The sequence below is a fragment of the Hyperolius riggenbachi genome, chromosome 7 (assembly GCF_040937935.1).
Source record: "Hyperolius riggenbachi isolate aHypRig1 chromosome 7, aHypRig1.pri, whole genome shotgun sequence".
Lineage (NCBI taxonomy): Eukaryota > Metazoa > Chordata > Amphibia > Anura > Hyperoliidae > Hyperolius > Hyperolius riggenbachi.
Genome location: NC_090652.1, coordinates 46,176,583 through 46,320,761, shown reverse-complemented (window position 1 = coordinate 46,320,761; position 144,179 = coordinate 46,176,583). Strand labels below are relative to the sequence as shown.

At 45.8% G+C, this 144,179-nt stretch overlaps 1 protein-coding gene across 2 annotated transcripts; it reads left to right on the top strand.

The window, feature by feature from the left end:
• The first annotated feature begins 90,519 nt into the window (after positions 1 to 90,519).
• On the top strand, positions 90,520 to 135,754 carry LOC137524291 (RING finger protein 112-like). Of its 2 annotated transcripts, XM_068243987.1 has the most exons (13): positions 90,521 to 90,790; positions 93,608 to 93,887; positions 95,560 to 95,772; positions 97,319 to 97,456; positions 97,538 to 97,642; positions 103,254 to 103,304; positions 106,391 to 106,435; positions 109,806 to 109,892; positions 121,392 to 121,515; positions 124,246 to 124,376; positions 127,792 to 127,845; positions 130,228 to 130,302; positions 132,562 to 135,754. In XM_068243987.1, exons 1-13 carry the CDS (start codon positions 90,648 to 90,650, stop codon positions 132,961 to 132,963), a joined length of 1,848 nt encoding a protein of 615 aa, XP_068100088.1. In that variant the 5' UTR covers positions 90,521 to 90,647; the 3' UTR covers positions 132,964 to 135,754. The 2 variants fall into 2 exon arrangements, with proteins under 2 accessions (XP_068100089.1, XP_068100088.1); XM_068243988.1 differs by lacking the exons at positions 97,319 to 97,456; positions 97,538 to 97,642 and having other exon boundaries at positions 90,520 to 90,790.
• Positions 135,755 to 144,179: the final 8,425 nt, after the last annotated feature.

The following is a 144,179-nucleotide window of genomic DNA, read 5'->3' as shown; positions in this document are numbered from 1 at the left end:
AGCCCTCCTACTAAAAAAAAGCAAAGCTTGGTGTAATTTGCCTTCTTAAAACAGAAGCAAATCTGCAATAATTCAGCTATAAGTGAACATTTGTGGTTACCCACAATGCACCGCTACTAAATATGCAAATTATTCCTTTTCACCCTTGGTAAGTCAAGCAAGCCTATGGGCCTGATTCACAAAGCGGTGCAAACTGCTAAACAGTTAGCACGTGAAGTGCCGTTCGCAGACTTTTGCGGGTGCAAAGTGCCGCGATTTGCGCGATCGCGGTCTTTTGCGGGCGCAAAAGTCCGCGATCGCACAAATCGCGGCAAATTGCACACGCAAAAGACCGCAATAGCGCAAATCACGGCACTTTGCGCGCACAAAAGTCCACAAACGGCACTTCACGTGCTAAACAGTTTGCACCTCTTTGTGAATCAAGCTCTATATCTTTAAATTTTATATAGTTATATCAAACCCACATGTGACAGCCTGTTTCAGACTTTTGGTTCTCATCAGTACATAGCAGAAATTAATATGGCTGTATGAGATAGGGCTTGGACCAGTACAACAGAGTAACCAAGCAGCTCAGGGTGACCCAAACCACTCAGAATGTGTATAGGAGGATAAAGGAGACCAAAAAGCCCTCCTACTAAAAAAAAGCAAAGCTTGGTGTAATTTTTCTTCTTAAAGAGGAACTGTAACATAAAAATATCCCCTGGGGGGTACTCACCTCGGGTGGGGGAAGCCTCCGGATCCTAATGAGGCTTCCCACGCCGTCCTCCATCCGTCAGGGGTCTCGCTGCAGCCCTCCGTGGAGTCCGGGCAGCGGTGACGTCATTATTTACCTTCCTGGCTCCTGCGCAGGCGCTCTGACGGCTGTCGGCTCCGAACTACACGGAAATACCCGATCGCCGTCGGGTCCGCTCTACTGCGCAGGCGCAAGTTTCCTGCGCCTGCGCAGTAGAGCGGACCCGAATGAGATCGGGTATTTCCGTGTAGTTCGGAATGGAAAGCCGCCACAGCGCCCCCGCTGGAGCCAGCAAAGGTAAATATTGAAATGACAGTCGGCACAGTCGCCGGCTGTTCGGAGGGCTGCGGAGAGACCCCCGTGGGACAGAGGACGGCGTGGGAAGCCTCATTAGGATCCGGAGGCTTCCCCCACCCGAGGTGAGTACCCCCCAGGGGATGTTTTGAATGTTACAGAGTCTCTTTAAAACAGAAGCAAATCTGCAATAATTCAGCTATAAGTGAACATTTGTGGTTACCCACAATGCACTGCTACTGAATATGCAAATTATCCCTCTTTGCCCTTGGTTTGATATGACACTACTTCTTCTTCTTGCTTGGACCAGCCCCTTCTTCTTGCTTGGACCGGCCCTGGGGGCAGGGCGCTACTTCTTCTTCTTGTTTGAAGGTTGAGGCACTTAGTCTATTATATATATAGATGTTGCAATAACCGGGGCAAATGGCCAAATACAATTTGTGGGTTTTATCCACAGTACAACATTTTATTTTAAAACTATAATGGCTGAAAACTGAGAAATAATATTTTTTTTTCATTTTTTTTTTATTATTCCCATTAAAATGCAGTTAGAATAAAACAATTCTTAGCAAAATGTGCCACAAAAGAAAGCCTAGTTTGTGGTGAAAAAAAATGTATAGATTATTTCAGTGTGCTATGTATTGATAGTTATTGGCAGATGAATGGATGCAGCACTGAAATGTGAAAATTGCTCTGGTGTTTAAGGGGGAAAACCCTTAGAGGTTAAGTGGTTAAATTGTCCCCATAAAAGGAGGAAAGCCTTCCTAGATTATCAAAAATGTTCTCTTGATATTATCTGTTTACAAGAAACCTATTTTTCCCAAACCTCTACACCTCTATATTTCCACAAAAACTACCATAGATGCTTTACATTCTCTGTGACAAAAAAACATACAGGTGTTCTGATGCTCTTGCCTTTGCCTTACCCATGACAGTGGATAAATGTATTTTGGATTACGAAGGTCATTTTATTATCCTCCTGGGTTCTATCCAATCCACAAAACTCTGCATATTAAATATCTACACTCCACTGGATTCTCCCTTATACCCCATGAGGAAGGTAGTGAATGTCCTTGCAGATCTATCCAATGTGAAGGTCACTTGGACAGGCGATTTTAACATCGCCACCGACCCTCCCCTGACAAGTACCACTCTGCAATCTCTTGGAAACCATGCAGGAATCTAAATCCTTGGCCAAGCTTCTGACCTGCTCAGCATGTTGACTCTTGGAGAGAATTTAACCTCTCTTCTAGAGGCTATTCCTTTTATTCTCTCCTTTTATTCTCATCAGACATGTTTAGGATTGATGTAATCCTGCTGTCCGCATCTCTAATACCTAACTTAACATTTACCAGACATGTTATTAGCTCCTGCTCAGACCATCGTCTGGATGGCATGTGGCTCCCTCAGCACCTCCCTAACCTGCCCTCCCTGGAGACTTGGAGGGAACCTGCATGCTCCCGCTGCATTTACGGGGAGTGCATTTGGCCAGACTACACCTGTACCCATTGGTCCTGACTTGAGGATTTTATTTCCCCCGAACAGAGATGCAGGCGAACAGAGAGGAAGAAGAAGACTGTGTGGGGGCTGGGCAGAGGCAAGAGAGGCTCCAGCCTCAGGGTGCAGTGTAGGAGGGGGTACACAACTCACTCAACTATCACTTCCCTATGGTGCTTGAAGCAAAGAGAAATAAGAAAAGGGGATACATGGCAGTGACTGCAAGCCAGATTACCAGAGATTAAGGGGTTGGGGGACCTGGGGCACCTCTTAGTCTAATAGCAATCAGTGTGTGATGGCTGGGGTGGGAGGGATGGAGGGGTGCACTCTGGTGTCTCTGCCTTCTGTTCTGTTTACAAAAACGCCTCCCTGGGGATCTAATTAACAGTTTAACCACTTAATGACATGCTGACTTATAAAAACATCCTGCTAGAGCCTCTTAACTACTTTGGCCTCCTGGACGTACTAGGTACGCCCAGGAGGCCATGTGCGCGTCCGCGCGCTCCCGCGGCCGATCGCGCGCATGCACGCGCGCTCCCGGCCGCGGATCGTTAGCCCACGAATCAGTGCATCGGGCTATGGTGCCCGATCACTGATTCCTCTCCCCCGCAGAAAAAGCGACAGCTTCTCTCAGAAGCTCCGCTTTTTCTGGCTGTTGCGTCCCCCATGCGTCCCTCTAAGCGTATGTTACGCTTAGAGTGACGTCATGTAAACAAACTCATGGCCGCCATCTTGTGGCCAAAAAGTAAAACTACAACTAAAAGTAAAAATAATTAAATTCAACACACATTTACATTATAAAAATTACTGTTTCCATCCCACCCTCCCAAAAATACCCAAATAAAATGTTTAATACAAAAAATAAAAAAAAACCATGTAAATAAAAAAAAAAAACATGTAAATATTTACTTAAGGGTCTAAACTTTTTAAATATCAATGTAAAGATGAAATATTTCTATATTTTTTTTATTTTAAACTTGTAATTAGTGATAGATGCAAAACGGAAAAAATGCACCTTTATTTCCAAATAAAATATTGTCGCCATACATTGTGATAGGGACATAATTTTAACGGTGTAATAACCGGGACATATGGGCAAATACAATACGTGAGTTTTAATTATGGAGGCATATATTATTTTAAAACTATAATGGCTGAAAACTGAGAAATAATGATTTTTTTCCGTTTTTTTCTTATTCTTCCTGTTAAAATGCATTTACAGTAAAGTGCCTCGTAGCAAAATGTGCCCCCCAAAGAAAGCCTGATTGGTGGCGGAAAAAACAAGATATAGATCAGTTCATTGTGATAAGTAGTGATAAAGTTATAGGCTAATGAATGGGAGGTGAAAATTGCTCGGATGCATAAAGTGAAAACGACTGAAGGCTGAAGTGGTTAATGGCTCCAGGACATTTTTATAAATCAGACAGTGCTGCTGCCGCGGTGCGCATGCACGTGAAAATAGTGAGAAAAAAAAAACACCAAAGAAAAAATACACCTTTATTTCCAAATGATATATTGTCACTATACTTTGTACTAGGGACATAATTCAAATCTTCTGATAACCAGGACAAATAGGCAGATAAAATGTGGGTTTTATGTACAGTAGCAGTGTTTATATTAAAACCATAGGGGATGAAATTGGAGAAACAGTGTGTTTTTTTTTTTTTCATTTTTTCCTTGTATTTCTCTTTAAAATGCATAGAAAATAAAGTAATTACTGAAAATAAATATCAACCCCAAAAAGCCCAATTGGTGGTGAAAAAAATCAAGATATAGATCATTTCATTGTGATTAGTAGTGATTAAGCTATTGGCAAATGAAAGGGATGAGCACGGAAAGGTGAAAATAGGTCTTGTCCATTAGGGTAAAAACCGCCTTGGAGTGAAGTGGTTAAAAACAACCCTGAGGAGCATTTTCGAACATGCTCTCAAAAGTGGCGTCATTGCAAGAGATCTTTATGACTATTTATATGTCCAATACCCTATCACTCGGGTATTGTACGTATTACCAAAAATTTACAAACATCCTACACAGCCCTCTGGACGCCACACAGTGGCCGAGATAGGGTCTGTTTTTTCCTCTGTGGCCACCTTTCTGGATGAGGTTTTGGCACCTTTGATTAAATCGACACCTTCTTATTTGAAGGATACTAGTGAATTTCTGGATAGGATTGGTCGATTGACCTTTGACCCTCTCAAAGAATATTGGCTAGTTAGTTCAAGACGTTCAGTCCCTGTGCACTTCCATCCCCCAAGTAGAGGGGATATGTGCTTCATTGAAACTGATTGCCAATAGTGATATGTATGATATCAATTAACTTTTTTTGAAAAAATTTTTTTTGTTCTGGAGAATAATTATTTTCTATTCAAGGATGCCTTCTTTTTACAGAAACGGGGAACAGCAATGTGATCAAATGTCACCCCATCTTTCGCGGGCGCATTCATGCAGGACTTCAAAGGTCACTATGTGTATTCCAATGCAGTGTTCACAGACCATTGCAAGTTATGGTGGCACTTCATTGATGACATCTTCTCCATATGGTAGGGTGACACTGGATCCCTACTGTCCTTCCAAGAGGAACTGAATCAGTTCCACCCAAATATTGGGTTTGACATAGTGTATGAGAAGGAACAATTGTCCTTTTTGGACACCTTGGTAAAAAGGGTGAGCACTACTCTCATCACAGATATTTATCACAAGCCCACAGACTGCAATCAGTTATTGAAGGGACTCTGAGCTCTAAATAACACAAAAATGGTACTCACCTGGGGCTTTTTGCAGCACAGTGTATGTCGGGAGGTCCCACGGCGTCCATCCGGCTCTTCTCCCATGGCCTGGCCAGAAATGGCTCCCCGGCGGCTCCCAGCGACACTGGGCCCGAGTGTCGGGCTCCTTCTTCCGCAAACGTCACGTCTGTCGTCACCACGCCGGCCGCCTCGCTTCATCACGGCGGCCGGCGTGACAGTACGGCGCATGCGCGATTAAACCGGTGACGACAAACGTGATGTTTGCGGAAGAAAGAGCCCGATGTTGTGGATCAACAGAATTGTTACTGAGCCAGAGGTGGCCACTGAGCATAGAAAGCAGTTGGTGGAAAAGATCAGTGACAGGGGTTACCCTTCAGATCTACTGTCTTAGGTGGAACAACTGACAGATTCCCTGTCATCATCCACCTTGCCACAGTCTTCTGGAGTGGATAGAAGAATACCCTTTGTATGTCAATATCACGGCCAGTCTTGAAAAATACAGGCATGTATACGTAAGCACTGGCATATTTTAAGTAGCACCTATCCTGAAATTCTGGAGCTTGCCTCCCCCCTGTCACTGCATACAGAAAAAATACCACCATTAGGAACAAATTGATTCGATCTGATACTATACCAGAGATTAAGCAACATATGACTACATTTTTGGGTGCCCTCCGTCTTGGCAGCTTCCCTTGCTTATCTTGTAGCAAGTGTTCAAATGTGATTACGGGCCAGTGGTTTGAGGATAGCCGGAGAAACAAGAAATTTAAAACTACCCATTTCCTTACATGTCTGAGCTCTTATGTTTATCTCTTGCGGTGCCCTTGCGGGCTCTTTTACATTGGCGAAACGACGCAGAAAGTACGCAATCGTATTGGACAACATAGGAGCTTTGTACATGGCAGAAGTTGTGAGCTTCCGGTTGCCAGACATTGTGTAGATAAGGGTCACAAGGATAAATTCATGATCATAGATCATGTACCTAAATTATAGGAGAGGTGGTGATTGCATCACAAAATTAAAACTGTAACTACTGAAGTGTTTTGGATAGAAAAGTTGGGGACTTTATTCCCCATTGGCTTAAATAGGAATTACGATTTGCATCTGTTTTTGTGATTTTCACAGGTCACCATGGAAACATCCATACCAACATGGAATCACTGGACATTTTGGATATGGACTTGAAATTATAATCTGCAGTCAGATAAGTGTGATTTTATAACATGCATCTTGTTGTTATATATACTTTTCACATTCAATTTTGCATTCATATTTGCACTCAATTTGCATTTAATTATGGTTTTGAGCTTGGTTTGTCACCCAGGCCTGTATGAGTTCATTTCTTGTGTGGGCGTGTATATAATTGTTTCAATCTCTGTGTGTGATTAGCTTGACAAAGGGTGGGACGCTTGAAACTGTTGCTTGCATCATTTAGGCCCGGTGCACACCAAAAACCGCTAGCAGATCCGCAAAATGCTAGCAGATTTTGAAACGCTTTTTGTTATTTTTCTGTAGCGTTTCAGCTAGCGTTTTGCGGTTTTGTGTAGCGTTTTTGGTGTAGTAGATTTCATGTATTGTTACAGTAAAGCTGTTACTGAACAGCTACTGTAACAAAAAACGCCTGGCAAACCGCTCTGAAGTGCCGTTTTTCAGAGCGGTTTGTGTTTTTCCTATACTTAACATTGAGGCAGAAACGCATCCGCAATCCAAAATCTGCAGCAGCCCGGGAGTATGCGTTTCTGCAAAACGCCTCCCGCTCTGGTGTGCACCACCCCATTGAAATACATTACCCAAGCGGATCCGCACCCGCAAGCGGATCGCAAACCGCAGCGGAAACGCTCTGGTGTGCACTAGGCCTTACTGTTTGGCTCCAATAAAGAGCATTCATGTGCTGCAGACCCTTGTGGACTTTATATTCCTTTGAGGATTTGGGGAATCCTCTGTTCTGCCTGCATACACATCCCTGAGTGGAATTACATGTAGTGCTGCTGATCCACTGATCTACTATTAGGCCCAGTGCACACCAAAACCGCTAGCAGATCCACAAAACGCTAGCGGTTTTTGGTACGGATTGCAGAGATTTGGCCCAGTGCACACTGAGCAGATTAGGATGCGATCCGCCGGCCGCATCTGCCTGTAAAGCCGCTTGGCTATTGTATTTCAATGGGCTGGTGCACACCGGCGGTTTGTTTTTAGCAAACCGCAAACGTGCCTCCTGCTGCACGTTTGCGGTTTGCTAAAAAACTCAAACCGCCGGTGTGCACCAGCCCATTGAAATACAATAGCCAAGCAGCTTTACAGGCAGATGCGGCCATGTAATTCCACTCAGGGATATGTATGCAGGCAGATTAGTCAGTGCCGGTAGGGATGCTCATTTGAGTTCTGTGTAATTAAAATTTCCGCATTTCCGATCAGAAATGTGTATTTCTGATCGGTAAAGAAACTTGGAAATTGAATTTCTGTCAAAAATACCACATTACAGCAATTCTATGATTTTAGCACAATCACATAACTCTGAAGCATTGGACCAATCGGAGAATGCACAGTCAACTCAGAAGTGTTTGGCCAAAGAGAAAAAAATGACCAAAAAAACCCCTCCAATCGGAAAATGATCGGAAATCTGCAGAATAAGTAATCGACATTAGTGCAAATCGGAATTTCAGCAGAATCAGAAAATGTACATTTCCGACGTGGAAAGCTTTAAACTGGACTATTAATATACATAGGTTTTTACTTTAGTTATTAACCACTTAAGCCTATCTGGACAAACATTCTTGTCCAGATAGGCTGTGCGCACTCCTGTGGGCCGCGCGCGCTCCCGCGGCCGTTAGCCCAGCGATCAATGAATGGGATTATAGATCCCATTTATTGATCGAAGCCCCCTGCAGAAAACCCAACAGCCTCTTATCAGAGGCTGCTGTTTTTTCTGATTCACAAAAAAAATCCCGTCCTCCTAATGCATCCTGGAAGCGTGATTGTACGCTTCCAGGACTTTTTGACTGAGGCCATCTTGTGGCCAAATAGTAAAACTACACCCACATCTATTTTTTATCAAGCAAATGCCTTATTTTACATTTAAAATTAGCTGTTTACCTCCCACACCACAAATAACCTTAACAAATTTTTTTTTTATAAAAAAAAGACAATTAAAAAAACAAACAAATAAACAACATAAATAGTTACCTAAGGGTCTGAACTTTTTAAATAAGCATGTCAAAGGAGTATATTAATATATTTTGTTTAAATGATGGGCTTGTAAATAGTGATGGACGCAAATTGAAAAAATTTACCTTTATTTCCAAATAAAATATCGGCGCCATACATTGTGATAGGGACATAATTTAAATGGTGTAATAAACAGGACAAATGGGCAAATAAATTACATGAGTTTTAATTATGGTAGCATGTATTAATTTCAAACTATAATGGCCAAAAACTGAGAAATAATGATTTTTTTATATTTCTATCTTAATATTCCTGTTAAAATGGATTTATAATAAATTCTTAGCAAAATGTATCACTCAAAGAAAGCCTAATTGGTGGTGGAAAAAAACAAGATATAAATCAATGCATTGTGATGAGTAGTGATAAAGTTATTGGCAAATGAATGGGAGGTGAAAAAATAAACAACCCTGTGGGCTTAAGTGGTTAAAGGGACCACGCTTAGAAAAGGGGCTGTTGTGTATCTTTCAGTGAAGATGTTTAAAGGGGACATTGGTTACTTATGACACTTAAAACCAATATACTGAGTCAATAAATTGAACATAAAGAGTGAGGCAAACATTGGAAATTTTTCACGATACCATTTCAGTATAAAAAAAACTTTCAGCTTGAGTAAAAGAGAAAAAAAAATTAACAGCAATGTTGTTACTATACCTTTTTCACTTGTCCAGTGGGTTCTCAAGCCGTTGGGGCCATTGATGGTTGGAGCCAAAAACTGGAACTGCATGATCTGACTGTTTAGTCTGTGCAGAGGAGGCTGCTTGGACCGGCTGTCATCTTTGTGTAGTGCAGGCTGGGCTGTTGGCTCTGGGAGGTGAAGGCTGGTCTTGCATGACCCCAAGGCATGTGTTCAGCTTGAGCCAGTTAAGTAGCTGAAGAAAGGTGGAAGTGTATGGAGGCCATGGGGATCGGAGGACCTGGAGCTGTACATTGGCAGGCTGCCATTGCATACAGCTATGTTGGAAGACGCCAGGGAGAAGAGGAACCCTTGGAGAAGCTGGAGCGAAGTCGGAGAGGAGCATGAGGAGTGCGGCGCTAGATGGGTAAAACATGATTGCAGTATAGCTTGGGAGGGTAGCTGGGGGTTAGTGAAGTGTGTAGCCTAGTGTAGTGTATAGTCTAGTGTGCAGTGTAGTGTACACTCTAGTGTGTAGTGTGTAGTCTAGTGTAGTGTAGTATAGTGTAACTGGTAAGGGCAGCAGGGGGTTAGTGTAGTGTAGTGTGTAGTCTACTGTAGTGAGTAGTCTAGTTTTGTGTAGTGTATAGTCTAGGGTGCAGTGTAGTGTGTAGTCTAGGGTAGTGTAACTGGTAAGGGCAGCAGGGGTTAGTGTAGTGTAGCTGATCAGTGTAGCTCATGCTAGGTAGTGATGGGCGAACACTTACCGAACACTTACTGTTCGGGTTCGGGTGACGTCATTCAGCGCGCCTGCCCCCTCCCGCCACCAGGGGGTGCCGGTCCTCCCGAGAGCCGGCCGGCCCCTCCACAAGCCCCCCCCGCACCCGCTGTATCATGGCTCTCGGGAGGACCGGCACCCCCTGGTGGCGGGAGGGGGCAGGCGCGCTGAATGACGTCACCCGAACCCGAACAGTAAGTGTTCGGTAAGTGTTCGCCCATCACTAATGCTAGGTACACACGATACAATTTTTTGACAGATTTACCTGCCAGATCGATTTTTTTTCCAACATGTCCGATCTGAATTTTGATTGATTTTCTATAAAAGTGAACGGAAATCAATCGGAAAATCAATTGAAATTCAGATCGGACATGTTGGAAAAAAATTGATCTGGCAGGTAAATCTGCCAGAAAATTGTATCGTGTGTGCCTAGCATAAGGTAGACTAGCTTAGAGACAGGTTTTTGGGGGAAGAAAGGGTCCATAGGATGAACCTGCACCATAGACAACAAAGGAACAAGATGGTCCTAAGAACCGCACCAAAACGAATTAATGTAATCAAAAGATAGCGTTTACTGGTATAATTAGTAAACAGAATAAAAACAATTAAAAACAGACACACCTGGGTGGTATCAATAAATACATGCTACCCAAAAATACATAAGGAATTCATAACACCAATGCTTCATGCTCAATGTAATATAACTATTTATCACATAATGAATGCAAAACACTCCCACCATGGGGTGCAAAAATAAAGTGCTTAGTGCAATAAGTAAGGCTCCAGAGGGAACAGTAAAGTGACTAGTGTATGTGTAAAATGATATAGAAAGCGACAGGCAGGTAAGAGTAAGAAGAAGCAAGCCAACAAAGCGAAGGAGACACCTAAAAAAGTGATAACAGCAACGCTAGAATGGTGGAAGTGAAAGCGGTAGGACCGCTAAGAAAAAGTCAGATCGCACTTACCAAATGAACGGGAGAGGAGCTTGGGCCACCCATGTGTGACGCCATCACGATTCGCCGCTATCTGCTGTTTCATCCGGGCATGTGACAGCAAGGCTGTGATGTACATGTATAGGCAGCAGTGAGCGGAGCGATGGTAGGCAGTTCAGGGCCAGCCTCTTAATGGGATGCAGAGTGTGCGTGGCCACGCATGAGGGACTGGGCCCCACGTACCATGTGTCGTGGAAACCCATCCCCATCAAGGAAGATAAACCAGCCACGTGTCCCACTGCCATGGGAACTAATACAAAGCCAGAGGAGTAAACATTTATACTGATACCAATCTCAGGGTAGATATCAAATACAACTAAAGACACACCAGGTTTAGTATTTTTCTTTTGTTTCCATGATTTTTTTTACCTCTAAACCTAGGTGCATCTTATATTCCGGAGCATCTTAAATTCAGAAAAATGGGGTATATACAGAAAGAAAATCTATAATATGCATCCTCAAATAATTGACATTGTCTAATGAATGCTGATAGCTACGGTTAGTTATGGAATAGGCCTACACTGCTGTAAAGGAAACTGAAAGTGAAATAAAGGTAACCTAAAGTGAAATAAAGGTGGGTAGTTTAACTTACCTGGGGCCTCTTCTAGTCTCCAGTTGTAATCCTGGCCCCTCACCGTCTTTTTGCACTGTTCCATTCAGTAGCTGTGCCATTCTGAAAGCTGCATACACTACCTCAGGTCACACACCTCTAGATCAAGCTTCCATGGATGGAAGCGCTCTGCGTCATCACAGTTTGTAAAAATTGCTGCTGTGCATGTGTTGAATGCACCCAGCTGCCGGAGCGTGATTGAGGAGGCACGCAGCTGGGGCTGTGCATGCCTAGTAGCCTTTGACTGTCTCAGCCCAGCTTTGCAGGGGTTCCCCCACCGCTACCCGGAGGGGATCAGGAGGACGCCATGGGCACAATAGGAGTCCAGGGAGCTCGAAGAAGCCCCAGGTAAGTTAAAATCTTTTTTTCTTTGGACTTAAGGATCCCATTTAATTATCAGAAACAGTCATTTAGTGCACCAAGTACCACGGTGAGTTGTATACCTGGGAATTGGTTTTGGCTCATAAAGGTTCTGGAAGGATGGGGGGATAATGTCTAAAAGCCAAGAGCTGAGGCTGCCATACTACGGTGCCACCAGTCGCACTTTGCATCATCTGTTATCCCTAAGGAGACTTGAGGGGCTGAGGGAGGCGAAGGTTCAGTAGTAATGGCATTATGAAAACGGAGTCATAAACAGATGCTCGGTCCACACTTGAGGGAAAAGTGCTACACTTTTCAGGATCAGAGGAGAAATGGACATGCAAAGGATCCTGTGTTAAAGAGACACTGAAGCGAAAAAAAATATATGATATAATGAATTGGTTGTGTACTATGAATAATTACTAGAAGATTAGCAGCAAAGAAAATATTCTCATATTTTTATTTTCAGGTATATAGTGTTTTTTCTAACATTGCATCATTCTATAATATGTGCAGATTACACAACACTTAGCATTCAAAATGATTCTTTCAGAGCTGTCTGTGAACTAATGACCTCTCCTCTGCCAGAGGAAAAGTAAATAGTTCAGGTACAGTTGAGATAATAAAAGTCAGAAAACAGCCCTCTCCAGGACTTTGAAAGTCGCAGAGCTTAAAGTGAACCGAGCACCTTTTTTTCACTCAGAACATTTCTATAGCACATGAAAAATATATGCCGACTATCTGTTTCATTATTAAAATAAACTTTAATTTTACCTTGTATTTTACATTCAAAGTTGTTAAATTGGCCTGTTTGAGCAGACCTGCCGACCGTCCCCATCCGCAGAAAGTTCAGTAACCTCTAATTGTTTTATTGCGCTAATTACCAAGAGGTAAACCATGCCTTTCATCAGCAAAGAGGGTGAATAATTAGGAGTGTGTTTTCAAAGCATGCTGTATATGTAGTGACACCTCTAGTGTGTCTACAGATAGTATCAGATCAAATTGGTTTAATAAAGATTTTAAAATTAGGCAATTCATGACATGTGCAACCACCTATGTTGTGTATGTGCTAACATGTGGGTGTGACAAGCAATATGTAGGCAGGACTACGCAGCCATTAAAGAAAAGGTTGTATCAACACATATAGGAAGGGGTATAAATCACATAGTGTGTCTGCCCACTATTTGGAAGCACATGCAAAGAATCCAGGATGTCTCAGAGCTGTTGCAATCGAGCACGTACGATCACATTGGCGCGGGTCAAACCGATTGCAGCAGTTGTGCAAAAAAGAGACGGAATGGATCCATAGGTTGGGGACCCTCAGTCCGAGGGGACTCAACATTGAGTTGGATATTAATTGTTTTATCTCTAATGAGTAGGGACATAAGATTATGATCAGGCAGAGGAGGGATACTGTATATGAACTCCATTATAATGAGAGTATGTGTATTTGGGGTATGTGAGATAATATGTTTATTTACGGGGGGGGGGGGGATTTATCTGATTATGGAGTAATTGGGCACTGAATTAAGGTTGTCAAAATGTTGTGGTTATTAATTTATTAAGTTACAGGTCACGTATTTCACGTTTGTTAGTATAATGTATACACATATGAAGGAGGAAGTTCTGTGGTATTCTGGGTAGGTAGGATATTGTGATATGGTATATAATGTTATGAGCACGTATATAATTAATAATGGGCAGCATTATGTCCTCTAAAGGGATAGATTAGGGATATTAAAATCAACATAATAGTGATGGGTGTATGCATAACCGTATGCACTATGCAATGCACAAAAGGGGGGATAGGATCATTCACTCGTAATTTGCATAATAGCATGGAAGGCATAATAGTGTGTTTTTTTCACTTTTAAATATATTGGTGGGGGTTGTCCTTTATATGTCCCTTAAAGGGATAGCTATTAGGGGTATTATAAATCTAATATAATATTGATGGGTGTATACATAATTGTATGCATTATGTAATGCACAAAGGGTAGATATAATCCTTTCACTCGTATTTCGTATAAAGTATGGGAAGCATAATAAATTATATTGGTGGGGGATAGCATAAAAATATAACTTGGGGTAGGGTGAGAATTAAAGATTTAGGGTCACTGTACATAATAATGTAGATGGTTTAATTTTATATACACTCGTAGTAGTATATGGATTTGTGCAGTAATCATGTCCTTATAAGGGAGAATGGTGGGAAGTAGTGTTAATTCTTCCATGAAGGGTTTTTTAAAAATGTTTAACATGTAATTTTATGTATACCGCATGATATCATAGCCAGCACGCTTCTGGGGCTGCCTAGCAACATTGAGAGGACGGAGTGGCGGGCGGCACTCGTAGCAGAGGAGGTGCGGTGTGCGTGTATGAATCCGACGTCTGATGCGATCTCCAGCCCCTGAATGAGTCACGGTGTGTGACGAAACGCGTAGGGCGGAGTCGGAGGCGTGCTGACGTCATTGAGGAAGTAGAGGCAGGATCAGGTATTCGTGCTGCTCTATGATATCCGCGGACGGAGTGGTAATGAAATAACCTGTAAGCCTGCATTTTAAAGTTTTAAATAAATGACTTTCATTGGCATACACTGATCCTACTCCTTGGCTGGCTGGATTCACTTACGGATGTGGATGTGATATGCAATAGAGAAAGACGCGCTTCTGGTGAGTGCACCCACAAAGGGGGAGCTGAACGTTGTTTTTTTCCCTTATTCTGGTGGTGGCACTACCCCCTGGAGTGCGGCACGAGGTGCTTACTGTAGTCAGTAGTAGACTGTACTTGGCACTATGTGCATCTTCTGATTTTTATTACAGGGCAATTGAGCGCGGTGATCTAGTGTGATTAAAGGTTGTATTGAGGGTGGAGTGACCCTATTCATTACTGCGATCCCCTGTTATCTGTGACTGGTCCATTGGAGCGCAGTATTCCCTATTTTGTTTAATAATCTTTCTGTAGCAAAGCTAGACTGAGCTCAGTCAGGGATTCTTATCAGAGGTGCTAACAGTCAGATTAAACAGAGAACAATGAAACAAAGAGCAGATTAGGTGTTTACTGTCATGTTCCCACTGATTTATAAGGTAAAATACAAGAGGGTGCTTCCTCTCTGGTTCTCCCGTTTAAGTATAGGAACCGTTTACATTTTATTGCTTTAGTGGATTTATTCATTTTGGTATGGCTACCACAGCACAAAGTCCTGTCCTACACAATCTGTCTAGATAAGGGGATGCATTTCCTTTAGAAGACTATGATGGATGCATCTGCTCCAGACAGGGCAGTTTCTTGGGCAGTGTGGGCAGGGAGACCACCCTGGGCACAGACTGGCAAGTAGAAGAAGGGGGGCGCAGGCAGAAAGACATAATCGCTAGGGAGCTGGTGACGTGAGGTGCAGCTAAATGGAAGAAGAAAGAAGATTACCAACGCGATCATCTTCCTTGACTCCTCCTAGGCTGCCTGCGTTAGACATCGTCATTATCATGTCACCACCGTGTGATGACACCTGATGTTCTGTAGCGGTACTGCAGGCTGCCAGTGCGCGGCATCCATGGAAGAATAAGCTTTCCGGGCTCTCTGCGTCTGTGTGTTTTCCTGGTCCCTGCTTGCTCTTGGATGAGCAGCTGGTCACTAGTAAGTAGGCAGATCTTCTTGTGACCTGTGGCTGTGTAACTGTCCTTAAAGGGAACCTTAACTGCCGGTGAAAAATAAATTCACTTACCTGGGGGCTTTCCCAAGCCTCCTGCAGCCGTCCTGTGCCCGCGCCGGTCCTTCGGTGCCCTCTGGTCTCCTTCCGCCGCTAAGTTTCGTTTTCGGACGACTGCCAGTCGTCCTCGGGCCTCTTCCGCATTCCTCGTCGTAAACAGCAGTAAAGCGCGTCCGCATGACGCGTTTGGCGTCATGCGCATGACGCGTTTGGCGTCATGCGGACGCGCTTTACTGCTGTTTTACTGCCGACTTTAATGGTTAATAGCAAATCCACCTTAAATGCTAGAAACCCTAAATTTGCAGGATATGTTAAGGGGATCATTGGGAATAGGAGGAAAAAAACAATTTTTCAAAAAGACCTTATAGTTTTTGAGAAAATCGATTTTAAAATTTCGAAGGAAAAAAGTATACTTTTGAATGCGGTAAATGTCACTTTTAGTAGCAAACCTAACGGTAGTGTAATTTTACATGCATCAAAAGAAAGAGCAATAAATTTCCTGACGGGGTTTCCTGGGGGTCCATACGCAGCCGCAGCACTTTGGCCATGGATGGCTATACAGCCGCAATATGGCTGTATGAAGATCCCTGGCATTTTTTCCTATTTTCCCAATTTATTTTTTTATTTTTTTTTTATATTTAGAGTGTGGGAATTTAAAAAAAAAATTACGTGGGGTCCCCCTCCTGAAACCTTTTAACCCCTTGTCCCCCATGCAGGCTGGGGTAGCCAGAATGTGGAGCTCCGACTGATTGGGGCTTCACACCCTGACTATACCAGCTGCAAAAAAGGTCCCTTAATGCCGATTTTTGTTCCGGGGTATCTGTTGGGGGGGCCCCCAGGTTTATTTTGCCCTGGGGCCCCATTGTTGCTTAAACCGGCCCTGGGATGGAGTGAGAGAGGCAACTCCTCCCAGCTGAGCTCACTGAGGGATCAGGTTACAGGCACCACAGGCAGCAGCTCTTGGTTACAAAGTTAACTCCTTGTCTCACACGCCAAATATCACTGCTGGCAATGTGTACTACTACTCACACACCAAATATCACTGCTGGCAATGTGTACTACTACTCACACACCAAATATCACTGCTGGCAATGTGAACTACTACTCACACACCAAATATCACTGCTGGCAATGTGTACTACTATTCACACACCAAATATCATTGCTGGCAATGTGTACTACTACTCACACACCCACTATCAGGCCCAGTGCACACCAAAAACGCTAGCAGATCTGCAAAATGCTAGCGTTTTTTGGAGCAGATTTTCAGAGCAATTCTAGGCATGTTTAGAGACGTTTTCTAAACATGCCTAGCGGTTTTAGGAGCGTTTTCGGGTAGCAGATTACACATATTGTTACGGGCCCGTTCACACCTATAATCGCAAACCGCCAGTGATTTTGCAGGAGTGATTTTCCCGTGATTAACGCGGAAAAATCACTGGACACTGTGGCGGTTTTGGAGCGATCACGATTAGTGTGCTTTGCACACTAATCACAATTGCTAAATGCAAATCGCCGGCAAACTGCTGCATGAAATGTGTTTGCGGTTATCGCTAACCGCAAATGCGGCAGTGAGAACACTGCCATTTGCAACAATGTGTAGCGGTTTTTACTAAACCGCTAGCGGTTTGCCATGAGTGGGAATCGCGCGATTCCCACTCAGGTGTGAATGGGCCCTAAAAGCTGTTACTGAACAGCTTCTGTAACAAAAGCGCCTGGCAAACCGTTCTGATGTAGCGTTTTCCAGAGCGGTTTGCGTTTTTCCTATACTTTACTTTGAGGCAGAAACGCTTCTGCAAACCGCAAACGTGCTGCAGGACCCACGTTTGCGGTTTGCTAAAAACCTCAAACCGATGCTGTGCATCATCCCATTGAAATACATTAGCCAAGCGGTTTCACTGGCGGATGCGGTCGGCGGATCACTCCTAAAAATAAATAAAGCTCTGATTTACAGAATTCCCAGCATGCTCAGGGAGAATCACATGGGCAGGCCATAAAATGTTGACTTAAAGGATTTCCGAGGCCAAAATGACGAAAACACTTTACCTTTTTATCTGCAGAATCCACGGAAGATGCCCTCCGCTCCGTACTGCCGTCAATCTAGTCCTTTTAGTTCCCCCAGGGCTTGTCCCGACCCCACCGAACAGGTCGCATCCATTCCACCCCTAAGATGGGCGCCGCCTTGATCCGCAGCTGCACAGCCTTTAGCCCGTCTCCAGCCGCATAGTCGTTCCCGGCATCCTCTTCAGTACACAGCAGGGATTGATATGGTTGTATGAGATAGGGCTTGGACCAATACAACAGAGTAACCAAGCAGCTCGGGGTGACCCAAACTACTAAGAATGTATAGGGGGATAAAAGGGACCAAAAAGCCCTCCTACTAAAAAAAAAGCAAAGCTTGGTGTAATTTACCTTCTTAAAACAGAAGCAAATCTGCAATAATTCAGCTATAAGTGAACATTTGTGGTTACCCACAATGCACTGCTACTAAATATGCAAATTATCCCTTTTCACCCTTGATTTGATATGGCACTACTTCTTCTTCTTGCTTGGACCAGCCCCTTCTTCTTGCTTGGACCGGCCCTGGGGGCAGGGCGCTACTTCTTCTTCTTGCTTGAAGGTTGAGGCACCTACTCTATTATATATATAGATGCTTAATGTTTTAGAGCAAAAATGTATTTTTGCGTTTTATACCATTGTAAAGAGGGACTGTAACCAAGGATTGAACTTCATCCCAATAAGTAGCTTATACCCCCTTCCCCATGAGAAATCTTTACCTTTTCTCAAATAGATCTTTGGGTGGGGGGAGGGGGTCTGTATGGCTGATACTGTGGTGAAACCCCTCCTACAGTGTGATATCAGCTGTGTGTGTGAACCTGGTTGCACTGTGGGAAATAATGGTTTCCAACTGCCAAGCAACCAGTATCTCCCTCTACTGCATATGTATATCTATAAAAAAAAAAAACCTTTTAGCCTATTGCAACATTAGTGGGTGTGACTATAAATGACATTTGGTGTTTAGTTTTTGTCATGTCTGCCAGTAGTAAGGTTTGATGATGTGCAGGCCTATTGTGGATCAAACAACATGAACAAATTACATGGCGAATATCAATAATTTCTTGATCTCTCTTCTATTTTTTTACTTCTCACTTTGCAAAGTATTGATTCAGTTTGTTCCCCTTTTCGCTAAAGTTCCTCTTTCAATTGTAATAGTCTTGTTTGTTTTGTACTTGTTATGAAGCAGTTTCCTGTGGTTTTGTGGTACACGAACACTCAGAAAGGCTTGAAGAGTAGGTTTCCTCTTATTCAACCTGCAAAGATGAACAATTTAACCTCCCTGGCAGTCAATTAACACCGCCAGGGGGCAGCGCAGCACTATTTTTTTTTTAAATCATGTAGCTAGCAAATCGGCCCAGCAGGGCCTGAGAAATCCTCCTGCGCGGCGTAGCCCGTGCTCTGCACAGGCTTACCGCCAGGGAGGTTAAGGGCTCGTACTTCAACATATGAAATTAATATTATTCAAATGTTTTTTAATTTAATAAATTATAGTGTGTAATAATAAATTGTATGTGTAGTATGGATAATGAATAGAACATTAGTAGCAAAGAAAAGAGTCTCGTATTTTTATTTTTGGCTACATAGCTTTTTTTCTATAACATTGCATCATTCTCTAATATTTGCAATTTACAAATTACACTCTGTATTTTAAATAATGAAACCGAGCCGAGCTAATGAACCTTTGAACTTCCTGCCAGAAATCCTTAAATAAACAAGACACAGTGAGAGATAGTGAACTGAAAGAGACTCTGTAACAAAATGTTCAGCCTTATTTCTTCTATCCTATAAGTTCCTGTTCTAATGTGGTCTGTCTTACTGCAGCCTTTCCTAGTTGCACAGTGGCTGTATTATCTCTGTTATATAATCTAATCTTCTTTCCTCTGACTGCTTTGTCGGGCTCAGGCAGAAATGTGCTGTCTGCTGTTATAGGCAGAAGCTATACACACCCTCTCCACTCCCCCTCCAGGCTCTGTATGAGTCAAAGACTGAGCTCCTCTGAGCCTATCACAAGCTGGTTAGCAGCCATGTATTTTGTTTGTAAACACTGCCTAAAAGTGGCAATTACAAGCCAGGATTGCAGCAGGGAGCAGGCATGCTTTTTATTGTAAGAATTTTAAAGTACAGATTCTCTACGTTTTTTAACTCTTCCTGTACCGGAAAACATGAGACTTTTTTCCTATGCTATTAATGTTCTATTTCTTAGCTGTACTGCACATACAATTCATTATCTCAGTAAAGTTTATTTTCGCTTCAGGTGTGCTTTAAAGTGAACCCAAGGTGAAAATAAACTGATGAGATAAATAAAAAATTACATTTATCCTCCTTCTAAAAATGACTTTTTTAAAGTGAATGTGTACAGTTTCAAAAAAGAAAAAGTCAGATACTCACCTAAGGAGAGGGAAGGCTCGGTCCTAATGAGCCTTCCCTCTCCTCTCCCGGTGCCCGGTCCCACGCAGGATCCCCCGTGGCAGTATTCAACCAGTTCGGTCAAATACTGCCACTTCCGCATGCCGAAGGGAGCTTTCGGAAGCCTAGTATGGAGCGGCCCGTCTTCGGAAGCCCGAGTGCTCCAGAAGACCTCCGAAGTCCCTGCGGCAGCGGACGCGAACGGGGTAGCCAGCACAGCACCGAGGGCCACGGGTGAGGAGAGGGAAGGCTCATTAGGACCGAGCCTTCCCTCTCCTTAGGTGAGTATCTGACTTTTTCTTTTTTGAAACGGTACCCATTGGCTTTAAGTGTGAGGGTTTAAATATAAAAAGAAACCCTGAGATAAAGTAGGCTGCGTGTTTTACTGTCTCTAATCAGTGGCAGTCTATTAAGTGTCACGGAGTGAGAGTACATGAACTATTGACCTTGTCCTACCTCTCCCCTGTGCTCAGAAGTTGTATTCTGCCAGGAAAACTTTTATGGCTGTAATTAGCTTATCAGTGATGTTTACTATATTCTGGCCAAAGTACAGACAACACAGAAGCTGTCACTTCCATGCCTAGAAATTAACTCTTTCAGGCAGCAAAATAAAGCAAGTAAAACAGCCGGGTTATTAATGTTTTGTTCTGTACATACAAATGTTTATCCCATTATGTTACACATCGCCTCAAGTACACTTTAAGTGTAGCAGCCATGAGGCTAATTCCCTCTTCTTATTGGAAGTATAGACACTCTGTTACAGTGATCTTTTCTTTCCCTATTAAAAGTAAAACATCTTTTTTCCTCCCCTTTCAACTGCATTTGTTGCAATAGTCTCTTAGTTAACTTGAATCCTTCCTTCCTACCTTTCATTATAAGTCTATAAGCAGTGGCTAAGGAGCTATGGGCCCTGGTGCAAGTTTTGCTCCCCCCCCCCCAATCCAGCACTCTATACATAACAATTGACAGAGCCGGTTCAAGTAACAATTGGGCCCTAGGGCAAAATTAGCCCAGGGGCCCCACAACAGACACCCCTGACCAAAAAGCATCACTAGAGGCCCTTTGTTGCAGCCAAATTTCCCTCCTGGGCCCCTGAGTAGTGTTGGGCGAACAGTGTTCGCCACTGTTCGGGTTCTGCAGAACATCACCCTGTTCGGGTGATGTTCGAGTTCGGCCGAACACCTGACGGTGCTCGGCCAAACCGTTCGGCCATATGGCCGAACTAAGAGCGCATGGCCGAACGTTCCCCGAACGTTCGGCTAGCGCTGTGATTGGCCGAACGGGTCACGTGGTTCGGACCCGAACGCGCTCTGATTGGCCGAACTGTCACGTGGTTCGGGTAAATAAATACCCGAACCACGTCATATCTCCGCCATTTGTCTGTGGGTTTAGCTTTGGGTAGGCAGGCAGGGTAGTTCGCGCTCCAGCCACGCTAGCCAGGGTCCCCCCCAGTCATTGTGTGTCACTGCTGGGAACAGTAGTACACCGCTCGTTCAGCCACACTATATAGCATTCTGTGTACTGTTCTGTGTCTGCTGGGAACAGTGGTACACCGCTCGTTCAGCCACACTATATAGCATTCTGTGTACTGTTCTGTGTCTGCTGGGAACAGTGGTACACCGCTCGTTCAGCCACACTATATAGCATTCTGTGTACTGTTCTGTGTCTGCTGGGAACAGTAGTACACCGCTCGTTCAGCCACACTATATAGCATTCTGTGTACTGTTCTGTGTCTGCTGGGAACAGTAGTACACCGCTCGTTCAGCCACACTATATAGCATTCTGTGTACTGTTCTGTGTCTGCTGGGAACAGTAGTACACCGCTCGTTCAGCCACACTATATAGCATTCTGTGTACTGTTCTGTGTCTGCTGGGAATAGTGGTACACCGCTCGTTCAGCCACACTATATAGCATTCTGTGTACTGTTCTGTGTCTGCTGGGAACAGTAGTACACCGCTCGTTCAGCCACACTATATAGCATTCTGTGTACTGTTCTGTGTCTGCTGGGAACAGTAGTACACCGCTCGTTCAGCCACACTATATAGCATTCTGTGTACTGTTCTGTGTCTGCTGGAAACAGTAGTACACCGCTCGTTCAGCCACACTATATAGCATTCTGTGTACTGTTCTGTGTCTGCTGGGAACAGTAGTACACCGCTCGTTCAGCCACACTATATAGCATTCTGTGTACTGTTCTGTGTCTGCTGGGAATAGTGGTACACCGCTCGTTCAGCCACACTATATAGCATTCTGTGTACTGTTCTGTGTCTGCTGGGAACAGTAGTACACCGCTCGTTCAGCCACACTATATAGCATTCTGTGTACTGTTCTGTGTCTGCTGGGAACAGTAGTACACCGCTCGTTCAGCCACACTATATAGCATTCTGTGTACTGTTCTGTGTCTGCTGGGAATAGTGGTACACCGCTCGTTCAGCCACACTATATAGCATTCTGTGTACTGTTCTGTGTCTGCTGGGAACAGTGGTACACCGCTCGTTCAGCCACACTATATAGCATTCTGTGTACTGTTCTGTGTCTGCTGGGAACAGTGGTACACCGCTCGTTCAGCCACACTATATAGCATTCTGTGTACTGTTCTGTGTCTGCTGGGAACAGTAGTACACCGCTCGTTCAGCCACACTATATAGCATTCTGTGTACTGTTCTGTGTCTGCTGGGAACAGTAGTACACCGCTCGTTCAGCCACACTATATAGCATTCTGTGTACTGTTCTGTGTCTGCTGGGAACAGTAGTACACCGCTCGTTCAGCCACACTATATAGCATTCTGTGTACTGTTCTGTGTCTGCTGGGAATAGTGGTACACCGCTCGTTCAGCCACACTATATAGCATTCTGTGTACTGTTCTGTGTCTGCTGGGAATAGTGGTACACCGCTCGTTCGCCACTGTATAGCATTGTGCTCTGTGTCGCTGCTGGGAATAGTGGTACACCGCTCACCCGTCACTGTATAGCATTGTGCTCTGTGTCGCTGCTGGGAATAGTGGTACACCGCTCACCCGTCACTGTATAGCATTGTGCTCTGTGTCGCTGCTGGGAATAGTGGTACTGTATAGCATTTCTGTACTGCCACTGTACTGCTGCCAGTCAGCGTGTACTGTAAGGATAAGTGAAATGAGGAAGAAATCCGGTGAAAGAGGGAGGGGCAAGGGAAGAGGTGTTTCCCCTGACGGTTCACGTACAGGCCACAGGGGAGCACCCAAGAAAACCCACTCAATACCGCCCATGTTGTCCAGGACAACAACCCTCACAAATCCAAAAGAACAGGACCAGATAATTACTTGGATGACCTCTCAAGCGTCCAGCAGTGGGTTAAGCAGCACCAGCACATCACGCACGAGGTCCGAGTCCTCAGCCAGTTACAAGGAGCCAGTGGGCACAAAGCTGACACAACCGGCAGCGACACCACGCACACAACTGCCAGATAACCAGTCCGATGAATTACCTCAGGACACAATGGGGTATTCGCAGGAGCTATTCCCAGCCCAACAAACTTCCACCTTTCAAAGGTCAATGGAGGAACAGCCAGAAATGTTGTGCCTGGATTCACAACCGTTAACTGTGGGAAATGCACCGCGCACTGAAATACAAGGCGAGTCCGAAGAGGACTCGGAAACCCAAATCCCAGAGCAATTTGGGCAGGAGGGGTTGCAATTGCAGGAGGTCGGCCGACAAGATCTGGAAGACGACGTTGGAGTGTGCTGCGCAGAGGTTGTTGTGGGGAGCTCTACTCCACGGCGGTGGCCCACAATGACATATGACGAGTTTGAGGAGATGGAAGAGGAGGGTATGGACAATGTGGACAGAGACCCAGATTTTGTTTGTGAACGAGAACATCGCCGTCGTAGCAGCAGCACAGATGAGTCTGTTGAAGAACACACTGCTGCACGAGTTCGCCTTGTGCCACAAGGTAGGCGGCGCGCAATTTCAGGCACCACAAGCGTGGAAGTTCAAGTGAGAGGCAAAAGAGGAGCAAACAGAAATCGCCAGCAAGGAGGCAGGTGCTCCAAAGTCTGGGCTTTCTTTGAAGACTGCACTGAGGATGTTACCATGGCGATTTGCAAGGTGTGCAAGACCCGCCTGAGCAGGGGGAAAAATATTAACAACCTCTCCACCACCAGCATGAGCCGTCACATGCTATCCAAACATCCCACTCTTTGGGCAAACGCGTCAGGACAGGGTACCAGAAACAACACTGCCTCCCTTGGGTTCACCAGACTCACCACCAGACCCGCCTCAGCAGCAGCAGTAGCCCAGCCATTGCGTGGTTCACAACATTCACAAACATCAGACGACGCTGACACTGTCACTTTCCGGAGTAGTGCTCTTGAGGTCTCCCAGTGTTCATCAAACACAACAACCAACAGCCCTTCCGTGTGCAGCGCTACGGTTCAGTTGTCTGTGTCGGAGATGTTTGAGCGCAAGAGGAAATTGCCAGCAAATGACCCCCGGGCCGTGGCAGTAACAGCCAGCATAGCCAAGCTTCTGGCCTGCGAAATGCTGCCATATCGATTGGTGGAGACAAACAGCTTCAAGGGCATGATGTCAGTGGCCATCCCACGTTACGTGGTTCCCAGCCGCTACCACTTTGCACGCTCTGCAGTGCCTGAGTTGCATGAGCACGTGGTCAGCAAAATAACCCGAAGCTTGAAGAATGCCGTTGCCTGCAAGGTTCACCTCACCACTGACACCTGGACGAGTGCGTTCGGCCAGGGTCGATACATCTCCCTTACCGCGCACTGGGTGAACCTTGTGGAGCCTGGCAGCGATTCCTCACCTGCTACGGCACGGGTGTTGCCCACGCCACAAACAGCTGCACCGCCGTCCCTCCCACTGGATAACAGCAGCACCTACCTCTCTGACTCCTTCTCCTCCAACGCATCTCAAAGCTGTACCTCATCCGGAAACGCTAACCCAGCAGCAGTAGGATCGTGGAAGCAGTGCAGCACAGCTGTTGGCATGCGTCAGCAAGCGTTGCTGAAGCTAATCTGCCTTGGGGATAAGCAGCACACAGGGGAGGAAATTTGGAGGGGAATAAAGGAACAGACGGATTTGTGGCTGGCACCGCTGGACCTGAAACCGGGCATGGTTGTGTGTGATAATGGGAGTAATCTCATTCGCGCTTTAAGGTTGGCTAAGCTGACACACATCCCTTGCCTGGCGCACGTGATGAACCTAGTAGTTCAGCGGTTCCTGAGGACATACCCAGGCGTGCCCGATCTGCTGTTGAAGGTGCGTCGAGTATCCAAACATTGTAGAAATTCCAGTACTGCTTCGGGGGCACTCGCCAAGATGCAGGAGCGCTTCAATCTCCCCCACCATCGCTTGCTGTGTGATGTCCCTACGCGCTGGAATTCTACGCTGCACATGCTAGCCCGCTTTTGCGAGCAGAAGAGTGCAGTGGTCCAGTACATGACGGCGCAGTACCGAGGCGCATCCGGCCAGCTGCCAAGCTTCTGTGGATCCGATTGGGCCAACATGTTGGACCTCTGCCAAGTCCTCCAAAATTTTGAGCAATCCACGTTGCTTGTGAGCAGTGACAACTCTTCAGTCAGCATTACCATACCACTGCTGTGTTTACTGAAGAGGTCGATGTTAAAAATCAAGGAAACAGCTGTCATGATGCAACTGGGGGAATCTGAAGGAGAAAACGATCAGCGTGATGGTACCAACATCAGGCCATCCGCCTCAGGGAACGCTGGCCCCAGCAGCTATGACGAAGAAGAGGAGGAGGAACAGCTGGAGTTGGAGCAGGAATTTCATGCCACCACTGACGAGGGCCAGAGCGGTGCACGTTGGACTTCCACAATTCAACGCGAATGGTCAGCAGAAGCAGACCAGGAGGAAGGTGACGACTATGATGCATCACAACAACTATCACAACGCTCACAAGAGGATGATGAGGATTCTGGTAGGACTCTGGCACACATGGCTCAATTCATGCTAGACTGCATTGAACGTGACCCACGCATTGTGCGCATTCTGGACAACACCAATTACTGGGTTTATACCCTTCTGGATCCACGGTACAAACACAATGTTCCAAAACTGCTTGAAGAAAGAGTCAGACAGGTCAAAATGGAAGAATACCAGCAGGCCCTTGTGGAGACTTTAGAGAGGAGATTGACATCCTCCCCCTCCTCTAGCCAGTTGTACGCAGACAGACTGACTTCCGCAAACCCAGGACGACCAGGAGGGCAGCAAACAACGCAAGCCGCAGCTAGTACCCAAAAGGGAATGGTATCGGCAGTGTCCTTGGAGTGGGAAAATTTTCTGACACCCATGCAGCCGCAGCCCACTGAACAGCAAGCGTGCAGATCCACCTCCAACACCGATCGCCTGGAGAAGATGGTCAAGGACTACATGTCAGATGGCGTAGCTGTGTCGAACCATCCATCTGCACCCTTCAACTATTGGGTATCGAAGCTAGACACCTGGCACGAACTGGCAATGTACGCAATAGAGGTGCTGGCTTGCCCGGCAGCCAGCGTTATGTCGGAACGCTGTTTCAGTGCTGCCGGAGGCATCGTCACAGATCGGCGTATCCGCCTCTCTACAGAAAATGCAGACCGTCTGACTCAAATTAAAATGAATCAATCCTGGATTGGAAATGACTACGCAACACTCCAGGACCCCAACCAAGTAACATGACCAATGAACATCTGGGATGGTGTTGCGTTTCCGGGCCCTGTTTATTGAACCTCTCATCTGTATTACATTTATGACTGCATGGCGGCAAAAAGCATTGCTGCTATATCCGCACGCTTTTTGTCCACATGCAAGGCCTGGGTTGTTGTGTCTCACAAAGCGTGGCCTTCTCCTCCTGCGCCTGCTCCTGTTCCATCACGTCTGCTGCTGCTGGGTTAGCGTTGCCGCGTGGTCCCTGTTTATTGAACCACTTATCTTTATTACATTTATGACTGCATGGCGGTACAAAGCATGCTATCCGCACGCTTCTTGCCCTCATGCAAGGCCTGGGTTGTTGTGTCTCACAAAGCGTGGCCTTCTCCTCCTGCGCCTGCTCCTGTTCCATCACGTCTGCTGCTGCTGGGTTAGCGTTGCCGCGTGGTCCCTGTTTATTGAACCACTTATCTTTATTACATTTATGACTGCATGGCGGTACAAAGCATGCTATCCGCACGCTTCTTGCCCTCATGCAAGGCCGGGGTTGTTGTGTCTCACAAAGCGTGGCCTTCTCCTCCTGCGCCTCCTCCTGTTCCATCACGTCTGCTGCTGCTGGGTTAGCGTTGCCGCGTGGTCCCTGTTTATTGAACCACTTATCTTTATTACATTTATGACTGCATGGCGGTACAAAGCATGCTATCCGCACGCTTCTTGCCCTCATGCAAGGCCTGGGTTGTTGTGTCTCACAAAGCGTGGCCTTCTCCTCCTGCGCCTGCTCCTGTTCCATCACGTCTGCTGCTGCTGGGTTAGCGTTGCCGCGTGGTCCCTGTTTATTGAACCACTTATCTTTATTACATTTATGACTGCATGGCGGTACAAAGCCTGCTATCCGCACGCTTCTTGCCCTCATGCAAGGCCGGGGTTGTTGTGTCTCACAAAGCGTGGCCTTCTTCTCCTCCTGCGCCACCCTCCTCCTGTTCCATCACGTGTGCTGCTGCTGGGTTAGCGTTACCGGTCCCTTTTCCTGGAACCTCTTATATGTATTACATTTATGACTGCATGCCGACAAAAAACATGTTACCTGTGCAAAGAAAACAGACATTTCCCGCATTTAAAAGACAGTTTTCCCTTTGAAACTTTAAAATCGATTTTCTCAAAAACTATAAGCTCTTTTTGCTAATTTTTTTTTCCTCTTGTACCCACTCCCAAGGTGCACATACCCTGTAAATTTGGGGTATGTAGCATGCAAGGAGGCTTTACAAACCACAAAAGTTCGGGTCCCCATTGACTTCCATTATGTTCGGAGTTCGGGTCGAACACCCGAACATCGCGGCCATGTTCGGCCTGTTCGGCCCGAACCCGAACATCTAGATGTTCGCCCAACACTACCCCTGAGCTGGCTGCTGACCCTCCCCCATCACCTCCCAACTTAACAGACTTTGCAGAGTCCCTGGGGAGCAACAGTTAAGATGGGGGAGGGACACCTTGGGGGCCCCTACAGGCTCAGGGGCCCTTGGGCAATTGCCCATTTTTTCCTATGGTTGCTCCGGCCCTGACAATTGATATGGCGCACCAAAACCTACCAAGGACATCCACGGTGTTAGAGGTGCAAGAAGGGGATGGGGAACAGCTTGTTAGTGATCACTACCAATTCAAAGCAGTGAATATACTCATCACAGGACCAATGAAGAGCTAATACTGCTATTGAGGGAGGGCCCTGTGGTCCAAGGGTCCCGGTAGAGACCTCTGCAACCCCTATTGCTACACCACTGTCTATCATGCTGGGTACTCACGATACGTTTTTCTGCTGGATTTTCCACCCGTTCGACTTTTCCACCCGATTCTCCACTCAATTCTCTTATCTTCTGAACGTTTTTCTTATCTTTTTTTCTTTCACTTCTATAAGAAATTGAGTGCAGAAACGATTGGAAGGAATATCGGACATGTCAGAAATTATCTATCAAATCCATCTATCGAGAGGAAAAACTTATGGTGTGTACCCTGCATAAGTCTAGATCTTTCCTCAGCTCCCACCAGTATAGATGCAACCAGCACCATTAGAAATGTAGCCACCATGAAAACTTTCCTTCCCTCCATAATCACCAGTGCAGCTACTATGAGATATCTCATCCCCACCCCCATTACATTATAAGAGCCTCTGTGGTGTTGATCCATCCTAGCTTGTTAGCATGACGTAGGCATCAGCTTGCTAGGCCCACATTAACTTTGCACAAGCACAGTTGAACTTTTCAGATGAACAGCTGTTTTCAAAGACATGCACAGTAGGGATCAAGCAATGATCTTGTGCTGCTCGAAAAACTCAGAGCTTTCTGGGCATGCGCACTGTGCTTGGTTACATTTGAGGCCAGAGATCTCCGCGACCATGCAGCCTGACCCCCAATTTCAGAGGGTAGACAGTAAACTCCCTGTGCCAAATCGAGATGGCTCGAACCTCAGATTTTGGGTTTGCGAACCGTGAACGTGAACTTCCGCAAAAGTTAACCGCAATAGACTTCAATCGGTAGGCGAACTTGAAAGACTACAAACACTGTTTCTGGCCACAAAAGTCGTGGAAAAGATGTTTAAGGGGTCTAACACCTGGAGGGGGGCATGGCGGAGTAGAATACACGCCATAAGTCCCGGGGAAAATTACTGATTTGCCGCAGAGCGGGTTTATAATCCCTAAAGGGCAGAAATCGCATTGCATTCCTAAATTGGAGGCATAAAGTGCTTGAAAACATCTTGCGTGTGTATACATGGATCAGCAGGTAGTGTAAGTAGTGTACTGCTTCACACTGACAGACCAAAATCGCTGTGTAACGCACCACAAACAACTGTTTGTGTAGTGATGGCCGTGCTGGACTGGTGCACACCATGGCGAAAGTGCAGGCGATATCGGTGTTCAAGCCCATATGGTCGGGCTGAGGTAGCTCAATGACAGAACAGTGACTGTCCAGCTGATCGAATTTGGTCTGTCTTCAATGAAGCAACAACCTTATTATCTTGAGTGTGCCCCCCAACACACTTATATAGGTCATTGTTTCATTGTGATACGCAAGCCCCTTCACTGCGGCAAGGTAATGATCATGAAGGGGAATTGACACATGTACATGCCTTTTGTTTTGTTGCAGCCGCAGTGCAGCCAGAGAAATTAGGCATGTACACACACCAGAAACATTATTACACTTTTTGTAAGCGGCCGCTGCTAGGAGCGGCCTTAAAAATTCAGGAATGGTGGTGGCAGAGAAGGTAGTCAAGCGGCCTGCAGGCAGAGATGCTGTGTGTGAGGACTGACTTAGTCTTTGGGCAGGGAGTAGCTCTCCGGGATCCATGCCTTCTTCATTTTAATAAAGGTGAGGTACTGAATACTAGTGTTGATCGAACACCCAGGTATTCAGGCTCGGGTCGGCTCGGCCGAACATGGTCCAGATGTTCGGGATATTCGGCCGAACACCAAACCTAATTGAAGTCAACGGGGACCCCAGCATGCCTGAACAGGCCTGAAAAAACTTGCAAAATGAGGGAAACTTCTGCAAAATTGGTTGGAAATAGTGGGGGGGCATTTACACATCAATCTTAGGCTCAGAATAAAAGCAAGGACTCATGTTTGCAGAGCAGTGCGCCAATTATACTTGACTGCCAATAAAACAAATAAAACTCCCCAAAAAAGGCATATGTGTATGGGGAAAAACTGCACGCTTAAGGCCAATGCAGTTTATCGCCATGCATTTATAAATTTTATACAAATGATATCCTGAAAAGCACCAATGGGACCGGCAACGCTAACCCAGCACACAGGATGGAAGAGGAGGTACAGGAGAACAAGGCCACTCTTTGTGACACAACCCAGGCCTTGCATGAGGACAAAATGCATGCTTAAAGCAATGCATTTTGTCACCATGCATTGATAAATATAATACAAATGAGATATTCCTGAAAAGCAGTCCTACTAATGGGACCGGCAACGCTAACCCAGCACACAGGATGGAGGAGGAGGTAGAGGAGAACAAGGTCACGCTTTGTGACACAACCCAGGCCTTGCATGAGGACAAAATGCATGCTTAAAGTGAACCCGAGGTGAGAGTGACATGGAGGCTACCATATTTATTTCCTTTTAAGCAACACCAGTTGCCTGGTTGTCCTGCAGATCCTCTGCCTCTAATACGTTCAGGCATAGACCCTGAACAAGCAGGCAGCAGATCAGGTGTTTCTGACAATAATGTCCGACCTGGCAAGATTACCTGCATACTTCTTTCTGGTTGAATTCACACACCACTGCGTCCAAATAGATCATTATAGCTGCCAGGTAACTGGTATAGTTTAAAAGGAAATAAATATGGCAACCTCCATCTCATTCTCACCTCAGTTCACTTTAAACCAATGCATTTGCCGCCATGCATTGATAATTATACAAAGGAGATATTCCTGAAAAGCAGTCCTATTCCTATCTGGGACCGGCAACGCTAACCCAGCACAGATGTTCATGGTGGTTGGTCGGGGGGTGTTGCGAAGTCGGTTCCAATCCACGATTTATTCATTTTTATTTGTGTCAGACGGTCTGCATTTGCTGTGGAAAGGCGGATATGCCTATCTGTAACGATGCCTCCGGCAGCACTGAAACAACATGCGGACATAACGCTGGCGGCAGGGCAAGCCAGCATCTATATTGCGTAAATTGCCAGTTCGTGCCAGGTGTCTGGCTTAGAGACCTAATAATTAAAGGGGACTGATGGATCGTTGAACACGGCTACGCCATCTGACATGTAGTCCTTGACCATCCTCTGCAGGCGAGCGGTGTTGGAGGTGGAACTGCGCAAACTGACCGTCCGTGAAGGCAGACTTTAGCAGCAAATGAGTCAGGAGGACAAAGTGGACGGTCAGTGCGGCAGCACAGAAGGACCATGGCAACTCACTGATAGTACCACAGTTTGATAGTACTGCCCAAAAAATTATATGCATCCGTGGACCCGGGCAGTGGGAACGCAGATTTTAGTACCTAAACACACGATGCAACATGTTTTCCGGGGTCAATACAGATACAGATGGTCCCGATCATCATCATCATAGAACTCTTCTCCTCCTGACCCCCCACCACCTCTGCCACCCCAACATCCCCAGACACAGACCCCTCATCGTCCTCAACATTAACTTGGGATGCTGGCCCGAGCCCAACCTCCTCCTCCACATCAGGCCCCATCATCTCCTCAACGGCAGCCCTCAACTGCCCAGACGCTGGACCGAGGGACACAACGCTCTCGTCCGGGGAGGGCTGCTGACCACTGGCTGCTGGGGTGGATGTTATAACTTGCATGGGGCGTTGGCTGTTGCTGCTTTTGGGAGTGCTGCTCACAGCGGAGGTCTCTGAGAAACTCATGATGGGCTCACGAAGCTGCTGGTGAACGAACTTCAGTCGCAGTCTGACTGTCTGTAAATAGTAACTGAAGCAAATCACTGGCTAACGAGCTGAATAATACCAGTGAGCAGTGAGCACAGTACACAATGTCACTCTCGAAACTTAATGAATGACTGGCAGTGGCAGTGTGACAGTCTGTAAGTAGTAGCTGAAGTGTATGACTGGCTAGCTGAATACAAGTGAGCACTCTGAACCTGCCTGCCTGCACTAAACACAGTAATCACGTACTGCTTTTTTTATACTATACTAAGCAAGAGTAAAATGCAATAAAGTGTTTTTTTTTTATGGGCACAACTGATCCCAGCTGGCACTCACAGTACTGTTTTTTTTTTCAACAATAAGCAACAGTAGAATGCAATAAACTGTGTTTTTTATGGGCACAACTGTTCCCAGCTGGCACTGAAAGTACTGCTTTTTTGGCAACAATAAGCAACAGTAAAATTCAATAAACTGTGTTTTTTTATGGGTACAAGTTTTCCCAGCTAGCCCTGAAAGTACTGCTTTTTTATACAACACTAAGCAAGAGTAAAATGCAATAAAGTGTGTTTTTTACATGCACAACTGATCCCAGCTGGCACTCACAGTATTGTTTTTTTTCCAACAATAAGCAACAGTAAAATGCAATAAACTGTTTTTTTTTCAACCTAACTGAAGGGTATCACTGCCAAATGAGATGAACACAGTAATACCAGTGAGCACAGTACACACTGTCACCCACAAACTTAATGAATGACCAGCACTGGCATTGAGACTGTAAGTAGTAGCTGAAGTGTATGACTGGCTAGCTGAATACAAGTGAGCACTCTGAACCTGCCTGCCTGCACTAAACACACTAATCACGTACTGCTTTTTTATACAACACTAACCAAGAGTAAAATGCAATAAACTGTGTTTTTTTATGGGCACAACTGATCCCAGCTGGCACTGAAAGTAGTTTTTTTTTTTCAACACAAAGCAACAGTAAAATGCAATAAACTGTGTTTTTTATGGGCACAACTGATCCCAGCTAGCACTCACAGTACTGTTTTTTTCCCAATAATAAGCAACAGTAAAATGCAATAAAGTGTGTTTATTTTATGGGCACAACTGATCCCAGCTGGCACTGAAAGTCGTTTTTTTTCAACAATAAGCAACAGTAAAATTCAATAAACTGTGTTTTTTTATGGGCACAATTGTTCCCAGCTGGCACTGAAAGTACACTGTTTTTTTATACAACACTAAGAAAGAGTAAAATGCAATAAAGTGTGTTTATTTTATGGGCACAACTGATCCCAGCTGGAACTCACAGTACTGTTTTTTTTCCAACAATAAGCAACAGTAAAATGCAATAAAGTGTGTTTTTTACGGGCACAACTGATCCCAGCTGGCACTCACAGCACTTTTTTTTTCAACAATAAGCAACAGTAAAATGCAATAAACTGTTTTATTTTCAACCTAACTGAAGGGTATCACTGCCAAATGAGATGAATACAGTAATACCAGTGAGCACAGTACGCACTGTCACTGTCAATAAAGTGTGTTTATTTTATGGGCACAACTGATCCCAGCTGGAACTCACAGTACTGTTTTTTTTTCAACAATAAGCAACAGTAAAATGCAATAAAGTGTTTTTTTTATGGGCACAACTGATCCCAGCTGGCACTGAAAGTAATTTTTTTTTTCAACAACAAGCAACAGTAAAATGCAATAAAGTGTGTTTATTTTATGGGCACAACTGATCCCAGCTGGCACTCACAGTACTGTTTTTTTCCAACAATAAGCAACAGTAAAATGCAATAAAGTGTGTTTATTTTATGGGCACAACTGATCCCAGCTGGCACTCACAGTACTGTTTTTTTTTTTTTTCAACAATAAGCGACAGTAAAATGCAATAAACTGTGTTTTTTTTTTTTTTTATGGGCACAACTGGAAGGTTTTTTTTACAACACTAAGCAAGAGTAAAATGCAATAAAGTGTGTTTATTTTATGTGCACAACTGTTCCCAGCTGGCACTGAAAGTACTTTTTTTTTTATACAACACGAAGCAAAAGTAAAATGCAATAAACTGTGTTTTGTATGGGAACAAGTTTTCCCAGCTGGCACTGAAAGTTCTGAGAGCACAGTGGCTGCTGGCACTAAGCATGAGTAAAATGCAATAAACTTTTTTTTTATGGGCCCAAGTTTTCCCAGCTGGCACTGAAAGTACTGAGAGCACAGTGGCTGCTGGCACTAAGCAAGAGTAAAATGTAATAAACTGTTTTTTTTTATTGGTACAAGTTTTCCCAGCTGGCACTGAAAGTACTGAGAGCACGGTGGCTGCTGGCACTAAGCAAGAGTAAAATGCAATAAACTGTTTTTTTATTGGAACAAGTTTTCCCAGCTGGCACTGAAAGTACTGAGAGCACAGTGGCTGCTGGTACTAAGCAAGAGTAAAATGTAATAAACAGTTTTTTTTATGGGCACAAGCTTTCCCAGCTGGCACTGAAAGTACTGAGAGCACAGTGGCTGCTGGCACTAAGCAAGAGTAAAATGCAATAAACTGTTTTTTTTATGGGCACAAGTTTTCCCAGCTGACACTGAAAGTACTGAGAGCGCAGTGGCTGCTGGCAGTGGGCTGGCAGTGCCTGCTGGCAGTGGTGAGGCAGGGGCACTGTGGCTGCTGCCTGAAGGCGCCAATAAGCGAGGGGAGGAGACCGAACAGTGCGGCCGAGCTCGGCTGTGCTCTACCCGAACCCCAAACACCCTAATGTTCGGGGAGTAACGAACAGTGTCGAGCACTGTTCGATCAACACTACTGAACACTTTTTTGACCTAGGCGACTTCTCTTCTCACTGACAATGCCTCTCGCTGCGCTGAAGGTCCTTTCTGACAGGATGCTTGAGGCAGGGCAAGCCAGAAGTTGGATGGCAAATTGTGACAGCTCTGGCCACAGGTCAAGCCTGCGCACCCAGTAGTCCAGGGGTTCATTGCTGCTCAGAGTGTCTATATCCGCACTTAAGGCCAGGTAGTCTGCTACGGAATTTTAATTTAACTACTTTGGCCTCCTGGACGTACTAGCTATGCCCAGGAGGCCATGTGCGCGTCCCGCGGATCATTAGCCCACGAATCAGTGTATCGGGCTATGGTGCCCGATCACTGATTCCTCTCCCCCGCAGAAAAAGCGACAGCTTCTCTCAGAAGCTCCGCTTTTTCTGGCTGTTGCGTCCCCCGTGCGTCCCTCTAAGCGTATGCTACGCTTAGAGTGACGTCATGTAAACAAACTCATGCCCGCCATCTTGTGGCCAAAAAGTAATACTACATCTAAAAGTTAAAAAAAAATAAAAATTAACACACATTTACATTATAAACACGTTGTTTACCTCCCACCCTCCCAAAACTACCCAAATAAAATGTTTAATATAAAAAAAAAAAACCATTACAATAAAAAAAAAAATGTAATTATTTACCTAAAGGTCTAAACTTTTTAAATATCAATGTATAGATGAAATATTTCTATTTTTTTTTTTATTCTAAACTTGTAAATAGTGATAGATGCAAAACGGAAAAAATGCACCTTTATTTCCAAATAAAATATTGTCGCCATACATTGTTATAGGGACATAATTTTAACGGTGTAATAACCGGGACATATGGGCAAATACAATACGTGAGTTTTAATTATGGAGGCATGTATTATTTTAAAACTATAATGACTGAAAACTGAGAAATAATGCATTTTTTCAGTTTTTTTCTTATTCTTCCTGTTAAAATGCATTTACAGTAAAGTGGCTCTTAGCAAAATGTACCCCCCAAAGAAAGCCTAATTGGTGGCGGAAAAAACAAGATATAGATCAGTTCATTGTGATAAGTAGTGATAAAGTTATAGGCTAATTAATGGGAGGTGAACATTGCTCGGATGCATAAAGTGAAAACGTCTGAAGGCTGAAGTGGTTAAAGAAAACCTGTAATAAAAAAAAACGCCCCTGGGGGGTATTCACCTCAGGAGGGAGAAGCCTCAGGATCCTAATGAGGCTTCCCCCGTCATCCTCCGTGCCTCCGTTAGCCTGCCCGGGTGCCCCGAAGTGCAGTGATGTAAATATTTACCTCCTAGGATTCAGCGCAGATGTACTAGCGGCTTTTCATTTGAGTAAGGTGGAAATAGCCGAACCCGATCGCGAGTCCTTTTGTGCCTGTGCAGTAGAGCGGATACGATTGGGTTCGGCTATTTCCACCTTACCCAGAGGAAGAGCCGCTACTGCATTGGATCCCGGAGAGGTAAATATTTACATCGCCGCACTTCGGGGGACCCGGGCATCCTAACGGAGGCACGGACTCAGGCTTGTCTGGGGAGGATCGCGGGGAGCTCCGGGGGAGCCTGCACTGGATTGCCTGCATCTACAAGGATAGAGGAAGCCTCATTGGGACCCTGAGGCTTCCCCCTCCCGAGGTAAGTACCCCCAGGGGACTTTTTTTAGTACAGGTTTTTTTTGAAAAAAAAAAACCCTTTATCTTCCTGGCCACTCTCCTGCTAAGCATCCTGTATGCCCCCGGGCACGTACACAACTACAAAGGGCTCTCACACAGTAGCTCCAATGACCCTAAGCCGCCTGTATCCCTGGGCACCTACACAACTATACCGGGCTTTCACGCAGTGGCTCCATTGCTCATGTGTGGCGCATGTGTGCTCGTCAGGTCCCGCAGTGAGGGGGTGCCAGCGAGGTTGTTGGCATGAGAGGACACAAGATGGAGGATCGCGCCAGCTGGATCAGGTAAAGCTTCTGCTGTAACGCTTAACTCTGCAAAAGCCCGTGGGAATACAGGCGGCATAGCGGCACTGGAGCTGCTGCTGGAAAAGCCCTTTGTAGTTGTGTAGGTGCATACAGGATGCTTAGCGGCTACAATGAAAAAGGGGTTTTAACTGTGACAGGAGGCTTGGCGGGGGGTGATGTGATCATCACGCTGTTTGTGTTTGGGCGGGGGGGGGGGGGGGACACCTGGCACAGTCAAAAATTTAGTATTCGGAACATAAGTCTGAAAAGTATGGTATATCCTGTTTTTTTTCACCACCAGTTAAGGCTTTCTTTGGGTGGTACTTTTTTGCATGCATTATTTTTTGTATGCATTATAAAAGGAACAAGGACAAAAACATGAAAAAAGTTATAATTTGTCAGTTTTCAGCCATTATAGTTTGAAAAGGAAAAAGAGTCAGAAAATCATATTAATGCAGAGAAATAATCCCCATCTTACTTTAACCACTTGAGGACCACAGTCTTTCTACCCCTTAAGGACCAGAGCCTTTTTCTCCATTCAGACCACTGCAGCTTTCACGGTTTATTGCTCGGTCATACAACCTACCACCTAAATGGATTTTACCTCCTTTTCTTGTCACTAATACAGCTTTCTTTTGGTGCTATTTGATTGTTGCTGCGAGTTTTACTTTTTATTATATTCATCAAAAAATACATGAATTTTGTCAAAAAAATGACTTTTTTAACTTTCTGTGCTGACATTTTTCAAATAAAGTAAAATTTCCTATACATTTGAGCGCAAAAGTTATTCTGCTACATGTCTTTGATAAAAAAAAAAACATTCAGTGTATATTTATTGGATTGGGTAAAAGTTATAGCGTTTACAAACTATGGTGCCAAAAGTGAATTTTCCCATTTTCAAGCATCTCTGACTTTTCTGCCCACCTGTCATGTTTCATGAGGGGCTAAAATTCCAGGATAGTATAAATACCCCCCAAATGACCCCATTTTGGAAAGAAGACATCCCAAAGTATTCACTGAGAGGCATGGTGAGTTCATAGAAGATTTTATTTTTTTGTCACAAGTTAGCGGAAAATGACACTTTGTGACAAAAAAAAAAACAAAAAAAAAAAGTTTCCATTTCTTCTAACTTGCGACAAAAAAAAATGAAATCTGCCACGGACTCACCATGCCCCTCTCTGAATACCTTGAAGGGTCTACTTTCCAAAATGGGGTCATTTGTGGGGTGTGTTTACTGTCCTGGCATTTTGGGGGGTGCCTAATTGTAAGCACCCCTGTAAAGCCTAAAGGTGCTCATTGGACTTTGGGCCCCTTAGCGCAGTTAGGCTGCAAAAAAGTGCCACACATGTGGTATTGCCGTACTTAGGAGAAGTAGTATAATGTGTTTTGGGGTGTATTTTTACACATACCCATGCTGGGTGGGAGAAATATCTCTGTAAATGACAATTTTTTTATTTTTTTTACACACAATTGTCCATTTACAGAGATATTTCTCCCACTCAGCATGGGTATGTGTAAAAATACACCCCAAAACACATTATACTACTACTCCTGAGTACGGCGATACCACATGTGTGGCACTTTTTTGCACCCTAACTGCGCTAAGGGGCCCAAAGTCCAATGAGTACCTTTAGGATTTCACAGGTCATTTTGAGACATTTGTTTTTAAGACTACTCCTCACAGTTTAGGGCCCCTAAAATGCCAGGGCAGTATAGGAACCCCACAAATGACCCCATTTTAGAAAGAAGACACCCCAAGGTATTCCGTTAGGAGTATGGTGAGTTCATAGAAGATTTTATTTTTTGTCACAAGTTAGCGGAAATTGATTTGAAGTGATTTTTTTCACAAAGTGTCATATTCCGCTAACTTGTGACAAAAAATAAAATCTTCTATGAACTCACCATACTCCTAACGGAATACCTTTGGGTGTCTTCTTTCTAGAATGGGGTCATTTGTGGTGTTCCTATACTGCCCTGGCATTTTAGGGGACCTAAACTGTGAGGAGTAGTCTTAAAAACAAATGTCTCAAAATGACCCTTGAAATCCTAAAGGTCTTTGGGCCCCTTAGCGCACTTAGGGTGCAAAAAAGTGCCACACATGTGGTACCGCCGTACTCAGGAGAAGTAGTATAATGTGTTTTGGGGTGTATTTTTACATATACCCATGCTGGGTGGGAGAAATATCTCTGTAAATGACAATTGTTTGATTATTTTTACACACAATTGTCCATTTACAGAGAGATTTCTCCCACTCAGCATGGGTATGTGTAAAAATACACCCCAAAACACATTATACTACTTCTCCTGAGTACGGCGATACCACATGTGTGGCACTTTTTTGCACCCTAACTGCGCTAAGGGGCCCAAAGTCCAATGAGTACCTTTAGGATTTCACAGGTCATTTTTGTTTCAAGACTACTCCTCACGGTTTAGGGCCCCTAAAATGCCAGGGCAGTATAGGAACCCCACTAATGACCCCATTTTATAAAGAAGACACCCCAAGGTATTCCGTTAGGAGTATGGTGAGTTCATAGAAGATTTTATTTTTTCACAAGTTAGCGGAAATTGATTTTAATTGTTTTTCTTCACAAAGTGTCATATTCCGCTAACTTGTGACAAAAAATAAAATCTTCTATGAACTCACCATACTCCTAACGGAATACCTTTGGGTGTCTTCTTTCTAGAATGGGGTCATTTGTGGTGTTCCTATACTGCCCTGGCATTTTAGGGGCCCTAAACCGTGAGGAGTAGTCTTGAAACCAAATGTCGCAAAATGACCTGTGAAATCCTAAAGGTACTCATTGGACTTTGGGCCCCTTAGCGCACTTAGGGTGTAAAAAAGTGCCACACATGTGGTACCGCCGTACTCAGGAGAAGTAGTATAATGTGTTTTGTGGTGTATTTTTACACATACCCATGCTGGGTGGTAGAAATATCTCTGTACATGACAATTGTTTGATTTTTTTTACACACAATTGTCCATTTACAGAGAGATTTCTCCCACCCAGCATGGGTATGTGTAAAAATACACCCCAAAACACATTATACTACTTCTCCCGAGTACGGCGATACCACATGTGTGACACTTTTTTTGCAGCCTAGGTGCGCTAAGGGGCCCAACGTCCTATTCACAGGTCATTTTGAGGCATTTGTTTTCTAGACTACTCCTCACGGTTTAGGGCCCCTAAAATGCCAGGGCAGTATAGGAACATAGGAAATGACACTTTGTGAAAAAAAACAATAAAAATCAATTTCCGCTAACTTTTGACAAAAAATAAAATCTTCTATGAACTCGTCATACACCTAACAGAATACCTTGGGGTGTCTTTTTTCTAAAATGGGGTCACTTGTGGGGTTCCTATACCGCCCTGGCATTTTACGAGCCCAAAACCGTGAGTAGTCTGGAAACCAAATGTCTCAAAATGACTGTTCAGGGGTATAAGCATCTGCAAATTTTGATGACAGGTGGTCTATGAGGGGGCGAATTTTGTGGAACCGGTCATAAGCAGGGTGGCCTTTTAGATGACAGGTTGTATTGGGCCTGATCTGATGGATAGGAGTGCTAGGGGGGTGACAGGAGGTGATTGATGGGTGTCTCAGGGGGTGATTAGAGGGGAAAATAGATGCACTCAATGCACTGGGGAGGTGAACGGAAGGGGGTCTGAGGGGGATCTGAGGGTTTGGCCGAGTGATCAGGAGCCCACACGGGGCAAATTAGGGCCTGATCTGATGGGTAGGTGTGCTAGGGGGTGACAGGTGGTGACAGGAGGTGATTGATGGGTGTCTCAAGGTGTGATTAGTGGGGGGAATAGATGCAAGTAATGCACTGGCGAGGTGATCAGGGCTGGGGTCTGAGGGTGTGGGTGGGTGATTGGGTGCCCTAGGGGCAGATAGGGGTCTAATCTGATGGGTAGCAGTGACAGGGGGTGATTGATGGGTAATTAGTGGGTGTTTAGAGGAGAGAACAGGTGCAATGCACTTGGGAGGTGATCTGACTGCGGGTCTGCAGGCGATCGGATGGTGTGGGTGGGTGATCAGATTGCCCGCAAGGGGCAGGTTAGGGACTGATTGATGGGTGGCAGTGACAGGGGGTGACAGGGGGTGATTGATGGGTGATAGGTGATTGGCAGGTGATTGACAGGTGATCAGTGGGTTATTACAGGGAAGAACAGATGTAATTAATGCACTGGCGAATTGATAAGGGGGGGGGGGGGGGTCTGAGGGCAATCTGAGCGTGTGGGCGGGTGATTGGGTGCCCGCAAGGGGCAGATTAGGGTCTGATCTGATAGGTAACAGTGACAGGTGGTGATAGGGGGTGATTGATGGGTAATTAGTGGGTGTTTAGAGAAGATAACAGATGTAAACAATACATTTGAGAGGTAAACTGACGGCGGGTTTGCGGGTGATCTAATGGTGTGGGTGGGTGATCAGATTGCCCGCAAGGGGCAGGTTAGGGGCTGATTGATGGGTGGCAGTGACAGGGGGTGATTGATGGGTGGCAGTGACAGGGGGTGATTGATGGATGATTGATAGGTGATTGACAGGTGATCAGTGGGTTATTACAGGGAAGAACAGATGTAACTAATGCACTGGCGAATTGATAAGGGGGGGGTCTGAGGGCAATCTGAGCGTGTGGGCGGGTGATTGGGTGCCCGCAAGGGGCAGATTAGGGTCTGATCTGTTAGGTAAAAGTGACAGGTGGTGATAGGGGGTGATTGATGGGTGATTGATGGGTAATTAGTGGGTGTTTAGAGAAGATAACAGATGTAAACAATACATTTGGGAGGTAATCTGACGGCGTGTTTGCGGGTGATCTAATGGTGTGGGTGGGTGATCAGATTGCCCGCAAGGGGCAGGTTAGGGGCTGATTGATGGGTGGCAGTGACAGGGGGTGATTGATGGGTGATTGGCAGGTGATTGACAGGTGATCAGTGGGTTATTACAGGGAAGAACAGATGTAATTAATGCACTGGTGAATTGATAAGGGGGGGTCAGAGGGCAATCTGAGCATGTGGGCGGGTGATTGGGTGCCCGCAAGGGGAAGATTAGGGTCTGATCTGATAGGTAAAAGTGACAGGTGGTGATAGGGGGTGATTGATGGGTGATTGATGGGTAATTAGTGGGTGTTTAGAGGAGAGAATAGATGTAAACAATGGATTTGGGAGGTGATCTGATGTCGGATCTGCGGGCGAACTATTGGTGTGGGGGGGTGATCAGATTGCCCGCAAGGGGCAGGTTAGGGCCTGATTGTTGGGTGGCAGTGACAGGGGGTGATTGATGGGTGATTGATGGGTGATTGACAGGTGATTGACAGGTGATCAGGGGGGACAGATGCATACAGTACACAGGGGGGAGGGTCTGGGGGGGGGGGTCTGGGGAGAATCTGAGGGGTGGGGGGTGATCAGGAGGGGGCAGGGGGCAGGGGGGGGGATAAAAAAAAAATAGCGTTGACAGATAGTGACAGGGAGTGATTGATGGGTTATTAGGGGGGTGATTGGGTGCAAACAGTGGTCTGGGGGGTGGGCAGGGGGGGGTCTGAGGGGTGCTGTGGGCGATCAGGGGGCGGGGGGGGCAGATCAGTGTGTTTGGGTGCAGACTAGGGTGGCTGCAGCCTGCCCTGGTGGTCCCTCGGACACTGGGACCACCAGGGCAGGAGGCAGCTTGTATAATACACTTTGTATACATTACAAAGTGTATTATACACTTTGTAGCGGCGATCGCGGGGTTAACATCCCGCCGGCGCTTCCGTATGGCCGGCGGGATGTTACGGCGGGTGGGCGGAGCCAGTTGCCGGGGGAAGCGCGCGTCATCAATGACGCGATCACTCCCCCGGCATGTAAATAGGACGCAACGCCCTAAGGCGTATTGCGGTCCTTTAGCTATGCACTTTGCCGCCGCCCATGGGCTGTGGGCGGTCGGCAAGTGGTTAAACTGATTATATATGTGTTAAAATGTTTTGCAGATCAGTTGAGTTAATTTCATGATTTTATAGTTATAAGCGGAGTTCTTCTTTAATCAGTTAGACTGTTGATTAGAGTAACCCTTGATGTCATTTTCTGCAGTAAATTGTTTTGTTCCCTGTACAAGGTTATGTTTATATTAAGATAGCGCTGGAGAAATGTTCTGACTATATTCAGTTTTTGCTGCAATGCAATGTGCTTATGCAAGGGCAACCACACACGCACACTGCAGAAGCTAAGCCTGCTATATGCTGAAACTAATCCTGAATAGAGATCATGTATAGTGATCATAGATTTATTAATTAATGAGTTGATCAATCATAGACTTATATAATAAGGTGAATAAGTTTGTTTTCTATATATTTTGTGTGTATTAAAGCAGATGATTGTTTGTTATGATGAATACTAAGCCAAACCAATAAGCCATGTGAACAAGACAGTACAACCTGTGACCACAGGGGGCGTTCAGGAAATCCCTGTTAATAAATTATGTACCATAGAACATGCCAAGTTCCTAAGAATAGGTTAAAGAGAACCAGAGACGAAGCACCCTCATGTATTTTATTACATTTATCAGTGGGAACATGACAGTAAACACCTACCCTGCTTTTAGTTTAAATCTTCTCTGCTTAATCTGTCTATAATCAGCTGTGATAAGAGTCCCTGACTGAGTCAGTGGAGGTTTGACCTGGAATCATTATAGCTGAGTCACTCTTTTGAGGAGTGTTTTCAAGCCCAAGCCTTCCCCCTCCTGGATCAGATTTCCTGCTTTACATACTGAGAGCTGTGATGACATTGGAGGGCCTGCTGCTGCAGGAAAAATCTCTGTCTAACAGACAAGTGTGGCTGTGTGATCTGTGTGCTCTGTCTGTGCAGCCAGTCATCATTATTATCTACTGTATGCAGTTTCATTACTATGAGAGACACTTCCTACAGGCAGCCACACAGCATACCAGAATATGAAGTTGAAAGCACACAGATGAAATGCTGCAGCAGCAGCCCTGCTTGTCTATAGTCTCATAGAGGCTAGACAGCACATCCAGAACACCTTATAACCTGGAAGCAGAATGGGATATGAGCCGGTGGCCATATTGGATATTTCCTGGAGCAATAATGGATAAAAAGCACTCAAAAAGGCACACCAGAGCGGCAAAATTATCGGGTAGAGCATTTATTCTTTACAAGCTATCAACTGATATGTTTATTTTGTGTGAATCGTTCATCTCTGGTTCCCTTTAATCAGAATCAGAATCAGAATCAGAGAATTTATTATTTCGCCAAGTACAACGGTGGATTGTACCCGGAATTGGTTTTGGCGCATACAGGGTCGTTGGTGAAAAACAAGAAAATAGCACGGTTAAGCATGGTACATACATAGACGTGGGACAAGCATACATAGGACAACATTACAGTTTGTGCGTACATTTAAGCAGAGCGTCGTATACAATTAAGCATGGTACATACGTATAAACAAAAGCAAAATCAAAGCAAAGACAGAGCATTACAGCATACACATACAGTTAACATAATACAAACAGAGCATTACAGCATACACGTACAATTAACATAATACATACATAGCAAGACATACACTAATAGCAGGAACAGAAAAAGAGTGGGACTGGAGGAACAGCCTGAGAGCTGATATGAGCGCTGCCATTTTCGGCACTGGACGCTACACAGCGACGCGCTCCCAACTAGACAGGTGCTACCGATTGTACCGAAAAGTAGAGAGGATGCTGGGGGGGATCATGATGGAGGCGGCCAGCAGGAATCACTTGAGCCAGGTTGCTCGAGGAGAATCGCTCCTAAATTCAGGGTCCGCACGGCTGGTTGATGAGGGTGCAGACCCAGTGGGGCCCTGTGGTGCCAGGGGGCACCTTTGCTGGGCAGCAGTGGTGGACAGCAGTGGTGAACGTGGGGCCACCCAGGCTGGGCAGCAGTGGTAGACATGAGGCCGGGGGGCACCCCGGCTGGGCCGCAGGAAAGGCCTCCTGCCGCAGGTAAGGCCTCCTGCACACATGGAGTGGCGGTGGCTGAGGGGGCTGGCTCAGGGCAGCAGCAGAAAAAGCCCGAACAGCTGATCAGCTGTCGGCCCTCAGGCGGTTTGTGCAGCCGGGCGCACCGCTGGAGGCCTGCATGGCATTGTCCCCTGTGTGTGCGGAGGACGGCGGCCTATCCCCAGGAGCCAAACCTGGTCGTCGGGCCCCAAATGCAGTGTGGGGCTGGTGGCTCGGCGCGGATGGTGTCCCCGATGGTCCGGGGGCAGCGGCGGCAGACCAGCGGAGCTCCGCCATCTATCCACTTTTCCCTCCACCCAGGCAGCGGTGCCGAAACTGCAGCAGTGCGGGGCAGGCAGTCCCCGGGTCCCCGGATAGCAGCTGCAATCCCTCTGGCCGCCCCGGCAGCAGTGCTGCGGCTGCCCCACGTGGTGTCCAGCGGGACTCTGCACTGAGGCGATGTGCGGCCAGCAGGGGTAGAGATGTGCGGTGGCAGAGGGGCTGGCTCGAGAGTCGCACGGCGAGCAGCGAGGGTCAGGCAGCGAGCAGTGAGAACGAGTGCCCGCTGTCGGCCCGCTGCTAGCAGGCTCCCCGGACCAGTGGGGTGGCCTGCATGGTGACATCCTCCGTGGCCGGATGAAGGACTGGAGCCTCTCCGTTGGGAGCCGTCCCGGCTCCCGAGCTGCGGTGCTGTGGTGGGACCAGCGTGGGTCGCGGCGCTGATGGTCTGGAGGCAGCGGCGGAGGATCGGCAGGTCCAAGTCCCCTCTCCATGCCTGCGCTCTGCACGTGGCCCCAAGCAGCTGATTCCCTCGCCGACCCGCACACAGCGACGCGTGGCCGGAGCAGCGCCAGACCAGCGTGCCCATGTCCTCCGCATCCCTCCCCAGCGTGGAGAGAAGCCCAGAGGTGAGTGGAGGGAGGGAGAGATTACATCAAAAAAGTAAAAAAGACCGGAGCCCAGTGGCCGAGGCGTCCGAGTCCGGCGCCATCTTTTTGATTTTGGGGAACTGAAGTAAGAGGTATACGGAGGCTGCCATATTTATTTCCTTTTAATCAATACCAGTTGCCTGGCAGCCCTGATGGTCTATTTCTCTGCAGTAGTATCTGAATAACACCAGAAACAAGCATGCCGCTAGTCTTGTCAGATCTGACTTTAAATTCTGAAACACCTGATCTGCTGCATGCTTGTTCAGGGGCTATGGCTAATAGTATTAGAGACAGAGGATCAGCAGGTCAGCCAGGCAACTGGTATTGATTAAAAGGAAATAAATATGGCAGCCTCCATATACCTCTTACTTCAGTTCCCCTTTAAGAACATACGCATATATCTTGGCATCCATCAGACTCAGGAAGATGTAAAAGAACACCATTTGTGTCAACAATTGTAAAAAATTGTAAAAAAAATTGTTAAAATATGATTGATGTAATCCTGATTAGAAAAGGTGTGGATTACTTATGTTAATAAACCAAGTAGCGTCATATATGTACGCACCTGCTCAGATAACCCGCTACTTCAAATGTCACAAAATGTCAGAATGTATCAGCTAAAAATAAGTTTGAGTTTTATGCCTCCATGTAAAATCCCCTAACAGACGCCATTTTAGAAAAAATTATAATAAAAAGGCCTGGCAGGCTAGCATATATCATCATCAAGCCTGAAACTCTACTGAGATCGATTGAGGCCTAAAAGACTACCTTCCACTGTGATTCTAGAACCCAAGAGAGGTATTATTCTTGGTGAATTTATTGACAGTAGCTTATATAAACGTTAAAGACTTGTCATTTCAAACGTCAGCAGTTTTTTACGTTTTTTAGATAACTTTTGTATGCTATACTTCCTATACAATCTGTAAGCATTACTATTTAAATGCAATTGCAAGCTTAGGGACAACCACCAAACTTCATTGATTAATATATATCTACTTTAAGTTCTTTATACAAGAATAGAACTTCATATATCATTTTTTGAGGATAAAGCTATATTTGTGTGTACCATACACTGTACAATCTCGAGACAACAATTATCGATGAAGGATAAAATCTACAGCAGAAGATTTGCTATATTGATATGGACTTGTTTCACTAAAGGAACTTTGAGAATGTATTTTTGGATGATGGACAACAACTGGAGAGATGTATATTCCTCTATATATATGCTTTATCTATTTTTATATCAATATATATTTATAAAACTCAACAGATGTGTGTTGCGTATTTTTTCCAGAGGTAAAACCTGTTAACCTATAAATATTCTGTTTGTAGTGAGCTACGCACCCACTGCTGACTAATATTGATTATGACGGCTTTCTAGGCTTGCCTGTTAAAGAGGCACTTAAGTCTCGCAAAAAAATGAGTTTTACTCACCTGGGGCTTCCCTCAGCCCCCTGCAGCCGATCGGTGCCCTCGCCGTGTCTCTGCGATCCTCCCGTCCCCGCCGGCGACCACTTCCGGTTTCGCCATCAGGACCCGACAGCCTGGGAATGCGAGTGATTATTCACGTTCCCAGCCACAATAGTATATTACTTTAAACCAGAAGCCCCCTTTCGAATAATCACTCGCGTTCCCAGCCTGTCGGGTCCTGATGGCGAAACCGGAAGTGGTCGCCGGCGGGGACGGGAGGATCGCAGAGACACGGCGAGGGCACCGATCGGCTGCAGGGGGCTGAGGGAAGCCCCAGGTGAGTAAAACTCATTTTTTTGGGGAGACTTAAGGTTCACTTTAAGTAGTTGCAATCATTTAAAGCAGATATCGATAAGATATTTGACAAAAGTGCTTCTGTAGATTAAACCCACACATTTTATTTGCCCATTTTTCCTGGTTATTACAAAATTTAAATTATATTCCTAGTACAATATATGGCGACAATATATTATTTGGAAATAAAGCTGCATTTTCTCTATTTTGTGTCTTTGGTTTTTATTGTACTTTATATGCCTCCTTTAAATGCCCCCCCCCCCCTTTTCCCGGTAGTTAGCCAAGTGTGCTCCTTTATTCATCACCCCACCCCTTAGTTAGCCAGATGTGACAAATGTGACACTTGTTGAGAGGCAGCCCCCCACAGCCTGATGGCCTCTTTCCTCAGCAACCACAGTGACCTCATCCTCCCCCCTCATGCACTGTGACCTCTCCCTCCTTCACCAGCAACCACAGTGACCTCTCCCACCCCCAGCATACACACTGACCTCTCCATTCACCAGCACCCACATGGACCTTTCCAGCAAGAAGCACCCACAATGACCTGTCCCATTCCAAGCACCCACAGGGACCTCTCCCACACCCTGCACCCACAATGACACCCCCATACCCAGCACCCACATTTACTTTAAACCAGAAGCCCCCTTTCTCCCCCTTTACCAAGCACTCACATGCTACCCAGAACCCACCCCATTTCCTCCCATATCTCACCCACATGATATCCATTACCTGCACCCAGCCTCAACATGGCACCCAGTACTTAAGCTACGTACACACATGCGACAACGATCGTTCGTTGTGAACGACGAACGAACTTTTAATTGACGAAAGAACGACCTAAGTAAAGTTAGTTTTTAAAGGTGTGTAACGATCTGATCGTTAGAAGGAATGTTACATCACGTAAAGCAACTATTGCGCTTGCGCATAAAAATGAAAAGTTCCATGGAGAAATAGAGAAATGCGCATGTCAAGCCCAGTACGAATGACCGCTTCCAACGATGTACTACTTTTGCAAACGATCGTCGTTGGAAAAAATCCGCCAAGATAGATCGTTCGTTTTTAACGATCTAGCTTGGCCGTCGTTAGACTTAATGGTCGTTGGCTGCTTTTTTTCAAACGATCAGCGTTTAAAAAGATCGGGGAACGATCGTTTCAAATGACTATAGTCGCATGTGTGTACGCACCTTTACACCTGCACTCAGCCTCCCAATGGCACCCAGTCTTTGCACCAAACACCCACATGATAAACAGTACCCGCACCATCATGGATCTGAATACTTGCGCTCAGCACCCATAATACCCAATGCCCACCCATAACCATCACCCAGTGCACGCATGACACCACGTATTCACACCAATTTGATGCAGTTAATGTGCTGTGCATAGTGCAGGCAGGCACGTGTTCACTGATTTTAGTGCTGTATTACTGTATTTGATACTTGAATTTAGCTACTAGCTAGCCAGCCAGTGATCAACTTAAGTTAGTGTAGTCACTCAGTGTAGTCAGTGACAGTGTACTGTGCCAGTGTGCAGTTAATGTGCTGTGCGTAGAGCAGGCAGGCACGTGTGCTCTATTACTGTGTTTGATACTTTCACACAGTGTTAGACCAAGCACTGCAATAGAGATAGGAGTGTGCTAAAGCTGATATGACCCCGATGCCCAAGGGTCGCCGATTCAAAAAGCCAAGATCAGCAGCACCACTCTTGAAAAAAATAGCTCTTTATTGCAGCTTGACAAAGAAGCATTCAAAGCTGGGCTGTAGCTGCGTCTAAGCCCATTTTACTGGCATGTGATTTTAATTACGTGTCTGAATAAAGAGCTATTTTTTCAAGAGTGGTGCTGCTGATCTTGGCTTTTTGTATTTGATACTTGTATTTAGCTAGCCATCCAGTGATCAACTTAAAGGGAACCAGAGATGAACGATTCACACAAAATAAACATATCAGTTGATAGCTTGTAAAGAATAAATGCTCTACCTGATAATTTCGCCACTCTGGTGTGCCTTTTTGAGTGTTTTTTATCCATTATTGCTTCAGGAAATATCCAATATGGCCGCCGGCTCATTCCCATTCTGCTTCCAGGTTATGAGCGGTTCTGGATGTGCTGTCTAGCCTCTATGAGACTATAGACAAGCAGGGCTGCTGCAGCCTTTCATCTGTCTGCTTTCAACTATTATTATTCTGGTATGCTGTGTGGCTGCCTGTAGGAAGTGTCTCTCATAGAAATGAAACTGCATACAGTAGATAATGACTGGCTGCACACTGCACACAGATACACGTGTCTGTTTCAGAGAGCTTCTTTCTTGGCAGCAGCAGCCCCTCCCATGTCAACAGCTCTGAGCAGGAAATTTGAGCCAGGAGGGAGCAGGCTTGGGCTTGAAAAGACTCCACAGAAGAGTGACTCAGCTATAATGATTCCAGGTCAAACCTCAACTGATCCAGTCGGTGGATTCTTATCACAGTTGATAACAGATAGATTAGACTGAGAAGAATAAAACTAAAAGCAGGGTAGGTGTTTACTGTCATGTTCCCACTGATAAATGTAATAAAATACATGAGGGTGCTTCGTCTCTGGTTCTCTTTAAGTTACTTGTAGTCACTCCGTGTAGTCAGTGACATTGTACTGTGCCAGTGTGCAGTTACTTTGCTGTGCGTAGTGCAGGCAGGCAAGTGTTCTCTGATTTTTGTGCTCTATTACTGTATTCAGTATTTGCGCCTTCTGCACATTTTTTGTTTTTCTTCTTTTCTGTCTGTTAAAAAAAAATATCAATAAATACAGCCCCCTGTTATATTCCGTCTGTCCCCACACACATATTATTGACAGTAAAAAGTGCAACACTTTCCACCTTCAAATATTGTGTATAGATAGATAATGTCTGCCAGGGGCCGTAGCAGGAGAGGGAGTGCAATCGCCACCTCAGCATCTGTGACTGGTTCACCGCCAGCGGGAGGACACTTACCTATAGGGGATGCAGCAGAGAGGCATCCATCAGCAGCACAGCGGGCACCGTTGGCACCCATTTTCAGCACAATGGGTCACCGTGTGGCCATTTAGGAGAGGCAGTCAGAGGCAGTGATGGAGATTATGATGGGGGAGCAGCCCATTACTTGTAACTGTGACCGGCACTCCCAGCAGCAGTAGCAGGAGGCAACGCCCCCCGCTTGCTGTGACATCCAACCCAGCAGCCAGTGGTCAGTCCTTCCTGGACAAGAGCATTCTGTCCCTCAGTCCGGCATCTGGGAGCATCTTGATGGCTGCCCATGAGGAGATCATGCGGCCTGATGTGGAGGAGGTTGGGCTCAGGCCAGCACAAGCAGATTTTGAGGATTTTGATTTTGAGGGGTCTGTGCCTGGGGATGTTGGGGTAGAAGAGGTGGTGTGGGAGTCAGGAGACAAGCTGTTTCCTGAGGACGAGAATGATTGGCAGAACCATCCTTATGTGGCTGAGGTCTCCGAAGGCAGCTCGTAGGAGGATGAGGCACAGCAGCGTAGGCAATTGCATTGCCACCACACGTCAGGCAGGGGCAGGTCCAGCAGTGGGTGTGGAACACAGCCCACTGCTTCAGGCGGCACCGCCAACAACAGCAGCAGCACCACCACCACGCAACCCTCAACCAGAGGGAGAGCCGCCGCACCCTCTTCACACTGTAGGGGGTTTTTTACGTCCCCAATATGGATTTTTTTTCATTTGTCCACCCTGGATGCAAGCTATGCAGTGTGTAACTCCTGCAAAAAAAAAACTTGAGCCATGGGCGCAACCGCAGCCAAGATGGGTACTTCATCCCTCCAGACCCACCTGAAGAGCTATCAACAGAATGATTTTGCAGAGTTTAAGAGGCTGAAGGACCAGAAAGGGGTGGTCAGAGCAGAAGACCCACCACACGGCATTCAGGAGCAGCAGCAGCATCATCCCTCCCTTATGGTCGTCAAACCGCCGCAGCACGAAAACGCACTTCCTCCAGTGCGCCCTCGGCAGCTCATGCCAAAGACATTGAGGCTGGTGAGGCCAGCCAGTCCTTATTGGCCTCCTCTGCTCCTTCCAGTGCTCCCTTCTCAGCTTCCCCTGCAGGATATTGGCAGACCCTGCTGAGCAACAGCTTTCATGGTTTGAAAAAGCCTCTGCCTCCTGGCCACAGGTGCATCCAGAAGCTGAACAGCTTGCTGGCCCGGGCCATGTGTTCCCAGCTCCTTCCGTACTCCCTGGTGCAGGAGGGGAGTGATATGCACGTGCTGCTCCAGTTTTGGATCCCAGAGTGGCGAATCCCCAGTCGCCACTACTTTTCAAGGACAGCCATCACAGCACTGCACAATTTTGTGGTGGCAGGTAGCGGCTCGTGGCCCGGGTCCATATCACCATGGACTCCTGGAGCAACCGATTTGGGACAGGCCGCTACCTGTCCATTACCGTGCACTGGGTGACATTGGTGGAAGGGGATGAGAAGAATTCCACAGCAGCAGCTGGCACAGCAGCAGGCCAGTTGGTGGTGCCACCACGTGGGATCGGGGGGATGCAGCAGGCTCCTCTGATCTCATTCCCTCCACACCCCACAAGCAAGCCCGCCTCAGCAGCAGCGCAAAATCTGACCACTGCCAAGCACTGCTGAAATTGGTCAGCCTGGGGAAGGATAAGCTTACGGCCGCCCAAATCCTGGCCACCCTCAGGGAGCAGGAGCAGAGGTGGCTGACCCCCACAGGCCTCAAAATCGGTTACATGGTGTCCGATAATGGGGCCGACCTGCTGGTCGCAGTGCACACAAGACAACTCTACCACATCTGCTTAGCCCACGTCCTCAATTTGGTGGTGCAGCGCTTCCTGCACACCTACCCGGGGATGGACCAGCCACTGGAAGCTGCACGGAAGCTGGTGCACCATTTCCGCCGCTCCGCCACTGTCTCTGCAACCCGGGCCGACCTGCAGCAGTGAGAGAGCCTGCCATCACACTGCCTGATTATAGATGTTCCAACTCGCTGGAACTCGACCCTGGTGATGTTGGAGTGGCTGTGGCAGCACAGGACGGCTGTCAGTAGGTACAGCTGTGAGGAAAACGTCTATGGTTCCACCAACCTGCAGCTGATCTCCGCAGCTCAGTGGATACACATGCAGCAAGTGCACTGGTCTTGGCTCCCTTCCTGCAGGGAACCGAGATGGTGAGCTGAGAGCGGGCATTCGTCTGTACGGCTGCCCCTGGTTTGCCTGCTGGACAGGGTGGTGTGTGATCTGATGGAAGAGGAAGAGGCAGCCCTGACCCAGCTGGATCAGGAGCAGTTGGCAGCACAGTCCACCTTACCCGAGGAGGAGGAGGACGACAACTTTCAGGTAGTGGAGCAGAAGTTAAAGGTCCCTAACCTGGATGCTGAGGGGGAGCAGAACAGTGCGACTGCCATTGTGTGGGGGTGGCAGTTTCAGGAAGACATGGCACAGGAAGATGAGGACAAGCATGTCCTCTCGGGGGACAACAACAAAGATGTGTCACAGTCTACCAATGCCCACATCTTCCCCATGGCTGCGCACATGTTGCGCTGCCTTCGCAGGGACCCCCCGGTGATCCAGCTGTGTGAAAGGGAGGACATCTGGATCACCTTGATCCTGGATCTGCGTCTAAAGGGGAAGCTGGGACAGTTCATGTCACCATCCACCAACGAGCGCCGCACAAGGGAGTTGCAGGGGGCCCTTGTGCACAGACTGCAGGAAGCATCCCCCCAGCCTTCCACCCCCACTGTTGCTATTCTGCCAACCTAGCAACAGGTGCCTGCGGCCACCAGCAGCAGAAGCATCCGGTGCCCTGGAGACCTGCTGAGCCTAGTCCTGTCCTGTCCCCCATCCAGTGTCCTCTCCGAGATGCTTCAGTGTGGCCTGTGGTGTGGTCACAGAGAAGCGCTTTTGGCTGTCCAACGACTCTGTGGACAAACTCACCTTCCTCAAAATTAACCAGGCTTGGGTGAAAGGTGAGTTTCTGGCACCTGCTGTCAGTGACAGGGGGACATGAAATGGCTGGAATTTGTATAATGCCTGCCTTTCCAATGCAAGTTTGAACCTAGTACTGCTGATTGGCCTGGTTCATTTAATTTTTTGCTGTGGTGCCACCCGTCATGTCCCATGGCCTCATATGCTGCTGCTGACACATGCTGCTCCTCCTGCTGCGGCATTTCCCTACTGAAGTCTGTGTTCCCACCACCGGGGTCCACGGATGCTTAAGTGTATGGGCAGAGTTACAATGCTGTAGTATCACCAGAGAGGTACCATGGTTTTCTGTGCTGCCGCGCTGACTGCTTAGTCCTCCTCCTGCTTCCACTCATGTTGTAATTCACTACTAAAGTCTGTGTTCCCACCGCCAGGATCCACGGACAACTCTGCTGCCATATCATATCGCTGCAAGAAAAAAAAAATTACAAAAACCTCTCTGGGTGTTTTTGCGTGTGTTGTTCACTCATCCTCCTCCACTGGTACCACCGCCAGGTGCCATTGGGACTCATCACCTGCCTGCATGGTTGTAGTTTGCTAGGGACTCTGTGATTGCTTAAAGTTTATTTTCGTGTTTAAAAAGAGTTACTATTATTAATAACCACCTTTAAAGGGATAATTCTTTATTCTAACTTTAAGATCAGTTTTCTCAAAACCGAAAAGGTTTTTTTTGCATTTTTTTTAAATGTAGCCACTTCTCACCTTTATAATCCATGCAATTTTGGTGATTGTAGCATGTATGAGGGCTTTGCTATTAAGGTTAAAGTCTAATCCGTGATCACGGATTTTACTGGCAGTCACGGCGAAAAATCCAGGCTGATTTCGGAATTATGCATCAAATCTGGATCACGATCACAGCTTATCTGGATTTTGATACTGCCGTGGTCGGATTTACTCGAATTCGTGATTGGGGGTATCCGAGCACCACTACCAGCACCCACATGGCACCAAATAACCTTTATGTTCCACACCCAGTACCCAACCATGGTTTGTACCCACATAACACCCAGTACCTAGTCATTATGCCCCTAGTGCCCTTCCATGGCCTGCATCCACATAGCACCCAGTACCCATCCATGGTCCAAACCTATATGACATCCTGTACCCACCCATGGTGCATACCCAGAACCCCCATGACACTCACTATCCACTCATGTCTTATCAACAACACCTACTGTGACAACCATCCACCAATCCCATGTTACTAGGCCACAGTTGCCATGCAGGTCTCATGTGCTAGAGACTTCTGGAAGCAAATCCACTGTGTGCACAGTAAATGGTTAAGAGTGGTTGATGGTGCTCATACATGTACAATTTTGATTGCATGTACAACTGGTAAAATAAAAGTATCAATTCCATGCTGGAAATTGGGTATCTTCACTGCTACCACTCTCCGAATTTGAAGGGGCAAAGAGACCCCTGCTAGCTATTCCTTGAAGGAAGAAACAGTTGTTTGCAACTTAACTAGCCAATCAACCATTTATAAGAAAACAATGTGGTATTATGACTTTGTAGCGACAATCAGACCAGAACAGGGCAAAACGAGAACGAAACAAAATTGTTAGTTTTATTCTAAAACTATACAAACAAATACACTTTACAATGAACAGGTAAATATACCTTTCAGTCAGAACAGATTGGATTGATAGAAAAAGGGTAGAGATGAAAAGGAAACAGAAATGTCTTATAATACAGTTCAAAATACCATTATTGGTAGTCCATGCAGCAATCGAAACTCTTTGGAAAAAAAGTCCAAAATGGCCGACTGCCATGCGGTCAGAGGCCTTTGTGAGATGTAATGTTGCCAGTGTCCAGCTGGCTGTCGATTGATGGTAGTTCAACGTCAGATTCAAGGTATAGGACATTTGAGTTCCTGTGTTCTCCATGGCTTTACCCCTCACTCAGCAAGGAGGAGTGAGGACGGGGATCACACACCACTTGGAACCTGACACGAGCCGGCCCCTTTCTCAAGGAGACAGAAAATGTATCTGAACTATGGAAGGTGCTCTATCTCTACAACCGTGCATGTTATCATAAAACTAATAACATTTTTGGGTCAGCCAGGATTAATCAATAACAAGTGATATCAAACATGAGTGAGCTGGGGTAAACTGTGACCCTAAAAAATGCATACAGTAGGATGCAAAAGTTTGGGTAACCGTATTAATTTTCATGATTTTCCTGTATAAATCATTGGTTGTTACGATAAAAAATATCAGTTAAATATGTCATATACAGTAGGAGACACACACAGTGATATTTGAGAAGCGAAATAAAGTTTATTGGATTTACAGAAAGCGTGCAATAATTGTTTTAAAAAAATTAGGCAGGTGCCTAAATTAGGGCACCACAAAAAAGAAATGAAATCAATATTTAGTAGATCCTCCTTTTGCAGAAACTACGGCCTCTAAACGCTTCCTGTAGGTTCCAATGAGAGTCTGGATTCTGGTTGATATAATCGTCAAACAGCAGAGGCGCCAAAAAGTGTAAAAAAATTCCTTTTAAAAGCGTTTAAAAGAAGGGAGGGATATGGGTGGATTCACCTCCCTTAAGTAAAAACCAGCCAATGAGCCGTAAACAGACAACAATATAATTTATTGGGGATTCTCCAGGCAATGAATCCCCAATAAATTATATTGTTGTCTGTTTACGGCTCATTGGCTGGTTTTTACTTAAGGGAGGTGAATCCACCCATATCCCTCCCTTCTTTTAAACGCTTTTAAAAGGAATTTTTTTACACTTTTTGGCGCCTCTGCTGTTTGACGATTATATTGATTGAGTCCACCCTGGGTGGAGGGGTGTATCCCCATCTTTTTTCCTTGTCTACAGAGAGCGACATTTTAATACCTGAGTGGGGTCAGGTTATAATTCTCCCCACCTGTCGTGTCAGTGGTTGCCTGTGCGGTAACCCAATTTTGTGAGTATACTCATTATCGATTACCTTTTTCTCCTAATTTCCTGACATACTACACCATATCGGGCTCTCGATCTCTTTTGTGTGTTTTATCTAAGCTGGATTCTGGTTGAAGCTATTTTGGACCATTCCTCTTTACAAAACATCTCTAGTTGATTCAGGTTTGATCGCTTCCGAGCATGGACAGCTCTCTTTAACTCACACTGTGGTGATATATTGGGGTGCTGATGCTGTTAAGGATAATACAGTAATATATTTTCATTTTCCCATTTTTATGTCTGCTGTGTACTACTGTATCATATGGGATTGTCTGCTAGCCAGTCTGGCTTTGAAGGCTGGCAGCTGCCTGAGTTCGTTATATCATGTAAATTGACCATGCATTCAATGGCCATTGTCTGCTCCTAATTGGGAGATGGGAAATCTCTGCAATTAGGGACTGTCTACCTAGCCTCTAATTAGGAGATGGTTATTCAGGCCAATACTGTCAACAATGTGTTTGTCACCTGTAACTTGGACTAGGGAAGTCTTTTCATGTATGTACTAAAATACACTTTAACCTGGGGGAAATTGGAGGTTAAGGAAGTCTTTTGTTGTGTGGGTGCTATAGTACACTTTTCACATGTGGATGTTAGATCTCTGGAAATCAAATTATGACTGAGGATGTAATTAAAATCTAGTTCCCCCCGTCCAAACAGGCTTACAGCCTCAAGGCAAATATTCCATTATAAAAAGCAGGGGACAGATACCTAAAATCAGTCTACTCCTGACGGTAGCTGGAACCGGACTCCCGGTCTAAGCTAAGTTGGCTCCTGATCCAATCAGAACGGTGTCCGTCCACAGAACCCAAGTCCAAGATTCGTCTATCTTGATCCCTGTTATTTTGGTAAGCAAATCGCTTGTGTGTATCTTTGTAAACTCTTAATTTTGTAACTTTTTATTTTGTTTTTTGTAATCTTTTGTATATATTCTGTTCTGCATTGTTCTGCTTTTTTCCTGGAATATTAAATTATTATTTAATAAGCTTGACTTCTGCTGTACTAAACTAACACTCATAGCCTGGAGGAGACTGCAGTGTAGCTGTGTATAAGTGCATGCCTAATTGTATGCTTGAGCAACACTACTATATGAAATTGTAATTGCATTGTGTGTATGGGGCACTTCAGCACTCGACAGCTGAGTGAACGTGTCTAGCAATGGCTAGTGGTGGCAGTGGGAAGTGTTTGAGGGGTCCCAGCCTTGTTTGTAGCTTAAATAAGGCTGTTCCCCGCTTAATCTGGTCAAACCCGCAGTCGGGAACCGTATACGCAGGCGTGCCGCGGGCCGGTTCCTGACACACACCACAGATTTTCAATTATATTCAGGTCTGGGGACTAAGATTGCCATTCCAGAACGTTGTACTTGTTCCTCTGCATGAATGCCCTAGTAGATTTTGAGCAGTGTTTAGGGTCGTTGTCTTGTTGAAAGATCCAGCCCCGGCGCAGCTTCAGCTTTGTCACTGATTCCTGGACAATGGTCTCCAGAATCTGCTGATACTTAGTGGAATCCATGCGTTCCTCAACTTTTACAAGATTCCCAGTCCCTGCACTGGCCACACAGCCCCGCAGCATGATGGAACCACCACCATATTTTACTGTATGTAGCAGGTGTTTTCCTTGGAATGCTCTGTTCTTTTTCCTCCATGCATAATGCCCCTTGTTATGCCCAGATAACTAAGTACCTTATTCCCAAATGAAGCTGGCTTGTCCAAATGTGCTTTAGCATGCCTCAAGAGGCTCTGTTTGTGCTGTGGGCAGAGAAAAGATTACCTCTGCATCACTCTCGCATACAGCATCTCCTTATGTAAAGTGCACTGAATGGTTGAACGATGCACAGTGACTCCATCTGCAGCAAAATTATGTTGTAAGTCTTTGGTGCTGGTTGTCATGAACAATATGGAAAGTCGTGCGTAATTGCCAACGATTTTCGTATGGTCCAGCACCATTACTGTCTCATGTTTTTTTAAAGGGAAACACTAATTTATTATTTGGTGGACATAAAATGAAAAAAAAAAGCTGTCAATTAACATCAGGACTAGGTTCCAAACAGCGGTCGTGCAGCCCACATTGTGTCCAAAGTCCAATCGCACAACTGGGACATGACAGTTTTCAGCCCAGAGACCTCCAAAAAATGACACCGCAATTGTGTTTTGGGTTGAATATAGGTGGTGGTATCAGCAGCAGTGGCCTGTGGCACTGTGGCGGTGGGAGCCAGTGCCAGCTTGCTTCAGCCTCTTGAACTCCTCATGCTCAACAACATGTTTTTTGGCCAGATGGGTGATGAAGCTGAAGGGGTCACAACCTCTGCTCATCTGGCAAACTTGCTGTCCAATGAGGGCAGAGTGAAAAACCATCAGATTGGGGAGGTGAACATTCCCCTGCGGCCTGAATGGGATGCTGCGGCTTTTCTCCCTGTGGCAGTTGGGGGTTGAGTGGTGTGGCTGGTGGTAGCGGCAGAAGGATGTGGTGGGTCCCGCATTCCACGGCCACTGTCTGCAATGCTGATCCTCCATGCTAAACCCACCGACGCATCCTCCTCCTCAGAGTCAGAGCTGACATCCCAATCCTGTGGATGGTAGTCACGGTCCTTCATCCCATCATCAACATCATACCCCCCCCTGCTCAAAACCCAGAACATCCTTCTCAAACTCCTTGCGGCTAACAGCCCTAAGTTCAATCGTGGTGCCTGGAGCGAAAAGTATGCTGACTGAGGGTAGGCTGCCCGCTGGGGTCGACACTGACACGGCAGACCTTCTGAGGGTGGCCGTAATGTTGCTCCCTGTCCTCTTGCCCTTGCTGCCCCTCCCCCGGCTGCCACTGCCAGCAGACATAGTACAACTTATACGTGATGATGTCACCAGATGATGTGGGGTACTTTTACTTTAATGAAATCAGGTTTGGACTTTAAATCAAATCAGCACGGAGTGACAGACCGCAGAGTAGAGGACAGACAGTGCACACTATCTGTCTAACTGTCACACTGACAATGCTCAGCACAGCAGCACTGCAGTAATCTGTAGTAAGCTAACACAGTACTACTCTCTCTAACAACTAACTGCATTACTAACTAACCATATAATACAATACAATAACACAGTAATCCTATTCCCTAACCTATACTGTCCTGCTGGCCTGCACAGCACACACAGATACAGACAGGACCTAACTGAGTGAATGAAATCAAACAATTACACTAGCTAGCTAAAAAAAACAATAGAACAATAGTGTAGTGAAGGTGTTTAGCACTCAAAGCTTTAGATTTATCACTGTATACAGGCAGCACTTGCTAAGCCAACAGCACTGGAGCAAGTCTGTCAGCGACCAGCCAGCCAGCCACACAAGCAAGGACGATCTGTCTCATCAGGCCAGCCCTCCTTATTACACAGGGGGGCTGGCCAGGGTTCCCTTCTGTGATTGGGTGCCAGGGCTTAGGCTGGGAGGCCTCTGATTGGCTCAATGAGGTCAGGTGGGGCTGGCCAGAGTTCCCCTCTGATTGGTTGCTAGGGCTTCTGCTGGGAGCCCTCTGATTGGCTGGGAGCCCTCTGATTGGCTCAATGACATCATCTCCCTTGTTACAGTACTCAGATCCGGATATCCGTTGGATACCGCGGATACCCGCGGGTATCCGGATTATGCTGCCAGATACCCGCATAGAGCTATCCGGATCCGGCTCCAGGTATCCGGAATCCGGATCCGACCGGATAGCGGAAAAATGGTCGGTTACCCGGGATTACCCGGGTACCCGGATCCGGATGAGCATCCCTGCTTTTGGCGTCTATCCCACTCTGCCATGCCCCCTCCAGGTGTTAGACCCCTTGAAACATCTTTTCCATCACTTTGGTAGCCAGCATGTTCGCGAACGTTTGCGGAGGTTCGCGAACCTAAAATCGCAGGTTCGTGCCATCTCTACCCGTCACCCAGAGGAGGCAAGCCAGCTGGCTTCAGGGTAATTGGACACCGGGCTGCTAATGTGAGTTCCTTATTTAAATGTAAATTAACTCTGCATTCAGGTGCCAGCAGGAAAAGCTACCATTGTCTGCATTTGAATAGATCAATTACGTTGGATAGGCAAATTAACCTAGACATTCAATTAGGGACTGTCTACCTAGCCTCTAATTAGGAGATGGCTAATTAGGCCAATAGCAGCCGTGTCCTTACCTTTGATCTGCTAGGAAATACTTTCACCAATGTGTTTGTCACCTGTAACTTGGAGTAGGGCAGTCTTTTTGATGTGTGTGTAAATACAATTTTACCTGTGGAAATTAGATCTATGGGGAGATAGGAAATCTCTGCAAAAGATCAAGGTGGGACAGGAAAGCTTTGAAGTTGCATAGCCAGCAAGCCAGTCACACCTGAGGAAATTGGATTATTCCTGGATCTGGGCATTTGAGTAGCCCCGGGCCACAAATCTGGCTATAAAACCTCAGCTGGGAAGACTTAGAGTTGTAGTTCTTTGGAGAAAGCAACACGCTAGGACTATCCTGGTTCCTGACCAGAACTGCGTTCTCCTCGCAACAACGCTCAGATCTATATGCTGGTAATGTTTATTCCCATTTTATTTTAAGCAAACTGTCGTGTGTATCTCTGTAACGTTTAAATTTTTTTTTTTTTTTTAGTGCTGATAGTGGTAAATTTCCCCAAAAGAAAATGACATGGCATCCCCCCTCCCGAGCCTCTTTAACCCCTCATCACCCATGCAGGCTGGGATAGCCAGAATGCGTAGCCCCGGCCAACTGGGGCTTCGTACTCTGAGCTATTCCAGCCCGCATGGTCCATGGTATGGAGGGCTCCGGGTGGGGGGGAGGGACGGCCAAGCCTTCCCTTTTTCCCCCCATAGCCCTTGTCCAATTCATGGTCAAAGGGTTCTTCCCCACCTCCGGTGCCCCAGGAGGAGGTGGGTAGACCACTCCCTGGGGGGGTTCATGGTGGCATCTGGGAGTCCCCTTTAAGAAGGGGACCCCAGATGCCCACCCCCCTTCCAGGAGAAATGAGTATAGGGATACAAAGTACCCCTTACCCATTTCCATAAAGGGTTAAATAAAATAAAAACGCAACAACGAGAAAAGTCCTTTAATGTTCTTAATTAACCAGAAATACTTACCTGTACCTTTAAAAAATGTTCCCATGCCAATATTGTGACGAACATTACGGAAAAGTCGTGCGCTAGCGCCATCGACTTTCGCTTGGTCGTGCACAGTTCCTGTCAGTCTTGGGTAAATGCACAATAGATGTCAATTTCCCTCTCTCTTACTGAGTACAGTAACCTTCCCCCCACATCCTGTGTCAGGAAAGAAAGTCACACGTGGCTAGCTTCCCTGCCGAGAAGCCATTTGGTTACATAGCTCATCTTTCCCCAAAAGGAAAACCTCCTCAAACTGGTTGAGATTCAAATTTCCCTCCAAAAACTCATAGCCTCACACAAAGGGAACGTTAACTTATTAATAATTCAAAATAGGTTTGGCACAGCAAGACCAAAATTACATTTCCTGATACCTAGGAAACAGGTCTATAATTCACATGAATTATCATTCTCTAGCTATCAGGAATCAATTGAGAAACCACTTTATCCAGCATGCGTAGAGCAAATTCGACAGACTAGGCGTGCATAGTCTCATTTAATACAGAGTCACATGCTGCTTATGAATATGGTCTCGGATTTGCGATGCACCCATCTGGGGCGGAATTACACAAATTATTAATAATCGGTACATTCCTTGCTCCAAGTCTGTGGGTGGCAACCTGACTGCCAGGAGGTAACCCTGCCTCAAACACACCTACTTTCCAGGTAGTGACCGCCCCAAAACTCTGGTCAGTAAAAAGCGTTTGCAAGGGACTCCTCCCAGTTCTTCAATTCCCATCAACCAGGAAGGTCTAGACATGTGCTCAAGGAGAACCGGGCGCATGTTGTGTACAAAGACTTTAACCTGAATGCCTACTTTAAACTGGACTATTTTCTTCATTTTTCAAATGGACTGCTCAGCTAACGAAGTAAGAATTTTCTGATTTTATTCCTTTTATTTTTAAGCTCTGTGTTTTATATGTTAATAGGTGTATATAACTGTATGTAATGCATTTGTGTTATTAAACGTTTAAAAATCGTTTAGCGGTTATGACCTGTTGCTGAACATACACAATCGTACCTATTCTCCTGAACTCGCTACCCTGTGTTTAATAGAAATACACCTTTATAGCCCGTATGCGAGAACCCGGCCCAGATATAACGATCTGACCCAGGTTCCTGCATACTGCTAGGGGTTACTAAAGCGTTCTCCAAGTCCTAGTATAATTACAGTAGCGGGCTGTGTAACTCGCTTGGTGGCAGATCTTTGAATTGTATATGTGTGGAGTGATTCGGTTGGTATCAGAACGCTCCCTTTGCGAGTCAGTTCATCAAATTGCGAACGCGGGTTACCCTTCGTGATGAACAAATGACCGTGTAAGAGGATTTCTGACGCTGATCGATTTACCCCATCCGCAGACCGGCCTAGCGGTCTTTGACAAATATCCTCAGAAAAGATCCCACGCCAATATCCTCTAATCTTGCGATATTTTAAGGTTGATTGAAGATCACCGCCGCCCCGGCCGCACACACACGACGCCCTCGCACAGCTCTCAGCTACTTAGTATAGCTGAGAGGGCGTCTACATAGGACGCAAATACCGCCGGCTCCCACTGTCCTCCCTGCCCCCCACCTGTCACCCTCACCTATGGGTGCACTGGGTGCCAGCATGGGTGAGGGTGACAGGTGTGGGAGGCAGAGAGGACAGTGGAAGCTGGCGGTATAGCGTCCTATGCAGACACTCTCTCAGCTATACTAAGTATAGCTGAGCAAAAGCATCTTTAAATTTTGGCTCCAAGGCTCCCCATTGGTTCTTTAACAGACCAATGGGGGTCAGGAGGATTTCCATTGGTCTGTTAAGGAACCAGTGGGGAGCCTCGGAGCCAAAATTTAAAGATGCTTTTGCTCAGCTACACTGTATAGCTGAGAAGCTCGTCCTATGCGGACGTATAGCCACTGCCTCCCGCTGTCTCCCTGCCTGCCACCTGTCACCCTCACCTAGCCTGGCACCTGGTGCACCCTCTTATTGCGGCATTTTTATTTCATTTAACCCTTTATGGAAATGGGTAAGGGGTACTTTGTACCCCTATACTAATTTCTCCTGGGAGGGGGGTGGGCATCTGGGGTCCCCTTCTTAAAGAGGACTCCCAGATGCCACCATGAACCCCCCCGCAGGGAGTGGTCGCCCCACCTCCTCCTGGGGCACTGGAGGCGGGGGAAGAGCCCCTTGTCCATAGATTGGGAGGGGAAGGCTTGGCCGCCCCTCCCCCCTGGAGCCCCCCAAACCATGGACCATGCAGGCAGGTATAGCTCAGGGTGCGAAGCCCCAGTCAGCCGGGGCTCCACATTCTGGCTATCCCAGCCTGCATGAATGATGAGGGGTTAAAGAGGCTCGGGAGGGTGGACCCCATGTCATCTTTTGGGGGGCACAAAAAAAATGTAAATATTATTTCCCACTATCTTTTTAAAATATTCTGCAAATTTGGTGTTGCTAGGATGTAAGGGGCCTTTGCTATTAACTGCTAAAGTCGGTGGGAATTTTTTTTCCTCTTGTTCCCACTGTTCTTCTTAAAGAAAATCTGTAATGAAAAAACTTCCCCTGGGGGGTACTCACCTCGGGTGGGGGAAGCCTCCGTATCCTATTGAGGTTTCCCCCGTCCTCCTAGGTCCCATGGCGGCGGCAAAAATCCTCCCAGAGTGGCGGCAATGTAAATATTTATCTCTGTTGCTCCAGTGCAGACGCAGGATCCGCTCTCTGCAAGGAGATAGGCGAAAATAGCTCCATCGGGCCGCTCTACTGCACAGGCGCAAGTCTCCTGGGCCTGCGCAGAGCGGACCCGACGGAGATAGGCTATTGTCGCCTATCTCCATCAGAAGAGCTGCAACAGCACCCGTCCTGGAGCCCAAAAAGGTGAATATTGCACAGCCCTACAAATTGTCGCCTATGCATTCCGTGGGCTGCAGCGAGACCGCCGTGGGACAGAGGAGGACGGGGGAAGCCTCGATAGGGTCCAGAGGCTTCCCCCTACTGAGGTGAGTACCCCCCAGGGGAACTTTTTTTCAGTACCGTTTTTCTTTAACATAACCTGAAAATGTGTTGTTTCTAGCTTTTAAGGGGGCTTTGTTATTAAACGTTATAGTCGGCGGGCAGACATTTTCCAAACAGCTGCAAAGCAGGGCTTAAAACGATAAATAATGTTCAGGCAGGACAAAAAATGCCGGATTTAAAACGATAAATTATGTTCACAAACTCTGCGCCATTGTAACCTTTAAAACAATAAATATTTTAAACAAATATCGGGCGGAAACGTGCACCATTTTTCACTGAACGCAGTCAGAGAGCAGCAGTGAAATGCACGCAGAATGCGCAGCACGAGCAGTTATAATCAACCTCACTGGGATCCACAAGCAACGCATCGTCTTTCTGATCATAGACATCCCATCTCACTGGTGACAGCTCCCGCTATCACATACGACGCTGTTACCAGTGAGATGGGGAGATGAGGACCAGGAAGGAGATGCGCAGCATGTGGATCCCAGCGAGGTGGGTTATAACCAATCCCAATGCGCATTCTGCATGCACCACTCCCCCCACCCCCACAGCACCCTGGCAAAGTCCCAAATACCTTAAAGTGGATCTGAGATAAACTTTTACTCATTGCATAATTGTGTTCCTTTCATATAGTTTATAGGTTATTCCTCAAGCCAAATACTTTTTTTTTGCTTGTTTTAATACTCTTACTTCCCTATAAACTAAACAAGCCTCACCCACAGATTCTCCAGAGTGCCTTGGCACTCTCAGGTCCCTGTAGCAAGGGCTTATGGGAGCTCAGTCTGGGCAGGAGGAGGAGGAGGTGTTACTAGCCAGAGATTTCAGAGGCACAGGGGAGGAGGAAGCGTGGATTGGGGCGTTGGCCCTAGAGCTGCGCAGCCGCACTCGCGGCCAGGCGGACTGCGCAGCCGCGGCCAGAGGAAGCGGCCATCTTTGAAGAGGCAGGAGAGCCCGACCCGGGCTGTGGGGTCAGGAGCCGGCCCGGGGGGATAATGAGCGGGGGGACCCGGCGGAGCGGCACGGAGGGCGCGGACAGCGTACTCCGTGCCTGAAATGACCATGCAAGTAATTAACTTTTTTTACTCCTCTTGGCCTCGTAAGTCCTTTAATGTTTACAAACAGAACATGGCTGCTCTCATTGTATCACAGGAAGAAATAAGCATCTAATGTTGAAGCTGTTTGCAGCTAGATTTGCTGTGTAAACCATCTAAACTTTAAACAAGATATATAGACAAGTTACTTGTTATAGTTTTTCATCTCTGATCCGCTTTAACAACCCCCCCCCCCCACACACACAGCTAACCTTAACTGTCCCTGCTGCTGCAACCCCCCCCCCCCCCCCCTTTAACCTTACCCAACTTTGACTAACCTTAACTCTTCCCTCCCCACGGCTACCATAATTGTCTCCACCTGTAGAAAAACATGCAATGCATACAAAATTATTGTAGATATTGGTAAGGAAATTTGTTTCAACGTGCCTATGGCAAGTCCACAGAGTCAGCAGCAAAGATTCTAATCTCCTCTGCTAATTATATACAAGTATCCAGCAGTCACTGTCCTTGCCATTGTGAACTCTGTACCAAGCCTCATGTTATTTTTACTTTCACTTTCACTTTCGCTAAAGAAAGGAAAGGCAACTAAACAGGATTTCCTGGAAACTACGAGCTTTCTAAGAAGCCTGAGAGCTGCAGATTAATGTCACACAGCATTTCATGGCACTGTGATGGGCAGGAGGAGAATCCAACCAATCTGCTTCCCCATATAACAGAATCAACACAGCGAACAACCCAAGCAGACATCTTTATCTACTGTACCTTCCTGGATGTAAACACTTCTCACTGTGAGTCTGACCTTTGTACTTTATGCATGTGAAACAGTTCATAATGGCTATTCTACTCAACCAATCACACGGAATGTTTGTTTAACCACATTCGTTCGTGCAAAATAAGAAATAAACATTCCTTTGTTGGCAACTAGTGATGGGCTCACGAGTACTAACAAATGGCCAAGCACTCGAAGTCATGATTTAAATTAGGCTTAATTAAGGCAATTAAGCCTCATTTAAATCTCGACTTTGAGTGCTTAGCCACTCGTTAGTACTCGTGAGCCCATCACTAGTTGCCAACCTTGAAATTCCAGCAGCACGGAGCGGTTTATATACAGCATTATTCACTGCAGGAGCCACTCCGTGTTGCAGAGCAGGCGGTAGTGCTGCCACGCTCGTACACGGAGGAGTCAAAACCCTAGAACAAGCATATGGCTAATCCAGTAAAGCCTGAGTCACGTGGGTTGGAGTACCTGATCTGCTGCATGCTTGTTGAGGGGCTATGGTGGAGCGCATGTGGCCACACTGGCCCCAGCTAGAGGACTTTTTGGGGCCAGTTAAAGAAGATCCAGGAGGCAGAGGAAAATGGCGAGGGAGCGATAAGCCTAAAGGGGGCTGGAGGAAGCCCTAGGTATGTATAATTCCCCAACTTTGCCTCAGGTGCACTTTAAAGGAAGTCTGAAGCAAAAACAAAAGACAGATACAGTGGGATGTGAAAGTTTGGGCAACCTTGTCAATCATCATGATTTTCCTGTATAAATCGTTGGCTGTTACGATAAAAAATGTCAGTTAAATATATCATATAGTAGACACACACAGTGATATTTGAGAAGTGAAATTAAGTTTATTGGATTTACAGAAAGCGTGCAATACTTATTTAAATAAAATAAGGCAGGTGCATAAATGTGGGCAGTGTTGTCATTTTATTGCTTCCAAAACCTTTAGAACTAATTTTTGGAACTCAAATTGGCTTGGTAAGCTCAGTGACCCCTGCCCTACATACACAGGTGAATTCAATTATGAGAAAGAGTATTTAGGGGTCAATTTTAAGTTTACTTCCTCTTTAAATGTTCTCTGAAGAGTAGCAACATGGGGGCTCAAAACAACTTTCAAATGACCTGAAGACAAAGCTTGTTCACCATCATGGTTTAGGGGAAGGATACAGAAAACGGTCTCAGAGATTTCAGCTGTTTGTTTACACAGTAAGGGACATATTGAGGAAATGGAAGACCACAGGCTCAGTTCAAGTTAAGGCTCGAAAGACAGACTAAGAAAAATCTCGGATAAACAGAAGCAATGAATGGTGAGAACAGTCAGTCAACCCACAGATCAGCACCAAAGGCCTACAACATCATCTTGTTGCAGATGGAGTCACTGTGCATCGTTCAACCATTGATGCACTTTACACAAGGAAATTGTAATGATCTGCTCAGCTGCCTGTGCAGGCAGGCAGCTTTTTGACCATTGTTTAGGTTTGCATGCTGCAGGACTCTGGAAAGGAGACCTTCTGTCAGTTTTGCAGCTTGTGCTTGCTGAGGAATTTGCATACGTTGTCATGCAAATTGCCTGGCCACATTCATTGGAGGCGTGTACTATAAGTACTATGTGTTCCCCACAATGCTTGGCTGGTCATAAGGATTCCTTCTTGTGAAACACTCCTGGAGGAGTGTCAGCCTTACTCTTTGTTTAAAGATCAGCTTAGAGTAATTCCTGGAAACTGCGCTAAGCAGGTTCCCTAGTGCAGTTAGGATTGTTTATCTGTTTTGTTTGTCTGTTGCGGTTCTCCTGTCCCAGCAGTGGTCGACAGGAAATCGTTCTGTTCTCTGTTCTTGGAGCATAGCTGGTGCAGCGGTTGCTACCAGCTATCTCTTCTGATCTGCCTCCCTGGATCATACTAGTCTCTTTTTGCTAGTGCTGTGGATCCTTCTGTTCTGCTACTCTGTACTGGGATCGCACTAGCATCTTGCGCTAGCGCTGTGGATCCTTCTGTTCTGTCTTCCTGGATCGCGCTAGCCACTTTCGCTAGTGCTGTGGATCCTTCTGTTCTGTCTGTCTGAATCGCACTTGCCCTAGCGTTAGTGGCAGTGGATTCCTCTGGTCTGGATCTTGGACCTAACCTCGGCTGCGGTCGCTGCTGGTTACTCCTTCTGTTTGTTGTGTGCTTGGATCACACTGCTCTGACAGCAAGAGCAGTGGATCTTTCTGATACCTGGTTCGCACTGGCTCTGACGGTAAGAGCAGTGGTTCCTGTTTGATCGATTCTCGTTGTCTGTCTGTTTGCGTGCACTTGCTGGTGCCTGCGGTAAGGCAACCGTGTAGCAAGCGCGTTTGTGTGGTGTCTGTCTTGTGTTGGTTAGTTAGGCGTGCTTGTCCCTGTTGTGCTTATCACGCGGGGACCGCGCACGAACGCGTGCACTGTTGCGAATGAGTGCGGTGTTCGCGTTCAGTTAGCGTTTGTTGTTTTCTTTATCTTCTCGTTGTATGATTTGCTGTGCCTTTGCTATCCTTGTATTCTGTTCTGATCTGCCTTGTGTCGCTTCTGGCAATCGCCTTTCTTGCGGTTGCGTTTCTGTTTCGTATCTGCTGTTGTGTGTGCGCTGTCGCGGGGTGGCGACTAGGTTGGCGCACACACATACAACCTGTCCCTTTGCTCGTTCTTACTCGCAATCGCTTCTCTTGCGATTGCGTTCTGTACTTCGTACAATTCCTGTCTGGCATTTGTGGAGGTACAGAGGATTGGTTCCTCTGCACTCCCCAGCGCCATCTGCCGACAGGAATTTCCCTCTACGGGTGCTGGGTTCCTGCAATTATACGCTTGTGGAGGATTTGTGCGCTGATCACGGAGAAAGTTCCACAATCGTTACAGAAATTCTGTATGTGAGAGTGATGAAAAGGAAGTCTTTTCTCCACCCCCAACACAAATAGAGCCGCTTCAGGTATGCTAAAGCACATTTGGACAAGCCAGTTTCATTTTGGAATAAGGTGCTGTGGACTGATGAAACTAAAATTGAGTTATTGGGGCGTTATACATGAAGGAAAAATAACACAGCATTCCAAGAAAAACACCTGCTATCTACAGTAAAGTATGGTGGTGGTTCCATCAGAGGAACAAGTACAATGTTCTGAAATGACCATCTTAGTCACCAGACCTGAATATAATTGAAAATCTGTGGTGTGAGTTAAAGAGAGCTGTCCATGCTCAGAAGCCATCAAACCTGAATGAACTAGATACGTTTTGTAAAGAGGAATGGTCCAAAATACCTTAAACCAAAATCCAGACTCTAATTGGAACCTACAGGAAGCGTTTAGAGGCTGTAATTTCTGCAAAAGGAGAATCTACTAAATATTGTTTTCATTTCTTTTTTGTGGTACCCAGATTTATGCACCTGCCTAATTTTGTTCAAACAATTATTGCACACTTTCTGTAAATCCAATAAACTTCATTTCACTCCTCATATATCACTGTGTGTGTCTCCTATTTGATATATTTAACTGACATTTTTTATCGAAACAACAAACGATTTATACAGGAAAATCATAACAACGTTGCCCAAACTTTTGCACCCCACTGTACCTAAGAAGAGGGAAGGCTCTGGCAGAGGTGTAGTTAGGGTTTTCAGGGCTCGGGGACAAAGACAATTTTTGCGCCCGCCTCCTCCCTGGACAAAATGGGTGTGGCCACACATCAGAATGTTGCCGTAGTCATTGGTGGAGTCAAATGTTATTAAAATGGCCATTTGTGCCCTCTTACCCGTTCAGAAAGCCAGATGTGCCCCCCTTTAAATAACCTTTATTCTGCTGCTAACACATGTTACACATGATATGATGCGCCTGGTCACACAGGAAATAGAATGAAGACGGGGAAGCGGCTCCAGCACAGCAGCCGAGGTTGGGGCTCGGGCAGCGTGGGGGGGGGGGGGGGGTATGGGGAGGGGGAAAGCGGCCACATTAATATAAAGGCAGGGGGAGGCTGGAGGCCCCAGCAGTGCTCAGGGCCCTGGGGCAATTGCCCCCCTTGCCTTAATGCAAGCGCCGGCCCTGGTCTCGCTGGACTCCTTCGAACGGCGGGCATGTAAATATTTACCTTCCCCGACTCCAGCGCAGGCGCAGTAGCGGCTCCCCGATGAGCTAAGGCGGAAATAACCGAACCTGATCGGGTCTGCTCTACTGTGCAGGTGACTTGTGCCTGCGCAGCAGATCGGACCCGACTGGGATCAGCTATTTCCGCTTGATCCCGAAGCACTACTGCGCCTTCGCTGGAGCCAGGAAGGTAAATACATATTTACATGTTTGCCGTTAGGTGGGGCCCAGCGAGACCACCGTGGGACGGAGGAGGACGGGAGAAGCCTCGATAGGATCCAGAGGCTTCCCCCTACCGAAGTAAGTACCCCCAGGGGCACTTTTTTACGTTGCAGGTTTTCTTTGAGTGTCCTTTTTCTTATTTTACAGATAGCTGGGGTTTATCGTAAAATGAAGTCTGCAGCAACTACTCGTAATCGCAGAAAGGTGAAAAAAAGAGATACTGCTAATGAGTACCAGCGGCGTGTGGATTCGGAGGACGATGATGAGTGGTTCGCCAGAATGAGAAAAGAATTATCTAAACCGAAAAAGTCCCAAGAGGAAGGAGCCACGCAATGCCTAAAAACACCTTCTAAAAATCATCCACTGCGTGAACAAGGAACTGAGCGTTTACGTACAAGCCCCAAGCCTGCGGAGGAGGCAAGCAAAAACAGCATTGGCTTCAAATCTTGGAAAAAGATAGCAAAAAGAGCAGTATGGGGGGCAGTAGCGGGAGCAGTAATGGGAGCAATAGGGGGAGCAGTATTGGGAGGACCAGTAGGAGCGGTGGCAGGATTAATGGGGGGAGCTGTGGTGGGAGCAGTGGTGGGAGCAGTAGTAGGGGCAAGAGAAGCAAGTAAAGATACAGAGGGAGATGGGGCAATAGAGGAAGCAGTAGCGGCAGCAGTAACGGGAGCAGTAGTGGGAGCAGTAGCAGGAGCAGAATTGGGAGCGGTATTGGGAGGACCAGTAGGAGCGTTGGTGGGACTGGTGGTGGGAGCTGTGGTGGGAGCAGTAGTAGGGGTTGTAATATGGATAAATACAGGATTTTCAAAGGATATGCCAGGAATAGTTGCAGCAGTGGGTGCACTGATGGGAGCAGCAGTGGGAGCAACAGTTGGAGCAGCAGTGGGAGGACCAGAGGGAGCAGCAGTGGGAGCAGCAGTAGGGGGAACAGTAACAAGTAGATTTACAGGCGTATCAGAGGGAGCGCCAACAATGTCAGGAGCAGTAGTGGGCACTGTAATAGGAGCAGCCGGGGGAGGACCGATGGGAGCATCAGTGGGAGCTGCAGTAGGGGGGACAGTAGCAAGTAAATTTACAGGACTATCAGATGTACCACCAACAATGAGAGTACCAGTGACAGACTCAGTAATAGGAGCAGCAGTGGGAGCATCTGTGGGAGTAGCAGTAGGAGGAGCAGTGGGAGCAGCAGTGGGAGTAGCAGTAGGGGGAACAGTAGTGAGTAAATATACAGAAAAAACAGAGGAAGCCCCAGCTATTGGAGGAGCAGTAGTGGGGGCAGTATTAGGAGAAGTAGCTTTGGGGCCAGTGGGTGCAGCCCTGGGGGCAGCAGAGGGATCAATACTGGGAAGATTGTTTGGAAAGTAAACATCAAACTCAACTTAAACAGGAACTGTAACCCAGGATTGAAGTGCATCCCAGTCAGTAGCTGATACCCACTTTCCCATGAGAAATCTTTACCTTTTCTCAAATGGATTCTCAGGGGGGTCTGTATGGCTGATATTGTGATGTAACCCCTCCCACAGTGTGATGTCAGCACCTGCCGACATTACTCTGTGGCAGCCTTATTGCATTGTGGGACATAACAGCTGTTTCCAACTGCCAAAAATGCCTCATCTCTTTCCATAGACATCACCTGCCAGCAGTAAAAATGTCACCATGTCATAAATGTCAGAATGTAAATCGTGCAGAGGAAAGATTTTACAATGGGAAAACGCTGACTAAATCATTTATACACTATTATTGTAAAAATTAAGCACTTTTTTTCATTACATTATTTTCACTGGCGTTCCTCTTTAAACCACTATCGCAAAAATTGTAAAATACATGTAAACACATACAAATAAGAAGTACGGTACATTTCTTCCAGAGTAAAATGAGCCATAAATTACTTTTCTCCTATCTTGCAGTCACTTTCAGTAGGTAGTAGAAATCTGACAGAACCGACAGGTTTTGGACTAGCTCATCTTCTCATGTAGGATTTTCAGGGTTTTCTTTATTTTCAAAAGCACTTAAAGTGAACCTCCGGACTAAAAATCTACTCAGCAGAACTGAAAAGGCTTGGTGTTTCTTTAACAGTTTCACAGTATCAGAACTTTGTTTTTCTTACCAAAGCATCATTTTTAGCTGCATTTTTATCTAAGTTCTACCCATCAAAGAAAAAAAGCCTGGGCTTTTTTTCCCTGATGCTGTGCAGATCATGATGGGATTTCCTATGTTGTTGTTCACATTGCCTAGCAACTGGGAGAGGTGCTCAGGACACAGGACAGTTGGAACTGTGTCTCATGCTCCCTGTCACCCCCTTTAAACCAAAAAGATGGCTGCCATCATGAAATCAAACATTTGCCTGTTCTTTTAAAACAGGGTGGGTAAGAGATTATATTACCTATCTATTTTAAGTAACATAACTAATGTAACTTAATGACAGTATGTTTGTTTAGGCTGGAGTTCCTCTTTAATGAATGGCAGTTGCTCTGTCCAACTGCCACAAAAGTGTACAGCAAGCAGAGAGGCTGGTCAGAAACTTTGTATAAATCTTTTTCAGGGAGTGTCTTTATAAAAAATAAAGGCCATGCTGAGAATCCCCATGAAGAGATGACTAGTCCAAAACCCGTCAGATTTCTACTGCCTACTGTAAGTGACAGAAAGATGGGAGAAAAATAATTTATAGCTCATTTTAAAGAGACACTGAAGCGAAAAAATACTGGTAAACAAATTATGATATAATGAACTGGTTGTATAGTACGGATAATTACTAGAACATTAGTAGCAAAGACAATATTCTCTTACTTTACTTTCAGTTCTATAGTTTTTTTTTTTATATAACATTGCATCATTCTCTAATATTTGCCGTTTACCCACTATTCAGCATTCTAAATGATTTTACAGAGCAGGCTAGTGAACTTTTGAACTGTCCTCTCCAGAAAAAAAAAATACACTGCCAAACACTTGAGATAATAAGCTTCAGAAGACAGAGCTCTCTGTGACTTTGAAAGCTGTGGAGCTCAATGGCTCTTTTGCATAGATAACTGGAGTTTCTTAACTCTTCCTGTACTGGAAACAATATTAGACTTACCGTATGTCTCTGCTCCTAATGTTTTATTTCTTTACTGTACTACACATACAAATCATATCATAATTTTTTTGTTCTCCTTAATGTGGAAGAAAAGTACTTTTTATTCGTATGTGTTTACATGTAATTTTTTTTATTTTTTTTTTGCGATAGTGGTCCTTTAAAGCAAACCCAAGGCTTTGGGAATAAATCAAATAGAGGAGAGGAGGCATCCCATGCTGTCCTCTGGACCTCAAGCGCTGCCCATGACCCACTACGGTAAAACATCAGGGCTGTACTTCCCTTCTGCGCTTGCGTCTGAAGAGGAGTACGGCCCAATGTTCATTCCGGCAAGCCCAAGGGGGGATTCTTTTCTGATTTTTGGGTCTAAAAGTACAATTTCTTCTTGTGCTTTTAGATCTTAAAATCAGGAAAAAAATCATACAACAGAAAGTTTTCCTGCAGCCCTGCACAGACTTACTGTACATCCCCAGGAACTAGTGCTGCAATTCTTCCTCCTGTCCTTTAGGTGGTGCTCTTCCCCTGTGGTGAGATCGACATTTGTCAGCATGTGACAAACAACAATCTCACCCGAGGGATCAAGAGCCTTCGAGGACGGGAAGAAGAGGAGCAGCAAGTGTCCGGATCCTGGGGGAGGTGAGCTGCAAATGCCGCTCCGTAGCACTGACTTCCTGAACCTCTCAGTGGTCACCCCAATCCATTTTTTCACCTTGAGCCTGGCTCGGGGTTCCCACCCAGGAGGTTAATGAAACAATGTCTGTGCAGTTTTATAAACAACTAAGTGTGGATTGGGAACATTTAACATAAATCATTTATATAGCAAAGAAATGAACAGCGCTACTTAAAAACAGATGAATGCTTACCTGCAAAAAAGTGCAAACCCCACTCATGGGATAAAAATACACAATGAGCATACACATGACCTGTCTACCACTTGGAGGATGTTAGTTTCCACTAACAGCTTGCATGCAAGTGTATATGCAGAGCCTCTGTTTGGGTTCAAGGTGCGTTTGTAGTTTCTGGGGGGGGGGGGCTCAGCGCATCTCTGAGCTGAGGCCATTTAGAGGCGGCCTGGTGATGCGCTGATCCCACTTTTTTTGCGCTATAAATCATTTATATTCAGTTAGTTAGCAGTTTATAACATTGAGTCTGCATAGTTGCTAATATGATTTGCTCAAAGCTGGTCCTACAATCAGATTGTAAGGTGTATGTGTGGCTGACCGTACTGTTTTTCTTACTTTTGGAATATGGATTTTTCTGCTGCACACTTAACCTCCTTGGCAGTAACCCTGAGCTACAGTTGGGGCGAAAAAAACGCAGCTCAGAGCGGTTACCCCCGACCTGCACTTGGGGTAGCTGCTAGAGGCTCGATGCTGCACGGTGGCATAGTGGTTAGCGCTCTCGCCTTGCAAGCGCTGGGTCCCCGGTTCGAATCCCAGCCAGGTCAACATCTGCAAGGAGTTTGTATGTTCTCCCCGTGTCTCCGTGGGTTTCCTCCGGGCACTCCGGTTTCCTCCCACATCCCAAAAACATACAGATAAGTTCATTGGCTTCCCCCCAAAAAATTGGCCCTAGACTACAATACATAAAAACTACACGATACGTACATAGACATATGACTATGGTAGGGACTAGATTGTGAGCCCCTCTGAGGGACAGTTAATGACAAGACAATATACTCTGTACAGCGCTACGTAATATGTCAGCGCTATATAAATACTTAAATAAATAAATTAAAATGTGCGCATCGGGCATTTCAACACACCTCCCTTGGGAGCCATTCTTCTTCCGCTCCTCTGAGACTCTGCTTCCCCCTGGTGAGACTGTTGTCTGTTGTCATGACGACACCCGGTAATCTCACTTTAGGGTTACATCGCCACCTGGAGGATGGAGGGAAAACTGCAGTGCCTGAGCCCAGGGAGGTGAGTTAGTACTAAGCTGCTGCAGATCTCCCTAGCAGCATAATTTTTTCCAGGTTTTAGGGCCTGAAAGCATGCAAAAAAATTGTACTGCTTTCAAACCCTAAAATTCAGAAAGAATCAGACCGCCAAGGGGGTTAATTCGCTTTTTAACTGCCACGTTTGGTGCCGCTTAATTATTTGGCTCCCCCAGCCTAATGCACAGCGGCGCATGTAGAGCTCCGTATTTATCTGATCTAGATGCAGGGTCAGCTCTCCTCTCTCACCACCGAGCGGCGCTGTAACGCTGACATCATCCTCTGGGTCCCAAATAACTGTTATGACACGTGATCGGGGCCTTGAGGAGGATGTCAGCATTACAACAGTGCTCAGTGATAGAAGAGAGGAGCTGAGCCTTTAACGCTGACATCCTCCTTTGGGTCCTGATCACATCACATCATGTGATCGGGACCATGAGGAGGATGTCAGCATTATAAAAGTGCTCGGAGGTAAAAGAGGGGAGCTGAGCCTGTAGTGCTGACCTCCTCCTTTGGGTCCTGATCACATGTTGCATCATGTGATTGGGACCGAGAGGAGGATGTCAGCATTACGACAGTGCTCACTGGTGAAAGAGGAGAGCTGATCCTCCAATGCTGACCTCCTTCTTCGAGTCCCGACCACATGTTGCATCATGTGATCGGGACCCGGAGGATGATGTCAGTGTTACAGTGCTGCTTGTTGGTGGAAGAGGAGAGCCAGCCCTGCATCTGAATTAGGTACTTAGGGAGGCATTAGACTTAGGGAGGCAGACGAGTATAGCCGGCTGCAGCAGCCCTGCCGGATTGCTTGCAGTGCCGACCTCCATTGTTTTGTCTTCCACCACTGCAATACATTCTCTAGTCTGAGCACGCTAGCTTGTTTTTTTGACTGACCAGCCGGCCCCGAGTGGCTGAACTGCAACCCTCCTCTAGTTCACAGCAGTGCCAATGCTTGGTTCCCCACTCCTCATTTGACATAAATCTGCAGTGTGTCTTCTTTCTGCTTTCATGGAAGCAGACATAGGATTAATATCCTGTGTTTACAAATTAGCTGCGTTGCCAAGGCAACCAGCTGACACAGCAGAGAGATCAAATTACTACATTTAACATAAATCATTTATATAGCAAAGAAATGAACAGCGCTACTTAAAAACAGATGAATGCTTACCTGCAAAAAAGTGCAAACCCCACTCATGGGATAAAAATACACAATGAGCACACATACAACCTGTCTACCACTTGGAGGATGTTAGTTTCCACTAACAGCTTGCATGCAATTTGTTAGGTACTCATCCCTCCCACTGTCGAAGAAGTCTTTCCTCCATGGGAGGGGACCTAACACTAACTAAATCCTACCTATGCATATGCATAGCCTGGGCGCGCTACCAGTAAAATTGAGAATTGCGCAAAAAAGTGGGATCAGCGCATCACCAGGCCGCCTCTGAATGGCCTCAGCTCAGAGATGCGCTGAGCCCCCCCAGAAACTACAAACGCACCTTGAACCCAAACAGAGGCTCTGCATATACACCAAAGGAAAACTATTAAGTGGGAGCAGCTGACCAGAAATAAATAACAATAACAATAATATTTATATAGCGCTTTTCTCCCTGGGGACTCAAAGCGCTGTGACCCTGCATTATGCAGTCTCAAAGGCTCGGGAAAAGAGGTGAGTTTTTAGCCTTTTTTTAAAGCTGTCCAGAGAAGGAGCCTCTCGTACTGATTGTGGAAGTGAGTTCCATAGAGTAGGGGCTGCGTAGGAAAAGGCCCGAGCACCAAATGTTAAGTGTATCCTGGGAATAACCAGCTTCATCTTGTTGGCAGAGCGGAGGGTGCGTGAAGGGGCATAAAGTTCCAATAGATCCGCTATGTATTTGGGTCCCATGTGTAGAGCCTTGAATGTCAGCAGGCAGATCTTAAAATTGATTCTCCATTTTACTGGCAACCAGTGAAGAGTTTGCAGTACTGGGGTGATGTGTGAGCTGCGGGGGGCATTGGCTAGGAGTCTGGCTGCAGCATTCTGTACTAGCTGTAAGGGGCGCAGAGCCTTATCTGTAGATCCGATGAACAGGGCGTTGCAGTAGTCTAGGCGGGAGGATACAAATGCGTGAACCAGGGCAGGTAGGTCTTCAGCTGGGATAAGGTGTTTGATTTTCGCTATATTTCTTAGATGGAAGAAGGAAGACTTGACGACAGCTGATACCTGCTGTCTGAGTTTTAGATTTCCATCCAGGATCACCCCAAGGTTTCGCACAGAGTCTTTATACTGTGCAGTATCTCCCCCAATTGCTAGTTTGAGGTGGTGGTTTCTTCAGGAGGGGTTTTATGATTGCTTTCTTTAGTTCTTCTGGGAAAAGACCACTTTGCAAGGAGCACTGAGTGATTTTGTGAAGTGCTGGCCTGATCAGCTCTGGGCACTGCATTAAGGATCCAGTTAGGCCAGGATCCAGGTCGCAGGTAGTGGGGCGGAGACTTTGAATGAGAATTCCAAAATCTTCTACACTCAGAGTGTCAAAGACTTGCCATGGTGGTACGGTAGTAGGCATATGCAACGTCCAGTGGTCAATTGATGTAGTTGGTGTAATGCTGGCACGGATGGTAGACACCTTGTTTGTGAAGAAGGCAGAGAATTCTTCACACCTTTCCCTGGAGTATGTGGTTGGGGCTTTTAGGCAGGAAGGATTGCAGAGTGATTCCACTGTGTGGAAGAGTTGAGCAGCTCTGTTGTTGGCTGTAGATATTTTGTGCGAGATAAAGTCTGATTTTTTCTTGGTTATTGCTTGTTGGTATTGTCTGAGGTGATCAACTAGGCTAGATTTGTGCTCCTCAGTCCCTGATTTACGCCACTGTCTTTCTAGTCTGCGCCCTTTCTTTTTTAGATCCATGATGGTTTTGTCAAACCAATTAGCTTTCTGCTTTTTGGTTGCTGATTTGGTGCGCCATGGGGCAATACTGTCAAGTGTTTCATATATCGTGGTGTTGTACTGGGTTACTAGAGTGTTTGGGTCCATTTGGCTGTGGAGCAGATTTGTAAAATCCAGGTTGGCAGTTATCCTCTCCGGTGTTAATTTACTCAGGGGACGGGTTTTGATTGTTTCTTTAGGGAGCTGCTTGATAGGGTGATGTTCAATAGTAAACTGTATTATGTGATGGTCTGACCACACCACTGGGGTTACTGTTATGTTACTAATGTCCATTCCAAGGTGGAACAGTAAGTCTAGCGTATGCCCTCCTCTGTGGGTAGCTGATTTTACAACTTGTGTGAAGCCTAGTCCACCCATGAGATTTATTAGTTCATTTGCATCTTGTGATTGAGTGTTATCAGCCCGGACGTTGAAGTCACCAAGGATGATCCATCTCGGATAAGACAGAGTTAGCATGGCCAGAAGTTCTGGGAATTCCTGTAGGAAAGGGTCAGTATCTTCGGGGGGACGATAAACCACTAAAATTTTGAAGCCTTTACCAGCTGAGATCTGGGCACCTATACATTCAAAGGACTTTGTTGAGCCAACATTCAGGGCCCTGAGCTGCAGAGTTGTTTTGCCACAAATTGCTACACCCCCTCCTCTGCGGTCTAGTCTTCCCTCACTTAGGACTGAGTAATTGTATGGGATGGTTGCTTCCAGTGTGGGGCCTGCATTGGCATCAATCCAGGTTTCAGTGATGCATGAAAAATCGCATGTCTGAATAAGGTCCGCAATAATGGCTGTCTTATTGTTTATAGAGCGGGCATTGCAGAGCAATGCGGTGACTGCATGGGGTTTAGCAATGGCGACTGGGTTCACTGCTGGGGTGTTACTGCATCTCTGACTAGGGACATGGTAACTTCTGCTACTTTCAGCCTCTGATTTCCAGTAAACCTCACTGGAGATCGCTGGAAAGTTCTTTTCCTTGAATGGACCTGGGTCCCTGAAGTTGGACTGAGACTGAGTGTGGCACTTTTTATGGGCCTGGCCGCCTTTTTTACCTCTGTGCGTTTTATTTAAAATCCCTAGAGATTCCAGCAAATTAGCTTGTTTTTTTCCAATGTGAGATGCAGCTCTCAATGGCCTGAGAGATAGTAAGAAGCTGGCTGTATAGATTAACATTGCTCTTTGTGAAGGAATGGGTTAAGTAAGCTCTTCCTTTGATTGTTGTTGTTTATCAGTGGGGGGTATACAAAAGCAAATGCTGGCCTTCAGAATCTGCTACAAGAGGTGTGAAAAGTCCATTGATATGCAGAAGCATGGGGCCTACTAAGGTTTACTTAGAAAGGCAATGGAGTCAATATAATTTCAGCCTCTGAATGCATTTCAAGTATTTGTACAGTCTGCAAAAACGGATTGCCAGCTGAAGGATATTACTGCTGTTTGGGGAAGGAGGATGAATTCCCTTACCTTGGGAAGAAGACTTGGGAAGGTAGGAGATCTGCTTGCTGTGTTGCATGGACATGCTTTTTGATGTGTTTGCTTGTTTGAAGCTGTGGACCTCATGAGTATCCAGGTGGAGAAATCCTATTCCATTGTGTGTCCTTGTAGGAGTAGAGAAGGCTTTTGTTTGTTTGTTTTTGTGGATTATCAGCTTTCCAATCCCATGCAGGACTCCAAAACCAAGGTCAGCTACACATGACTTTCATGGTGAGTACAATCCAGCTTGTAACTTAGCCATCCATAAACTTCCACGTTTCCCAGAAGGTTCCAGTTGTAGCCAGAGAGTTCATGGTGCAGAATCTGTAAGTATTTTTGTTCCTTCTGTGCATATATGTGATTAATGCTTCCCAGAGCCGAGACAAGGTGTGGAGCAGGTAAAAGGAGAGGCTGCCATCTTGAGCGCGCTCAGTAGATAAATCAATCAAACATAGCAAAGAAATGAACAGCGCTACTTAAAAACAGATGAATGCTTACCTGCAAAAAAGTGCAAACCCCACTCATGGGATAAAAATACACAATGAGCATACACATGACCTGTCTACCACGTGGAGGATGTTAGTTTCCACTAACAGCTTGCATGCAAGTGTATATGCAGAGCCTCTGTTTGGGTTCAAGGTGCGTTTGTAGTTTCTGGGGGGGGGGGGCTCAGCGCATCTCTGAGCTGAGGCCATTTAGAGGCGGCCTGGTGATGCGCTGATCCCACTTTTTTTGCGCTATAAATCATTTATATTCAGTTAGTTAGCAGTTTATAACATTGAGTCTGCATAGTTGCTAATATGATTTGCTCAAAGCCGGTCCTACAATCAGATTGTAAGGTGTATGTGTGGCTGACCGTACTGTTTTTCTTACTTTTGGAATATGGATTTTTCTGCTGCACACTTAACCTCCTTGGCAGTAACCCTGAGCTACAGTTGGGGCGAAAAAAACGCAGCTCAGAGCGGTTACCCCCGACCTGCACTTGGGGTAGCTGCTAGAGGCTCGATGCTGCACGGTGGCATAGTGGTTAGCGCTCTCGCCTTGCAAGCGCTGGGTCCCCGGTTCGAATCCCAGCCAGGTCAACATCTGCAAGGAGTTTGTATGTTCTCCCCGTGTCTCCGTGGGTTTCCTCCGGGCACTCCGGTTTCCTCCCACATCCCAAAAACATACAGATAAGTTCATTGGCTTCCCCCCCAAAAATTGGCCCTAGACTACAATACATAAAAACTACACGATACGTACATAGACATATGACTATGGTAGGGACTAGATTGTGAGCCCCTCTGAGGGACAGTTAATGACAAGACAATATACTCTGTACAGCGCTACGTAATATGTCAGCGCTATATAAATACTTAAATAAATAAATTAAAATGTGCGCATCGGGCATTTCAACACACCTCCCTTGGGAGCCATTCTTCTTCCGCTCCTCTGAGACTCTGCTTCCCCCTGGTGAGACTGTTGTCTGTTGTCATGACGACACCCGGTAATCTCACTTTAGGGTTACATCGCCACCTGGAGGATGGAGGGAAAACTGCAGTGCCTGAGCCCAGGGAGGTGAGTTAGTACTAAGCTGCTGCAGATCTCCCTAGCAGCATAATTTTTTCCAGGTTTTAGGGCCTGAAAGCATGCAAAAAAATTGTACTGCTTTCAAACCCTAAAATTCAGAAAGAATCAGACCGCCAAGGGGGTTAATTCGCTTTTTAACTGCCACGTTTGGTGCCGCTTAATTATTTGGCTCCCCCAGCCTAATGCACAGCGGCGCATGTAGAGCTCCGTATTTATCTGATCTAGATGCAGGGTCAGCTCTCCTCTCTCACCACCGAGCGGCGCTGTAACGCTGACATCATCCTCTGGGTCCCAAATAACTGTTATGACAAGTGATCGGGGCCTTGAGGAGGATGTCAGCATTACAACAGTGCTCAGTGATAGAAGAGAGGAGCTGAGCCTTTAACGCTGACATCCTCCTTTGGGTCCTGATCACATCACATCATGTGATCGGGACCATGAGGAGGATGTCAGCATTATAAAAGTGCTCGGAGGTAAAAGAGGGGAGCTGAGCCTGTAGTGCTGACCTCCTCCTTTGGGTCCTGATCACATGTTGCATCATGTGATTGGGACCCAGAGGAGGATGTCAGCATTACGACAGTGCTCACTGGTGAAAGAGGAGAGCTGATCCTCCAATGCTGACCTCCTTCTTCGAGTCCCGACCACATGTTGCATCATGTGATCGGGACCCGGAGGATGATGTCAGTGTTACAGTGCTGCTTGTTGGTGGAAGAGGAGAGCCAGCCCTGCATCTGAATTAGGTACTTAGGGAGGCATTAGACTTAGGGAGGCAGACGAGTATAGCCGGCTGCAGCAGCCCTGCCGGATTGCTTGCAGTGCCGACCTCCATTGTTTTGTCTTCCACCACTGCAATACATTCTCTAGTCTGAGCACGCTAGCTTGTTTTTTTGACTGACCAGCCGGCCCCGAGTGGCTGAACTGCAACCCTCCTCTAGTTCACAGCAGTGCCAATGCTTGGTGCCCCACTCCTCATTTGACATAAATCTGCAGTGTGTCTTCTTTCTGCTTTCATGGAAGCAGACATAGGATTAATATCCTGTGTTTACAAATTAGCTGCGTTGCCAAGGCAACCAGCTGACACAGCAGAGAGATCAAATTACAGTTGTGATTAGTCACAGATGAGGGGGACATTAGACAGACTAAACTCTCTAAACACATACAGGGCGCCTTTCTTTGTTTTCCTTCTGTCCTATGCAACAGTGAAAATATCCACGTTCTATACAGTAAGCTCAATTTGTTGAGCATTGATGCATTCGTTACACTGAGTTTACTGAACATCTTATCAAATGCCATTTCAATGAGTTGGTCACTACATGGTAAAGTAAAAATAGAGACTAGTGAGGTCAATTAATGGCTTTTGATGTAAATACCTCAGAGATGTCAATTCACAACGATTAGAGCATGATGTAAAGAAGTGAGAGTTTCAATATTTTACTTCCAGCCTAGAGCTGTTGGCAGCTAACAAACGGCCATTCTGTAACATGGACAGGCAAAGGAGCCAGACAATAGGAGGAGCCATCCGGTCCTACTACTCACCCCATTGGTACCGATGTACTGCCGGGCGGGCCAAGTTTCTTTCTCCTAGGAGATGGAGAAAGTTTACAAACACTAAATGCAGGCAACTAGAGGGCAGGTGCAGGATATGGTTTCCCCTGTGGAGCTTTAGACTTGTAACCCTTTAGACTCTGTAGACCGTCTTGAGACTGTTCTAAGATGTATTCTCAGAAGGTTGCTATCATGCAAGAGAGTCCCCTGACTTTCTGTTCAGCAATGTGTCCCTCCACTGTTATAACTAGACTTTCCATAATGGTAAAATGTATTCTGTGTTATTCCCTTTTCATTTTATAAGCAAGTATCTACTCAATTGTCATTGTCGTTTCTGTGTGTGTTTGTTTGTTTGTTTGTTTGTTTGTTTTTGTAACTATTACTTCTGTAAATATTTTTTGCACTTTTCCACCTTTTTGAGATATTAAATATCATTCAGAAAGTTGGCCTTCTGTGAAGTAATTAAGTCATTCCCATTTCCTAGACATACTGTGGTGCTTCTAGTGCACAGGGTTATCAGTGCCTATGCTGTAAAGCCTGGTACACACATACAATTTTGATTAGCCAATGACTGACCAATTTCACTGCCTCCATGTACTATAAAGGCTTAAAGGGACCCTGCAAAGGACCCCAAAATGCCATAATGTACTTACCTGGGGCTTCTTCCAGCCCCTTGTAGTCATTGAGATCCCTTGGCGTCCTCTTGGCTCCCTCTGTTCTTCTGCTGGCGGCTCCGTTAGCCACGCGACTTCACCAGGAGTCATGCGCAACTGCACATGCGTGGCCCACCTGCGTGGCCATGTTGCTCGCGCGCCCATTGCTGTGAGGATTCTATGCTATTCATCCGTGGTTCATTCTTTCGAGAACCGCATGTAAGCAGAACGCTCACAGCAACGGACACGCGGAAGGGCCGTGCAATAATAGGGCATGACATCAGACTATGACTATGGTAGTCATTAGAGTGTGAGCTCCTCTGGGGAAAGTAAGTGACATGACTATGTACTCTGTAAAGTGCTGCTGCAGACGTCAGTGCTATATAGTGTACATGGCGTATTGGCGCCAGTGCTTTTTGGTGCAGGGTAGGACAACTGACTGACAGCCCTTTTGCCGCACAAATTCGGGGGGGGGGGGGGGTGCAGGGTTAAATACTATTCCCCCTCTGAATCGTTGCAACTCTGATGAACATGTACTGTAATTCGGAGTCTGGCAATCGCTGGATCTTCGAATTACTCGTACGTGGGGCGCGGACCATAGCATTACTGCCAATCTTCGGCACCGCGCAGTCTCGCAGCAGTTGCAGAAAAGCCCTGCTTCGAGCAGTAAACACCACCCTTATGCATTGCATAGTAGAACCTTAATACCCGTGTTTCCCCGAAAATAAGACACTGTCTTATATTAATTTTTGCTCCAAAAGATGTGCTGGGGCTTATTTTTAGAGGATGTCTTATTTTTGGGGAAAACACTGGTAGTTTTCCTAGACAAAAATGTATATATTGCATGCCATGCTGAAACATAAGCAGCATGCACAGCGCTTGTGGTTTGCAGATATTGTCTCTCACTTACAAGAAACTGATTCTGCTGATCATGTGGGTAAGAGTCTATTTCTTGTAGGCTCTGTCAGGCTCCCCAGAGCTATGATAGGATAAGCTGTGTGTCCTGGGAAAAGGTGAAGAGGTGAAGTGCTGCTGATGCTTATCACGACAGATCAGGAGGGCTGACTCCAACAACAACACAAACTGCCTGACACACATATACAGGACTGTAGAACTCACATTATACTGCTGCTCTCCTGTATCCAGGCTTTATATTGAGCGTGACTTGCTGGTGTCATGTGGGCTGCTGCTAGGGCTTACATTCGGGGGATGTCTTATATTTCAAGCATGCTGGGAATTCCTGCTAGGGCTTATTCTCAGGGGATGTCTTACTTTAGGGGAAACACGGTAGTACATTACAAACACCTTGAAAAGTTCTGTACTGCTAAAAAAAAGATGCAAAACAAAAATACATCTTTCAATTTATGAGAGTTCCAATAATTTTAACCACTTCACACCACAGGCTGTTTTACCCCTCCTACCAAAAACCATTTTCAGTGCTCCTCCCATTCATTTGGCCATAACTATATCACTGCTTAACATACCTAAATGATCTCTGGCCCAGTGCACACCAAAAACCTCTAGCAGATCCGCAAAACGCTAGAAGTTTTTAAAGCATATTTTCAGAGCGATTCTAGGCATGTTTAGAGAGGTTTTCTAAACATACCTAACGTTTTTTGGAGCGTTTTTGTGTAGCAGATATTATATTTTGTTACAGTAAAGCTGTTACTGAACAGCTTCTGTAACAAAAACGCCTGGAAAACAGCTCTGATCTAGCGTTTTTCAGAGTGGTTTTCCACTTTCCTATACTCAAATCTAAAAAATGCTGCAGGACAGGAGTTTGCATTTGGGGGAAAAACGAACCGCTCTGGTGTGCACCATCCCATTCACTTTCATTAGGTAAGCGTTTTGAATCCCCCTGCAAGCGTTTTAAAAAAACGCTTGAGAACTGCTCTAGTGTGCACCAGCCCTGTATCTTTTTTCCCTCACAAATTAGGCTTTTTGTGGGTTATACTTGTTTTCAATAATAACTTAATTTTCTATGCATTGAATAGGAAAAAACCAGGGAAAAAAATAAAAATACACAATTTCTCCTATTCCATCCCCCATAGTTTTAAAATAAACAATGCTACTGTAGATAAAACAAAACACATAATATTTGCCCATTTGTCCTGGCTATCATAACAATAAAATTATGTTTCTAAACTACAATATGTGGGGATAATATATTATTTGGAAAAGGTGTATTTTTTTGTTTTCTCACTGTACCCTGTTAACAATTACAAGCCCTTGTTTGCTAAAATAAAACTAATATATCCCCATGACAAGAGAAATTACATGCATAGTGCGCTTTTCAACAGGTGGACTCAAAGCACCAGAGCTGCAGCCACTGGGACGCGCTCTATAGGAGTAGCATTGTTAGGGAGTCTTGCCCAAGGTCTTAACCAGTACACTATCCAGCTACAACAGCCACACATATTAAAGAAAGAGTCCCTAAGTTAACCACTTCAGTCTATCTGGACGGATATATCCGTCCAGATAGGCTGCACTAACTGCCGCTGGCCCCGCGCACTCCTGCCGCCTTCCGTTGCCCCGGAGATCAATGAATGGGAACACAGTTCCCATTCATTGATCTGTGTCTCCGTATGAAAAAACGACGGCTTCTCTGAAAAGCCGCGATTTTTCTAAGTGTCACGTCATCCCTTCAGTTCCTGTAAGCAAGAGCTCTCGATTACAGGATGAATAACAAAAAAATCACTGTGGCCATCTTGTGGCCAAATAGTAAAACTGCATCTACATATATATATATATATATATATATATATATATATATATATATATATATATATTTTATTATTATTTTTTAAATATACACAAACAATAACATTTAAAAGTATCTGTTTAGCTTCCCACTCCAAAAAACCCCAAATAACATTTTTTTTAATTAAAAAAAAAATAAAAAAATTACAATTAAAAAAACAAAACAAAAAAAACCCCAACATAAATAGTTACCTAGGGGTATGAATTTTTTTAATATGCATGTCAAGAGAGTATATTACTATACATTTTTAAATCATAAGCTTATAAATAGTGATGGACACAAATTAAAAAAATGGACCTTCATTTCCAAATAAAATATTGATGCCATACATTGTTATAGGGACATAATGTAAATGGTGTAATAACTGGGACAAATGAGCAAATAAAATATGTGGGTTTTAATTATGGTAGCATGTATTATTTTAAAGCTATATTAACTGAAAACTGAGAAATAATGTTTTTTTTTTCCATTTTCTCTTAATATTCCCGTTAAAATGCATTCAGAAAAAAATAATTCTTAGCAAAATGTACCATCCAAAGAAAGCCTAATTGGTGGCGGAAAAAACAAGATATAGATCAATTCATTGTGATAAGTAGTGATACAGTTATGGGCGAATGAATGGGAGGTGAACATTGCTTGGATGCATAAGGTGAAACAACACTGAAGGCTGAAGTGGTTAAAGTGTACCTGAGATAAATCTAAAGGAAAAATTCATACATACCTGGGGATTCCTACAGCCCCCTTTGGCCTGATCTCTCCCTCGCTATCCTCCTCCACCTCCGGGATCCTTTCAGTAGAAAAATACATGTATTTACACAAATATGTACATCACCAGCCCTGAAAGGGACAAATGAGGAAGAAAGAGGGAGAGGGTTCCAAAAGACGGACAGTTGGGAGCTATGATTTTTGGGGGAGTGTCTGTATATTATATAGGAAGAAGCACAATGACACTATCAGTGTATTATACAGTGAGGAGGACAGGGGTTAGAGTGTATATTATACAGTGAGGAGGACAGGGGTAAGTGTGTATATTTTACAGTGAGGAGGACAGGGGCAAGTGTATATTATACAATGAGGAGGACAGGGGTAAGAGTGTATATTATACAGTGAGGAGGACAGGGGTAAGAATGTGTATTATACAGTGAGGAGGACAGGGGTAAGTGTATATTATACAGTGAGGAGGACAGGGGTAAGATTGTATATTATACAGTGAGGAGGACAAGGGTAAGAGTGTGTATTATACAGTGAGGAGGACAGGGGTAAGTGTAATATACACTTAAAGAGAAACTCCAACCAAGAATTGAACTTTATCCCAATCAGTAGCTGATACCCCCTTTTACATGAGAAATATAATGCTTTTCACAAACAGACCATCAGGGGGCGCTGTGTGACTGATTTTGTGCTGAAACCCCTCCCACAAGAAGCTCTGAGTACCGCGGTACTTTTGGCAGTTTGTTACAATGTAACAAGGCTCACAGACAGGAATGAGCTGTTTACAGCTGTCTCTAACAGCCAAAACAGCTAGCAGCAGCTACATAACCTGCCCACAGTAAAAATGTCACCATGTAATAAATGTCAGAATGTAAACCGGGGAGAGGAAAGATTTTACAATGGGCAAACACTGACTAAATCATTTATACATAATTATTGTAAAAATGAAGCACTTTTTTATTACAATATTTTCACTGGAGTTCCTCTTTAAGATTGTATATTTATACATTGAGGAGGACAGGGGTAAGAGTGTATATTATACAGTGAGGAGGACAGGGGTAAGAATGTATATTATACAGTGAGGAGGACAGGGGTAAGAGTATATATTATACAGTGAGGAGAACACGGGTAAGTGTATATTATACAGTGAGGAGGACAACAAGGGTAACAGTGTATATTATACAGTGAGGAGGACAGGGGTAAGAGTGTGTATTATACAGTGAGGAGGAGGACAGGGGTAAGTGTATATTATACAGTGAGGAGGACATGGGTAAGATTGTATATTATACAGTGAGGAGGACAGGGGTAAGAGTGTGTATTATACAGTGAGGAGGACAGGGGTAAGTGTAATATACACTTAAGATTGTATATTATACAGTGAGGAGGACAGGGGTAAGAGTGTATATTATATAGTGAGGAGGACAGGGGTAAGAATGTATATTATACAGTGAGGAGGACAGGAGTAAGAGTGTATATTATACAGTGAGGACAGGGTTAAGTGTATATTGTACAGTGAGGAGGACAAGGGTAACAGTGTATATTATACAGTGAGGAGGACAGGGGTAAGAGTGTATATTATACAGTTAGGAGGACAGGGGTAAGAGTGTATATTATACAGTGAGGAGGACAGGTAAGAGTGTATATTATACAGTGTGGAGGACAAGGGTAAGAGTGTATATTATACAGTGAGGAGGACAAGGGTAAGAGTGTATATTATACAGTGAGGAGGACAAGGGTAAGAGTGTATATTATACAGTGAGGAGGACAGGGGTAAAAGTGAATATTACACAGTGAGGAGGACAGGGGTAAGTGTATATATAATACACAGGAGGACAGGGGTAAGAGTGTATATTATCCAGTGAGGGGGACAGGGGTAAGAGTGTATATTATACAATGAGGAGCACAGGGGTAATAGTGTATATTATACAGTGAGGAGGACAGGGGTAAGAGGGTATATTACACAGTAAGGAGGACAGGGGTAAGAGTGTATACTATACAGTGAGGAGGACAGGGGTAAGAGTGTATATTATCCAGTGAGGGGGACAGTGGTAAGAGTGTATATTATACAATGAGGAGCACAGGGGTAATAGTGTATATTATACAGTGAGGAGGACAGGGGTAAGAGTGTATAGTATACAGTGAGGACAGGGGTAAGAGGGTATATTATACAGTGAGGAGCACAGGGGTAAGAGTGTATATTACACAGTGAGGAGGACAGGGGTAAGAGTGTATATTACACAGTGAGGAGGACAGGGGTAAGAGTGTATAGTATACAGTGAGGACAGGGGTAAGAGTGTATATTACACAGTGAGGAGGACAGGGGTAAGAGTGTATATTACACAGTGAGGAGGACAAGGGTAAGAGTGTATATTATACAGTGAGGAGGACAGGGGTAAGAGTGTATATTATACAGTGAGGAGGACAGGGGTAAGAGTGTATATTATACAGTGAGGAGGACAGGGGTAAGAGTGTATATTACACAGCGAGGAGGACAGGGGTAAGAGTGTATAGTATACAGTGAGGAGGACATGGGTAAGAGTTTATATTATACAGTGAGGAGGACAGGGGTAAGAGGGTATATTATACAGTGAGGAGCACATGGGTAAGAGTTTATATTATACAGTGAGGAGGACAGGGGTAAGAGTGTATATTATACAGTGAGACTGCCTGTGTATGTTACACAGTGAGGTATGACACAGCAAGTGTCTGTATATTATACAGTGAGGAGGAGAGGGGTAAGAGTGTATATTATACAGTGAGACTGCCTGTGTATGTTACACAGTGAGGTATGACACAGCAAGTGTCTGTATATTATACAGTGAGGAGGAGAGGGGTAAGAGTGTATATTATACAGTGAGGAGGACAGGGGTAAGAGTGTATAGTGTACAGTGAGGAGGACAGGGGTAAGAGTGTATAGTATACAGTGAGGAGGACAGGGGTAAGAGTGTATATTATACAGTGAGACTGCCTGTGTATGTTACACAGTGAGGTATGACACAGCAAGTGTCTGTATATTATACAGTGAGGAGAAGAGGGGTAAGTGTATATTATACAGTGAGAAGCAGCACAGTGAGACTGCCTGTGTATGTTACACAGTGAGGTATGACAGTGAGTGGCTGCTATTATACAGTGAGAAGCAGCACAGTGAGGCTGTCTGTGTGTATTATACAGTGAGGTATGACACACTGAGTGTCTGTATATTACACAGTGAGGACTCACAGCTAGACAGCTAGTCTGTCTGCACTCTGCACACATCATCACACAGGAGGAGGGACGATATTCAGAGTCACACAGGAAATACATCACATTTAGAGATCAGGAAGCAGAGGTGAGCTCAGAGAAACATAAACAGCAGTGACAGCCAGGAAAGAATGTGAGGAGCCTCCCCCATATAAAGGCAAAGGCCACCATGGAGGACAGGAGGTGGTCAGACAGGCAGACACAGGGGGGGAGGCCACCCCACAGATACCCAGAGCCACAGAGGAAGAAAGCCAAGAGGAGACCCCGCAGAGAGAAGGTGCAGAGGCCTCAGGAGACCCCCCAGCCGGCTGGGTGAGACACACAACTATGGGGACTGTCATTAGCAGACCTGGAGGCTATACACACAGTATATGGCTGTTATAGAGCATATAGATGTGCACACACTGTGTATCAGGTATTCTCACATAGGCATGGACCATGTCTCTGTGTATAGCTGCGTTCAGCTGCTCTATATATTGGGCGGATGAACCAGAGGGGAAGAATGCTGGAAAATTATTATTATTTAGTATGTCTATAGCGCCGACATCTTCTGCAGCGCGGTATAGAGTATATTGTCTTGGCCCCGTTCACATCTAAAATCTCTAAAAATCGCTTTTGCTCGTGTGATTCTTATCGTGATTATCGCAGTAAAATCACTGGATACTTCCGTGATTCCGGAGCAATCGCGGTCAGGGCTTTATAAGCGCTGTACCACGATCTCTCCAGAATCGCCCAGAAACAGGTAACATGTTTGTGATTGGCGCTAATCGCAAAACGCCCGTGATTGGCTCCAATTGCGGCAGTGAGAACACAGCCATAGGATAACATAGCACTAGCGATTTAAAATCACCCGCTAATCGCTTAAGTGTGATTGGGCCCATACTGTCCCTTAGAGGGGCTCACAATCTAATCCTTACCATAGTGATATGTCTATATATGTATTGTGTAGTGTATGTATCTTAGCTTTGGGCCAATTTTGAGGGAAGCCAGTTAACTTATCTGTGTCTTTTGGGGATGTGGGAGGAAACCGATGCAGACATGGGGGGAACATACAAACTCCGTGCAGATAGTGCCCTGGCTGGAATTCGAACCAGGGACCCAGCGCTGCAAGGCTGGACTGGATTTTTCCTTAAAGTGTACCTGAGATGGGGGATAGAAAAAAAATGAAACACACCTGGGGCTTCCACCAGCCTTCTTCAGGCTAATCGGTTTCTCGCCATCTTCCTGCGACCGCCTAGATCAGGCATGGGCAAACTTGGCCCTCCAGCTGTTAAGGAACTACAAGTCCCACAATGCATTGCAGGAGTCTGACAGCCACAGTCATGACTCATAAAGGCAAATGCATTGTGGGACTTGTAGTTCCGTAACAGCTGGAGGGCTGAGTTTGCCCATGCCTGGCCTAGATCCTCTGCTATTTGGCCCGTTAATTCCTTCAGTCAGGGACAGTCGGAGCATGCGCAGTCCGACTGTGCATTCGTGCCTGGGGTCACTCTGCACCAGGGGAGTGTGCGGCTGAGCTGCGTATGCGCAGTACGCCCCTGACTAGAATTACTGGGTCGAATAGCGGAGGATCCAGGCAGCGCAGGAGAACAGTGAGGGGGCTATTAGCCTGAAGGGGGCTGGAGGAAGCCCCAGGTATGTATATTTTTTTTTCCTATCCAGCCTGTCTCGGGTTTCCTTAATGGACCTCTGTCACGAAAATCTTAAAATTTAAAATGTATATAAACAAATACAATTAAGAAGTACATTTCTTCCAGAGTAAAATGAACCATAAGTTACTTTTCTCCTATGTTTCTGTCACTTACAGTAAGTAGTAGAAGTCTGACAGAACCGACAAATTTTGGACTAGCCCATCTCTTCATGGGGGGTTTACAGGGATTTCTTTATATTCAAAATGCACAAAGTGAATGGCAGTTGCTCCGTCCAACTGCCAAATCAGTGTGCGGTGAGCAGGGAGGCTGGCCAGCATCTTTTCAGAAATCTTTTTCAGGGAGTGTATTTATAAAGAATATAAGTAAGTACTCACTAAGTGCTTTTGAAAATAAAGATAATCCTGAGAACCCCCCCATGAGGAGATGGGCTAGTCCAAAACCTGTCTGTAATTTCAGAATGTTACTACCTACTGTAAGTGACAGCAACATAGGAGAGAAGACATTTATGGCTCATTTTACTCAGGAAGAAATGTACTTCTTATATGTATGTGTTTTAAATTTTAAGATTTTTGCGACAGTTCCTATTCAAAGGGTTCCTGTAACGTTTAAAAAAAAGTTAGATGCACACCTCAGTAGAGAGAAGCCTATGGATGTTCCATAGGTTTCCCTTATCTCCCTTCCACCCCTCCCCCCCCCCCCCCCCCCCCCACACTGTGCTGGGATCCATTAAACTGTCTTTACTGTTGAAGTCAAAGATTGCTTCCCTCCGTGTACAAGCATATATACACTTCACAGGTGCAAAGTACGGTCTGCACCAACGCTGGGCAAACTACGGCCTGCGGGCTGAATACGGATACTACGGCCCGCGGGCCTGTCAAGTGACTGGCTGGCAGCCTGTTGGGCCAATCAAAGTATGTGGATTGCGTCCTAAACAGCTACAGGACACGACAGGGCTCAGGGTGGGAGTAAAGGAGTGGCCACTGAATACAAGGGAGCACGCGTAAGTTAGCAGTGCATGTTACACAGCCCGTGGCGTGCGCTGAGGATTTTCACTTGCGCTGCTTTAGCAGCACAGCTTAGTGAATGAAGCCTAAAGTGTAAACTATGTTGAGCAGAAGCGAGGGGCACAAGTAAACCCCTCTGTGACTGATCAGTGTCTGCTCTCAGTTGGCTGATGGTAGCAGTTGGCTGATGGTGTAATGGTTAAGGGCTCTGCCTCTGACACAGGAGACCAGGGTTCGAATCTCGGCTCTGCCTGTTCAGTAAGCCAGCACCTATTCAGTAGGAGACCTTTGGCAAGTCTCCCTTACACTGCTACTGCCAATAGAGCGCGCCCTAGTGGCTGCTGCTCTGCTCTGGCGCTTTGAGTCCGCAAGGAGAAAAGCGCAATATAAATGTTATTTGTCTTGTCTTGTCTTGTCTCTCACCCGTTTGGCGGAGTTGACCTATAATTTTGCCTTCTCATGTTATGTTGCAGCGAGGAAGCCCAGCCGCCGCAGGATGTGGATTACAACTCACTGATTGAGGATATCACCTGCTCCATCTGCCTGGACGACTTGCAGGAGCCGGTCTCCATAGCTTGCGGTCACACCTTCTGCCGCGCCTGCATCAGCACGCACTGGGGCACCCCGCAGCCGCAGGGATACCTGTGCCCCGAGTGCCGCACGCAGTGCCCCCGACACATGATCCCAGACTACCGACTGATGAACATCATCTCCAAGATCCAGAAGGGGGCGCAGCAGAAGAGCGCTGAGGAGGTATGAGGGGGAGGAGCCGGAGGGTGGAGTTATTCTGCGGGGATGAGAAATAATAATAGGGCAGCAGTGACACCCCACCCTGCTGGGGAGTGACTCCACCCAAAACAGATATTGTAAATGTCAAGTCTCAACCACACCCTGGATAAACCTTGGCGTACAGCTGCCCCACAACTTTGACCTGAGTAGATTGCTAACAAGTAGAAGAACTAGAGCAGTGCTTGTTTTGCTTTGCCCCTCCCCCCACCTGTGCACGCAGCGGGACAATGCTTGTGCCCCACTATAACCCTATTCTAACATTAACCCTGACACTAAACCCCCCCCTACCTATGCATAACACCAACCTCACCCCTATTTGCACTAAACTTCCCCACCTATATCTAATACTACCTACACCTCACACCTATACCTTTAAGTCCCATACCCACTAAATGATTTTAGTGATCAATCACATTTTTCATGATATCACACATCGTTTAACAAAAAATTGTGAAAGTATATTTAAAGTGCACGGCACCCTCAGCGATCGTTTATTTTTGAATGACTGACCGTTGAAATTGTTGAGGATCGTACTGATCCACATTGACTTGTGCGGGTTTTACCGCGATCATGTAAACAATTGTTTGTTTTCGACGCCGCTTACAGCTTCGGCCAGATGGATAGGGGAAGCAGTGTTCTCCCCAGAATTTTTTTCCAGCCGGGTGGCATGAAAAAGTGGCCGGGTGGGGCAAGATGAGAGAATGCAGGGCTGGCGCTTCTATGCTTACAGCAGAGGAGGAGGTGAGCCGATGACAGCCGGGTGCTCACCAAAACTAGCCGGGTGGAGCACCTGGTTAAAGGAGCCTGGGGAGAACACTGGGAAGGATCGTTTGTCGGCAGAGAACCCCAATCCATCTGGCCCTGATGAGCAGGTCTAGTGAATGTAGAGTATAGCCACTGATCGCTGGGGCACTACAGCACCCCGCTCCTAACCCCGTATGGCTGTAAAGCTGCTCAAAACCCCCTCAGGTCGCCAATGATTAAAAAGCCGGAATTAAGCTTTTAGCCTAATCATCACTGGGAGGGCGGGGCTACAGATATAATAATAATTTCAGTATTTGCATAATGCTTGTGAGGCAGCTAATAATTTACTGCATTCTACAATATGCCTCTTTGAAGCGGAACTGTAAAGAGAAAATAAACACATTGTTTCACTTACCTGGGGCTTCCCCAAGCCCCCAGCAGCTGTCCTGTCCTGCCCGAGCCTCCGTTCTCCCACCGCCGCTCCGTCCTGTACCTCGACTTGTAAGTTGGGGCCAGCGAAAGCCCTGCCAAGCGTATCCTTTCTTCGCGTTCCCCTCTGCAATAGCGGGGAACGCAAAGAAAGGATACGCGTGGCCAGAGCTGTGCAGGCGCAGTGGTCCGGCGGCAAAAGCGAAAGTAGCTGGCGGCGGGAGAACGGAGGCTCGTCGAGAAGCAGTGCGGGACAGGAAGCCCCAGGTAAGTGAAACAATGAGTTTATTTTCTCTCTACAGTTCCGCTTAAAAAGGAACCCGAGGTGTGAGACCTATGGAAGCTGCCATATTTATTTCCTTTTAAACAATACCAGTTGCCTGGCAGCTGGCCCTTATTACCTGTCCGCTGCAATAGATGCTCTTGCCATGAAGTGTATGAACCGATTATTTCCCATCCTCAGGAGATGCCAGCGTTCCCAGAGCTGGGTTACCCGGTGCAGCTGGTGTGGAGTGACGGCAATGGCTGCCTACATGTAGATGAATCTGTGATGTACGACTGCTTTATGAGTGGCGAGGTGGCGAGCTACCCCGTCTACTTGCTCTGTGTCATCGGTGAGAAAAGGCGGGGGAAGTCCTTCCTGATGAATTACATCCTGAGGGCGCTGCTGAGCCAGGTGAGATCCCACAGCCAGAGATCCAGGAGTCTAGGTGGTCCAGTGATTATACACAAAGTGATTTAAAGGGAATCTGTAACAAAATAAAAATGGGGAGAGAGAGGGGTTACTGAGGGAGCTGGGGGGTAGATAGTAAGAGGTAGGGGTTGCTGGGGGTGAATGGGTAGCAATGGGTGTTACTGAACGTGCTGGGGGTGGATGAGAGGAGGGAGGGTTTATTGAGGGGGCTGGGGGGTAGATAGGAAGGGGCTGGGGGGGTGGGTTGAATAAGAAGAGATAGGGGTAACTGAGGACTCTGGGGTGGATGGGGGAGAAAAAGGATACTGATGGGGGGGTTAGAGAGGCGTTATTGAGGGTGCTGGGGGGTAAAATGGGTCGAACAGTTAATCAGGGTGCTTAAGTTTGGATGAATGAGGGGGGTCAATAAGGGTGCTTGGAGCATGGGGGGGGGGGGGGTAGATAGGAAGAGGTAGGTGTTACTAAGGGTGCTGGAGGGTGGATGGGGGAGAGAGGGCTTATTGAGAGTGCCGGGGGAGTGAATGGGGAGGGGAAGAGGTTACTGAGGGTGCTGGGGGTGGATTAGAGGTGGGAGAGGTTACTGAGGATGCTGGGGGTTAGATAGGAAGATTTAGGGGTTGCTGGGGGGAGAATGGGAAGAGAGGAGCTACTGAGGGTGCTGGAGGTATGGGAAGCCAGGGCAGCTCATCTATGTACTTTCATGGTTACATCCGGATCGCACACTATGTGCAGAGCGACATGGCAGCAATGCACGTAATGTGAGCAAGCCCTAACTCTAGCTTGGAAGAGGACCAGTCAAACACAGTTCCTGCTGACCTGGACTAGCCAGTTCTAAGCTGCTCCTAATTAAAGGGGCACTATGGCCAAAAATTTTAAATTTGAACATTTTAAATATGTGCAAACAGACAAATTAGAAGTACGTGTTTTTTTACTGAAATCGGACAGAAGCGACATATTTTGGACTAGTCGATCTCTCCATAGGGGATTCTCAGCAAGGCTTTTATTCTTTATAAAGATATTCCCTAAAAAGGATTTAAACAATGATGCTGGCCAGCTTCCCTGCTCCCTACACAGTTTTTTGGCAGTTGGACGGAGCAACTGCCATTCACTAAGTGCTTTTGAAAATAAATAAATCCCTGAGAATCTCCCAATGAAGAGATGGACTAGTCCAAAACCTGTCGCTTCTGTCAGATTTCTACCTCCTACTGTAAGTGACAGCAACATAGGAGAAAAGTAATTTATGGCTCATTTTACTCTGGGAAAAAATGTCCTTCTTATTTGTCTGTTTGCACATATTTTAAATTTAATTTTTTTTTGCCATAGTGCCCCTTTAACATTAAATCTGAATACAAGCCAGAGTTCTTGGCACCCTATAGACCCAGTCACTGCTAAATACAGTATACAGTTTATGCAGAATGATAATGACGCCTTTGATAACTGAGGCCTGAAGAGTAAAGCCACGATTGGCTGGTCTTGTAAACGCTGCAGGTAATATAGTAGCCTGTGAGATGTGTGGTTTCCCCCGCAGGAGAAGGGGGAGGAGTTCAGCCTGGGCACGGAGGATGAGCCCCTGCAAGGCTTTGAGTGGAAATCCGGCATAGACAGCACTACAAAGGGGATCTGGATGTGGAGCAAACCATTCCTCCTGGGCAACAAGGGGGAGAAGGTGAGACACGATGCAGGAGCCTCCCATTAGTATGACTCTGTATTTCTGTCTTCCATCCCATATAACAGGCTCTCTTTGCAGGTGGCGGTCTTCGTATTGGACACAGAGGGGTCTCTGGACATTGAGGGGGATCGGGAGAGCTGCATTAAGCTCTCGGCATTGTCTATGCTGCTCAGCTCCCATCTGGTGAGAAGGAATCGCATATGGTGTCTGCACAGTGCACAACACATAGGGCTTAATTCACTAACACAAATAGCATGCCTTATCAGAGTTAGCATGCCTTATCAGAGTTAGCATGCCTTATCAGAGTTAGCATGCCTTATCAGAGTAGCATAGCGAGCGCTACACACTTATGCCTGCCAATCACTTTAAAGGACATTATCACCGCCCTTTGATTGGCCCAATAGGCTGCCTGTCACTTGACAGGAAATGCTGTCGTGCATCCTGGAAGACACACTCTGGCTCAGTGGAAGCCGGCCCTTAAAGCGCACCTTTATTTCCAGATGGGTAATTGGTACAATGGTTAGCAGTGGGGGTGTAGCAAGATGGCCTGACAGCCGTTTTGCAATTTCACTGCTTCATTGTATTTGGGCCTCTGACGAAGCTGTTAGTAACACTGTGAAACGGCTGTCAGGCCATCTTGCTATACCCCCACTGCTAACCACTGCATCATTTACCCCGCTAGAAATAAAAATGTGCTTGAAAGATACGGTGCTGAATCTACTTACTACTGCTGATGCCAAAATCATCTCTAAGGTACCTATCCAGGAATTCCATCAGCCACTTGTTTTCTGTGACATTTAGAGCTGTGGGCTGCAATCTTCAGAAATTCGTCATTCCTACCTTACCCACCTTCTACGCAGTGAGAATAGCTACTCCAAACAGAGCCTGCTGTAATCTAAAATCTAAGTACCCTCTTATAGGTACGTAAAAGTACAATTGAAAGCATTCCGTGTGTAAAAATGTTTTCTTGTCACGGCAATGTGTCTATTCAGCAGAGGAGGGAGGGGGAGCAGAGTGAAGAAACCAGGCAGAGAACTTATCCTGGCTGGCAATGATTACTTTTGCCAATTAGCAGAACAGTACAAACTTGTACTCGCTGCACTGAAAGCAAACTGCGCACTTTTAGTTCAGCCTGCCCTCTTCTGGCCTCCGAGCGCCTTCTGACTGCAATTTGATGCAGTCAAACAGCAGCAATTGTAACCCTACTTGTGCCAGCATTTGTGGTTGCTTGGCAGGAGGACACTGTCTTATATTGTGTCTGAGTGCAGAAGTGTGGATTTTTAGCTGCAAAAGGTAACATTATGGCGCTACACTTACTAAGCAGTCAAAAGATATGTGCAGATCTGTGTCTGACAACAGGACGGTCATGTACAGCCCTATGTAATGATGATTGTGCTTCACAAGTAGACCAGTAATACATAAATATATATATACTAGCCGACCCGCAGCGTAGCATACGCCGCATAAGGGGGTAGAGGGCAGGAAGGGGGTATTGGGCACAGCGGCGGGGAGGGGAGTCGGACCCCCCCTCAACTGGGTCCCTCATGTGTGCTCCCCCTCCAGCTTAAGCTCAGCAGGAACCCACCCCCCCTCACCTCGGCCCCCCATGTGTGCTACCCCTCCTGCTTAAGCTCAGCAGGAACCCCCTCCCCCTCCTGCTTAAGCACAGTAGCAGCCGCCACTATTAGTAAGAGGCAGCGGGCGGGGATGCCTCACCTCTTCCGTTTTCCAGCGTGTGTTCCACTGTCGTCACTTCCTGCAATGCCACCCACTGTATTGGTGTAATTTGCCTTCTTAAAACAGAAAGAAATCTGCAATAATTCAGCTATAAATGAACATTTGTGGTTACCCACAATGCACTGCTACTAAATATGCCACTTATTCTTTTTCACCCTTAGTAACCCAAGCAAGCATCCAGATCCACTGGTGTATAGCAAGCCTTTAGCTTTAAATTTTAAACGGCCATATCAAACCCACATGTGCCAGCCTGTTTCAGACTTTTGGTCCTCACCTGTACATGGCAAGGATTGATACGGCTGTATGAGATAGGGCTTGGACCAGTACAACAGAGTAACCAAGCAGCTCAGAGTGACCCAAACACTCGGAATGTATATAGGAGGATAAAAGGGTCCAAAAAGGGAAACAGTAAATTCGGGCGCCTGAGGCTAGTGGACAAATCGGGCGCCTCCATTCACTCCTATAATAAATATCGTTTAATGGGCGCCCGATAGGAAAAAAGGGCGCCGGTGAAAAATAACGTTTTAAAAGCGGCGCCCAGGGACTTAATGTTTTATTACTGCTTCTCATGATTACACATTATTTAATGATTTATACATTTTTAAATATTATTTTTAAACGAAAAACAGTACAATATTTTTTTTCAAACATTATTTTTAAACGAAAAACAGCACTTTTTTTTTTTTACATTATTTTTAAACGAAAAAACCAACAGGGGGGTCTTAGGTTTAGGCACCAACAGGGGGGTCTTAGGTTTAGGCATCAACAGGGGGGGTCTTAGGTTTAGGCACCAACAGGGGGTCTTAGGTTTAGGCACCAAAAGGGGGGTCTTAGGTTTAGGCACCAACAGGGGGGTCTTAGGTTTAGGCACCAACAGGGGGGTCTTAGGTTTAGGCACCAACAGGGGGGTCTTAGGTTTAGGCACCAACAGGGGGGTCTTAGGTTTAGGCACCAACAGGGGGGTCTTAGGTTTAGGCACTAACAGGGGGGTCTAGGGGTTAGGGGTAGGTACAGGGAGGGTTACTTAGGCACCAACAGGGGGGGTCTTAGGTTTAGGCATCAACAGGGGGGTCTAGGGGTTAGGGGTAGGTACAGGGAGGGTTACTTAGTAATTTTTTTTTTTAACGTTATTATACGTTTCAGTATTTAAACGAAAGATTAACGTTTTTACAATTGCCAATTTAATGCACATTATTTAATGATTTTTAACTTTAAAAACCATTAATTTTAAACGAAATATAGTACAATACATTTTTAAACGTTATCCATGCTTATCGTTAAAAACCCGGCGCCCTTTTTTCCCAGCGCCCCTTTTTAACGTACGCTCCAAAAAGACCTTCTACTAAAAAAATCAAAGCTTGGTGTAATTTGGCTTCTTAAAACAGAAGGAAATCTGCAATAATTCAGCTATAAGTGAACATTTGTGGTTACCCACAATGCACTGCTACTAAATATGCAAATTATTCCTTTTCACCCTTGGTAAGTCAAGCAAGCCTATGGGCCTGATTCACAAAGCGGTGCAAACTGTTTAGCACGGGTGTGCTAAACAGTTAGCACGTGAAGTGCCGTTCGCAGATTTTTGCACGCGCAAAGTGCCGCGATTTGCGCGATAGCGGTCTTTTGCGCAAAACTCTGCAATTGTGCGACTTGCGGCAAATTGCGCAAGCAAAAGACCGCGATTGCGTGAATCGCAGCACTTCACGTGCTAATTGTTTAGCACACCCATGCTAAACAGTTTGCACTGCTTTGTGAATCAGGCCCTACAGCTTTTCGTTTTATACAGTTATATCAAACCCACATGAGACAGCCTATTTCAGACTTTTGGTCCTCATCAGTACATAGTAGGAATTGATATGGCTGTATGAGATAGGGCTTGGACCAGTACAACAGAGTAACCAAGCAGCTCAGGGTGACCCAAACCACTCGGAATGTATAGGGGGATAAAGGAGACCAAAAAGCCCTCCTACTAAAAAAAGCTAAGCTTGGTGTAATTTGCCTTCTTAAAACAGAAGCAAATCTGCAATAATTCAGCTATAAGTGAACATTTGTGGTTACCCACAATGCACTGCTACTGAATATGCAAATTATCCCTCTTCGCCCTTGGTTTGATATGACACTACTTCTACTTCTTGCTTGGACCAGCCCCTTCTTCTTGCTTGGACCAGCCCCTTCTTCTTGCTTGGACCGGCCCTGGGGGCAGGGCGCTACTTCTTCTTCTTGCTTGAAGGTTGAGGCACTTAGTCTATTATATATATAGAGATATCTATATATATATATATATATATATATATATATATATATATATACTGTATATACTTTTTAGTTTTTATAAATACATAAGGCTATTAAACTCTGGTGAGATACTACAAATCAAAAGGAATTTCTCGTGTGAGCTGATCTTTTTTGGGGACACCAGGGGGTGCTGTGTGACAGATCTAATGAAAAGGTGAGAGAGATGTGAAGACTGCCTTATTTATTTCCTTTTAAACAATACCAGTTGCCTGGCAGCGCTGCAGATCCTCTGCCTCTAATACTTTTAGCCATAGCCCCTGAACAAGCATGCAGCAGATCAGGTGTTTCTGACATTATTGTCAGATCTGACAACATTAGCTGCATGCTTGTTTCTGGTGTTATTCAGACACTACTGCAGCCAAATAGACCAGCAGGGCTGCCACTGCTGACAGGCAACTGGTATTATTAAAAGGAGATAAATATGACAGCCACCATATCACTCTTACTTCAGTTCCCCTTTAAATAAGCTAATCTTTGCTCTGGACACCAGGGGGTGCTGTGTGACAGAGATCTAGTCAAATAGAATTTCTCAAGAAAGCTGATCTTTGTTGAGGACGCCCGTATACAATAGAATCTCGTTATAGTAAACCTCTGGAAATAGTACACTCAGTCCTCGTGTCCCAGCAAATGCATCTGTATAAATATACAATGTATGACCAATTCTGATATAATAAACTTCTAATATAATAAACTACTTTTCTTGGTCTCTTGGACTTTACTGTAAAGGGATTCTACTGTACTGTATATAGATCAGATGCTGAAGGAAAATCAAAGACAAAGTTCCATCCTTAATGGAAACCAGAGACACCTATAATGTGGATATTTATACTTACCTGGGGCTTCCTCCAGCCCAATGAGGTGTGTCCTCTCCAGTTGCTCCGTTGTCCTGTAATCTTACTGGCCACACTCTTCTATGCCTGCGCAGCTCAGCTGCGCTCACAACCCCATCGTGCTCCCACATTTGGGTGCATTCTGCTCAGGCACAGAATGTCCCCAGGTGAGCGGCCGGGCCACTCACTTACACAAGCACACGTCTGGCCGCGAGTGGCCAGATTACCGGGGAGATTACAAGTGGACGGAGTGGCCAGAGAGGACGTACCTCATGGGGCTGGAGGAAGCTCCAGGTAAGTATAAATACCCACATTATAGTCGTCCCTGGTACACTTTAAAGCAAATCTGTAGTAAGATTGGACAGGGAAGGCTCTGAATCCTATTGAGCCTTCTCTGTCCCCTCGTTCTCCTGCTGCCCCCGTTTAAGTTATGCTGCCTTGCGCATGGAGCTGCCCTTCTTTTGGAGCTCTTGTGCATACGCAGTAGGGAGACACCATCTTTGGGAGCATTTGGGGTCCGGGGACACAAGGGTTTCCGGAGGTGTATTCCACCAGTTGGTCGACCGGGAGAGGACAGGGAAGGCTCTATAGCATCCAGAGCCTTCCCTCTCCTTAAATAAGTATCTGACTTTTTTAATGGTAGCCATACATTCATCGATTGATCAAAAGTATCAATCTCACCAGCATTGAGTGTAACGCTATTAAATAGATATATATTTTTTTATAGATTTCATGCTATTGAGTATATTTCTGCTGTGTGGGGAAGGAATAGATCTGTCTCCAGCCAGGTTCATATCAGATCGGGATCTGTCTTTCAGCCATATAAGATGGCAATTTATGAATGTATGGGCACCTTTAGTGGAATAAAAGAGGCACAGCATGTAACATGCAGTCTGCAACCAGTTACTGGAGATTGTCTATCTTTCTTTCTGCAGATATTCAATGTGGCAAGCTGCCTGAAGGAGACAGAGCTGGACTACATGGAGGTGAGATGCAGTGTGTGTGTGTGTGTGTGTGTTTGTGTTTGTACAGTGTGCGTGTGTGTGTACAATGTGTGTGTGTGTACAATGTGTGTGTGTGTGTGTGTTTGTGTACAGTGTGTGTGTGTGTGTGTGTGTGTGTGTGTTTGTGTACAGTGTGTGTACAATATGTGTGTGTGTGTACAATGTGTGTGTGTGTATATACAGTGTGTGTGTTTGTGTACAGTGTGTGTGTGTGTGTGTGTGTGTGTGTGTGTGTTCTGTGTGTGTGTGTGTGTGTGACTGTGTGTGTGTGTGTGTGTGTGTGTGTGTGTGTGTTCGGATTTGTACATTTTAGGGCCCAGCACCCACTGTCATCAGTCCCCTCCCCCTCTCCCCATCTTGTGCTCCCTCCATCCTGTGTTGTGCTCCCCCCCCCCTGTGCTCCCCCCGTCCTGTGCCCCACTGCTCGCCCCTGTGGAATCAGCAAGGCCACGGGCCGGGTCTGTGACTGCTACAGTTCACGTTTGGCAGTTCAACTGCCTGAGTTCCCTGCCCGCCCCTTGCTTCCTGTTACCCTAGGCCATGGCCTGTGTGGCCTTGTCCCAAATCTGGCCGTGTGTGTGTGCGTAGGGGAAGGGGAGATATAAAGCTCTCACTAATAAATGAGGTTGTCTTGGCCAAGAATGTCGCTGATGGCATTATTAATTTATTGTATTTATAAAGCGCCAACATATTAAGCAGCGCTGGACAATATATACATACAATGATACAAAGGATGACAGACGTAACAAGGTTATACAACATAGGCCAAAGTTGTACAAGATACATGATCATGTGATTTTGGGTTGCTTAGGTAGGCCCAGTAATACGAGGCAGTCATAGGAAAGGAGAACACAATTCATAGCTCCCAACTGTCCCTATTTTGCAGGGACAGTCCCTCTTTGGGAGCCCTGCCCCTCTGTCCCTCTTTCCTCCTCATTTGTCCCTCTTTCAGGACTTTGTCCCTCTTTCTATGCAAGTATATATATTTCTCTACTAAAAATGTGTTTGATTGACTCTAAACGTTATTCCCATCCTTTAAATTGATATATTACTAATTATAAAATGTTACTATGAAGGAAAATGAACCAGGATAGAAAGGACCAGCGTGGTTTGAATTATAAAACATATTTTACTTATGAAATCTTTAGGGTATGCGGGACTAGGGGTGTGATGGGGGTGTGGCAGGGGCGTGGCTTAATTGACCCTCTTTCTCATCTCAAAAAGTTGGGAGGTACGTACAATTATGTAGAAGACACTAGGGAAGGGAGGATTGTGCCAAAGGCTTACAATCTATGGTAAAGTGTCTAATGTGCCTCTATGGGCAATTGCATAATCACACAGCGGTATCCACCCTCACTGTTCTTTATATACAAGCCGCGGACTGTCATGGTAAATACCTAGGCAGCACCCCTAAAATATATCACCCCTCTGTGTGTATTGTAAAGGTTAACCGTTTTCAATACCATAGATAATATTCTAAGCAGTCCAGTCTTACAGTATTATAGCATACGTGAAATAGAGGCACAGGGAAATTGGGCGCCTGGGAGTAGAGAATTGTAGAATATTGTTATTTTACCGATATTGTACTTTTTAACAATGGTGTATTTTTCATTAGTAAAATATCGGTAACATTTACCAATATTTTACCAATGAAAAATACCACTGTTAGCAAAACCTAACCCTCTATTCTTCCACCAAACCCTTCCTCTTCAATGTCTAACCTTAAAGGGAACCCGAGGTGAGAGTGATATGGAGGCTGCCATATTAATTTCATTTTAAACAATACCTGTTGCCTGGCAGCCCTGCTGATCTATTTGGCTGCAGTAGTGTCTGAATTACATCAGAAACAAGCATGCAGCTAATCCAATCAGAAACACCTGATCTGCTGCATGCGTGCTCAGGGTCTATGGTTGAAAGTATTATGCTACTTACACACATGCGACAACGATCGTTCGTTGAGAACGACGAACGAACTTTTAATTGATGAAAGAACGACCTAAGTAAAGTTAGTTTTAAAAGGTGTGTAACGATCTGATCGTTAGAAGGAACGTTACATCACGTAAAGCAACTATTGCGCTTGCGCATAAAAATTAGAAGTTTCAGGGAGAAATAGCGAAATGCGCATGTCAAGCCTAGTACGAACGACCGTTTCCAACGATGTACTACTTTTGCAAACGATCGTCGTTGGTTAAAATCCGCTGAGACAGAACTTTCTTTTGTAGCGATTTGGCTCGTTCATCGTTTGCCTTAATAGTCGGTGGTTCGTTTTTTGTAACGATCGTCGTTGGTAAAGATCGGGGAACGATCGTTACAAACGACTATAGTCGCATGTGTGTACGCATCTTAAGAGTCAGAGGATCAGCAGGACAGCCAGGCAACTTGTATTGCTTAAATGGAAATAAATATGTCAGCCTCCATATCCCTCTTGCTTCAGGTTCCCTCTAACCACCCCCTGGATGCTTGACCTTAACCCCCCCCCCCCACCCCCCCACCCCCCCCCCACCCCACACACACACACACACACACACACACACACCTATCTTTAACCGTCAACTGTTTGGAGCCATATTGTGGGTGCCCATATTTCACACTATAGCCGCTATTTACACAGATGACACCCAAACTTCTGCTGATCGCCAGGGCTCCCATTTCCAGCTTCCATATTACAAGCTAAGGAAAAGTGCAGAGTTTAACCATTTGCCGACCCCTCCATGCCAATTGGCTTGGCGGGGCTTTGCAGGAGATGCACGCGCATCTCTGCTTGAATGACGGAGCTCCGCTCCATCATCAGTTTCGCAGCGCCGATCGCAGTTAGGAGACTGTTAGACAGCGAACCAGCTGTCTGTTTACAATGTATAGCACTGTGATCTACAGCAGCGCTGTACTGGGGACAGCCGTGTCACTCAGATGTCCCCTACAGAGGATCAGAAGGGATTGGCTGTCATAGGCTGATGCCTATGACAGCCAATCACGGTGATTGGCTGGCGGGGGGAGGAAGGGAGGGCTGGGAATAAAAAGAAAAAATTGACAATTTTGTTTTTAAATTTCTCCCGTTAATCTGCTTGCAGATGTACCTGCACATGGGGAAGGAGTTTGGCTCGCAGCGATTACAGGTAAGGCATTTAGGAAAATCATGGTACATCAATCAAAGTACAGGTAGTGTGTTTTGTTTTGTTTTGTTTTTCCTGTAAAAAAAAAAACGTTTACCTTTTTGTAATGATCTGAAAGGATTGATCTGATTGTTTTTCACACTCCAGAAGATAAAAAATGTCCAACTGACTACAGATCTCCCATGTTTATAATTACACTGATTATATTCTTAATCCTGTATTTTGTTGCTTATCTTGCACATTATACAGCAGCCATGGGATTGGAAACTGAACTGTAGTTGGTGTGTTCAGAACTTCTTTAGCTGTATGGATAAAGAATATATAATGCATGCTGCATAGACATTAGTAGAGCGGTCTGTGGGTGTCAAGATAAAGGCATACAGAAGTCGCTAATGCACATTTACTAGATTCCTGTTCCCTGGCTGGTAGTGTGTTCCCTTAGGTTTCAACCATATCTTGAGTGACGCCTGGAACAAGCATGCAGCCACTGGAGTCACCTGACGTGCATACTGGTTCTAGGTCCCCAGGTTGAAGTGCGAAATCTGGTGGACAGAGGAGAACACATACGTCTTCCAGCAGACCTGGACAGGATTTTTTAAAAAGCTTTTTGCTACTGGCTGGTGAAAGTATCCACCAGCCTCTTGGGTCATACCACTAGAACAGCTAATAGCAGCTCAAGCTTTGGGCAACCACCAGCCTCTTGGGTCATACCACCAGAACAGCTAATAGCAGCTCAAGCTTTGGGCAACCACCAGCCTCTTGGGTCATACCACCCGAACAGCTAATAGCAGCTCAAGCTTTGGGCAACCACCAGCCTCTTGGGTCATACCACCAGAACAGCTAATAGCAGCTCAAGCTTTGGGCAACCACCAGCCTCTTGGGTCATACCACCAGAACAGCTAATAGCAGCTAGAGCTTTGGGCAACCACCAGCCTCTTGGGTCATACCACCAGAACAGCTAATAGCAGCTCAAGCTTTGGGCAACCACCAGCCTCTTGGGCCATACCATTAGAACAGCTAATAGCAGCTCGAGCTTTGGGCAACCACCAGCCTCTTGGGTCATACCACCAGAACAGCTAATAGCAGCTCGAGCTTTGGGCAACCACCAGCCTCTTGGGTCATACCACCAGAACAGCTAATAGCAGCTCAAGTTTTGGGCAACCACGAGCCTCTTGGGTCATACCACCAGAACAGCTAATAGCAGCTCAAGCTTTGGGCAACCACCAGCCTCTTGGGTCATACCACTAGAACAGTTAATAGCAGCTCAAGCTTTGGGCAATCACCAGCCTCTGGAGTCATACCATCAGAACAGCTAATAGCAGCTCAAGCTTTGGGCAACCACCAGCCTCTTGGGTCATACCACCAGAACAGCTAATAGCAGCTCAAGCTTCGGGCAACCACCAGCCTCTTGGGTCATACCACCAGAACAGCTAATAGCAGCTCAAGCTTTGGGCAACCACCAGCCTCTTGGGTCATACCATCAGCTCAAGCTGTTTTGGGCACCCACTATGCGAACTTCGGCTATTTGTAGCCACAGTTTGCATAGCAGGTGCCCTTTTGATGCTGGGGATAAGGCTGGGGAGGGGGGTCCAGGTTAGGTGGCATAGCAGGTGCCCTTTTGATGCCGGGGTCAAGGCTGGGGAGGAGGGTTCAGGTTAGGTGGCCATGGTAGTTGCCTACCGGGGGGGGGGGGGGGAGTTAATGTTAGGCGCCCACTAGGTGAAGTTAAGGTTAGGCACCACCGGGGTGTTTGTGTGTGAGAATAGGGAGAGGTTGGGTCATAGTCAACTGTCAGTTCATGTTACTGATATTTTACTAGTATTATTATTTAGAGTATATGGTCTTGTCACTTAAAATGGCCCTGAGATGGCAATAATGGCATGATTTCTTCCTCCAGCCCCATGAGGTCCGAGGGCCTCCCAAGCTGTCCTCTCTGGTGGCTCCATTCATTTGGAAGAGCTCCCGATATTCTGGCCGGCCACACTCTTCTGCACAGGCGCAGAGACTGACCGGGACTGGCCAGAATGCTGGTAGCTTTACCAATTGAACGAAACCGTCAGAGAGGACATCAAGGGAGCCCACAGACCTCATGGGGCTGAAGCAAGCACCAGGTAAGTATAAATCATGCCCTTGTTGGCTGGCTCATGCATGTTCTCCAGTCTAATTAAGACAACCCTAGTGACTCAGACAGGTGTTAGTGACAGAGGAACAGCACATCCGCCTCGCAAGTAATGGCTTCTTAAAGAGAACCCGAGGTGTGTTTAAAGAATGTTATCTGCATACAGAGGCTGGATCTGCCTATACAGCCCAGCCTCTGTTGCTATCCCAAACCCCATTAAGGTCCCCCTGCACTCTGCAATCCCTCATAAATCACAGCATTGTTGTGAGGCTGTGTTTACATCTGTAGTGTCAGTCTCAGCTGCTCCCCCGCCTCCTGCATAGCTCCGGTCCCTGCCCCTGTCCCTTCCCTCCAATCAGCAGGGAGGGAAGGGATGCAGGCGGGGACCGGAGTTCTGCAGGAGGCGGGGAGAGCAGCAGACTGACACTATAGAGATAAACACAGCCAGCTCTGACAAGCTGTTTGTCAGCAGCGTGGCTGTGATTTATGAGTGATTGCAGAGTGCAGGGGGACCTTAGGGGGGTTTGGGATAGCAACAGAGGCTGGGCTGTATAGGCAGATCCAGCCTCTGTATGAAGATAATATTCTTCATACCCACCTCGGGTTCTCTTTAAACAGAAGTCAGCACTGGCAGTTACTAGATTTGCTTCTCAAAAAGAGGGACACCGAGACCCCAATATAGTGTAGTATGCACTGGTAAATGCAGGTGTGTGGAAAGAGTATGTTCAGTATACTCACAACAAGTCAGGGTTACCGCATAGGAAATCACTGTATAGGCAGGTGGGGAGATTAGACCTGACCTCACTCAGTATTAAGAAGTCGCTCTCTGTAGAGCAAGGGAAAAAAGGGGTAACACCCCTCCACCAAGGGTGGATATGTATAACGTAATATGGATACAGAGGTGCCAGAAGGATAAAAAGATCTAAAACATTTAAAAGTGAGGAGGTAGTGGTGGACTTACCTCCTCCAGGCAGACACAAGAAAATGCTGATGAATTTTCAGCAAAACTATTTATTTACCTACTCCAGTAAAATACAACACGTTTCGCGGGAGTGACCCGCTTCCTCAGGCAATAAGATGGAGCATATACACAAACAGGTCTGGTAGTATGCCATGCGCCTTGTATTACCTGACCTCCTTCTGGCGCCTCTGTATCCATACTACGTTAGATTTCCTTCTCATTCAGGTTTCCTCCCTGGTTGTCCTGCGTGTTTGGTCAGGAGAGCATGGATCTTACCTGATGTTCTCTTTCAGTATTTAGACATTCTGATCCGGGACTGGCACGACTCCAACAACTGTAGCAAGGATGCGGCACGCTTCTACATCAACCGGGAGATAGAGGTAAAATACCTTCACCGTCTTGTTATGAGGTGAATCTCTGTAGATTTGAGGGCTATGGTGAAATCCTATCACCACAAGGAAGTCTAGACTCCAAGGACTTTTGGTGCTTTGCCCCAAACTATTTGCTGTATGTACAAGAATACATAAATACAATTGGTACATAATAATGTCTGTGTATACTTTAACCCATTAGCAGCTTCAATAACGTTATCTCGCTTGAGATATGTGCACTGCTTTAGACCTCAGTCGACAGAACTCGTTGTGCTGTAAATTCTTGGAATGCATTGATCTCTCTCCCCTAGCTGAAAATATAGAAACTGAAAGCAGAAGTCCTCTGTTATTATCTCACACTGCTCCCTAGTGATAAATGACCATACATAGGTTTACTTGAGGCCTGGTATACATGGAATATTGATTTAAAGGACTACTGTAGGGGGGTAGGGGTAAAAAGAGTTGAACTTACCAGTGGCTTCTAATGGTCCCTTGCAGATGTCCTGCACCCACACAGCCACTCATGGATGCTCCGGTCCTTGCTTCCGGTTCACTTCTGGAATTTCCAACTTTAGAGTCAGAAAACCACTGCTCCTGCATGCCCCGCCCTCGCTCCTGCTGACGTCACCAGGAGTGTATTGTGCAAGCCCAGTATGGTCTGTGCCTGTGCAGTACGCTCCTGGTAACATCAGCAGGAGTAGGGACACGGCCACGCTGGCGCAGTGGTTTTCCGACTTTAAAGTCGGAAATTCCAAAGGTGAACCGGAGGTGGGGTCTGGAGCATTGGTGAGTGGCTGTGTGGGTGCAGGATGTCTGCAAGGGACCATTAGAAGCCCCTGGTAAGTTCAACTCTTTTTACCCCTACCCCCCTACAGTAGTCCTTTAATGCTATAAGTTTTGACTTCAGCTTGTATCTATCTTTACTATGAATGGTAAAGTTAATCTAGAAGCTGAAGACAAAGGTTCATGTCCTCTAGCAGCTGCCATCAATCTGAGCCTGAAAGTCTGTGTGCACTAGTCCTTACACTAACTGGGCATGGAAGTCTGTGTGCTGTAGTCCTTACACTGACTGGGCATGGAAGTATGTGTGCTGTAGTCCTTACACTGACTGGGCATGGAAGTCTGTGTGCACTAGTCCTTACACTGACTGGGCCTAGAAGACTGTATACACTAGTCCTTACACTGACTGGGCATGGAAGTCTGTGTGCACTAGTCCTTACACTGAGGGCATGGAAGTCTGTGTGCACTAGTCCTTACACTGACTAGGCCTGGAAGTCTGTATACACTAGTCCTTACACTGACTGGACATGGAAGTCTGTGTGCACTAGTCCTTACACTGACTGGGCCTAGAAGTCTGTATACACTAGTCCTTACACTGACTGGGCATGGCAGTCTGTGTGCACTAGTCCTTACACTGAGGGCATGGAAGTCTGTGTGCACTAGTCCTTACACTGAGGGCATGGAAGTCTGTGTGCACTAGTCCTTACACTGACTAGGCCTGGAAGTCTGTGTGCACTAGTCCTTACACTGACTAGGCCTGGAAGTCTGTGTGCACTAGTCCTTACACTGACTAGGCCTGGAAGTCTGTGTGCACTAGTCCTTACACTGACTAGGCCTGGAAGTCTGTGTGCACTAGTCCTTACACTGACTAGGCATGGAAGTCTGTGTGCAATAGTCCTTACACTGAGGGCATGGAAGTCTGTGTGCACTAGTCCTTACACTGAGGGCATGGAAGTCTGTGTGCACTAGTCCTTACACTGAGGGCATGGACGTCTGTGTGCACTAGTCCTTACACTGAGGGCATGGAAGTCTGTGTGCAGTAGTCCTTACACTGAGGGCATGGAAGTCTGTGTGCACTAGTCCTTACACTGTCTAGGCCTGTAAGTCTGTGTGCGCTAGTCCTTACACTGACTAGGCCTGGAAGTCTGTGTGCGCTAGTCCTTACACTGACTGGGCCTGGAAGTCTGTGTGCACTAGTCCTTACACTGACTGGGCCTGGAAGTCTGTGTGCACTAGTCCTTACACTGACTGAGCCTGGAAGTCTGTGTGCACTAGTCCTTACACTGACTAGGCCTGGAAGTCTGTGTGCTGTTGTAGTCCTTACACTGACTAGGCCTGGAAGTCTGTGTGCGCTAGTCCTTACACTGACTAGGCCTGGAAGTCTGTGTGCACTAGTCCTTACACTGACTAGGCCTGGAAGTCTGTGTGCTGTTGTAGTCCTTACACTGACTAGGCCTGGAAGTCTGTGTGCACTAGTCCTTACACTGACTAGGCCTGGAAGTCTGTGTGCACTAGTCCTTACACTGACTAGGCCTGGAAGTCTGTGTGCTGTAGTCCTTACTGACTAGGCCTGGAAGTCTGTGTGCACTAGTCCTTACACTGACTAGGCTTGGAAGTCTGTGTGCGCTAGTCCTTACACTGACTAGGCCTGGAAGTCTGTGTGCACTAGTCCTTACACTGACTAGGCCTGGAAGTCTGTGTGCACTAGTCCTTACACTGACTAGGCCTGGAAGTCTGTGTGCACTAGTCCTTACACTGACTAGGCCTGGAAGTCTGTGTGCACTAGTCCTTACACTGGCTAGGCCTGGAAGTCTGTGTGCGCTAGTCCTTACACTGACTAGTAACAATGGAGGGTACAGCGACTGGCACTACGGCGGCACTCAAAATATGTCACAGCTTGCAAAACAAAAAGGCATAGATTCCACCAGGTATCCGCACATGTACAGCACAGCGTGCTCAGGATCAAGAAACGAAGATATCAAGCTCATTCACAACATAGATGTATGAAGATCCGGCACTGCTTCTAGCTTTAAAAAGAGCTTTATTGCCAGCGGCTCTTTCAATATGCAAAAAAGTTTCCAACAAGTTTCCAACAAGGTAGTCAAGAAAGATTCATGCGGTAAAAACATGCAAGGTGCACATACCCGTTGTGGTTAGTGAAGGCTGTGGGGCATGGTGGTAAGAACGGCCCGCCTAACGTCCGTTTCGCTTCAGTAGCGTCTTCAGAGGCAGTGTGGCAATTCACGACTGTCCGTTTCCGGGTTAAATACTGCTTGAGGAATCATTTCCGGGTCGCATCGTCACCTCTACGCGTACAAAAGTACGCATGCTCCCACTAACGTACGCATGGATGCGTAATGACGTCAATGGAGCATGCGCACACTACCAGAACTTCCCTGCGTCGTTTCATGCTTACGTAATTACGCATACAAACATCGATGTACGCATGCAGGCGTATAGACATCGATGGGAGTATGCGAACCATGCTTAAGATTGCCATTTACAAGTCGGATCAAGCAATCTGCTACATGGCCACAAGGTGGCAGCACAAACGGGTATTGGCTCGTGTGTTAACAATTTAAAAAAATAAAATATATAGGGGAATAAATCTGCACATCAAGAGATGCAAAAAGCTCCCACCAAAAAATTGTTGAGGGCTTCATGGAGCTAAGACTGGGCAGTGGCCCCCCGCTGTCAGGAATTCGTTTAAGAGAATATTTTCTACTAATTAACATAATCAAACCAAGTCGGAGACCCACGTCCCAATCAGCCCCATTATAGCACTCCCGATGCGCAGAAATCGCCCCTACCCTAAAAACAACAACACTTCTTACAGTAAAGACATACAAATGGACCTACTCTATACTCTCAAGTTTTAAAGCTAAACTATACTTTAAGGATCCAGGAAACATGCCATTTCTATATTTTCGTTCAGGCCTAAAGGGCCCATCGCATCTGTTTTTATGATCCAATTGGATTCCTTTCTTAAGAGTAATCGTTCTCTATCTCCTCCTCTATGTGGCACTGGCATATGGTCTAAGCCAGCAAAGGTTAGGCAGTTCGCATTGCTTCCATGAGCCATCCTGACATGCTCTATGAGCCTTGGGCATCCTTTCCCTGAATCCACAGATCTGAAGTGCTCCAACACTCTCGTTTTCATTTCTCTAGTTGTCATACCTATATAAAACCGATGACATGGGCACCATATTATATAAACCACGAACTTTGTTTGGCAAGTAAAAAAGTGTTGTACTTTCGTGTCCACAGGACCTACTCGTACGTTTCTCCCTCTGCCTAATTGTGGGCAAATTGAGCAATGCCCACATCTATAATTACCTTTGGTCTGTCCTCTTTCTAGCCAGTTAAGTTCCCTTGGCATCGTGAACTCACTGGAGGTGACTTTATCGCCTATGGTTGGGGCTCGTCTAAAAGTTATCAGGGGTGGCTCTTTGTAAATATCTTTCAGGGATGGATCCTGTTTTATTATATTCCATTTCTCTAAAATATTGCGCCTTATTGCGTCTGCCATTGGATTATAGTCAAATGAGAACACTAACCTCTCTCCTATGTTTTTATTTGTTTCTTTCCTCTTTTTCTTTTTCACTATATCTTTCCTATCTATCAAGCTAGCTTTTTGTATTGCTTGGTCTAATTCTATCTGAGTATAACCCCTATCCAATAGCTTTGCTCTAAGGTCCATTGCTTGTTCAAGAAAATCATCAAATGTGGTATTGTTTCTGCGCAGGCGTAAAAACTGGCCATACGGTAGTGATTTGAAGACGTGAGATGGATGATAGCTGGTCCGATGCAAGAATGTATTTCCTGATACTGGCTTCCTGTAGCCCTTTGCTACTAGTTGGTTCTCTACTATGCATAATTCTAGATCTAAGAAGGCTACCTTGTCCTTACTGAATTCATGCGTAAATTGCATGTTTTCTTTACCATCATTCAAGTAGCCCATAAATTGCATAAACATCTCATAAGTCCCGGACCAAAACACCAGCACGTCGTCCACGTATCTGGACCATCTCCTGAGGCCTCCCCCATGGGGAACATCGGTACCATACACATACCTCTCCTCCCACCATGCCAAAAAAAGATTGGCGTATGTGCATGATACCGAGGTCCCCATAGCTGTGCCGGACAGCTGCCAGTACCACCTCCCATCGAACATAAACGCATTGTGCGTAAGTACAAAATAGAGGCATTCACATATGTAATCAATGAAGTTTTCATCTTTGTCAGTCTGAGACAAGAACGTCTTTACAGCAAAGACTCCGATATCATGCGGTATGCGATTGTATAAATTCACCACGTCTATGGTTGCCAAAGCATCCCCTTCTCTCCAGATCACATCTTCTATGCTTTCAAGCACGTCCAATGTGTCTCTAAGGTGGGACTGCACCCGTCCTAACAAGGGCCTCAGGAGATGGTCCAACCACCTAGACAATCTTTCGGTGAGGGAACCAATACCCGATACAATGGGACGTCCCGGCGGATTGGTCCGGGACTTATGGATCTTTGGTAAATGGTACCAGATAGGTTTTTTAGGAAACTCTGGCAAAAGATCCTCTGCTAGCTTCTTGGACAGAAAGCCCCCTCCACCCCCCTTCTCAGTAGCGACCTCATAGCATTTTGAAACCTATAAGTTGGATCCCCTGCTAATCTTTTATACGTTGTTGGGTCATTTAGCTGGCGTAAAGCTTCTTTGTTATACTGCTCTGCTGTGAGTACCACTATCGCTCCCCCTTTATCAGCTTTTCTGACTATTAATTCCGGTCTTTCCTTAAACCATTGTAGAGCTTTCATTTCATCCTGATTTAGGTTGGGATCTGCTTGGGTGTATGTGAGGGCCTTAATGTCCTTCTCCACTAGACTTTGAAAGATATCAAGTGCTGATCCCTGGGTCACCGGGAATGGTTTGATTGATTTACAAGGTATACATTTTTGTTGGTTTTCTAGGTGATCCTCTATTTGGGGGGTTTGTTCCCTATGCTCCCTATTATCTGTTAGAAGAGGGTTCAGGAAGTATCAGGAACCAGCAGAATAACAAAATGATACTAAGTTCATGGAAAGATGGCGTGAAGCACATCTAACATACGTAACAACTTTACAAAATATAGTCCTAGAAAGGACCGAAGAGGAGCATACAGGGATCCAGAAAGAAATAAAAGATCTGAAAGAGCAATATAAGGGTCTCGTAGACCAGCAACGCTACAGTGGAACCCTAAAGAAAATCGATAAAAGGCTAGCCCCAATTCAGGAGGAAATAAAGAAAAGGAAATTACAAAAATATCTTAGAGATACCAACGATTTTAAGGCCGGGAAAGAGTTTAATTGGGGTTTTACCAGACCACGGTTTGGCAGACCTGGAGGTCCGAGACCACAACGTCCTAAGAAAGGTTACTGGACGACAGACACAGAGACCAGTGAAGAAGAGACTGCAAAAGTAATACCCAAAAATAATAAAAAAGGCAATCTTGAAAATAATCAATCAGAATGTGCGTCCAATCCAAAGAGTGCCCCTTTAGGGAAAAAACACGCAGAGGAAGGGGCCGTCTCAAAAGGAAAAGGAGGGAGGCAGCTAACTTGGGAGGACAGCCAGAGCAATCCAGTCCAACAGAAATCAAAGAAAAGGAAGTACTACAGAGGGAACAACAAATAGAAATAGTCAACTTGAGCAAGACACCACTACCGATAGCATGCGAATCAATATTGAAGAAAGGACTCAACTTTTCGGTCACACAGAAATTTGACTTTTGCCGTTTTAAGGTGGATCTCTATAAGGGAGTGAGAAAGATGAGCATAAAACAATTTTTTCTGAAGAGAGAGACCTTTCTTCAAGCTAAAGCCGAAGAAGCGTCTGTGGGCCCTCTGGGGTTTACGCCAAATGCATCTTGGACAGATGAGGATCTGGGGAACTTGAGGATCTTGGAGGAACTTCTAACAGATAATAGGGAGCATAGGGAACAAACCCCCCAAATAGAGGATCACCTAGAAAACCAACAAAAATGTATACCTTGTAAATCAATCAAACCATTCCCGGTGACCCAGGGATCAGCACTTGATATCTTTCAAAGTCTAGTGGAGAAGGACATTAAGGCCCTCACATACACCCAAGCAGATCCCAACCTAAATCAGGATGAAATGAAAGCTCTACAATGGTTTAAGGAAAGACCGGAATTAATAGTCAGAAAAGCTGATAAAGGGGGAGCGATAGTGGTACTCACAGCAGAGCAGTATAACAAAGAAGCTTTACGCCAGCTAAATGACCCAACAACGTATAAAAGATTAGCAGGGGATCCAACTTATAGGTTTCAAAATGCTATGAGGTCGCTACTGAGAAGGGGGGTGGAGGGGGGCTTTCTGTCCAAGAAGCTAGCAGAGGATCTTTTGCCAGAGTTTCCTAAAAAACCTATCTGGTACCATTTACCAAAGATCCATAAGTCCCGGACCAATCCGCCGGGACGTCCCATTGTATCGGGTATTGGTTCCCTCACCGAAAGATTGTCTAGGTGGTTGGACCATCTCCTGAGGCCCTTGTTAGGACGGGTGCAGTCCCACCTTAGAGACACATTGGACGTGCTTGAAAGCATAGAAGATGTGATCTGGAGAGAAGGGGATGCTTTGGCAACCATAGACGTGGTGAATTTATACAATCGCATACCGCATGATATCGGAGTCTTTGCTGTAAAGACGTTCTTGTCTCAGACTGACAAAGATGAAAACTTCATTGATTACATATGTGAATGCCTCTATTTTGTACTTACGCACAATGCGTTTATGTTCGATGGGAGGTGGTACTGGCAGCTGTCCGGCACAGCTATGGGGACCTCGGTATCATGCACATACGCCAATCTTTTTTTGGCATGGTGGGAGGAGAGGTATGTGTATGGTACCGATGTTCCCCATGGGGGAGGCCTCAGGAGATGGTCCAGATACGTGGACGACGTGCTGGTGTTTTGGTCCGGGACTTATGAGATGTTTATGCAATTTATGGGCTACTTGAATGATGGTAAAGAAAACATGCAATTTACGCATGAATTCAGTAAGGACAAGGTAGTCTTCTTAGATCTAGAATTATGCATAGTAGAGAACCAACTAGTAGCAAAGGGCTACAGGAAGCCAGTATCAGGAAATACATTCTTGCATCGGACCAGCTATCATCCATCTCACGTCTTCAAATCACTACCGTATGGCCAGTTTTTACGCCTGCGCAGAAACAATACCACATTTGATGATTTTCTTGAACAAGCAATGGACCTTAGAGCAAAGCTATTGGATAGGGGTTATACTCAGATAGAATTAGACCAAGCAATACAAAAAGCTAGCTTGATAGATAGGAAAGATATAGTGAAAAAGAAAAAGAGGAAAGAAACAAATAAAAACATAGGAGAGAGGTTAGTGTTCTCATTTGACTATAATCCAATGGCAGACGCAATAAGGCGCAATATTTTAGAGAAATGGAATATAATAAAACAGGATCCATCCCTGAAAGATATTTACAAAGAGCCACCCCTGATAACTTTTAGACGAGCCCCAACCATAGGCGATAAAGTCACCTCCAGTGAGTTCACGATGCCAAGGGAACTTAACTGGCTAGAAAGAGGACAGACCAAAGGTAATTACAGGTGTGGGCATTGCTCAATTTGCCCACAATTAGGCAGAGGGAGAAACGTACGAGTAGGTCCTGTGGACACGAAAGTACAACACTTTTTTACTTGCCAAACAAAGTTCGTGGTTTATATAATATGGTGCCCATGTCATCGGTTTTATATAGGTATGACAACTAGAGAAATGAAAACGAGAGTGTTGGAGCACTTCAGATCTGTGGATTCAGGGAAAGGATGCCCAAGGCTCATAGAGCATGTCAGGATGGCTCATGGAAGCAATGCGAACTGCCTAACCTTTGCTGGCTTAGACCATATGCCAGTGCCACATAGAGGAGGAGATAGAGAACGATTACTCTTAAGAAAGGAATCCAATTGGATCATAAAAACAGATGCGATGGGCCCTTTAGGCCTGAACGAAAATATAGAAATGGCATGTTTCCTGGATCCTTAAAGTATAGTTTAGCTTTAAAACTTGAGAGTATAGAGTAGGTCCATTTGTATGTCTTTACTGTAAGAAGTGTTGTTGTTTTTAGGGTAGGGGCGATTTCTGCGCATCGGGAGTGCTATAATGGGGCTGATTGGGACGTGGGTCTCCGACTTGGTTTGATTATGTTAATTAGTAGAAAATATTCTCTTAAACGAATTCCTGACAGCGGGGGGCCACTGCCCAGTCTTAGCTCCATGAAGCCCTCAACAATTTTTTGGTGGGAGCTTTTTGCATCTCTTGATGTGCAGATTTATTCCCCTATATATTTTATTTTTTTAAATTGTTAACACACGAGCCCATACCCGTTTGTGCTGCCACCTTGTGGCCATGTAGCAGATTGCTTGATCCGACTTGTAAATGGCAATCTTAAGCATGGTTCGCATACTCCCATCGATGTCTATACGCCTGCATGCGTACATCGACGTTTGTATGCGTAATTACGTAAGCATGAAACGACGCAGGGAAGTTCCGGTAGTGTGCGCATGCTCCATTGACGTCATTACGCATCCATGCGTACGTTAGTGGGAGCATGCGTACTTTTGTACGCGTAGAGGCGACGATGCGACCCGGATATGATTCCTCAAGCAGTATTTAACCCGGAAACGGACAGTCGTGAATTGCCACACTGCCTCTGAAGACGCTACTGAAGCGAAACGGACGTTAGGCGGGCCGTTCTTACCACCATGCCCCACAGCCTTCACTAACCACAACGGGTATGTGCACCTTGCATGTTTTTACCGCATGAATATTTCTTGACTACCTTGTTGGAAACTTGTTGGAAACTTTTTTGCATATTGAAAGAGCCGCTGGCAATAAAGCTCTTTTTAAAGCTAGAAGCAGTGCCGGATCTTCATACATCTATGTTGTGAATGACCTTACACTGACTAGGCCTGGAAGTCTGTGTGCACTAGTCCTTACACTGACTAGGCCTGGAAGTCTGTGTGCGCTAGTCCTTACACTTACTGGGCCTGGAAGTCTGTGTGCGCTAGTCCTTACACTGACTAGGCCTGGAAGTCTGTGTGCACTAGTCCTTACACTGACTAGGCCTGGAAGTCTGTGTGCGCTAGTCCTTACACTGACTGGGCCTGGAAGTCTGTGTGCACTAGTCCTTACACTGACTGGGCCTGGAAGTCTGTGTGCACTAGTCCTTACACTGACTAGGCCTGGAAGTCTGTGTGCTGTTGTAGTCCTTACACTGACTAGGCCTGGAAGTCTGTGTGCACTAGTCCTTACACTGACTAGGCCTGGAAGTCTGTGTGCACTAGTCCTTACACTGACTAGGCCTGGAAGTCTGTGTGCTGTTGTAGTCCTTACACTGACTAGGCCTGGAAGTCTGTGTGCTGTAGTCCTTACTGACTAGGCCTGGAAGTCTGTGTGCACTAGTCCTTACACTGACTAGGCCTGGAAGTCTGTGTGCGCTAGTCCTTACACTGACTAGGCCTGGAAGTCTGTGCGCGCTAGTCCTTACACTGACTAGGCCTGGAAGTCTGTGTGCACTAGTCCTTACACTGACTAGGCCTGGAAGTCTGTGTGCGCTAGTCCTTACACTGACTGGGCCTGGAAGTCTGTGTGCTGTAGTCCTTACTGACTGGGCCTGGAAGTCTGTGTGCGCTAGTCCTTACACTGACTGAGCCTGGAAGTCTGTGTGCTGTAGTCCTTACACTGACTAGGCCTGGAAGTCTGTGTGCTGTAGTCCTTACTGACTAGGCCTGGAAGTCTGTGTGCGCTAGTCCTTACACTGACTAGGCCTGGAAGTCTGTGTGCACTAGTCCTTACACTGACTAGGCCTGGAAGTCTGTGTGCACTAGTCCTTACACTGACTAGGCCTGGAAGTCTGTGTGCTGTAGTCCTTACTGACTAGGCCTGAAAGTCTGTGTGCGTTAGTCCTTACACTGACTGGGCCTGGAAGTCTGTGTGCGCTAGTCCTTACACTGACTGGGCCTGAAAGTCTGTGTGCGCTAGTCCTTACACTGACTAGGCCTGGAAGTCTGTGTGCGCTAGTCCTTACACTGACTAGGCCTGGAAGTCTGTGTGCACTAGTCCTTACACTGACTAGGCCTGGAAGTCTGTGTGCACTAGTCCTTACACTGAGGGCATGGAAGTCTGTGTGCACTAGTCCTTACACTGAGGGAATGGAAGTCTGTGTGCGCTAGTCCTTACACTGACTAGGCCTGGAAGTCTGTGTGCACTAGTCCTTACACTGAGGGCATGGAAGTCTGTGTGCGCTAGTCCTTACACTGACTAGGCCTGGAAGTCTGTGTGCGCTAGTCCTTACACTGACTAGGCCTGGAAGTCTGTGTGCACTAGTCCTTACACTGACTGAGCCTGGAAGTCTGTGTGCGCTAGTCCTTACACTGACTGAGCCTGGAAGTCTGTGTGCGCTAGTCCTTACACTGACTGAGCCTGGAAGTCTGTGTGCACTAGTCCTTACACTGACTGAGCCTGGAAGTCTGTGTGCGCTAGTCCTTACACTGACTAGGCCTGGAAGTCTGTGTGCTGTTGTAGTCCTTACACTGACTAGGCCTGGAAGTCTGTGTGCGCTAGTCCTTACACTGACTAGGCCTGGAAGTCTGTGTGCGCTAGTCCTTACACTGACATTACATGTTTGTCTCTTTCTTCCCACAACAGAAGCTCCAGAAGGGCTCCAGTTACCCCAAAGTGTTGTGGGGACTGAAGAGTAGCCACACCCGCTGCTTCCTCCTCCCCCATCCCGGGAAGGGTATAACTGGAGAGGGCCAGGGGAGACTACAAGGTAATACCATGTGCTCAGGAGGCTTTTCATACACCATGTAATCTGTTCCGAATGTATGCGTAGGGGCAGGTCTGTTTACAAATTCCTTTTCTACAGTCTGGTCAAATTACACGCTACACTGGAAGCTGAGGCCATACACTGATTTTGGTGCTCGATCAGCTAATAGCAAAAACACTGGTAGAGGCGCCTTAGGGATAAGTAGCTCTCAATTATAATAAATTCATAGATAGGAGGTAATATTCTTTACTTTTCTAGAAGGACAAAGCAATAATTGGAAAAATAGCTTATTCGTTCATGCACATAAGACAACTTGCTGTGCACATCGGCAACCTGGGCCTCCCACTCTGCCGTCTCTATGACAACAGAGTTCCTGTGAGCCAGTCAGGAGCCGCTCTCATTTACTCCTATCAATGTAAGCCAATGGGAGCCTCTTACGTTGATAGACAGGGTCAGGAGCCAATGAAACCGGCTCCTGACCCACTCACAGGGCTCTGCCGTTATAGAGATGGCAGAGCGAGTGAGCTGCGGCGGGGAGACAGCGGCGAGATCGTCGGGAGCGTCAAGAGCGGCATAAACGAGCGGTGTCGGTATATTGAAATCTACACCCTGGCAGCCAGATAGCCATCAAAACAGGGCATAAATTTCAATTACCACAGTCCTAAAGTAGGTAAACTATTTTTCCAACCCAAATAACTATGTAACTATGAAGTAAGCATACCTCCCAACTTTTTGAGATAAGCAAGAGGGACACTTAAGCCATGCCCCTGCCCCACCCCTAATCACGCCCCCAGCATACTCCTAATCATGCCCCTGGCACACCCCTAGTCATGCATACCATAAAGGTTTCATAACAAAAATATGTTGCTATATAATTCAAACCACACTGGCCCTTTCTATCCTGAGATATTCACCTTCATAGAAACATATGAAAATAAGAAATGTATCAATGTAAAGGATGGGAATAAAATTTAGAGTCCATTCATCTCATTTTAGCTCCTACTACTTATGCTTAGGGTGCCTTTAACAGTGTTTTTGTTATAGTCCTGCACCCCCGTTCTTGCAACCTACCTTTGTGAGTATACTTTATTCTCTGAACGTAAAGAGAAACCGTGACCAAGAATTGAACTTCATCTCAACAGTAGCTGATACTCCCTTTTACATGAGAAATTATTATTATTATTATTATTCATTGTATTTATAAAGCGCCAACATATTACGCAGCGCTGGACATTAATTTAGGTTACAGACAATATTTAGGGTATCTATTTCTTTTCTCAAACTGACCATCAGGGGGCTCTGTATGTCTAATATTGGGATTAAACCCTTCCCACAGTGTGATGTCAGGACCACGGGCCTGACAGTTTCCTGTCTGTGAACCTCATTGCAGCAAGCAGCGTCTCCATCCACTGACATCACCTGCCAGCAGTAAAAATGTGACCATGTGTGGTCAGAAATGTGTGGTCAGAATGTAAATCGGGGAGAGGAAAGATTTTACAATGGGCAAACTCTGACTAAATCATTTATACATAATTATTGTAAAAATGAAGCACTTTTTATTACATTATTTTTACTGGAGTTCCTCTTTAAGATGTCCTCACCAGTGTTACATTCCAGAATGTAAATCAGAGAGAGGAACTGTAGTGAAAATAGCATAATTAATATGACTGCTTATTTTTTACAATATTCATTTTTACATTACATTATTTATTCGTTTTTTGCCCATTGTAAAATCTTTCCTCTCTCTGACTTACATTCTGAAATGTATTACTGGTGGTGACAGTTCTTCCAGGTGATCTGTACGAAATGTTTGTTACTAAAGGTGGCCACACACCATACAATTTTTTAAATATCTGTTCAATTTAAGAATTGCAATAAATTTTTCTGACTGATTGTAACATTTTAAAAATATGACCAATGTACCACACACCTATGTTCAATTTTTCCCCCAATTATGATAAAAATGATTGGAAACTCTAACAAAATTGCTAGGGTGTGTGTATTAATAAATTGACAATCCAACACACACCATACAATCTTTAGAAAGATTGAAGAAAAATATCTGGCAGTCCGGATCGATTAAAATCGAAGAAAACGGGAAATCCGATCGGATTTTTCAGTCGAATGAAAAAAAAGCTTTCGATTTTTTTCGGGAGATACGATCGTTTTTATCGAATTACTGTAAAATCGGATCATTTTATTGTATCATGTATGGCCACCTTAAGAGTTCTATGCACAGAGGGAGATATTCCTTGTTTGGCAGTGGAAAAAGTCCTTATTTGCCACAATGCAATTAGATTCACACACAGGACCATGGTCATGACATCACACTGCATACAGACCCCATGATGAACTATTCAAGAAAAGATAAAGATTTATCTTGGGAAACGGGGTATCAGCCACTGATTGGGATCGAGTACAGTCCTGGGTTAAAGTTCTTTTTTAACTACCTAAAGACCGCAGCATCACGCCAAGGGGCGTGACCGCGGCAGCAGCCTCAGGACCGCCTAACGCTTATTGGCATCAAGTCCTGGGGCCGGCTACTGCAGAAGATTGTTTGGGAGGTGGAGCTCCGCACAGACTGTCTGTCCTGCTGGAGGTCCCCAGTGTAATAACACCATGTTCAGACCAGCACAGTCCTGTCTTTCCTAATCTTGGCCATCGCTTAGGTAGGCTTTCCCACGTCCTGCTGGCTTATAATCTAACCTGAGCCGTCTCTCCTGCCCCTGACAGACATGGACGAGGACTTCCAGGAGAACCTGAGGATGTACATAGCGGACGTGCTGAAAGGGGTGTGGCACCGCACAAAGATCAGCCGCTCCGGAGAGATCATGACCTGCTCTCAGCTTCCTCTCATGCTGCAGGTCTGTATGACTGGACTGGATCTACTAAAAGTGTCTCCCGTTATTAGCAAACGTGTCTACCCCTCTGCTGGGCCATATCAGATCATAGTGGTGGTGGATGTTAGGTTTGGGAATTGATGACTGTGGATGGGTTAGTTTTTATTAAATATAGTACAAGACCTTGCTGTGAACCAGCATGTGACTTACATCGTACAACGTGTCCAATGTGTCCCAGTTGAGATGAGGTTCACTGGATCAGATTCTGGCAGTGTTCATACGTATCTAAATGAATTCTGCATGCGATTTTACGCTTGTCCAGTTCTGCATTTAAAAAAAAAAACATAAGCGGGGGGAGAGGATTGACCTTTGATTTTTACGTTGTTAATACAGTGATAGTAAAGTAACTGTGGTGTGTGTGTGTGCGTGTGTGTGTATATGTGTGAGAGACTCTGTGTGTGTGTTTGTGTGTGAGTGACTATGTGTGTGTGACTGTGTGTGTGTGTGTGACTGTGTGTGACTGTGTGTGACTGTGTGTGTGTGACTGTGTGTGTGTGTGAGTGTGTGTGTGTGTGAGTGTGTGTGTGTGTGTGTGTGTAGTGTGTGACTGTGTGTGTGTGACTGTGTGTGTGTGTGTGTGAGAGAGAGAGAGCTGAAAAGACCCTAAAATCCAGAAATAATCATACCGCCAGGGAGGTTAGAAATTGCAGCCGTCACTGTATAGAGGCATCCTCTTGCTTCCTGTGAGCGGCTCCAATACCTTAGCGGGCAGGACTTACAGCACCGGTCCAGCAAAACTTTCTTCTCACACTTGAGCCAATCATGAAGCATCTCTTCAAAATGCAGCCAATCATTATAAGCCACTCGCATCTGTAATGCGAGTGGCTCCGATACCTCTGCGGGCGGAACTTGGCACTCTTCACTCTCCTTAGTACTGCAGCGAGTAGGCCCGCTCTGATCTGCACTACAAGTAAGGGCTGGTTCAGACGGACGTTTGCAGAGCGTTTACAGCCAGCGTTCAGGGCTTGGTGTTAAACGCTTCCATTCAAGTGAATGGGAGCGTTTGTACCAAGCTTTCAAGCGCGTTTACACAAACGCGGCGTTTGGGTCCCGATTTTCCCTGGCGTTCAAGGAGCCCCTGGAAGCTACATGTAGCTTTCAGGGGAGGTTAACCGCGACGGCTAATGTCCCTCTAGGGGAAGAAAAAACGCGACCGCATCCAAACGCACACGAACGCTGCTAAACGCGACGCCAACGAACGCAACGCCTCCAAACGTCCATCTGAACCAGCCCTAAAGGTGTTCTGTACTGCGCTCCACACGCTACCAGGAGCATCATCGCTAACAAGGGAAGAGATACCCAGGAGTGTGGACAATCCTGTTTGAAGACTGGGATGGTACTTTTATCGGTGATTGCAAAGTGGAAGTGATAACTCTTCATCCTCTTTTTTTATTTACATTCACATTATTCCTCATTTTCTCCAGGCTGCTTATTTGTACAGTACTGTATATCCAGCGCTGGTGCCATTCTTCTTGTCTTACAAATGTTATAAGGCATCAGCTCACCTGCAACCACCTGAAGGAAGCAGCAGACCAGGGGATTCACACTGACACACGCCCACTGCTTACTATATCCAGAGTCTGCATCACTCAGGGGCCAATTAATATGTTTACTATTAAGGCCCATTCACACTAAAATCACAGAAAAATCGCAGTGATTTCACGATCGCGTACTCCAAAATCGCTGCAGTTTTTACCGCGTTTTTAATGAAAGTGAATGGGAGCGATTTTAAAAAACACTAATCTATCGCAAAACGCTCAGAAAAGCGCTTCTAGGGCCTGATTCACAAAGCGGTGCTAACAGTTAGCACCGTGGTGAAAAGCCCTTTATCACGCCTAAACACTGTTTAGGCATGATAAGTTTAGGTGTGATAAGTTTAGGTGTGATAAGTTTAGGCATGATAAGTTTAAGCACCAACTGGGTTAGCACCGCAGTGCACAGCTGATCAAAAGTTTTGCGCTAGCAAAGTCTAGTGCACTTCGCATAGAGTTTAATGGCGCTGCTTTGCGTGTGGGACTTTGCGTGCGATCTAAACTTATCTAAACTTAGCATGCCTAAACTTATCATGCCTAAACTTATCACACCTAAACTTATCATGCCTAAACTGGCTTTTCACCAGCATGGTGCAATGGTTATCACGCCTAAAGTCTTTTAGGCGTGCTAACTGGGTTAGCACCGCTTTGTGAATCAGGCCCCTAGTGTGGATAGGCCCTCACAGAAGTTTTAATATATAAGAGTTTACCATACCAGGCGTTGCTCCCTACAGGTGGCCATACACTCGTTAGATTAGTAGCAGATAGATCATCAGATAGATTTCTGATCTATCTGATGTGTTTAGGAACATTTTTTACTAGGAACAGATTTCCAATAGATGTCAGGATGAAATCAATTGAAAATCGATCTGATGGCATTTTTTGCCATCAGATTTCCATTAGGTCCAATGCAAAATGATAAGCAATCTGAACAGATCGACCTAGATTTTCCAGCATGTCAGATCGATTGAAATAGATCAAAATCGGCCGCAAATTGATCGATTGGTCAATCGATTTGCGATTGATATCGATCGGCCGCTAATCGGCTCAGTGTATGGGCCCCTTTAGACTTATAATGGAGTTTGGCCAGGACCTGGAGAGGTAGTGTACTATACCCAGATGTTTGCTATACCAGAGTTTATCATAACAAGTTTATACTGTAGTAACCTAGCTGCAGTGTGTGCTGATCTGTGCAACCTCTAATATGCACAGTATGAGCTGTTAAGGTGGCCATACACTGACAGGAATCTATCTGATGTGTGCCACACACTAGGAACAGATTTCCAATAGATTTCAGAATGAAATCTAAATGCATTATTGGACCATTAGATCCAATGCAACTCTATAGGCCATGAATTTGCTACCAGCAGCAGATCGACCTAGATTTTCCATCCTGTCAGATAGAACAAATCGATCGAAATCGGCCACAAATAGATTGATCGATAGATTTGAAAGAATTTATTTCTGATCGATCGATTTTATAGAATGGATCGATCAATCAATGGCTAAGCCAACCAGTGTATGGGTCCCTGAACTCCGTGACTATGCTGATAATAAACTAGCTGTGGTGTGTGTTGATCTTTTCATTTTCTAATATGTACATTATGAGCTGTTACTCTATGGCTATACTAATAGTAAACTAGCTGCAGCGTGTGCTGATTTCTGTTTGAAAGATCTGCTCATAACAAGTTCCCCTTTCCTGCTTTTAAACCTTTCTCTCGCAATCTTCATAACTAAATGAATAACATTGTGGCAGTGAATGGGTGAAGACTTTATACTTATACCTAATAATGACATCACACCAGCTGCGGTATGACATGACGTTACATGTTTGTGTCTCCTGCTAGGAAATTCTCAGTGTTCTAGTGCAGCAGAAGTATGGCTTCTCAACACCAATGGAGGTAAGTTCCTTCTGGACTGTCCATAGTGTTTTTCCCATGAATATTGTTATTTTCAGCTCTGTCAATTGAGGTAAGCTGGAACCTTCCGTTCACTGAGGTTCTTCGGAATCCAGGATAGTGCAGATGAATGTTTCAGTTTCAGGGTAGGTGTGTACATGTGACAACTGCAGTCACATAGCTGATAATTTCATTTGGTCCCATAATATCTACAGGATAGCTCTGTTGCATGGTCTTATAGTGTCCAATGTTTAACAAATTCAGGGCAGGTTTGTAGCGCTTCAATCATCTCTAGGCTTGGGGGAACACCAGTTAAAATGAACGTTTTTATTACGAAACAGGCATGATGCTAGGACGTGACCTGATTCTGATGGAGTAGATGTTAAGTATGCTCGTAGTCCAGATACTGGAGCAGGTGCTTGACCTACGGCATCACCTGTTAAAATAACAGGAAAGTAACCACCTTGGCACCAAGCCCCGACCTGCCAGAACAGGCAGAAATAGTCCTACATGATCTGGACATATTGTTGTAAGGTATGAAACTAATGTGTTGCCTCACAGCTCTGTTTTAGGTTCAGGAAATTATACTTGGCATGTGTTCTTACTAATGCATTTCATCTACTGCCAGTTGATGAAACACTTGGATTTGCTGTTCTTGATCTTCCTTATTTGCCTTATTTTTACAACACTTTTTGCCTGTTGGGTGCTTAAAGTGCACCAAAGATCAAACAATTGAAAGATTTGATACTTACCCGGGGCTTCCTCCAGCTCCATAAGCTCGTCTGAGTCCCACGCTGTCCTCCCGCAGTCTGCTGTTCAGCCGCGATAAGCCCCGGTAAAAGCCCCGGACCTCCCACACATGTGCAGGAGAGTCTCCTGCACATGTGTGGGAGGTCCGGGGCTTTTACCGGGGCTGATCATGGCTGAACGGCAGACCTTGGGAGGACGGCGTGGGACTCAGACGAGCTTATGGGGCTGGAGGAAGCCCCGGGTAAGTATCAAATCTTCAGTTCGTATGATCTCTGGTTCACTTTAAAGCTATATAAAACCCTGACATAATATTCAATAAAAGCATGTTTTCTTACTTGTTATATGCCATACAGTTATCATATTTGCATTTGTGCATAGGTATTATAATTCATTTAGAGATTATACGTTCCCAAAAGTACAGTTTTTTGCTTTGTGAGCTGACTTTGCATTTTATCCATAACTGGTTTTATTCATCTTGTATTGAAGGCAGAAATGCTTTCAGTGTCTCTCTGTGTCCAGGAGCTTCTGCACAGTCAGAGAATGTGTCACAATCCTCACTTGATGCAATTAAATAAACACAAGATAACATTATCTACACTTCGGATGCACCCAGAAAAAAAATGGTGGCAGTATATAATGTGCTGTAAATAATTTTTTAAAGCAAAGATGAAATGCTGGGTTTAATTCCGCTTTAAGAGGTCTTATGTAAACAGATACAAATGTTCTAATCCTTACTTTCTAAGGCACATAAGAGGTGAGGCATGTTGGGTATAATAAAACATCTAAAAACTATTTAAAAAAAATATGGGGGGCATACCTAAAAAAAGTTACTTAAGGCCCTCCAGCTGAAAAGAACATTGGGAACACTATGGATGACGCGTTTCATGGGCTAAATCTCGCTTTCTACTCACAAAGTTTAGGTTACCACACAGGCAACCACTAAAATAACGTCTGGAGATTTTTTTCTCCGTTTCTACGTGGGTAAGGAATTTTCCTTTTGGTTTCACCCCTCTCAAAACACATGGTCAAAAGCAGAGGCTTAACTATAAATCATGGGCCAAAGCAAAACTTTGATAGGGCTCACCAATATTCACACCCTTTCACTTGCCTTCCCCTGGTGACCCTCACAGCCTGGGGGCCCATCTTGCAACGGTTATAAAACAAACAAATGTGAACATCATAATCTTGACATTCATTAAAAGTGTAGCCACAAATACACCTGATCTGAAGGATTTGTAGTAACACTCCTGGTCAAAAGGCAATGAACATAGGCCAAGAACAAGACCAGTGACACTCATTTGTTGGTGCTATTGCCAATCTTATGGCTTATGGTTTTTCATCCAAGAGGATAAGCACTATATATTTGAGCAAAGAGAAGACATGAGATATTTGACAGTATCTTCAAACAAATGGTAATACACCATGTGGGGCTATCCTTCGCTTGTTTCATGGAACACCTGTGTAGATTGGGGGAATGAAATAGTGAGTGAAGGTGGACTACTGATGTTCCAGTCACTTTATAAACTACCATTACCCAGATCTTTATCCAGACCCTCACATGAGTGTGTATAGTTGACAGTGAGCTCCATGGTTTTGTCTCTAGTACTCTGTACACCTTCTCAATGTCTCTTTCAGATGTTTTACGCCATCAAGAACCAAAAGACATTGGAAGGCATCAAGATGGAGCTGGCAGATTTCCTCAGCGATCAGGTGAGTTGCCCCACCCAGGACAGCAGCTCTATTCTTCTGCAGTGGTACAAATAGTACTGTGTTCAAGCTGCTACCTTCCTATAAATGTGCCCAAGAATCAGTCGATTTTCCTGTTCAATCAACCATTCGATTGAATCATTTTATCGGACTGGTGGAGAATTGATTATGTTGTCCATTATCAAGGACAACACGCACCCTCAAAATGCCTTGTTTGAGCTCCTTCCGTCAGATAGATGTTTTTGATCAATCCACATACACACAAACTGACTGAAAACCAACTTTTTCCCATCAGCCATAAACTTGTTAAACTCAGAATCTTCTTTGAGATAAATATCACTGTGTACAGATTGTTCAAATATTTGTAATATCTGGTATACTTGTATAATTCCTCTATTTCTACCTTTTTTACTATCACTATTTTCCTTATATGCACCGTGTGGCTGTCATGAAAAGTAATTTTGATGAGTATAAAGTGCTTGAATCTTGAATTCTGCTTGAACGATGAAATTTTGCCAGTATCTGGCCTAATCGAAAAAAATGTACTTGACCGAACAGGATAAAAAATATCGATCATCGTAAAGGAATCAACTAATGTTCACGTGTTCCCATCTTGCTTCGGGTTTGCTTTAAAAGTGATAAAATGTATTTTTATAACGGTGCTTACTGTGTTCGGGCTTTGAGCTCAGCAAGAAAGCTGACACTCTGCACGAGAGTTTGGCCCATTGTAAATACGCAGACGTGTCTGCAGACCGTCACAGACTACACTGCCCAGTGCAGAGCGAGTGATCGGAGCCAGCTATTGCCACGTCCGCAAGCCAAGGACTGTATGTCAGTACAGGTGCTGTATTTTACAATCCTGGCACCAGGAGAGACACTTAGAGCTCATACAGAACACAAACAGCCGGAGGATGTATGTCTGACTGGAGTAAAGGGGAATCCTGCTGTTTCTTGCAACGTCTTCAGCATTAGTGACAAATGTTTACCTGCATTTACATAATCTATTTTATGTGCATATAAGACACTGCCACCTTCTGTTAGAAACCCGGAAGAGGAACTTTAACACCCCCCCCCCATGCCCCACGCACGTGGCACACACGCAGGCATACACGCACACACACACCTACCTTCCATCTCTCCCCTTTCCCATTTTGTGGTAGTCAGGTGGAAGCCAAAAGGGTGACACGTGTCCCACCTTGTCCTCCCAGTATGTCTGCGTTCCCACCTGGCTGTGTACCAAGCTGCAGACATGGCATGGGTACTTCTGCTTCTGTTTAACGGGCTACAGTTGGGTGTACGCATGTGTACTCCGCCAGTGAGCTGGGCCCGTGGTGAGTCGAATGATGGCTCACCCTGCTGCCGCTACACTCCCCTGCTGGCGTTAAATACTATTCCCCCTTCGAGTTGTAACAACTCTGTAACATTACTGATATGGCTGGGCCTAGTTTCGGCGCTGTGCGTTGAAACCACCAGCTTCGTCAGTTGTAGCCACATGGATGTAGAGCAGCACGATGGAGGAAAGCTGATGGAGCAAGGAGACCTGTAAGCATAAAGACCCCATTATATACACATTAACATGTTCAGTTTACAATTTCTTTTCAGTTCAGGTGTCCTTTAAGTAAATCTAATGAGAGGTGTGTCAGTAAAGAGTATGGGAAACTTTGGAAGCCTGACAGGGGCATAACATTAGGCCCTGTGATCCCTGCAATCATGGGGGGAGGGGGCTATGTATGGGGGCACTCCTCCCCATCTCCCCACCCACATGCAAAGTAGCGCACTGGAGCACAATGTAAATACATTTATCTGCTCTTGTGTCTCCTCCTCCTCCTAGAAGCCATTTGCTCTATGCTGCCCCCTCTGGCTCCTGATTACAGTACATGCCGGGCATGCAGCAGAGCAAGTGACTTCCAAAACTTGGGATGGAATGGCAGCAGGTAAATATTTTTACACCACGCTCTGCTGTGCTTACTCTGCAAGGGGGACTGGAGGAGGAGTAGCCCCTATAGGCTTTGGGAAGGGGATGCACGGTGTGGCAGGGGGCCCCATGATGATTGGTTTGCGGGGAGGAGGCCGGGTGGGTGTTAATATGCCCTTACTGAAGCTTGGAGTTACTCTTTAATTCACAATCATCCTACAGAACTTGTCAACAATCAAATATCTTTTTATAATATTTCATATGTTCCTCTTATGTATTTCTTAGTATAACATAAAATATATTAATGAAACAAAAACCCAACATGTTTATCTTTGCTCTTTTTGCAGCCGTCTCACTTGCTGCCCCCCACCATGAGGACCCTGGTGTCTGACAAGCAGGAGGCGCTGACCAGGAAGTTCAAGGACTCTTTGCTAGGTCCCAACCTCACCCACCATGCCAGTCTGCTGCAGGACCTGGAGACTCACCTGCAGGAGGAGCAGGAGAAGTTCTGTTCCAACTACACCACGAGATTCACTTGTAGCGCCATTGGCCTGGGCTTGACAGCAGGGATTGGAATATACGGAGTGGTGGGCGCTGCTGCAGCCAGGGGCACTGTGGTTCTGGCCACACAGCCGGCTGTTGTAGCTGCTGAGAGGGCCGTAGCAGAAAGAGTGGCCACTGGTACCGTCTCCCTGCTGAAGAGTGGACTGTCAGCCCTGGTGGGACGATTCTTCAGAGGTGGTTTTTAATCTACTGTATTTGACTGATGGCCTCTTTAGATGATCGTAATGCCATCTTGTATGCACATTTAATTAAAATTGTACAGGGTGGGAGGAGCCACCCCAGTGTGAGTGGAAAACCAATTTTTTTAGTTCATCACCCTGGCGTTCTATCTGTGGATGCGCAGCACTATTTTATTTCTATCATGTAGCTAGCCTAGCGCTAGCTACATGATTCCCCCCTCCCTTCCGCATCCCTCCCACCCTTCCGATCGCCGCCGGCGCGTATTCCCCTAAGGAAATCCCGTTCTGAACGGGATTTCCTTTAGGGCTTCCCCCGTCGCCATGCTGACGATTGTGATGACGTCATCGACGTCGTGACGTCATCAGGAGTCCCAATCCACCCCTCAGCGCTGCCTGGCACTGATTGGCCAAGCTGCGCACGGGGTCTCGGGGGGGGGCCCTCTAACGCGGCGGGTAGCGGCGCATCGGTGGTGGTCGGCGGCGTTCAGGTTAGACATGCAGCTAGCAAAGTGCTAGCTGCATGTTTTTTTTAAAAAAATTATGAAAATCGGTCCATCAGGGCCTGAGCGGCGCCCTTCGGCAGTAATGGACAAGCTGAGCTCGTCATTACCGCCAAGGAGGTTAATACGGAACAGTCTTACCTCGGTATGGAGATTTAAGACACCAAAAACAAACAACACATTTCTCGGGTTTCACCCATTTCTTCAGGTTAATAACAGTGTCTTTAATCTCTGTAGCATATAGGTAATCCAAGTACGGCTAGCACACCAATGTAAATATTCCAGGAAGTTTATTCCTTATTGCATGCGCAACATATGCCAATTGTTTCGGGGCCATAGAGGGTCCCCTTCATCAGATACAGTGCAGACATACCTCTCTGTAATCTCTGTAGCATGGGTAAGGAGCCCCTGTAGGACATCCAACATGCTGGAAATATCTCACTTAAAGGGATACTGTAGGGGGGTCGGGAAAATGAGTTGAACTTACCCGGGGCTTCTAACGGTCCCCCGCAGACATCCTGTGTTGGAGCAGCCACTCACCGATGCTCCGGCCCCGCCTCCGGTTCACTGCTGGAATTTCAGACTTTAAAGTCTGAAAACCACTGCGCCTGCGTTGCCGTGTCCTCGATCCCGCTGATGTCATCAAGAGCGCATAGCGCAGGCCCAGTATGGTCTGTGTCTGCGCAGTACACTCCTGGTAACATCAGTGGGAGCGAGGACACAGGCGTGCAACTCTGGCAGCAACAGATATCTCTCTGATCAGATTCCACCAGAGAGGGATCTATCTGGTGATCGAACCAGTGTATGGGCAGCTTAACGTGAACCAGAAGCGAACCTCGGGTCAAAAATGAGATACCTACCTAAGAAGAGGGAATCATCTGGGTCCTCCAGAGGCTTCTAGTGTCCTCCTTGCTCCTACTGCCGCTCGCTGGGTTTCTCTGGAAGATCGAGGCCATACTTCTCTTCATGCACGAGAGCGGCTGTGCTGTACCGGACAAGCACGACTCATACACAAGCACTTCCGGGCCGTACTCGCGCAGATATATTACACCGTGCACGTGAATGAAGAGATTATACTCAATCTGAAATCCGACAAGGATCTGTGGTCTGAAGGACGATGTGGGAAGCCTCTTCTGAATCCAGAGGCTTTCTTCTTAGGGATGTATCCATTATTGACCCAAGGTTCGCCTCAGGTACACTTTACCTCAGAATTATTAAAGCTAATGGGAATCTGAAAAATTAAAAAACTCAGCCGAATACTTACCTAAGAAGAGGGAAAGCTCTGGGTCCTATAGAGCTTTCACACTCCTCTCATGGTCCTCTCCTTGCAGAGCTTGCTCCCACATTTGAATCCCCCATCAGAGGAGGCTTCTGAAGTCTTCAGGAGCCCTCGGGCAGCTCTGTACTGCGCCTGTGTGAGAGAGAGTGTGCTTGCGCAGGCTCAGTACGAAGCCACCCGTCTTCGGTATCACTCTGGCTCCCGAAAACTTCTGAATCCTGCGGCAGTATTTGACCAATCGGACAAATACTGCTATGGGGGGTGACAGCGCTGGAATGAGGGCTCCGTGAGAGTAGTGGGAAGGCTCTAAAGGACATAGCCTTCCCTCTCCTTAGGTAAGTATCTGTTTGTTTTGTTACAGGTTCCCATTAGCTTTAACATCTAGTTGACCATCTCTAATGGCCAGTGAATGAAGTTCCCATAGCTCTTTGTCACGTAGACGAGGTATAGATAATAAGCAGAAATGCATTTCTAAACATATACAAAAAATAACCAAGCCATCTGGTTTTCTAGAACCTAAGTTCTCAACCCTCGGTACATGTACCTTATGGGGTACTTATGCTGGATTCAGGTATTACTTCAGCTTTCATACTTCATCTATTATAGAACTTTATGAGTTTAAAAGAAAAAGGGTAATACCAAATAAGTACAGGCAGTCCCCTACTTACAAACAGGATCTGTTTTGGGAGGTTGTTTGTAAGTTGAATTTGTGTGTAAGTTGAGGCCTGTGCTACTCATAGTGATCTTTGGATCAATTATTTACTTTGGGACAATTCTGGATTTGGACATTTAGTATATAAAATGTTTTTGGGTTGTTTTCAATGTTCTTTTAATTTGTTTTAAAGCAGCAGGGTCAGCCATACTATGTCAGGAAAAAAAACACATATACTGTATAAGTGGATAACTATTTGTTCTGCTTACATAATAGATGTATTGCACTGTCCACGCATTGATTTCAGTGTATTTTATATAGTAAATAAAAATAATTCTGTTCCTGGCATTTGCCATTTTGATTCCCTCGGACTGAAACCAATCCCGATGTCATTTACTCCCTTATTTTTTCTTGCCCCTCCTATTCTCTGCTCTGTCATTGCTAGCTTGCTTTGTAAACACATGAGAGCACAGGCAAAGATGTATTTCAGCTTCACACTGAACTGCACTCAGCCAATCAGTGAGGCGTGGGAATGTGGGAGGCTAGTTGACAAGCTTCCTTCTCATCTGCAATGTACCAAATAGAGCAAATCTGACTGAAATAAGATTTATTACAGCAGAAACATTTCTGATTAGATTGGAGTGCTTGCAATGTAGAGTGCGGTTCCAAGCTACATAAAAAAAAACACAGCAGTGGGTAAATGGAATTTGCTTGCAGCCAGGACCATACATGTGCAGTGGTTTTTTTTTTAGTTGCTTGTTTTTTCTTTATTATTGGGCTGCAAGAGAACAGAGGGGATTGGAAGGAATCTGATCGAACCGATGGATCACAAGGGGCTGGAGGAAGCCCCAGGTAGGTTAAATACTTCTCTGGCTGGGTGGCTGCACTCCATGCATGGTGAATGGGAATGTGCTTGTGTGCATCCGAACTTCTCCATTGTGTAAAATACAAATCTTATTTCTATTTAGTTCCCAGCCCAGTGGCAACTTGTGGACTTCTCCATTAGGGCCATTCGGTAGTCGGTTAGACTGTATTTTTATTCTTTTCATGGGCCTTTCTCCTAATTTTCCCCATGAGGTGCCTTTAGCCCGGGTTTTGAGCTGAGCTGGCACCGACCTGAATGGATCGGTAAATGGTGACGACAAAGCCGGTACCCAGTATGCTCATACTTACCTGACTGCCAGAAGCTGCTCAGTGCTGGCTGAAAGGAAAGACTGTGTATTGGACTGGCTGAGCAAACTGATCCTGGCTTGGACTGGCAGGTGGACTGAAGGTGCCCATACATTACTCAATATTCCAAATGACGTTCCGATTCAATAATATTATCAAACTGAAAGATAATTGGTACCACAACGTGGTGGCCTGATCAATCTTTCAATCCACTTCCAGGTGAAATTGGTTGAATGGTGGAACAATCTCAGTTGCAAGGGCTCAATCGGATGGCAGTAATAGCGTTTGATATTGTGATGACCCACAGACCCCTGGCTGGTGTACACCCAAGTGTAACAGTGGTTTTCATGCTGAAATCTTTTGGAAACCACTATGGAGTGTGTGACCAGGCAGTAGATCCCTTTCTGATCAGAGAGGAATCAAATGGTCTATCTGGCCGTAAATCAAGTGACGTATGGTCAACTTAAAGGACAACTAGTGAAGAATATGTAGAAAGCCATATTTATTTCCCTTTAAACAACACCAGTTTCCTGACAGCCCTGCTGGTCTATTTGGCTGCAGTAGTGTCTGAATCACACCAAAAACAAGCATGCAGCTAATCTTGTCAGGTCTGACAATGTCAGAAACACCTGGTCTGCTGCATGCTTGTTCAGGGTCTATGGATAAAGCCAGGCAACTATTGTTGCTTAAAGTGGATCCGAGATGAACTTTTACTCATTGCATAATTGTGTTCCTTTCCTATTGTTTATAGGGCATTCCTCAAGCCAAATACTTTTTTTGTTTTTGTTTTAATACTCTAATTCCCTATAAACTAAACAAGCCCTACCCACAGTTTTTCAGAGAGCCTTGGCAGTAGCAAGGGCTCATGGGAGCTCAGTCTGGGCAGGAGGAGGGGGAGGTATTACTAGCCAGAGATTTCAGAGGCAGAGGGGAGGAGGGGGATTAGGTTTTTTTCACAGTCTGAGTGCTGATGGTGCAGATAAGCCTGCCTCTGTGTAACGTTTACAAACAACATGGCTGCTGTCATTGTATCACAGGAAGAAATAACCATATTCTATTAAAGCTGTTTGCAGCTACATTTGCTGTATAAACTATCTAAACTTTACATAAGATATATAGACAAGTTACTTGTTATAGTTAGTTTTTCATCTAGGATTCGCTTTAAAGGGACTCTGAGCAGTGCAGTAACTATGGAAAGATGCATACCATTTTGAAGCTCTCTTTCTCCTCTTTCCAATGATATATAAACCACCACTCTACGCCTTTTAGTTTGCGTTATTTTCAAAATCGCGGCCGCCATCTTGGATTCCTTATTCAGCATTGTATTATGCAGGACGACACTTTCCCCAGTGTCGGCAGCTCCATTCAGTGCAATGCAATGAAATACAAGGAACCCAGGGGGATATAATTACAAACATCATGCCGGTAGTGTGAGGATATAATTAATTAGTTGTGGGTATGCTTACAGGCATACCCACAGGCACTGTTCGGAGACCCTTTAAAAGGAAATTAAAAAGGGCAGCCTCCATATCCCTCTTGCTACAGTTGTCTTTAATAGGGTACTTACAGACCCTGTTGAGGATGGGCTTATGTTCCCTCACCTGCCTTTGGGATAGTTGCCTTGCTTGAGACCGCTGTTTGTGAGTACCCACTCATTATAGTTCATATCCCCTTTCAGCAGCATTCTACTCCAGATAGACCGTTTGGTGTTCACACCTTGTTTGTCTTCTTAGAATGATCTTTGAAATATTGGACAGTCTACAAGCATTATTTAGAAACATTTACAGCTGTTTGAGACTCAACGTCCACCCATTACGCACCTTCCATGACCGTAAACTTACTTTCTGTGTCCTCAGCTGGACCTCTTGGATACCATCTAGAAGTCATCTGGCCTGAATTAGTGGGAACTCCCTATGTCCTGTACCATGTTCTGTAAACACCAGCCATGCCAGCCGTTTATAACATTCTGGCATCTCTGTACTTCAACTCTACCACCTTCACACTATTCACTTAAATGTCCCATCACATAAATACATAATAACGTATGACCAAACACTTAGCAACGCAAGAATTTTAATTTCATTTTGGGCTTAAAAATTTAAAACAATACAGATCTCAGTGCTTCTACCCAAGTTATGGAGTACCTTGGAGTCAACCAGTCCACACCCATATCCAGGTGTAACTTCAAGCCAAAGAAAAGGTCTCAACCTGAATTTGGGCCTTTGGGGCGATTAAAAAAAGCCATTGCTGAAAGATAAGGCCTCATGCGAGAAGTGTACCATAAACACTTCAGGACATTGCAGTGAGGTCCTAATGACAATTACTTGGATCTTGCCTGTAGCCTGTGCACTGCAATCCAGCAGTGGATGAAGGGGCCGTCTGGTAAAACCTTTGATTCCCTGCAGGAACTGATGATCAAAGATCAGTTCCTTCACACTTGTCCCGTTGAGGTCCATTCGTTTTTACCAGACCGAGAGCCAAAGACAGTGGTTGAAGCCTCTAAGATCACAGATTTCTACATGGCCCATTGAGCATCCGAGTCCTGAAGGACTACTACATCCAGCTGGAAGGGAGAAAAGACTGCAAGAACTTCTCCTCAAAGAGAAGCCAAGCACTACAGCCATCTGGAGTTAAAACACCAACCACTGACACATGGAAATCCAAATCGAGAGGAGAAGCAGCCTTATTGAGCGGTAAAACAAGGCTGTCGGCCTCAACCACACCTTGCAAGACTCAGCCAGTCGTCTGCTAGTGAATCTGCTAGAAACCATACACACACAGATCCCTGCACTGAAAGGGGATTTGTCCATGTATAGCAATTACAACAATTTTATGCACTGCTGTCGCACTGCGGGCACTCGGGCTGGTGTTCACATATCTTGGGTCGGCCACGTGCTTTAGGCCAAACTATGGGAACGCCACACACACAATGCAATCTCACACGAATCAATGAAAACAACCGAGCATATATATGGCACTGAACTGTAACATAATACACTGCACTCTCTCTCTCTAGGAGATGTAAATTCTCTGCTTAGAGCACAAAAGACAAACTTATTAAATAAAGATTCAATTTTCCAGCAAGGTCCTACAGTTGCAAAAAGAATATATACAAAATTATATTTACAAAAACAAAAGTAAAAATGACAGTGACACACAAGAATACATTTGCTTATAAAAATAAAAGGGAATAAAACAGAAGTAAAACTTTACCTTTGTGCGGGGTCTAATTCCCGGGCGAGAGAATGCAATGCTGACTTACACTTACTAATCCTGTGTGCATTCATTTTATTTCAGGAACGGGATAGGATGTAATTCCTTGTATCAAATGAAATGACATCCTGTTTAGATAAAAAAAAGGCCCCACTTTACATGTGTGCAAACATCAGAGATTTTCCTTCATCCTCAGCCATCTCTATACACAACACCCATCTAGTCTTCTCATTTAGGTGAAGTCAATGGGCTACTAGTTAGGTGCTATTCAAATGTTATTACAGCACTCTTCAAAGGAGATGCAAATTCATACACTTTATATATGATGGTATTTCAGATGCAGCAGACAGAATGTGGAAAAGATGGACATTAGATTAGTTAAGATGGCTACCATGTCCTTTATATGTCACATGATATGAATACTAAATAATAATACAGAGTTGTACTTAGTGCTTAAAAGGAGCCTGACGCAAACCTAGACGCAAAAAAAAACATACTTACCAAAGAAGATGGAAGCCTCTGGATGCTGTAGAGCAGGGGTGTCGAACTTAAATAGAAAGTGGGACAAAATTGAGCTCTGGGACAAAGTCACGGGCCGACCTCAATGCCTAGTAACCACCTCTCTCCCCTGTAAAGTTCCCTGGTGTCTAATAGCCCCCCCCCCCATCCATCCCCTATACAGTTCCCTGATGTTAAGTGGTCCTCCCCTCATCTATACATTTACCTGATGTTTAGTGATCCTCCCTCTCCTATTCAGTTTCCTGGTATCTACTGATGTCCCGCTCCCCATATGGCTTCCCTGGTGATCTAGGGCTTACCCTCCAATATAGCTTATTTGGTGGTCTAGAGTGGGCCAAATATAATGCAAAGTGGGGAAACCACATGAGGGCCAAATCTGATGGCTCAGAGGGCCAGATTTGACCCATGGGCCGGAGTTTGACACGTATGCTGTAAAGGCTTCCTGTGTCTTCCTTTCCACCACCATCGCTTACCTTGGACCCTCTGGAAGATCCAGGCTGGACATCTCTTCAGGCAGGAGTGCTACCATGTTGCACCCACACGAGCACAGGTGCACCGGTGCAGTAGCATGGGAGGCTCAGGCTTACCGTGCAGGCATGGCTGTACTCTGCCTGAAGAAGAGCGTGGCCCTGATTTTCAAACTGACAAACCTGTGTCCGGTTCAAATTTGACAACCGTGGACTGGAGGATGGTGTGGGAAGCCTCTATATCATACCTGTAAAACTTCAGCCCTCGGGCGAAATCTGTTTCCCTACTTGGCATTGTTTTGCCCACTCTATTCCATCAGGGAAGCTATATTGGAGGTAAAGCCCTAGATCACTAGGATAGCTGTATTGGGGAGGTGGAGGGAAAGCTCTAGACACCAGGGAACTGTAAGGCTGGGAACACACTAAGCAAAAAACGCTAGCGTTGCACAAAACACAGTGTTTTTGCCTGCAATGGTAGTCAATGGGCCGCATCAAAAAACTCATATGTGTTTTGTATGCGTGTTCTAATGTGTTTTTAAAAACGCTAGCTAACCTATACTGGTGGAACCTACCTATCTAACCTATACCAGGGGCATCTATCTAACCCATACTGGAGGCACCTATCTATCTAACCTATACTGGGGCTCCTACCTATCTAACCTATATTGGGGGCACCTACTTAGCTAACCTATACTGCAGACACCCACCTATCTAACCTATACTGGTGGCACCTATACTGGCTATCTATATTTTAGACACCTACCTAGCTAACCTATACTGGGGGCACCTACCTATCTAACCAATAATGGGGGCTCCTACCTATCTAACCTATACTGCGGGCACTTACCTAGTTAACCTATACTGGGGGCACCTACCTATCTACCCAATAATGGGGGTTCCTACCTAACTAACCTATACTGCGGGCAGTTACCTAGTTAACCTATACTGGGGGCGCCTACCTATCTAACCTATACTAGGGGCACCTGCCTACAAAACTTATACTGTGGGCACCTACCTAACATATAATGTGGACATCTACCTATCTAACCTATACTGGGGGCACCTACCTATCTAACCCCTGCCTATCTAACCTATACTGCGGACACCCACCTATCTAACCTATGCTGGTGGCACATATACTGGCTACCTATATTGGAGGCACTTACCTAGTTAACTTACACTGGGGACACCTACCTATCTAACCTATATTGGCTACATATATTAGAGGTACCCACCTATCTAACCTATACTGGGGGCTATACCAGGTGCACCTGCCTATCTAACCTATACTGGGGGCAACTATACTGCCTACCTATGCTGAAGGCACCTACCTGGCTAACCTATAGTGGGGGCAATTATACTGGCTACCTATACTGAAGGCACCTACCTGGCTAACCTATACTGGGGGCAATTATACTGGCTACCTATACTGGAGGAACCTGTAGCTGGCTACCTATACTAGGTGCAACTAGACCTGGCTAATCTATACTGAGGGCACCTATACCCGGCTCCACAGAGGGGGCAAATTTTTGCACCCTGGCCCTGGGTGCAATTCAGCCTAGAAACTGTCCTGAATTTCAACCTATTTTTTATTTGAGTTTGACACCCCTGCTCTGTAGGATCCAGAGGTTCGCCTCATCTTAGGGAAGTATGTCTTTTTTATCATGAGGTTTGCCTACAGTGCACTTTAAGATGCTAATTAATCGATTCATCCTGTGTTCCTCATCTGCATTTTATTCTATTTATGCATAGCAGAGTGTAATATGCTGATTCTGTATAAATAATAAGTGTCTGTGCTGAGATGTGCAGGCCATGCTGTGTCTGCACCTTCAGACTTGGCCTCAGTGTTTAGTCTGTGGATGCCGGGCTGGCTTCCCAGACACTTGGAGAGTAAACTCTCATGACGTCATGCAGTGCGGAGAGGGAGAAAGGCCCCCCTCCCAACGCCTGAACAATATTATCCCATTAACTGTGTATGTACTAGATACATCACACACTGCACAGCACCATACAGACTACATCCCAACACATCACACACTGCACAGCACAGCACAGCACAACACAGGCTGCATCCCAACACATCACACACTGCACAGCACAGCACTACACAGGCTGCATCCCAACACATCACACGCTGCACAGCACAGCACTACACAGGCTGCATCCCAACACATCACACGCTGCACAGCACAGCACTACACAGGCTGCATCCCAACACATCACACACTGCACAGCACAGCACTACACAGGCTGCATCCCAACACATCACACACTGCACAGCACAGCACTACACAGGCTGCATCCCAACACATCACACACTGCACAGCGCCATACAGACAAATCCCAACACATCACACACTGCACAGCACAGCACTACACAGGCTGCATCCCAACACATCACACACTGCACAGCACCATACAGACTACATCCCAACACATCACACACTGCACAGCACAGCACCATACAGACTACATCCCAACACATCACACACTGCACAGCACAGCACTACACAGGCTGCATCCCAACACATCACACACTGCACAGCACCATACAGACTACATCCCAACACATCACACACTGCACAGCACAGCACTACACAGGCTGCATCCCAACACATCACACACTGCACAGCACCATACAGACTACATCCCAACACATCACACACTGCACAGCACAGCACTACACAGGCTGCATCCCAACACATCACACGCTGCACAGCGCCATAAGGGCTACATCCCAACACATCACACACTGCACAGCACCATACAGACAAATTCCAACACATCACACACTGCACAGCACAGCACTACACAGGCTGCATCCCAACACATCACACACTGCACAGCACCATACAGACTACATCCCAACACATCACACACTGCACAGCACAGCACTACACAGGCTGCATCCCAACACATCACACGCTGCACAGCACAGCACTACACAGGCTGCATCCCAACACATCACACGCTGCACAGCGCCATAAGGGCTACATCCCAACACATCACACACTGCACAGCACAGCACTACACAGGCTGCATCCCAACACATCACACGCTGCACAGCGCCATACAGACTACATCCCAACACATCACACACTGCACAGCACCATACAGACAAATCCCAACACATCACACACTGCACAGCACAGCACTACACAGGCTGCATCCCAACACATCACACACTGCACAGCACAGCACTACACAGGCTGCATCCCAACACATCACACGCTGCACAGCACAGCACTACACAGGCTGCATCCCAACACATCACACGCTGCACAGCGCCATAAGGGCTACATCCCAACACATCACACACTGCACAGCACAGCACTACACAGGCTGCATCCCAACACATCACACGCTGCACAGCGCCATACAGACTACATCCCAACACATCACACACTGCACAGCACCATACA

What these genes read in the sequence shown, in the direction of transcription:
- LOC137524291 (XM_068243987.1), top strand. Translation starts at nt 90,648, where the DNA reads ATGGAGGACAGGAGGTGGTCAGACAGGCAGACACAGGGGGGGAGGCCA. An exon ending in GAGACCCCCCAGCCGGCTGG is followed by an intron (nt 90,791 to 93,607) that starts GTGAGACACACA and finishes GTTATGTTGCAG; the next exon opens with CGAGGAAGCCCAGCCGCCGC. An exon ending in CAGAGCTGGACTACATGGAG is followed by an intron (nt 103,305 to 106,390) that starts GTGAGATGCAGT and finishes ATCTGCTTGCAG; the next exon opens with ATGTACCTGCACATGGGGAA.